Below are 121,896 nucleotides of genomic sequence, written 5' to 3' on the forward strand. Positions count from 1 at the left end.
ACTGAAAAAGACTGAAATAATAGAAATGTACCCCTCCAGCAGTCTAGTAGTTTTAAAATTATTTGCATAGTATCAGCCACCACTGCCAATGGCAATAATATGTTGTCATGACATTTCAGTTGTCTTTTCTGATTCTAATATTGCCTTTTGGCCATCTAAGAAGCATTCAGTATAAAATGAAACAAAAATTATAAGCCTTGGCCCTTATAATATCATGCTGCACTTTCTAAATGCTCTGCACATATTCTTTGATTAACCCATTGAGCAGACTTCGGAGACAAGCAATTATTTATATTAGTTTGTACATCCAAGCATGGGTAGGATCTGAGCAGAACATTTTAATTCCTAGCAGAGAACTTTGGTCTCTAGTTTGCAGGTTCGCAGTTGTGTATCTAATTTGTCATGTCTGGAGGCACTCTTGCAACAATTCTACACACTAAATGTCAAAAACTTCAGAAATTTCGCTTATAAAGCACCAAATGAATTTGCAAGCCTGTCTATTACTTTCTTTAAGTCTAGATTATAAAGAACAAGGTACAAATCCCAACATTCCTATAACATTCCTGTATGTATTTCATTGTCTTTCTGAGCTGACAAACCTTTTCACCCTACTTTGCAAACTGAAAAAGAGCTGCATCCTCTCCAGTTAATGACTATCTAACAGCTATCAAAAATGGCTCTGTAAGGGGAAAAATTTCAGCTATAAATAGTCAAAAATGCCCTTCCCTTTTAGTTAAAACCCTTATCATCAGCACATAAAACTCTTCTTTTAACCTTCTTTATGCTCTGTCATGTGAACCCAGCAGAACAAACAAAAGTTCCTTTATATTATGTTTCAGGAAATCTGCAGTAAGGTTCCCCAAGGCTGTTGCCTAGCCAGCCTGGAATATTAAAAACAAACCAGTGTGTGACACACATAATTGATTCAATGGCTTTTGTCAGCTGCAGAACAGGTTTTGACTAAAGCCTACTGCAGAGGTCCCGTTGGAGGACTGGCCAAAAGTTATATCTAGGTGCTGCACAGAAGGATTAAAGGAGGCAAAACCCTGGGAGGCAGTTTACAAAACGGTAGCTGTTTCAAAGCTGAGTTGGGTTTTGAGCTTGTTAGGACAAGCCTTGTTTGCATCTCTACTAGTCGGGCCAGGAGGGACCTTTGAGGCCAACTGGCTCACCTCAGCTGAAATCCTTACAGCTAAGCCTTCTCTCCTCCAAAATAGTTTATCTTCACCTGTATTGCCCATTGGAAACAGTTTATGTCCCGTGGTTATTCTAAGATACTGCTTAGGAAAGTGCTAGGTGGTGCTGGCCAGAATCACACTCTGGATCTAACGCCAATATCCAGACACGTGTCCTGGCTTTGTCCTGTGCATTCATTCAGGGATGTGCAGGGATCTTTTTAACCAAGATCCCACTGTTTAAAGCTTGGATTCCAATGTTCAGTGAATTCAAGTATGTACTTCATTTTTTATCCTTATCTTTTTAAAAAATTTTAAAACATACAAGCCAAGAAACTATACCTGAGAAGGCACAACACCTACTAATCCTTCCATTTGTAACCTTTATAGTCAACTGAATGTCATAAAACTAGCAACAAGAGGTTCTTAAAATGTTTCCCTGGGGAAGGATCTATTTGGTTTTAAAGACAAAAGTGGATAACTTTTGCTGGTAAAAACCTCAAGGGAATGTTACACAGTTTTCATGTATTAAACTACTATCTTGCGGTCATTTACAAATTTTCAGATGGGCATGTGGCTTCCTACGTAATGAATTCCAACACTGACACTAGAGTATTTTCCTCACATTTTGCAGGACCTTAGAAATAGTCCATAGACTTTCTGAGCTAAAAAGCACTTATAACCAAACCATCTATTGGGTTAAGACTATGTGATCTCACTGGACTGGCTCCTTAAACACATCTTTCTGAATTAGCAGAACTTGTAATAACAAAGAAACAGTCATGAATTCATCATGCATCTTTTTCATCCCCCTTCTACCCCCCACCCCACCCCCCAAGTTGTCTGGGAGTACGGTCTGACAATATTTGTCCTAAGGTGCGAAACTTTGATGTGTTTTTCTCTCAAGGAGCTATTTAATCTCTGGCTGTCTTTCCTGATTTTTCTTCTATATTACAGACCAAACAGAGCCTTTTAGCCAATCCAAACATTCACAGCAAGATTTTTTGTTGGCACTGATGCTGAGAGAATAGATAATGTATGTCCCTACAACTGAAGGACTGACAGTATTTGATTTGATCTGAGGCATAAACTAGGTACCTGTGAGAACTGATGAAACACAGGACTCTGGAATATCTATTCTGAGGAAAGAAAAGAGTTTTCACCCATTAGACAGTCAAGCAGCTTTTCAGCATTAACGGTGGACTTTCGTCATCAGCTCTGTTCTCCATGCCTCTTTTATGTTTACTGTGCACTCAGAAAACAGCAGCTTGCTTTCACATTTTGTCTTCAGTATAAAATTTCTGTTCTCTTGTGTACTCCTCATCTGCAAAACAAATTCTCTGGGTGAAGGTAGGAGATGATTAAGATATTGATGAAAGAAGGGCTTAAAAGTATAAATAGCAGCTTTTGTTCCATCATTCTGACCCAACACAGTAGAAGCATCTGGCAATATAGATTTCAGTAAAATTCCCTAGCACCTGGTGTATTCCATTATATTTAAGAGACACATCATCCTCCACAGTGAAACAGGCAGATGAAAATTTGTTTCAGAAAAAAAGGTTAAGGCATTTTTCATTGCTCTTCATTGCCATGGGATTCTGTTCCAGGGTTTCATTTGAGGGATTATTCTAAGTGGCCTCTGGCACAGTGGGACCCTGAGAAAGATACAGCAAGATCAAACTTTTTGTTGGTAAAGAAAGTAATAGCAAGCCTACATCAGTGATCAAGAAAAGTATGCATGTAGTTAAAACAAGACATTCCATAATTTTGGGTTGTTGTTTATTCATTTTCCCTCTTTGCTGGAACTGGTCTAACCAAAGCTCTTGAACCTTCAGAGTACTTTTCCTCTGCTAGTGTCTCTTCAGCTTCTCTTTTTAGCCAAAGATCTCACAAGAAGGGACCCAGATAATCAGGGAAACTGTCATGTGCCTGGAGAGAAAAGGCTACACGGCAGCCATGGCCTCACACCATCTCATGGGGCTGGTGTGAGCACAGGTGTAGTGAGACATGCCCAGTAGGCATGTCCGTGCCGTACAGTGTGCGGCTGTCCTCTGCTGGAGGGTGCCTGGTAGCCAGGCTGTTTTGTCTGTGGCCTGTTGCATTTGGCAGCAGTAACAAAGCAGGGCAGAGGGTTTCCACTGATCACTCTGGATGAGGCAGCTTCTGTCTGTCTACAGCTGTTTAGCAAGTAGCCAGTACTAGAATGGAGTACAGGGAACCATGCAAATTAAAAACTACCAAGTCCTGGAAATGGAGGTGGAACATATGATGGGCCCAGAAATACTAAATATGGAAAAGGAAATGCAGGAAATGGGGAAACAGGAGCCTGCATGGTGTTGGAGTCATGAAAGAAAGAAAGATAGAAAGCAAGGCTCCTGCTTGAAAACGTGGCTCAAGGTGTGGGGAGACTACATTCCTGCTTTTAGCTGGGGCTGACAGATAATGTGGGTTTTGTTCAAAAGTATTTGGGAAAGTTATATGGCTTAGTGCAGAGCAGGGTTTTCTTGTTGGCAGGGAAGTAGCCCTTGAAAGGATTTCTCTCCCACGAGGTTTTGTCTAACCTTTTTCCCATTGTCATGGCCAGTGACCCAAATCAGGAGGAGAGATGGTGAGCACTGCAGCATGAAGCGCTGTAAAAACGCAGCTACATTATGAGACAGTAGTCTACAAAAAGCAAAAATAGAATGCTGACAGTACAAGTAGAAAGTAAAGTCGTGTCCTTTTATCTGGCTGGATATGACTTCATGCTCAAACTACATGTTCAGCAGAAAAAGCAATTTGTACCACGTAGAACAGAAGTACTTGTGATGAAAGCGAATTAATTCCATGGCTTTCATCTGTCTCTGCGACATCAGACTATTGCATTTAAATCATCTTACTCTTGTGAATTACTTTCTGTCCAGCAGAGTTTTTCCAGAGTAGATCTGCCATGATAACATTTTGTATTGACGTGTACAAAAAGAATTTTGTTGAGATAAATATCTCTTAAAGGCAAAGCACACAGGGCACTATTTTTTTCCATTTGCCTATATTTTTTAGCAATTTGTGTAATGCTGGAGGGAAGTGTAAGAATGGCAGATCTTTAAGGGAGAAATCCTAGCCCAGCAAATATTTTAGTCTTGCATCTGTGGTAGTAAGCAGCGAATTACAACATTAGTAGTGGCTTGTGGTTGCAATTTTACGCAGAAGAAAAGCTCTTGTAGACTATTGCCCAGAAACATGCAGGTAAATGAGTTTGTAACTCCATAAATAATTTTTAAAAGTAATCAGGACAAAAGCCTTAGTTGAGAAACTGGTACACAGGTAAATGTGTGCCTGAGCCAAGTGGTCACTGTAAAAGCAAAAAAGTTAAAACTGGGCCAGAATCCTGAGTTAAATGGTGATAAGGCACAGCCTTAGTTACTGTTGCCATGGTTTCTGTTCAGCTTTCATGGCAAGTGCTGCACAAGGCTTTCACACTTCCAGGCATAGCATGTCAAGATGGTCTGGGAACTGCTACAGCTCTTGGGTCACTGCCAGCCGGGAGCCTCTGCCACCTCAGCTGCAGCTCCGTGCCTTCCAGCTTGTGAAACGACACACTTCCGTAAGGCTTACTGCTGGTGTTGATATCATTAGGGCAGGAGTACTACAATCCTCGGAAATGCAAAATGATGGTTGACAGTGTGCTTCGCCTTCTGTCACTGTTTTGCAGGCAACTTCTGTGCTTTCTGAAGTAGAGCAACAGGGTTTCTCCAACAGTTTGTAGTGACACGTGCTAGTGTACAACAACCTCTAAAGGCAGGACTAGAAAGAAGGAGCAGACCTCAGCGTCCCCAATAAAAAGATACAGTCCAGGATTTGATTACTAATGTGAAACGTGGCTACACTCTGTGAGATGGGTCAGCGGGGGCAGAGCCTCGGGAAGCTTCCCCATGCTACAGAGACCTCAGTAGAGACATCCACACAGTGGAGCACTTCTTAAATAAGCTTGAGCAATATTTTGCAAAAACTGGCTTGCATGTGCGGTGGTTGCAGTATGGCATGTGGGAATCTGGCCATCAGCTGCAAGCAGCCCACTCGGACTTCCCTGCACTTCTTTTCCCGGGTTTTGAGGAGCTGGGGCCAGGTCAGGGCTCCTCTGTGGTGCTCCCTGAGCACAGATAGACTTTTCTGAGGCCCAAGTTCTAGGCTTCAACCGGTCTGTTTGTAACTGTGGACTTTCTGGTCTTCTAGAGAAAAGATAGGAAGGTCTGAAGTGTTGCAAAGTTGTTTGGGCACTCAAATTTTTAAAAGAAGCCATTTGGTTATTATTCCTTTTTTTTTCAGGAGTAAACAGGAAATATTAATAAGGTCAACATACTCTTCTCTTCCCACATCTTACGGACATCTAACTTTGAAATAAGGTCTTATTACAGACCAATGCTTCCCATATGCAACCTACTAGACAGTAAAAGTTATAGCAATGGGAATCAAAGGATTGTTTAGAGCCAGAGTTTATTCATGTGGGACCATTTCCTGGATAATATATAAAGCTGGCACCACACAACAGAATTAATTTGTGATGCAGTGCCTTACATTTAATGGCATATTTGAATGTTCATTAGCAAGTCACAGGTAAATGCTTTTTTTGGATGTGAATGAAAGGCTGGGAAAGTTAAGAGGAGAATTCAGATAAATAGGCAGAGTGAGTTCGGAGTTTACAGTCAGGGTGACATTAGGGTCTCCCCAATGTTGTTGAGCCTCTAGAAATAGATGGGAGGGAATTACAAACTCTCTTGCATGGCTGTTTCTAGAGCAGAGCAGGAAAAAAGGGAGCCATTTCACTTACGGTTTCAGCGTGTTGAACAGCTTCATTGCAAAGCTGCGTCACTTTCTTGGAGATGCTCAATCGCAATGTTTCAGTCTGGTTTTGTTTGATTTAAGTAATTAGCACTTTGGAGACAAAGTAAGTTCCCCAGGCATCTTGCGTGGAAAAACAGATACTCCATTATGAATTGAGATCCCCAGGCATGTTGGGTGGAAGAAACAGATATTCCATTATGAAATGAGATATGGTAGTTACAACAGTGAGCATCTCCTCCCCTAAAGACAAGGAGAAGGAATAAAAGAATATATTATTCAACATCTTCAGATAGTTGTGCATGCTGTAGGACAGTGGCTGAGGAAACAACATGGAACAGTGGTAAATAACATAAGAAATCTCTGAAGAGAAAGAAGACAAGTGACAAGAGCATTGGTTCTGTCATATGGAATAACACGTAATATTTGTCAAAATGCAGTGCTGGGCCTGTGGCGTCTGCCACAGCTGTTGACATGTTTCTCTTCTTCAGCTTCCATGGAAAACAAACTTGGCACTTGAACTTATGCGAGAGGAAGAAAAACATCTCTGTTCATATTAATTATGTATCTTAAAATAAGCTGATCCCTTTGATTGTTGTACTGGATATTATTTTCAGGAGGAAGAAATTAAAATTTCTTGCATATTTTAAAATCTAAAGATGTATGATAATAAGGAAATATAAACAATTCTGAATGAGCTCTAATGTGCTATGACGTATTTAATGAACCAATTAAACACACAATTCACCCTCATTCGAGTTGAGGGAGACTATTTTTCCTGACAGCAGCTGCTCTATATATAAGCACAGATCAAAAAATATCCATGTTTTAGTACTAAAAGCTATCAGCTTTAATTTTCAAGCTGAAGTTATTTTATTTATATAAGTAAAAAAAAAAACTCAAACATTTCACTTTCTGCTGTCAAACTGTGCTGACAAATCTCAGTGGACAATACTTGAATCTATGTAAAATGTCTCTGCTAACAATTTTTGAAAAACTGTAACTTACGCTTCCCTGTAGAGAATTTAGTGATCAGTAATCTTCTGGAAGGATTACAAATAAATAAGTTACCTAAACACTAGGTCAGATAGAGTACTATAATTCTGTTGCTAGTATGACAATTCAAATACCAGAATCAAAGCATTTAATTCATTTTATTGACTATAGATGTTGAGTACACAACATACAAAACAAAAGAAGCATTTGAATGTAAAATTCATTCTTACTCAAATATTCTTCCTAAAAAAGGATTAATCAATAGCTCAGAAGGGAAGAACAATTGTTTAAATGTAAATTAACTCAGTCTTGATCTCTTTTCATTTTAGAAACAAGTTTGACACAATTAATTCAATATTCATGCTCCAAAGCAAGGACTTGTGAAAAGAGCTGAAGGAATGAATATCAATGAACGCTAATGGAATTCAAAGCATTTTCTCAGATAGTAACTGATAATCCCACCATCCTAAATGGCAGGGTTATATGCAGAGACAGAATTGCGCATCTGGTACATTATAGTAACAGCCAAACTGAATCAGATAACCCCCATCTGCAGGAGAAGGGCCCAAAGTGAATAAAAATAAAAGGCCACCTGGTTTCTTTCTAGTAAGGGTGCTTTCAAAAGGAAATCTTAAGATTGACAGTTGCTCAGACTCTTTAGACTGCCAAAAAGACATGCAGAGGGTTGATGCTCCCATCTTTCCCTTCCCTTTCGTCAATGGCAGCAACTGCAACACAGGGAGGGATCTTGCCCTTGCCCAAGGGCTGGTTCTCTCCATTGCCCATGTTGGAAGGAAGCAGCGAGAGCTATTTACTGAGAGCAGACAGAAGGAGGCAAAGTGAGTAGAAAATACAGTAAGTCTACACAGAAATAGATCTTCATTGATTGAATTGGAAAGAGAGAGCCCTTTAGAGCATGAGAGGAGTAGTCCAGACCCCTAGACCTGAGCATCCTTCTCACTCTTTATCTATAAAGCTACGATCATGGTTTTCATAAAAGCCAATCCTCCATCTCCAGTAAGCTTTGTTTAAGGCAAAATCTCAGAATCTTACTGCAGAAAAGATTCTCTGAATTCAAAACGGTATCAGATAAATATGTATTTCATAAGAGTTTTCAAATTTATTTGAGGTTGATTAACAAAATGGTATTTTTGCCAAAAGACAGCAGTAATAGAGCAAGAAAACAGCGCTTAGTAACAATCAGATTGCCTTTTTCCTATTTCTTTGCTTTGACTTCAACAAAAAATGTAAACACTTTTTTACTTTAGGTAGACATTGCCTTCAAATTAAGTATTTATGCAATGCAATGCAGTGTAGGGTAGCAATGCTGGGAAATGTAATACATTACCTGTAAATAACACTCAGCATCTTTAGGAAGATCCGAGCTAAGCACATAATAACCTATAATATAATAGCTGTCTAGATTACATTCATCTACTAAATAGTCTTTCTGTCCTGACAGCAGGCAGACTATTGTATCCATTTATTTTCAACATCTGTGAGTTTAAGTTGTATCTGAAGAGGATCCTTTTTCATTCTGGACTCTGTTCTTGTCATATTCCCCAAGCTTTGCATTAGATTTTGCAAATAAATATTCAGCCTGAAGTTATAACATGAAATAATCACACAAAAATTACTACTTTCATGATAATGCAGCTGCTTGCTGTCTTCTAGCCTCTGCATCAATGGTAACCATAGGGAACTTTCTGGACTTCTCTTTACCTTTGGTGGATTTCTTGTGCTTTGAGAAAACTATACCATCATTAAAGTGCATCCCTTCATACTCCCACATAGTGAGCCAGAGGAGAAGATAACAGCTCTGAATTTCCAAAGTATATCCTCATTTGAGACCATGTCCTGGACAATTTCGCATGTCTTTTGCTATCCAGCTAGCTTTTTTCTACCCATTAAGTCTACGGCAACATCCATAGTAACTTCATCATGCAGTGACCATTTGCTAGGAAAGGAAATGCCTTCTGAGATCTACTCAAGTAGTCAAGTTGAAACTGTCAGATTTGGAGTCATGAAAGACTTCCTCACTCTTCATCAGCAGGACTGTTGAAGGAGAGTATTACATTACTGTGCCTCACTTCTTGGGCACTTTTGGGGTAATAAATTCTTCCTGCCAAGCGACCATCTGCACCTGCAGGGCAATGAGTTTGCTGTTCAAGGCAGTCACTCCCCTTCTTTCCTCCATGGGAGACATGAGTATTTGTCCACAAACACTGAGGAAATGCACAGAAAAAAATTTCACAGAAGGCCTCAATTTCACCCAGCTGTGCAGCTCTGCTGTATGAGTTTAGATGATCAAAGATATAAGGATTTGCAAAAAGCAAATTTTTTTCCACCTTCACCTGCACCCTGAGCTACCAAATAAAAAACCACAGAATTTTTCAGAAACACATAATTATTTTTTATAAAAAGCTTGCCACTATTTATCAGAAGATCTTACAAAATAGAAAGTGAGCAGTTTACTTCTGCCTGCCTATATAAAAGAACTGCGTTCAGTGTCATGCTTTACATTCTTTCAGGCTCGTGCAGGCACAGTAGGGGTTTTTCTTATCAAAGGAAATGCAGATTCAACACCAGGTTTTAAACTGTGAGCTTCAGGGCACCACATTCTTGAAACATATTATGAATTGTACCAGCAAAAAAAGATGATACCTTTTCCTTCTACAAACCCAAGTTTAAATCTTCCCCTTGGCTACAAGCGAAGATGTAAATGGGGCTCTGAACTTCTTTTTTGTTTTGCATGTGTCACGGAGCTGTTGCAAACCAGTATGTCTTGCCACTTCTGCTAAGAGAGACTAAACATCAGAAAAGGGGAGGCTGTAACAGGCAGCAGGCAGCTGCAGCAGAGGGTACTGGCGAAGGGAGAATGAGCTGGCAAGGAGTGTGGCAGTACGGTGGAGAGATGCAGAAAGTAACTGCTTGTTCTGTGCCTTCCTCTTGTAGATGTTTAGTCCTTTTCACTAGTAAATAACCAGCCTCACAGAGGTCTTCTTTTTTGATCCTCCAGTCAACAAACCTGAACAATCCATGCTAGCAGCAAATACTGCGAACTGTTTTCGGTTACAGACTGTATAGAAAATTTCCTTTCTAATTCTGCCTGGCAACATTTAACTGCAAACATGATGTCATGTGATCTTTCTGCATCTGGTCACTAATACAATCCTGTTTGGGATTTGTCTGAAAGCATCAGTGTTTTACTTTCTTATGTTCTGGGAAAATTACAGAATTAGGATTCACGTCTGGTGATCTAGAAGCTATCTGTGTATCAAGCTGCGTGTGCACTCCTGCATAAGTGACTGTAGCCTGTTAGATTCTGGTTTTTATCATTTCTTTGACTATTTTTTTCTTTTCTGGAAATATCTATACTTGAGAATACACACGTAATTATTAAACCCAATATTCCAATTTTTTAGGTCCTTGTCTCCCACTGAAATCTCCTGGAATATGAAGGTGGAACCTACAAGAGCACACTACTGGTGAGGTGTAAAAGATGTTTGATGAGAAGTTTAGAGAGGAGAAAAGAGCCACATGGGCAATTTTTGTTCATCTGCCTGCCACTAAACTTTCCTTCACAGAATCCTATATTGGTCAGTGAAGAACAAGCAGGTTTCATGGAGCTAACTCTTCTCCTTATTTCTTACCAACCAAACTGGCTTATAGTCTGTTAAAAATACATTTCATTCTTTCCTAATATTATATTTCCATACAAGTTGTCAAGTGCTGTTGCCATGGAGATGGTATGCAATGATGAAGACAAGTAAAAGAGATCCTTAAGTTTAGAAAACTAATCTCTTAGTAACATAGTATGAAGAAGTTTGAAAACCCTGCTCTGCCTTTCCCCAGAGCAATACCATTATATATGCCATATATCTCTTTCATATACAAAGGTGACCTGTAAAGCAAATGCAGGGTACATCTTGTGTCAGTAGCTAATAGTGAAGAGGGAATATGCTTAATACATCTTTAAAAGACTATTACCATAAACTGAGTAAACAATCCGATGGTATACCACCAGGATTGACTCAAAAAATACAGACATGAGTAGGATGACACTGTTTTTAGAGAAACTGCCACCATCTTCATTTTCCTTAACCTCATGAGGAGTTAATATCTAGAGTACAGTTCCTTGGAATTCAAACCAAATACTGCTCATGATAGTCCAATGGGCAAGACTGGAGTCATTTGCCCCAAACTAGCACTGAAGAACCTTTGTTTGCCTAGAGGCTGACGCCATGCAAGAACGCTTCCACTGGGGATCTCTCCTTCCTTTGCTGTAAGTTCTTCAGACTATATTGTTGTCTTGCTGCATTTAACCTGGAAATATATATAAATAACTCAGATATGAAACAAAGTAGCATCTAATAATGCCTATACCTAAACACAGATTAGAAGAAAATTCTAAATGAAGCTTATACATCCCACTGTCACTTTGAACTGCAAGAGCTGTGTTCTGTGTCCTCATCTTATTTTCCATTGCTCACATGTAAATAGGTCTTATGCTTTCCTGATGCAAAGCTGTAAGCATTCATTCCTCAATCATTACTAATTCCACCAACAGGAAGTAAGAGCTTTGTGACGTGCACAGTTACCTGTGTTTACACAGTTACATTTAATTATTGACCATGGCAACATTTCTTTCAAGTGATTGCTATTTGAAAGTAGATTCTCTGATGGTGTTATTATGCTGCATTTTAAGAGGTCTTCTGCCTACCTTGGGCATTGGACTTCTTGAGCTTGGATAGCAAGTGGCCAATAAATGTCCCACAGTTTCTTAGAGCTTCATCTTCCTTCCCACCTCCTCAGCAACAAATACGTAAGTCTCTATAGGTTTCGTAAAAGACTATTCCATTTCCCTTTCTCACTTCTCTGCTGCTAAAACAGCTTTAAAAAGACAGTAATGCATAACATATGCAGGTATTGTATCACATCTTTTTCTTACCATGCACTTTTCAGTACAAAATGATAGCATCATCTCCTGTGATTCTGTGAAGTTCAGATCTTTCTCAAGTCAGCAGAACGTGAGAAGTTTAATAGAAATGCATTGAACTCATTGCTAGTGAATAACTGCAGTTGCAAAGCATTTGTCCCAAAAAACTAACTAAGATTAGCTTTCACAGAACAGAGTGACTCACCAATGAAAGGCAAAAGTACTAATCAAAGGCAACTTGAGCAGCCCTGAAAGGCAGCTTCCTCAAGCAGTGTTCTCTCCTGCTGGGAGAAAAGAATGTATAACCTAACATAATTTACTTCATCTAGAAGTAATCTTGGTCTCCCAAACTGACTGGTACATAGACTGGAAGAATATGTAATACAGAAAATTTGGTCAAGCTGGAAAGAGAAGGACACAGGAGGTGTGTTGTACTAAAGGAGCAAGACTGCAATTGAGCTCTTCGCAGTTATAGGTCCTCCTGACTTCTAAGCACAATGAATCTAAAAATGAAAAAAACTTTACTTTCACTGCCTATCTACAAAGAGGAGTACTCTGTGCCAGCAGCCATTTGAATAGATGTCAGGGATCTGCTCACAGTCAGTTGTCTTCTTCAGGCTCAAAAGATGTCATGGAGTTCCAGGTCTGGAATTAGGCAAAAAACACAGTCTCATCCTGGAAAAGAAAGACCAGTTCAGCTTCAACTGTTCCCCATTTTCAGAAGTGAGCCTCTTCTAACAGAAGGTTCACTTTGACCTTTGAGACATGTCCCCACAATCGGAGGCTCTACTGAATAGCAGAATGCCAGAAGGAGCCAGCAAAGTACTATGTCTCCATCAGTACCCTGGCAACCACGAGTGCCACTTCCCTTTTTCATTCTTTTAAGCAGAATCTATATGGGAAGCAACTGTCTTTTACGGGCTACCCTGTGCTCCAGAGAGAGCAGATATGCTTTCTCTCCTGCTATAACACCTGCATGAATACACTCAGAACAGCATACTGCAGGCTGAGGCCATGTTGTAGAAACTCTAAAATATCTGTTATACAAAGACTATCATATTGCCCGTTGATCTTTTCTTATATTAAAGACTACATCTGCATTCTTACATGAATGAAGGTTTACATGAAAACATGAGGCTGCATGTTTTGACTGAAGGCTGAACTGAGATTGCTGTTTGTATGTTTTGCTACTACAACTGAGGCAAGAGATTCCTCAAAAACTCCCCTGCTGTCAAAACATATATATTCATTAAGAAAATTGCCTCATTTGATGGATTTGTTTTTATTACCAGCTTCCTGGATACCATCTACTTTTTTCATGAGATAGCATCAATGTGGTCCCATCTTATTGAACATCACCATCAGTGAGTATCTTTTTGTCTGATTTCCATTTATCTGTCATCAGTGTTGCTCTTGTGTTTCCCTTCAGATTCGTAAAGGACTGGCTGCTACAGTGTGCCCTCAATTTGTGCTGAAGGACACTAACTTCACATGAGGCAAATAGGTTTTCAGGAGCTATAAACAGATTATACCTTGAGAGTGACTGTTAAATGTCAGGAAAAAGAAAGGTCAGGTGTCTGGTATTGCCAAGCACTGTAAGGTCACTCTAATGAGCCCTGCTAACAGAAGAAAACAGAGATCAGAAATTCATCATTGTCTTTTGGAAAGAAGAAACAGCAGAAGAAAAATAAGAGAGGGCACAACACACTTGTTTCAGGACTTTCACAGAAAATCCAGAGAGACTACCTCAATGTTTTTTTCTAATTTCTAGGATCATTGAAAAGAAAAAGATCACAGACTAAGACTTGGAGATCCTCAGTCCCAGATTTGGTAGACCAAGGCAGTTTGTAACTGTGGATCTGACCTGAAGGGAAGCCAGCACAGCATTGGACAGAACTGCATATGTGCCTTTATCCTTTGGGACCAGGCAGCTCACCAGGCTGTTGGGAAGGAACTTATGTGCTTTAGACTAGCCAAGGCAGAAAGAGGACAAGCTAAAAAGATAGGAGGAGGAACAACCAAAAGAGGGATAAAAAGCAGATTAAAAAAAAATACTATTGAAATAAAAGAACATAGGATAAAATGAAGGAGAATTACACAACATTAGGTCCCTCTAGAAACTACACTTGTAATTCCAGAGTGAAGAAATCACGACAGACTCATTCTTCAGGATGTCCCTACCTTGTTGAGAAACAAGAAAGATAGTTTGGACTGTGAAGAGCTACAGCTTACCAGCCATAGTTAAAGCAATCTGTAATATTTAATAGATATAACTGATGTAGCAGATAGAATAGAAACCCCTGTGCAGATAAAATTACATGAGCAAAATGGTTCTTCTATCAGTTTCACATTGGAGTGAGGAGGAAAGAAAGGGAAGTAAAAGCATTTACACTGGTAAAAAGGCAGAACTGTGACCAAACCAGAGTTCTGTGACAGCAAAGTGTATTAGTATTTCCGTGGAAGCAAAATACTTTTGATATAAACACAGTCATTGTATTAGTCACATCTTTGATCTCTCTGTTAACACCACAAATAAAAGTTTGAACTGTGAAGGTGGCTTTCATTCTGTATAAGGGCCAAGGCTAATGTTTACCTTCCCATAGGCGAACCAACTTGAAATCCTGGAACTAAGGTTAACGCATGAATACACAGAGCCACCACCTATCTCTGCACAAGAATAAATAGGGGAATCTTCCTTATAGCACTGACAAGAAACATTTCATTTCTTTCAGGTTCTGTAGTTTGGATCTGAAATATTTGTTTTTACCTAGAGTGAGATTTTATGTCTGAACTTAATCCTTGCAGTTCATGTTTGAACTCCTGCGTTTTAGTTCTGTATTTTATATGCTATATCAAATTTAGGTTATTTTCAAAAAGCTACATTTTGATTCAAGATTGCAAACATTCAAGTTACCAGCTAACTCAAAATACTCTTCACCTGGAGGAGGATGTAAAGATATCTGTAAGGCTTTCTGGTGTCTACCATGCATCATGCCTGGCAAGGTTATGAGCTTCTAAGTTAGCACTAGCTTTGTCTTTGAACTAGTATCTGTCTTGTATATCAGAAACAGAAACTGCAGTCTAAAAAGCATCCGCAAGCTTGTGGAATTTTATAAGCTGTTAAATGTAGTATTCAAGATTGACACTTGAAATGCCACTCCATTTTATTTTATGAAAGTTGGTGTGTTTTGATTGCCATATATAGAATGTCAAGAGTTCAATGAATGATCTTCCTTCTCAGTCCAATACAATCTAACTGCAATGGCTTTAAGAACTAGTTATTTTCCATTTTCAACAAATGCAGGAAACAATACTGATGACAGCAGAAAAAAAAATGAAACAATCAGAAATTTATGACTAGCCTGTCTTGTTCCACTTGATCACAATGATGATTCCCTCTTTCCGTGTTCACCTTTCTGTGCAATACCTCACACTGTGGTAGGTTATCTTTTTTTTTTTTTTTTTTTTTTTTTTTTTTTTTTTGAGGGAAATTGTAAATGAAAATACTTTCTATTGCACAGAAATCTTAGAATCCAATCCTATTGCAAATGGGATAGAGGAAGAAAGTGGAGCCCAGTGGGAAACATATAGATCCAAGATTCCCTTCACCAGCGAGAGAAAATGGCAGTGAGCATAGGCAAAGCAAATCGCTTATGGTCAGACATCAAAGGCATTTACTTTCCCCTGAGCCACCCCCTTCTCATCTCTGAGCCCACGGTGACCTGCTAAGCACAGAGAGGAAGGCCAACCACACAGGATTACTCAGTGTGAGCAGAATAACTCCTAAAGTTTTCTCTCTTTTTTATTTTTGGAAGAACACACTTGGGAAGGACTGCTTGAAGTGATATTTCCTTATTTTATTTGCTAATGCAAAATTAAATCTTTCCATCATTAAAACAGCATAATTATCAGAAGATGCAGTGGGTGCTAATCCTTGCACAGGCACCTAGGGTGAACAGTGCCAGCTTCAGAGAACTTAGTGTAAAAGGAGCCGATTCTTCCCGCTGCGGCTCATTCTGAAGCTGGTGGGATCACTTCTGGAGTCATGCTATTCATTTCAGTGTAGAGCGGAAGACCAGGCCCCAAGCTAACCGTGTTTTTTATACAAGCATGTCACAGAGAAACAAAGATAGTGATTCAGGGAGGTTGCTATGCTACCTGAATTGTGTAGACTTGGTGTCGTTCACAGGAGTGCAATGCCTGAATGTACAATAGGATTTCCTCCTGCAGCAGTCAGACAGAAACAATCCCAGCACTGAGGCTACAGTAATTACATATCCATTTGCTGGCCTCTAAACTATATCTAACACTGCAGTAGTGTAGCTAGTATGGATTATGTTGCCATAAACCCTGACTTGAAAGAAAAAATAAGAATGATGATCCCACCTCCCTTCACCTTTTTAACACGGTAAAGCTGCAATGAATCCCCCACTTTATAATGGAGATGCTGGGTAACTGCAACATCAAAAATAACTACAGATTTTGGATTGCATTGTGGTCCCAGAGGAATGCTAGCTATGTAAGGCAGATTAAATGATAACTTTTAATAGTCCAACAAATGGATGTACTTCATCAGCCATAGGGTCTACTTCTTCCAGTGCTAATAGCTTAAAAAACAGCATTTACAGGAAATTCCTACAGAGTTTAATAGGGAATGGTAAGCTTTCTGTGGAATGTGGAGAACAACCCACAGAGTGTTACAGCAAGGATATAATTCTCCTTTCAAACCTATTGGCTGCTAAAGTAATTTCTATGGAATCTTACTGATTTCATCCCTATTCAATTCAATAAGGCTTTTCCACAAAAAAATGCCCTTTTACTGCAGCCCACACAGATAGAAGACACAGTAAATCTGTATTGTTTAACAGGAGGTAGAATTACTACTTTTCTGTTACATACAACAAGGTGGGAAGTCTCTGCTTTATAACTTCCAAGCATTTGATACGCAACAAAAGTCAGTTCATACTAAACACAGCTTGTTTCAAGAAGTATCTTTATAATTATGCTGAACTAACGGCAAACTAAAAATACTCCACAATATTCTCATAGATCTCTACAGTGGATATCAGCCTTAGAAGAACACAGAGGGTAGATTTGTGCCCTCTGTAAAATTACTGCTTATGGTAGATAAATAACATAGATGACAGAATCACAAAATGGTTGCGGTTGGAAGAGACCTCCGGGGATCATCAAGTACAATTGCTCTACTCTAGCAGGGTCATGTAAAATGATGAATCTAGCTACTAGTGATTGCTATTAAAAAAATAGTGTGAAAAGATGATCAACATGAACTTACTGTCCAAATATGGCAGAAAAGTTGTGTTCATTTTAAGCCCTGGGGAGCAGAACAAGGTAGTGGCCTGGAGCCCTTGAAGGCAATGCCAAGGCTCCAGCTCACTTCTGTGGGGCCACTGCTTCTACCAGAGGTCCTGCCAACAGGAAGACTGGGCATGTGGTTCAGAGTTATACTGACCCAGTGGCCTAATGGATAAGGCATCAGCCTCCGGAGCTGGGGATTGTGGGTTCAAGTCCCATCTGGGTCATATGGCAACACGTTTATCTGGGTGTTAATGGCTCGGTTGGTTAGAGCCTGGTGCTAATAATGCCAAGGTCATGGGTTTGATCCCTGTATGGGCTGCCTGTTTGTGGATTGGACTAGATGATCTCCAGAGGTCCCTTCTCACCTTACTGATTCTATGAGAATAATAACAAACAAATATTGAAAGCACTAGCCAGACCTAAAAGGCATCTGAGTTTGTCCTTGTTTGTTATGCAGCAACAGTTGAGACCAATTTTTTCTCTTCTTCTGTGTCATGAAAATATAATTCAGTCTCTGTCCAAGTACCAGCAGAGCAGTTTCAGTGAGCCAGTAATTACACGGTAGAAGCTTTGTCTGCTCCACAGAGTCCTTTGATTGCAAATACATAATTTATAGGCAACACATTCAAGGAGACAAGCAAAAAATGGTCTCAGAAAGTTGCTCAGTGCACAGCTCCTTGCAGATTTTTCTGCCTGCCCAAGACTGCCATGGCTCAATATACCCTAAGAAGCCTTCCCTTTTTCATATATCTTCTCATTTCAGGATACCCAACACATACTAAGTTTTGCTTGCAGCCTTTTTTCACAGCAAAAATGAGGAAGTGGTTGCTGTAGATTTGTCTGTGTAAGGTTCATGTAAATCACAGATCACAGATCTCCATGTACAGTAGAAGCTCCCAGCTAGTTTCCCAAAGTCTAAAGTCACAGAGTACATGGCAATACAATTTTCTATATATTATATATATATGCTAAATATAGTGAAAGTATGCAACATCAGCTTTTCAGCATCTAATAGCCCATTTTACTTGGCTTCTAAACTGACCTTTTCACAGGTTCTTGTCTTCTGCTATCTGCATGTCTGAGTGCAAGGCCTCTGCAATCTCTCTGACTATGACGACTGTGTTTATCCTTGATTTTATTACAAATGAGTCTATAGTGTCCTTTAGTTCCTTAACTGTGTCTCATTTTAATTCTGAGTTTGGTTTGTTTGTGTTTTTATTGTCATGCAAATTGTAGTCATATAGAGAGGAACCGCGTTGTTGAATTTGCTGCCTCTTGCTCTAGGCATGCTGCCTTTCTTTAATGAATTTGTAATTTGGTTATTAGTGTTATTGATGTTTCCAGAAGTTTTTGTGCATGGAGCTCAGGAATTTTCACAGCATCAGAGATCTCTTTGGCAAGTTCTATGTCAGAAACAAGCTGTGCAAAAAATGTACTTAAAAATTATAAGAAGAGCCTGCAAATATCATCAAATATAGGAAAGATATAAAGAAAAAATATTCAAATGTTTATACCAGTTTTGGAACTAAAATAGCATTAGTGTAATCATGAGTGTGTAATTGAAATGGACATCATGCTTTGAGCAGGGAAACAGCGAATATGATCATAGTACAAGCTTTAGGAAAACAGAGTGGGATGAGTCTAAAAGAATGAAATGAAGAAGATGTCTTGAGGGAAAAGAGAGGAGTACAACTAAGGACTAATACATGGCACATCTAGCAAGTAGTTCATAATTCTCAGTTAAACCCAGGAGAGGGAAAGAAATCCAGAACTGAGCGCTAATTTTTGTGTTAATAATTTGCCTCCAGCAGACTCGAACTTGTGGTCCCAGGGGTTTGGCATGCTGTTCTGGCATGAAACCACAAAATATTTATCTGGCTCCTGGATTTCTTTATTGGCCTTCTGAAAGAAAAGGCCTTACTGCTTTGTGTAGAGAGGCAATTAGAACTGCTTCTTCATTTAGTATTACTGCAGAGATTAAAACCCTTCTCATGCAGCAGAAGTAGGAGTGCCTCTCCGATCGCTTCTCCCCCAACTAAACCAACTGCAGTTCTGGATGTGAAACATTGCTGGCAGTGTGTCCTCTCATGACCATCAAAACCTACTTCAGTGGCTTTAAGGAAAAGTAATTATTTTCCTGAATTCCTTATAGGCATGAAATTGAAATCCATGCTGTCTGAATCATGACCTCAGTTACATCTCCTTAAATCTGGAAGAAATATTTAATAATTTTAAATGGAATGTATTGTGTCTATAAACCAAAAATTAAGAATGCCACAAAGACTTTTGTACTTCATGCCAAGTACATAAATTAAAACAGACATATGTTTATGTATGGGAAATGTTCGTGGGCCTCAAACACTTATTTTTTGTGCTGATAAACATTTCAGTAAGAACACGAATATAGGAATGAATAAAATACAAGCCAAGAAGAGAGAAGGTTTGTTAAAAATCATCTCCCTGCTGCTGTGATACTTTTGTATCGAACCTTATTTTTCAAAAATCTATTCTTTGTTGCCATAGCAATAGATTCCCAGGGTGAAATTATATCATACTGCCTTTCTTCTAGGTTTCTGCAATGTGCAATCACCACCCACTCTCTTTCATTAACATCAATAATCAGCAAGTTCTCCCCACTCCTAGTCTCTATTCATCCACACGTTTTGGGGTGGAGAGCATAATAGATATAGTTGTGACAGGTAGTGAGAAGCCAGGAGAATTCCCAGGGTGTTTTGAGGCAGCGTAGGGCCCGCTTTCCGAAATGTCAGCAGTCCAGTCACCCACAGATATTGCCTGTAAATGCACTTCCATCTAGAGGCCCCATATCTCTTCTGCAAATATATTAACTGTCAGGGTTGGTTGCACAAAACTACACTGAGATCTGGTGGGAAGGGTGGGAGCAAGCTCCTAGATTAGACCAACACTGCCAAAGCAATTTCAGACTTGAAGTAGGACCTTGATTTCCTGAGGTAAAATGATATTGCATTAACTCAGTGGGCCACCTTGCCCCTATACCACAGAAACTTCAAAATTAACAAATTTTTGTAGAAAGCAAATCTACAGGCTGAGCAGAGTTAGCAGAGGATTTACCACTGTCTGAAGATTAGAACAGAATATCATATGACTTAACAGAATTGTACTGGCCCAAAACAAAAAAAATCTTGAAAAAAATCCTGACCTCTATGTAATTTTATATTTTTAAATGATGTATAGCTACCAGTCCATCACCAAGTGCATAGCTCTGCATTTAGCTGGATGGATATTTCTTCAAGGTTGAACTCCTCCAAGCTTTTCTAACACTAAATCCCCCAAATCAAAGCAACTATGCAATTTAGACAATAAATTTATGTTAAACACTGACCTTGCTTAAATGATCCTAGCCCCATTCGTTTAGGGAAGCGTGTCCATTTGTTACATTGATTCACATTAGCTCAAGAACTAGCCCAGGATATTTTTCTGCCATTTAGTCTTACGAAAAATCTTCCAAGTAGAATAGTCTAGTGGATTCTGGTGGTTCTTCACATTCTTGCTACTTACAAAAAGCAGTGTAACTGCAGATTACAAAGAGTGCTGAAGGGACAGTAGTCCTCCTCCTTCCTCCTCCTCCAGCCCCAGTCCTTTTCTGCTAGCACTGCTTTCACTCCAGAGTCACGGCTCATAGTCATACAAACAAGCAGCCAACCCTCCCACTCCCTCATTCAGATTTACAGCTTATTTCCCCTTGAGCAGCAATATATACTGGTTTATCAATAGCCATTTTTAGTTTTTATCTAAATTTCTTGGTATGTCTCTATTGTTCTTTTATATATGCCAACTAGATTTTTCTCTTGTTGGCCTTCTTGTAAAATATTTCTATACATTGATATTACTTAGAAGAATAAAAATTGCTCTTCAAATGGAAAACAAAAGTTTCTACGTGGCTGAATAGAATATATTATAGAAAATACACTCATTGCAGAGCATTATGTATCAGGTCTTTGCAATGGCATGGTGGCTGAAAGCCAAAAGAAAAAAAGAGCTGCTTGACAGAACTCTTTCTCTTTGCTTGTCAGTTAAATTAGTTACTAAATATAGTTTCAGGTACAAGACGGATCAATGTTAATGAATGTCTTTGTTAATTCAGCAACAAGATATTGTGATAGCTCACTGCTCGTTTAGTAATTTTGCATGGAAACAATAGCATCTAGTTAAGCAATATTCATGTAAATAGTGTATCATTACTATAACAAAATTATACATAAATCCATGGTGATCCTTTTATGCTGAGAATATAAAAACACAAGCTCTCTGTTTTAATGGACAAAAACATGCTATTCCCTATTCTCGAAGAGCATCTCTTCAGCATAAGATTCTGGGTTTGAAAAGCAACTACTTTATTTAGCACACAAATAAGAATTTCAAGGCTTCATTCTGCAAAAGACTATGTGCTATGACCACTGCCAGCAGAATGATTATAAACACTCCGTGCAGTATCAGTAGTTTACTTCACCAGATGCAGTGTTCTCAATATCTAGCATCAAGACATCCAGATCTACTTTTTAAATCTTGGCTACAGTTTTCTGCAGGAATTTTCCATACTAATGGGCAACTGTGACAGCTGCTGAGAAAAACTGTATTGTTACTGGCAATGTGACAGCAGGAACACCACTTGTCACACCTGTTTTATCTGCAGCTGATGAGCCTCCAGGGTTATTGGGAGAAGGAAGGTCCTTGTAAGACTCAGGATTTAAAAATTGTACTGGGGCAGTTGAATATGAAGGTGTAGAGCAGCTGCTTTTCCTTTAAACATTACACAAAAAGAAAATAATCATCAGAACTTCAGAACAAATGGCCTGTGCAGCCTAGTAGCTGAATTCACAAAGTAACTTGTTCCGCTTTATCTGATACAATAATAAATCAATTAAAGGCATGCTAGGAGGGATTAATTCATCTGGGAGTATCAGATTCTAGCTGCCTTTTAATACATTGTGCACCAGGACATGGTAGGTGCTTGCTGCTATATAGCTTGTTCCTCCACATCACAGCTGCATCCAGCCCTGCTTTGGAAATGACTGTTTTGGCCCAGATCCCTTGTGCCAAGTTTGCTCCCGGCTCAACAAATAGATGTTATCATGGAAACTATCATGACTCCCTGATATTCCACAGACTACCTGAGCCATCTGTAGCAAGGTGGAGCAGTATTTAGGTGCTGTTATCTTGAACCAGCAATGAAATCAGTGGGATTAAGGAGAATCAGGGCCAAGGAACCAAAGTCCAGCACACAATGGCTGGGCATCACAACCTTCCACTACTCTTTACCTGAGGTTGGGTTAGAGATTAGTCTCAGAAACTGGCTTGAGACAGATTTTTCCAAAGCACGAGGGACTTACTGACTGGATTACAGTACTTGAACAATAAACACTATCTCTTAATCAGTCAGCCAAGATAAAGTGTCACTTAAAAAACAGAAGTCTCTTGTATTTTTGTCCATACATTTTTGCTTGATGAATCCATCAATTCACAAACGCTTTTTTTGTTACGCTCCTAACTAGCTTTCTCTGTGCCATGCAGAGAAAAAGACACTGTAGGATTTAAACATGTCATGAGCAGTACTTGGGCAGAAGAATTACGTGCAAAGAAAATGACAAGTAAGCTTCAAATTCCTCTTTGCAGAAACTACGGCACAAATGCTTTCTCTGCTGTAGATGTAGGCAAGATAGGCAAATGGAAAATATGTGCATGAAACATGCCAAACATGATTATTGTATCTCTCAAACATCTAGATGACAACTTCATGCAGACATATTTGTGGCAGATTCATGTTTAAGGATGTTTTGCTTTAGGAAATGCCCAAATGCACTGAGCAAATGCTGCAAAGTAGTCAGAGGCATTTATTGGTCTGCTAATGATTTCCACATAGGTGTATCACCAACAGCTGCAGGGTTCCAGGTAGCCGGTGAGTTCATCCCATCCCATCCCACCCCATCCCATCCCATCCCATCCCATGATTTTCAAACTGATTTCCTTGGTTCCTCAGTGTTTTGAAAAAAAGAGCAGTGCTTTACACGCTTGCCTGTATCATGTACTAAACCAGCAAAAGAAATCTCCCATAATTTTACTTTTAAATATCGCTTGTTGTATCTCAATTTGCTTTAACACTAGTCAAATTGTTCTATGAGTTATTCTATCACAAAAATCATGATAGGCACAAACACACACTACTGTAAAGACAACTTCTGATCAACACAGTGTACAGATTTGGGTATTTCCTTTCTGAAAACAAGATGCATTAATGCTAGTTTTAGTGCCTTCCTTTAGTACGTTAATGTGGACTCCAAGGCAGCAAAAGACATCTGTTGTGCCAGAGCTGCAGAGATGTGAAAGATCTGGGGCAGCAGTTAGAAGCATTAATGACTTTACACCCAGACGTTCCCCATGCATTCTCGAAAGGCACACCACCACATAGGTGTTCTAGCTTACGGGAGCTCACAGAGACAGTCTCAGTGAGAAAGTAGAATAAGGACTTAAGAGTCAGGATAGTGTCTTTTTTCAGTCATTATCACTCACTTTAACTGTGATACTGTGCAAGTCAGAGTGACCCTGCAAACACTCTGCATATATATTTAGTCATATTTAGCTCAACAGCATTACTTCCAGCAGTTAAATGCATACCAATGCTTTGGGGAATAAGTCCTTATCCAGCCTGTACTTCCAATGCCTCATTTATAAAATGATTCCATTAAACAATGCTCAACACTGATTTCCAAGGATAAGGCTATGACTGTCACACTGTTATCGTATAATGTCAATGGAATTTGAACCTGCAAGTGGCTTCGTCAGCCAGTGAGCCAAGGCCAAGTGCCAGCATGCACATTTCCCATCTAAAGGCTGAGGTAGGCAGGGAAGTGGTGTGAGAGTCTTCACTGACTACAGCACTAAGGTGCACCTCTGCACACACTCCTCCCCTTGACTTCAGCCAGCCTCGGACCAGCTTGCTTCGAAGCAGGTTGTGCTGAATGCCAGACAAGTACAGTGAGTGAGTGCTGTTGCCACACAGCAACTAAAAAAGTAATTCTACCTTGTACCAACCCTCATGGCTACAGAGGTGTGGCAAAGTGTAATTAAAGCAACGATGCTTGCAAAGCATTTTGGGATTGATGAATGAAAGTCATGATATAAATTTAATTACCATTAGTAACTTTTCTCCTTTAGCATACTCTGGATTTTTTGTTTGCCTCGTGAATCAGGTTATAAAGCCTCTCTTAGAAGAGAAAGAAGAAGCAGACATAAGAACAGCAAGTGCTGCCTCAGCCATTACCCTGGGAAGCTTACTGACCCGAGGAAATTTATTTTCATGGTATCGTCTATTACTGATAATATTAAGCTTCCTGGTCTGCTGAACTTTACATTTCACAAGCGGAGCAGCAGGTATCCTAGTGCACACTGTGCAAGAAGCTGACATAAAACCCATTATTATATGATAGTAAATGCTATTAATATTAAACAAACATACCACAATACTAAGGTTGCCAATCAAGTTCCAGGTTTATAGCAGAATAAGCTGTACAAACAGTGGCAATATGTAGGACCTACAATTTCCCTGAAGAATTCTTGAGGTCTGAGAATTACCAAGGACTTAAAGCAAATGCTTCCTTGATTTCTTTCAGATGTAGGTTTGGAATATTATTTGATCAGACTGAGGAATATTTACCAGCATGTTTTTCCATATTTGTTTGTTTCTGCAGAAAATCAACCAGTTTGAGCCCGGAATTAAAAATCCAAAAATCCAAAGGACTTTCTCTTGCTTCTTTAGAATAAATGTTTTGTCTCACAGAATACGTAACCCTATATGCAATGTAAAAATATGAGATACTAACAAAAGCAATATTTTAGCTAAATATAACTACAAATTACACATTTTACCATACTGAAATTACGTGTTCACAGAATCTTTGTCAAAATGTTTTGATTTAGAGTAAAGCCACTTTTCAGAAAGAAACAGTTCTGCCAAAAAATGTTAATGCTCTGCAATTTGTTTTCTTTTAAATAAATATGCTGTAATGCAAAGGCCTAATTTACATGGGAGAACAGTTGCAGGAAAGCTAAGTCAAAGGGATGGATTTTGTATTTAATTCTGATTGTGGTTAGTGGTTATTGTTAGGTCACGTGCCAGAGTTTCATAATCTTAGTTCAGCTTCAGAGAAAGATCCATCTACCGTAGATGTGACTCTTCCTCTCTTCATGAACAGCTTGATTTTTTTCAGCAGAGTAGAGCAAAGCTGTGGGGTCATGTCACCAAAGGACTGATGTACGGCTCTCAGGCTGCTGGAACCACACTCCAAAGTGCTTTGCAGTGGACTCTGCATTCAGACTTTGATTTGATGAGATGCTGAAACATGTATTTAATCACTCAGGTAATTCAGGTTATCTGCATAGACTTTGCACTGCTCCAGGTTGGGCACTCAATTAAATGCCTTGCCAAACGGAGGCTTCATAGTGGGATGCACATAATACAGACCCCTTATGAATTAACACATGAATTAGCAGATCGTAGATTAGCTGTAGCTCCCCTGGGAGACAGAACACATTTCTTTGTATGCAGAATCGACATTAATATCTAGAAGATAAAAGAAGCACTAACCTTTCCACAGTGCTTTTAGAAAACCAATTCCAATCATTTTCCATATATTTTTCTTCTTTGGGGCTTTCAAAATATGGCAATTAAGTGTATTTTAACCTATATTTTATTGTGGTTACTGACCGAAACACTACGGAATGGATTTTCCAGCCTGCCAAATTTACTCTGCAGCACTTAGCTGAGTCTAGTTACAGTGTTAAAACTATTGCCTTGCTATAGTGACTGATCTGCCTCATGAAGCTATATATCTTGCCTTTTTTGTCAGCAGCTTCATTTTTTCCATTCCATGCCTATATGAAATGAATTGATGGATTCAGTCTACTTTCTCAGGGACAGGAGTCCTAATCACAAAAGCCACTAGCGCATCTGGAGCTCCCTTTGTAGCAGAAATGCTTTGAGTTGATCAAAACTGAGCAGCACTGGGATGCTAATGGTCACTGTGTCATCTCATTGTCATCACTACTGTTTTTGAAGGAGATGGAAGAACAACTTTCAAGAGTAGTAACTGGTTCGCCTTGTAGGAAATTAAAGTAAGTATGAAAAAATCTATCAATTGACACTGTGAACCTCAGGCAGAACCCAGGAAATTGCTTCCACAGTCATGCCAAAAATAAATGCTGATTTCTTAAAATGAATACACAAAAGAATACACTTGAGTAATTCATATTCTTTACCATAATTAATGTCTTACACATTTAGCAAAGAAATCTTACCTCAATGACAGTAATAGATGGGACATTAATCTTGAAAAGATTTATCCTGCAACAATATATTTGATATGCCTACTTTTCTGTTATTTTTGTTATTTTTTATAAATTCTTTAAAAGCGTAGCTGAAGAGAGCTTTAAGTCTCTTGATTTGCAGAAATAATGTACTTTTTATTTCATGAAATACTGCTTAGAGATACAGAGGCTCTCTGCAAATTTGAATTCTTTGTAATACTTACTAAGAAATAAATCAGCTATTTTTCTTCAAAGCAAAATATTCCTGAATCACTGACAGACACAAATCAGTAATGGAATTCAATCCTTTGAAAATACATTTGTTGTTACTAATCTTGCACTTGATCGTCTTCTCTTTCACACTGAAGTAATCTTACTGACATCAGTATACATAAAGGGTTAATCTCACTCTATTATTTCTGTTATGTTACAATAAACAAAAAACATACATTGGTTTGAAATCTTGGAACCATGAAATCATGGAGATTTTGCTTCTCATTTCACAGGGGCAGGATTTCATCCAAAGTACTATTAAACTTGGTAAGGATTAACTGCAATCACATTCGCTGAATTACACTTTGATAGCAATTTAAAATTATTTTTTTGATATAATATATATGCAATCCAATACTGTGTCATGGAAGTCAATTAGCATTTTGAAAGCCTAGCAGCGAGGTTGGCTTTTTACCCAGATTAAGGGTTCCCAAGCTGCAGGAGAAGTACCACTAGGAGCATACAAGCTCTTTCAAACTGGACTACAACAAACACAAGCTGTTCAGCATTTCTCTAAAGAAAGAGGAACGGTGCTTTAGCTGAGAAATATCTCTTTTTGAGTCCATGTATACCACAACATGGACCTGCTGCTGCAATGGCTGTTTTCACTTGGATGGAATATGACACCTCCTCATGCACACAACATGGTGATGTGCTCTTGCTGCCATCACAGCATTTGAACGCAACTCTTTCCACAAGTGATGCAGTTGAACAGAGAAACAAAATTCAGGGATCCTAGACCTAAATGGCTGGATATACAGTAATGGGAGCAAGATTTCCACCTCCAGATTCAGTTACTAAATGAAAGGAAAAAGAGAAACATTTAAAGTAATTCACTTCTCTGTTTACCCTGTGCATCTAGGTAATTACCTCAGGCATGGTGTATTGATTCCAGTGTACCCCTGCTATTGAATCACTAGTGAAATTTCAGTTGCATCAGTTGAAGTAGGGCTCGGTCATAAGGAATAATACTGAACTCTGTATCTGAGTAGCATTTGCAATATAAAATATATATAAGCCACAACAAGTATTACTCTTTCAGGAACTCAGGACTATCATAAAAAATACTGGAGCAAAAAAAAATGAAAAAACATACGAAGATCAAGTAAGGTTTAAGCCAGGTAAAGCATGAGTGCTTCAAAAGTTCATTGGCTGGCTCCAGTGATACTGCCCATTTAGGCCACAGGAAGGGTCTCTGAAACTCACGGTCACCCAGCGCGAGGAGCAGGCCGCGCGCGGCGCTCTCTGGACACGCAGCTGCACGCCCAGCGAGCCACTCGAGTCTGTCACCCGCACCTTGCCGACGACATCAGGGGACGCGCGGCAATTTTTAGCACTTGCCCAAGGTCACGCTCGGAGTCAGAAAATTTCAGGGCTGCTGTACTTGTTGCCCTGCATCTGAAGAAGGCCAGATGCTCTCACGCGCTAAGTTAAGTGAGCGTAAAATCGCACGGACGCACTGAACTTTTTTTCACCTTCGATGAGCAATTCCCTTCCAATCTTCTGCGAGATCTGACAGCTCGGGTGGCAGTTAAGAGCCGTTCAGCTGCCCCGCTCCATGCCCCCCGCGGCGCTGAGGGACGACGACGGCGGCGGCGGCGGCGGCGGCGGCGGCGGCGGCGGCGAAGGCGGAGGCGCGGGCCCGGCGCTCGCCCCCGCGGCGCTCGCCCCCGCGGCGCTCGCCCCCGCGGCGCCCGCCCCCGCGGCGCCCGCCCGGGCCGCGCGCGGCACCGACGCGCCCGCCGCTGGAAATACCCAGCCGGGCGGCGGCGCGCGCGGGGCGGGGCGGGGCCGGGCGGGGCGGCGCGGGGCGGCCGCCGGCCGCCTCCCATTGGCTGCGCGGGGCGCGGCTGCCGGCGGCGGGGCGCGGCGCGGCTGCGGGAGCGGGAGCGGGAGCGGCCGCGCCGCCGCCTTCCAGCTCGGTGCGGCCAGGCAGCAGCGGCGGCAGCAGCGAGCGAGCAAGGGGACGAGTGAGTGGCGCCGCGGCGGCGGCGGGAAGGGGCCGCCGCGCCCGCTCCCCCCCCCCCTTCCCTTCACTCCCCGCCGCCTGGCCCCGCGCTGCGGGAAGGGCCGCGGCGAGCCGCTTGCCGGCCGCCGGCGGGGGGTTCCCGGCCGCCCCTCCCTGCGCCGCCGTCTCCCCGCACCGAGCGTCGGGTGCGGGGATGCCCGCGGAGGCCGGGGCGGGGCCTCGCCCGGCGCCACGGCCCCGTTGACCAGGCAACGGGGCCGGGGCGGAAGGTGGCGGCCGGGCGCGGGCGCGGTTGGGCGGCGGGGCCGGGGCCGAGCGGGGGAGGCCGGGCGGAGGCGGCGGGAGCCGCTTTCTTCTGGGGGCGCCGCGCGGCCGTTGGCCGTTGGCCGGCGGGCGCTCACCCCGGCGCTCTCCGCAGGGCGCGCAGCCGCGCGCGGGGCGGCCGCGGCGCTCCGGGGAGGCGGCGATGAGGGCGGCGAGCAGAGGCTGAAGCCGGCGGCCGAGGAGAGGCGGCGGCAGCGGCGACCATGACCGTGTTCAGGCAGGAGAACCTGGAGGACCACTACGAGACGGGCGACGAGCTCGGCAGGTAGGCGGCGGCGCCGGGCTGGGCTGGGCTGGGACCCCCGGCGCCTGGTGGCTGGTGGCTGAAGCGGGGCCGAGTGGCCCGGGATTGCGCACCGAGTACAGCCGGGCTTCCTGCGTGCCCTGGGTCCTCGCCTTGCGCCGCTGCGTTTCAAGATAGCACTGCGTGGTAGGAGACAGAGGAAGCGCTTGGGTTTTGAGCTACCCGCATGTTGCTCTCTAAGATCAAGCTAATAGGATTTTGCAGTTTGGCAGTTCTTAATTAACACCTTTTAACTTGATGTGTATATGGCTATAATACAGTTTGTGCGTATGTGCGTGGTGCCTTCAGACATTAAGGTTTTAAAGAATTGTAATGCTTCCTGTTGCTAGTCAGGTGAGTAACTTAAAATACAGTGAATTTTTATCAAGGAAGCCTTTACTGTGTTTTTAGGCTATAGCAATGAAAGACTCTATATGTGTTACATATCACTTTTTTTTTTCAATAACGTAATGAAAGAAGTGAGAGAAACCATGTAATTATTTTTTATTAATGGCAGCATAATGGAGATCAATCTTCTAGGCATCACTGTTCAAACTGAAAGTCAGATCAAGAGATTTGTAGTGGAGTGCTGCGGACGAAGCACCATCATCTTGAACCTTGTTTAATAAATGTTGTATAATCGTCTCCTTCTGCCACAGTATTTGTGGTAGAAACCTCAAACAATCACTCATGTCTTCTTTCCAGTGTCTGTGGATTTTGATTGCTAACTTATCATTGAAGTACATGTGTTTTGTGAGGATTCTCTTAACATCTTTCTCAGTTTTTTACTTTATTTAAGTACAGTGGCATTTTAGTGCATCAGTATAGCATAAACTTTTTCAATGTACGTGTCAGTGACTTCCAAGTTTACATTCAGTGTTTAATTACTGCAGAGCAGGGTACATGAAGCAGATGATCCCATGTCCACTTGTGTATGCCTTTCCGGTGAAGCATCCAATACTAGTAGATGTTGCAAACAAGATACTGGTATAGACAGAACTCACAAAAAGACTAATTAAAAAAAATGTACTTTATCAGGAAGTTAATTGGGCTGTTTTTAACATAAACTTCATCACATTTATGTAACTTAAAAGTTTGTTGTTTTACCTATACAGATATGTGATGGGTATGTAATTTTACTTTTTATGAAGTGTTCTGGGACAGCCTATTCAGATTAACTTCTCAGATACTTCATTAGAAAGATACATTGTTATGCTGACCCATAAGTTAAGGTTGTGTGTTTTAAATATTTTGTTAGAACACATGAAATTGTTTGATTTGTTCCCTGTGATTTTTGACCAGAACTTGCAGAATGTTTTGGAATTTAGCTTTAGATTTCAGGACCGATAAAAATGAAACTACATCTGTCTAACCAATCCTGATATCTGATTTATTTTATAGATTTATTTTTGGATCGGTGCCTTTATTTTTTTTTAAGTTGTTTGGTTTCTTAAGGCTTTTTATGGAGAAAACAATGTCCGTCTATTTGTTAAGAGTGCTAATGTTTATGCAAGTGCTCCTGTGTTTACTTAAAAGAAAAATCGTCAAAAATTTTTGCTCCTCTATACATATTTAAGAAGAATAATTACCCATGACTAATTACATAGGAAATGCTTAAAAATGTGGAGATTTTGTGAAACAAACAAGCTTTGGAAATTACATGTTAGCTCCAGAAGAAAACAGTGATGACCAAGAGTTTCATTTTTAAGCTATAGTGAATGTTATCTAGTAAATAATATAATAGATAACATTAGTAAAAAAGCAAATGGATTTTTTCGGAATGACTGAATAATAATGAATTTGATAAAACTTTGGTATGTTACTATGGTCAACTACAAAGAAGGAATTACAGTACTGAGGTTATTTTTATTACATAATCTTACTATGATAAGGTTATATATACTTAGCTTTCTGTCTGAACACACAATATTTTAAGAATTTACAAGAATTAATAAAGCTCAATTCTTATTTTTCATTTAAAAAATAAAACTAAGAAATCTACTTTTATAAAAATAAATAAATGATAAGACATTCGTCAAATGTTTGACAGGGCTTTTGTTTTAAAAACTGTGCTTTTAAAAAATGTGCTTTTGTAAAAGAGCCGGAGCTTTCACTTCAGCATCACTTTGAGAAGCCCAGATTATTCCCTTGATAAGTGTTACCATAAAAATAAAAGCAGGTAAATCTCGGAATGGTTGTTGTGTGGTTTGATTTAGTGATATTTTCTTTTTAAACGTAAATTTCTGGAGTTAGTTAAAATTCTCTTTTGTAAATCTCACCTCTTACCATTCTTTCTCCTCCATTCCATGCCCTGTTTTAGGTTTTTCACCTTTATGTTTGCGAAATGTAGTTGCAAATGTCAGCCCTGAGGCTGAAAACTCAGGAAGCAAAAGAATATTAAAAACGCTTTTGACTTTAAAATTTCTTCTGATTATTTAGAAACCTGAATTGTGATTTTACTACATGGGCTAAGCAATGATGAAAGGTTTGGTTTTGCTAAATCGACCTATTTTTTCCAGTTTTGGGGGAAAATTCCTTTATTTCCTCTTACTAGCAGCAATCGTGTGACAATCAAGGTGAATAAATGAAAAATTTTCATTTACTGAGGGAAGTTTGCATAAATGGATCCTAAAGCTTCCCAACTGCTTTTGAGCAGTTCAGTAAAGTTGCAAATACTTTGAAATTTTAACCTTCTTTGTTTTCTTTTGTAATAGATTTGGTTATCTGTATCTTATGGTGCTTCTGATAGTAACTAGAATAAAAAGTAGCTTTTCTAGTCTAGCAAAGGTCACTCAAATCAGATCAAATGGATTGTGTAAATGAAATTTTATATAGGAAGTTCAAATGTAGCTTACATAAAATCCAGAGTTGCTTGAAACAACTAGAAGAACAGTGATATCTTCAGGCTAGAAAAATACACTTCTTAGTTTTAAGGCAGTTCACAGTGCCTTTGCAGAGGAGTATTTCTTTTACCAGTATGTTTGAACTTTAGTCTCTTCTTTGTTCTGTTTTGATTTTTCCCTAGGACAAGTAATAAAGGAACTTGGAATTGTGAATACTTACAGGATCACACCTAATTGTCCTGTCTATATGTGATTTGTTCTGGCACCTTTGTGTCTGGTTTACGTTTTTGGTTGTCTTAACCTTGTGTACCACAACTGTTTCTTGAGACTTGTGGAGCAAATAATGTGTTTAGTAAAGAACATAGATGAAGATACTGCTTTTTAATCATCGTTTATGCTGCATTATATACATTTTTTTCCATCTAACAAATCTAGAATGATGTATATTACTGCATTGTTCAGATCTCCTGCAGATGTGGTCAGTAGTCATCTAACCATGAAACTTCAAAGGCTGATAGAGATTCAGTCCCTGTTAGGTTAGAGATTAGCATGCAACAAATTTACTAAAGCTATTTTGCTCATGCTAATTCTGTCTGCAGTTGCAGGCTGTGTGACCATGCATTTCAAATACCCTGTTGCAGTGCCTTTACTTCAGCTTGCCCAAAAGACAGGAATTCAAGTTCAGTGGTATTCAAATTCACACCATGGTGAGCGTGCAAGACCATGAAACCAGATCTAACTAATTGAAGTGCTGGTGTTTTTGTTGCTGTTCCTAGCTTTTTTGTTTTTAACAGAGGTTGGTCTTCTCTAGGAGTTAGAGCTTGATGGCAAATGTTCCATTGCTTGTTTAATTACAGGGAATGTCACTGAAACAAAGCTACAGTAGAGACACACCCTGTATGTTTTTTATGAGTTATTATGATTGTGTGAGTTTGTGGTCTTATAAACACCTCTGTGCTTCACTTTTTATATATATAATCTTTAAACTGCTTCCTAAAAGGACTGCAAGTTGTTAAAATACTGTTTTCAAATATATTGAAGAAGGGTATTTGTGTTACACTGTTTTTAAAACATATATGTATTTACACACAATTTCTTAAAAATTTCCAAGTGGAGAACTTTAAAAATGTAGGTTTTAACAGTAAAATGCTTGTACTTCTGAATGAGATGAGATGTCTGCACATGCATAGAATATGGTCATCAGACCATATGTTTTTGAAAGGTGACAGGAATAAAAGGAAAAGTGGCAGATACTCAGAAGTATCTGTTAGGAAATGGATTAGCTGATAAAATTTTATTTTCCTTGCATATGATTTTTTTTCTTTTTTTTAAATATAGTGAGGAGTATACTGTGGAGAATGGAGGAATAGAATAATAGTGTATATTAATATAGCTGTTCTTATAGTAGATTGCTGTTGATTCAGAAAATTGATTCAAAAAAGTTCCCAATTTATTTAAATTTCAAGTTTATTTGCACCTGTGGCTCTCACTAGAGTAACACTTGCGACTTGTTCAGCATCCAAAATTATGATGGATCTCAGCAGTTTTGGACATCAGTCTCCATCTGCTTGATGAAGCAGAGAAGTTAGCAGGGTTAGCATACTGCTTTTGACGGTTATCTGAGGTATCTAATTGCCTCATCAATTGTGACAGAAAAATAAATAGGACAACATGCTGAAGCTTTTGCTAAGAGAAAACAAGCAGTTATGCAAACATGGGGATGTGTCTTTACAATCTGAAAAACGCTCTTACCTTTGAGTGTTCAGTTAGAAGAGAAAATGTTTCTGGAGAGTGTGAAAATTGATTTCTGTAGTAAGCAGCAGGTATTCAGGCAGATGACATTTGTGTGTGTGATTATGCATGTATCAGTCTTCAGAAATGCTGCTTTTAAGAGCTACAAGGGCTATTCCCTTGTCTTTCTATACACCATAACAGTAACTATATTGCGCGCTTGTATTGGAAGGAAAGTAAAAACACTTAACAAAAAATGCTTGGATGACGAGTAGAATTTGACCTTCGTGGTACCTTTCAGACATGAAAATCTGAACTACTCTTAATAAAAAGCTGACATGGTGGAACTGCGTGAATGTTGTCAAGTTCCATTATTAGATGTATAGCATGTTAAAGTCTACTGAGGTGATATGTCCTCTTTCAAAACTGTAAACCTTAATCTTAATTGCCGTAGCTATAAAGCCATGCCAGATATCTTTTTTAATAATGTTATAATGTAATATATTTTCCTTTTAATTGTCAGATTAGAAAGTCACATAGAAAAAAAGTGGAGCAATGTGAACAATGGTCTATAAGGCTAAAAGAGTATTATGTCTAAAATCCTAACAATGCTAAATTGAAATTTTTGACTTATATTTTGTCCTGTAGTCTTACTGTAGCCTCATCTCAAGTTGCTCCATTAAAAAGCATATGTTAACCCTTGTTCTTCTACAGAATTAAAATAGTTAGATACTGAAGATGCAGAGTGAATAAACCTTTACAATATTGTTTTTCCTGTAAGATTTGTATGGGCAGACCAATAAACAGTGCAAATGTGGAACACTCTGCTTCCGTAACTACATGTATACAAACTCTGGTAATACGTGATAATGAATTACAAAAAACTGAGTGGACTTCAGGAGTTTTTCAGGAACAAGGATTTGGGAAAGAACCATAAAAATTCTGGCAGCAAAGTCACTGTACAAGCAAGAAAAATGGTTGGTTGATTGGTTAGTATGGTTTGAGCATTGTTTCTTCTTTAGAGAATCCAAAATTGCAAATTTCAGGTTATACCAAAGAACTGTTCCAGTGCTGCATGTGAATGATTTTAGTGTTGTATCAGTCTTGTCTGCTCTCAGAAGAAAAGCTTGGTTATTCCATGCTGTGATTGTCGTGGTGAAATTGAATGGAGCAAGCGCTGGCTCTGGTAGTTGCATGAGGACAAGAAAATAATTTCTTTGAAAAGCTTGGTGGGAACTGTTATTCATTTAGGTCTCATTTTACTTTACTTCCAAACTGTTCCTTAAAATGGCTCTTTTTCATAAATACACAATAAATGATGAGCTGTTGATTATGCAGACTGTGTTAGAATGTCACCACTCAGGACTACTGGTGACAATCATTGCCTTATAAAGTTGTGTTTTTGCTGCACAAGAGATGCAGATTTTTTTTTGGAAATAACTGCTTGATTTTTGCTTTAATTTATTTCTCTCTGGAGAAAAAATGTCTGCTTAATAGGTCTTAGAACAAAGTAAAATTATAGCTCACTGCTTATTTTGTGTCTTCACTTTAAATGCATATAACTTCACAAATTTAAACTCATCAAGAAGTAGATAAAAATATCTTTGATTTTCTTTCCTGGTTAGTTAGCAAGGTACAATCAGTACTGGAATTGGTGTGTTAGGAGTATACTTGAACTTTCATTAGCTTTTTTTTTCTGTTCCTCTGCTTTTTTTTTAATTTATTATCTCCTTTTACAGATGTTCAGATATGTCACATCCTCTACTAGAACTGTGTGTACGGAACAATTTGGCTTTTAGGTTAGGAAAAGGGAGGCTGAGGCTGCATTTTCATGATAACTGCGTGCCAAGCTAAGTTCATGCTGACAGTGACTGAAAAGAACAGTATCGTTTTCCTCTGCTGTGTGTTTCTGTTCCCTTGTTCGTGCCATTACTTGCATGCACGCAATGGTGCTGTCAAAAGAGAAAAACCCACCTTATCTAACTTACGGCAACAGTCCGTGTTTAAATCAGCTGAAAGCAATGGTAAAATCTCAGCTTGGGTAGAGATGTGATTGCTGCTGTAAATCTACTTAAAGTTAAAGACATAGGAGGGACAGAGATAAAGAATAATGCTGATACAAGGCCAGAAGGATATAAACTGACAAGGAAGTAGAGCTGGAAATTAGAATGCCAGAGTACTGAGGTTCTGGAGAAACCTTGCAGAGTAGTTGCTAAAACTTGTAACATTTATTCAAAGGCTTTTTTTTTGGGGGGGGGGGAGAAAATGACATATTTCCGATGAGATTTCCTGTGCGTTTAATGGCCAAGTCTCCTTACATCTTTTAAGTGGCTTGGTTAGGCCTCTAGCAAAACAACGCAACTTACAGCACAATTTATGTTAAGTAGGAAAAGTGTCAGTTAAAGCAGTGGTTTTGTAGTTTGTTTCCTGTGTGATACTGACTTGCACAGCACTTCTGGCTCAGATTAGATGACTGTTTCTCAAACTGGACTGTGATTCTCTTACAGGAAGATAGGTGAGCCAAAGGAGGATTTTTCCATCAATCCTGAAATCATTCATCAGCTTACAATGCAGTATAGGTTTACTTAACTGGTGGTTAAGTAAAATCTACTAAACTAAATAGTTTATGACTGAGCTAGGGAGAAGCAAAGAAATATGGACAAGGAAAGTTGCCTCTAAAGATCCTGAAGCCAAAGCTACTTCCATGTCTTCATTATGTAGTAAATATTGGTGTAAATGGTGTTTAAAAAAATAGTAAAGGGACTGAGCCACATGATTAATATAGATTTTTTTATATATTCTAAAATTTCATCACTTGTAGGCGATACAGCAGGATTGGAGCCCTCATGTTTAGGTCTGTTGTTGGATGACATTCCTGCCATTTTTAGTGTAGTTATAGAAAAGGCTAATATCAGAGATGAATTGCAGCAGAGGGTGTCTGACCATATTGTTATGCAGTATGTTGTAAAGCCCTCCTTCACACAGTATTCTGCATTTCTGGTCACTGTATTTCGTCTAAATGTACGCAGTCAGCACAACCACCAAGGACCTTGCAGAGCAATACTGTACTGCTCTTTGAAAGGACAAGCCTACCATTTTTATGAAAGCCACTATCGTCCACCTCCAGTGCAAGTCTGTTTGTTTGCTAGGAACCTTAGAACATCTTGCTTATGCTTGATGGAAAGAAAAATAGCTCTTACTGGATAATCACAAACACAGGAGCAATTAGTCAATGCTTGGAAGAGTTTATAATCAGTTCGAAGTATAACCATTCACAACCTGATTGACAAGCATAGTGTCACTGAATTTATTGTTGAACTGTTCACAGAATTGAGCCTTTGGAAAGGAAAAAATAATTGCTTTGAGCAGTACCACTTGATCTATGTGGTTCTTGCTTAGACAGAATGCTAAATTATCCATTAACTTAAACGGTGTGATGCAAATATTTGATTTCCACTGTGTCTTTATTTGTAAGCAATTAATGCTGTGTTTCTAAATTTTCACTGGTTATTGAAGGGCCCTCCTATTTATACTGTAAATTGGCTTCTGGGCTTCTGTCTTCTTCCTCAATTTTCTCTTAAATATCAATAACTAATGATAGTAAGATTTGAGGTGCTGGATGGGTTGTGCCTGTAGAAGTGTTCAATGTGAGTACCTTACTCATGTACCCATGAGAGCTGGGATCAGAATTACATTCTCCCTAGGTTGCATTGTCTGCTGCATTTGCAGCATTTTGAAATTGTTACTGTTGGGGGAGAGAGGAAAGGTGTTGAGTTACTGGAATCATTAGAGACTCTTAACTGATTTATGATTATAGAGAACTAGAAAGGTGCTTTTTGTCTCTCCTAATCTTTCTATATTTTCTGAAATTTCTAGTCTTGTTGACCCTTATTGCAGGTCTGCAGCTTAAAAGGATTGGACTTCATTGCTGAGATGCTCCCTTGTAATACTGTGTTCCTATGTGAGAAGAGGAAAGACAGTACTTAAAACTCAGATCGTGGAATTATAATTCTACCTGGTCTATGCTGTTTTGTACTGCTCTTACTTTGTATAGGTATATAGGCATAGCTAGCTATAGCTAAAGCTAATTTTTACATTACTTGATATCATCTTCTATGTTGACATTATAGCTAAATTATTTTGCCAAGTTTAACGAAGATTTAGAGGTTGTTTCCCCCTTTTTCCTCCTTATCTACACAGACAAATAATACTAGTAGTTGTTTCTTCTGTGTTTAACAGGTTCTTAGCCAAGAACTCAGTGCTTTCAAGAGCTTTAAAAACAAAACTGGCAGCTTATTACTTCCTAAGGAAAAAAAATAGTATGGGACTTGCGGATGGTAACACATATTAGGGTTTTTTAACACTTTACTTTCTTCATGCTGCCTCTTAATTCTTCCTTTATTGTAACACTTGATTCCCATTTCCTTTTATGAAGACTAAGGAATATAGATCTTGCAGACCATATGTGTATCTTGTCTCTTGTCTACTTGCACTCTCTTCTATTCTACAAACATAGACTGTAAACATGTTGGTGTGGCAGTTAGACCTTCTTTTTGGTACATTAATTTCCTGGTGGTATTTTCTTATCTCCATGAGCTAGACAATTTGTGCAGAATTACTGTTGACTCCCTAGGAAGGGAAAACACATCAGGGAACCAGAGCTTAGTTTCTTAGGTCTGGTCTTTTCTCATTGCTTTTCATTTGAAAGGGCTGAAGGGTATTGTTTAGTTTACCTTTCTACCTAAAAGAAGGATCCCTTTTTCTGTTTTTTATGCTAGTTATTAACTGGAGAATAGAACATTCCAAACTGTATCTTACAAAGCTGATACATTTTGTCAGTCCCTTTTGTTCCTCTAGAAAGAAGTCTTGACATAACTATCTCTGCTAATGATGAATAAATTGACATTGATCCCTGATAAGTGCTGCCATATCTACCCATTGGTCTGCCCAAGTATTTTTAGAGTATAGCTAAATCAGTCTAATAGGAGGGCCACTGAATAGGTTATTCCTGTTCCTCACTTGCTGAACTAGTCTTCTGCTGCTTCTTTTGTGCCCATGTTAGTGCCTTCCTGAGTTCAGTCTGGAGGCAAGAGGGAATAACTGATTGAGCTCCCTGAACTGGGTCACCCTGGGAATGTCAGACAAATACAAGTGCTAGCTGCTAGCATGAAAAGGGGCACAGGACTGTACAACCATAAAGATGAAGACATCTGCTGTGACACGTAGTAGTTGAATCAATTAACTTGCACCATAAAGCCTGCACCCTGATTGAATGGTGTAGATGCCTTGCAGTTGAGGCCAGCTAAAACCAAATGGAAGAATTTGAGAATTCTTCTCTTATTCTGAGAAACAAAACTTGACTGTTTATTAACCCTCAATGACAAGATCTATGACTGCACAGTCTGAGTATGTTTTCCAGTCACAATGGCCCTAGGGTAGCCAGACAATTCTTCCTTTACATGGATGACAGAAGGGGCAATTTGTAATATGTTTTTAAAATGGTCTGAATTGCTAAGTGGTCAAGCTCATCTGTCAGTGAGCAGATGTAAAAGAGGACTTAGAGTGGAGGAAGCAAACAACTACTTGGCTGTAAATAGCAGCTCGTTAAAGCGTAATGTATAGGAACAGTTGCTAAAGCACTTGGTTTGAGATTTGTGTATGTGACACAAACCATGCTTTGTTTGGAAATTTTCTAGTACCATGTTGTAGTGACTTGTTAGAAAGCTCATTTCAGCAAAGAAGAGAGGGTTTTTATTATTAGAAAGTTTTTCAACTTACGTTTATAGATTCTGTTCAGTGATGAGTATGTTTAGCTCAACTCAATAACCAGAGAGGAAATAATAGAAATTTTCATAAGCAAAAGGTCAGTGTGCTGATGACTGTGCCGTGTTCTGTGGACTGAAAGCTCCTGGGGGTATGTTTCTTCTTGGTGCTCTGGTAATTAAAGGTTAGTAAGGCACCTCTGGATTTTAGTGATTCTTCACGCTCCATAGGAAGTAATGAAAGTTGGAGAAATCTATTCCATACTTCTAACTCTGTCATAATTTGGGAAAATTGAGTCAAAAGGAGTTTTAGGCTTTGCAGTCCTATCTTTACCTCTGCTTCCAGTGGTTAATTGTATCCTTCAGCTAGCAAGCATTTGGTGAACAATTCAAATCTGCAGCTCTATTAATTATTTTTTTTCAGAGATACTGAAAAAGTAAAACTTTCTTTAGATGAGCATCTCTAAATTTGTCTAACAGGCGCTACGATGCTACAAGTGCCATAGATCTGTGTTTTTGTGTTTGTGCCCATTCAACATAGATTCCTTTTATAGTAAAAATTTGCATAAACATTCTGTCTGAAGGTACATTATTATTTTTCATTAAAACAGTTGGTCGTATGCTATAAGACAGGGAGATCTTGAGAAGAGGAAATAAAGGGAAGCTGCTCATTGCTGTGAAAGAGTGGGTGAGGGTTCAAAACCCTTTGCTATAAAAGGGAAGCTTAGCAGGAAGCTTAAGCATTTTCTTATTTATGAAATAGCAGCAACAACAGTCTTTGCTTAGTGTTACCAAAACCAAGTGTTCTGCGCATGTGTTTTAATGTTCACCACAGGTTCCTGATTTAAGAACACCCAAACAACTTTTGACTGAGCTCTCTGTTCGTTTCTCAGTCAGATGTGCTTCGTGTACATCCTTCAACATTTAGAAAGACATTTTTTGTAAACTTATAAATTAATTAATTAATGTTAATCTCTGAGCTAATTTAAAAATTTCAAAAAAAGTCCAAAAAGGAAAATGAGTATGAAGTACTAAAGAACAGTAGAAGTATTAAAACTCAAATTATAGCAGTAAATACTGACATGGTGTATTATATATTTATTTACATGAATATGTTCATAGTCATTGGTCCTGTAAGTACGTGTGTATGTACAAGCTTCTTTTTATTACTGTAAGGGACAGTGAGGGAAGTGCTTTGCTTGAAAAACAGTATTTTTAACCCCCTTTCTTCTGGCTTTTGCCCTTCCCCAGTGGGTATAGCTATTACTTGAACCAATTACAAGCATGAGTACAATGTTTTACTACGTAAGATGGTGTCTTTAAAAAGTCTTCAGGTGAACATACCTTCATACCAACTGGATTCCAGAAAGCTCTGGTCCAAGCATCATTAATAAGAAATGACTGGCATCCAGGTGTCTTAGAACTTAACACAACCAAACATAGTCCACCAACTTACACATTAGATACCAGTACATCTAGGCGTAGACTTCACTTAGGTGTTTAAAACCGCTGTATCTATGACTAGACTTGTATTTGAAGCAGCTTTTTGAGTTCTTATTGAACAAATATAATATCTGTTCCCAATCTACAATTAGTCTAGAGAATCACAAAGTAAAGTGCATGTGATTTCAGCAGGGGACATTTTCACTTTTTGTTTGGTTGTGTTTTGTTTTACCATCTTCAAGCTTTAAGAATGATAATATATGTTTATACTGAGTTCACTTTCATAGTGGTTATATAATTCTTCAGGTATGTGGTGTGTCATATTAGATACTCCATATCGCATTTAGTGAAATTATTTTTTTCTGGTGCATATTCACAAGGAACTAGCTCCAAAGTCTTTTAGAAGAGGTCGGTATGTTTTAATACAATTCCATATTCAGGCTGTGTGATAGTAGGTGTGCTTGTGAGCAGAGCTTGTCAGTACATTTCAACTTCCACTTTGAAAGTCTGAAACTGCTCTTTAATACAAACTTTTTTTTTTTTTAATAGAAGGTAGATCTTCAGAATATACATCTTGCTCCTAGTAGGACAAGATTAATGGAGAAGAAAAGGGTGATGCTGGAAGGAAAAAACTTCAGACTTAATATCTTTTTCTGAGTCACTACTTTGTGCACCTTGTTTACAAGCCAGGCTTCTCTGAAGACACTGATTGTTCAGAGAAGAACATGTGCATAAATATTTGCTAGAACATTGCCTCTGTAGCAGCCTGTCTTGTGCAGTTTAAGGCTAGGTAAGATAGGAGAGCCCACAATATTTTTGATGATAGCCTACAACAGAACTATTATTTCCAACTGTTTTTTCCCCAGGAGCCAGTCATCCCGATCTCCGGAGTCACATGGGCATGGCTGTAGTTCATATATTTTAGGGGCTTTTGTGAATATAGGTGACTAAAAGACTGGAATGGAGTCATCCAGTGGGGACATTGCATGAAACATTATGGACACTATTGGATGTGGAATTTGTTCTGCTCTGTAATGCTCACAGAGGTATTCAGAGCAATCTCTTGAGACTTTAACATCAGACTGAGCTTGAGGGATGGCAGCCTGCATGCTGCTAGGACACAATCTGCTTTTAGCAAGCATTGTCACTGCTGCTAGTACAAAAACAAAGGTTTCTGCTGGAGTTGCATGTTAGTGTTTCTAAATATTTACTATTTTGATAGCAAGTTGGAAAACCAGCTGTTTTAAAATCATCCTCTTTTAAATGAGATAAGGAGAGAAATGTCACACTTGAAATTGTGTTTCAGAGGCTAGCGTAAAAAGATAATATTAAAAAGTCACAGGTTTGTTGTGTTCTAAGTGAGGTATCTAAGCATGCCTTTTGTCTCAGAGGGCTTGTTCACCAGCTATATGATGGTAGTTGTGAGAAACAGACTAGAGAGTACAAAAAGATTATGAGATGTAGTTGTTTAGCAATGCTATCATCAGTATATCAGGGAGCTCAAAGCCCTTGAGCTTTGCAGTATGGTTCAATCTCACTTTTTTTTAAGGCAAGCATGTCATGGAGGAAATTATTTTTAAAATGATTCTAAAACTTTCAAGCTGTGCATATACCTGTGAATTTAGGGCAGCTCATATTAACTATGATAGATAAAAGTTCAAAAAAAATAATTGTGTGGAAAAATAAATTCTCCATAAAAGTATGTTATCTGTTGAGCAGGTGTATTTTATGCAGTTCCTAAAGAGAGAAAAATGACAGAATTTAAATACTATACTTGTGCTTATGAAGAGCAAGAAAATTACTTTTTCCTGATAAGGTCACGATCGCTTTTACTGCAAGTAAGGCTAGACTATAATTAACAGAAAAAATAGGGTCTGGACATTGTTCAGCCCTTTATAAAAGTTTCAGTGATACTGATAATAATTTGCATTTCTTGTGTGTCTGTTGGCTTAGTGACGAGTATGTGTGCCTGCTGTGCTACAGTCTGTGTGAGTGCTAGATACAAGATATGAAACTAAAAACAGAGCTGAGTTGTTTACACATATACAGGAGGTTGGGAAGGTTTCGTCTGTGCCTGTCTGGTGTATGCCTCTCACCTACCTATCCTAACCACTTAAAGCATTGCAAAAAGCAGAGAGCTTAGTCTCTAATTGGATACCTTCAGACTTAAATAGTTCGATGAAATTTTTATAGCAATGAGGAAAGTTGTTAGTACTTCTTTGTAATAATTTGTGGGGGAATGGAATTGTCAAACCTTGAGTGATGTTTCTAGCTTTTTCAGTGTACCTTTATGTAATAACATCTGCTACCAAAGCTGACCAAGAGTACTTTACTCATTCAAATTTGCATTCCAGAATCCAGATGTGAATAGAGGCGGGGGTGGGAGGGGAGGGAAGCTCATATTAGAATTTCTGCTCGTGCAGGAGGATCTGGTTTAAAAAACAAAATCGCAATACTCTGTAAAAACATGCAGTATGTCGTTGTTCTGGTTAACAACAAAAAAATGTACTGACTTACCTGAATGTTAAGGCATGTAAATTCATTGACATAAGTATGATTTAGAATGAAAAAGACATCAGTATATTGTTGAATACACTGATGTGCAAGTCTTTTCATTTCTATGTATAGCTTGGAACTTGGAAAACACTTTATGCTATTTGTATATGGATGCCAGTTTTACTGTGCCAAGAATGTTCCTTTTTTACACTATGAATTTCTAGCAACAGAGCAACTCCCCTTTTTGGCAAGAGTTTAAGTGCATGAGAGTTAAATCCTTCTACACCTTTTCTAACTCAACTCCTCCCTGACATGCTTTCATTCCTTGACCTTCAGCTGTGTTAAACTAGTTTTAAACAGCATGGTTTGACCTAATTGCTTAGTAGCGTATGATCATGGAGAAATACCATATATTGTCCTCTATCCCTGTGGTCATAATTTCTTCAGTCATGTGGTCTTTTGAAAGAATAAGATAACATTGATGGAAGAGCTGCATGCTGGCACAGTCTATGGAGGATTTAGCGGCTGCAAGATCTCTCCTTTCTTCTTCTTTCATTTGTCCATAATACCATTGTCAGTGCCAACCTTTCTGCTTGAAGACTCTTATCTTTCGTGCTGCAAGGCAATTCAGAAGGAACGAAGTCTTGAATCAGTGCCTGATTGAGTCATGAATCTGTACTTTCCTTTTCTGTCTGAAGGAAAAATACCTGGGTCTATGCTCCTCCATGAGGTTCCATAGAAGACTTAGGTGAGACTGTAGTATAAAATAGAAATGCTCTGGTAATTTGAAAACAGGCAAACAGTTAAAGATGAAATACAAAATAAAGAGGAAGAGGCAGTGATGTTGTTGAACAAATTTCTGATCATGGAAGCAAGCAAAGTTAGTGGGATGAGAGCAAATATAACCGGCTGTTGTCTCTGTGTTTATGCACAGAAGACCTGTGCTGCATTCTTTATTTGTACCTTATTGCAAACATAAAACCTTCTTGTCAATACTGGTAATACTTAGTTCATTAATGCCATCTCCCTAAAACCTGAAGTTGTAGGCTCACAGAGCAGGTTCTTCATCTGCTGAATTTTAGATTTCTATTGTATTTGGTATGCTTTGAGAGGTCCTGGGTTTAGTCAGCTGCGTAAAATGAACTATAGCAGTTTAAAGTTTTCTTCCCTCTCCTAGTTCTCCAGTTGGTATTTTGGAGGGTTATCAAATTTTAAGAGCATTTTCAACTATCTCAGTTTATCACTTGATAGTAGGTGTAAGAAAGCTGTGTTTAAGTATCTTTAACAATGTTTACATGAGAGTGGGTTTTCTGGTTTGATTTTTAAATATATTCTCAAAGATGACAAGCTCTACTGGCTTAGAGTAAAAGTATCTTACTGAAAGTGTCTCAACTACAATCAGAATTGAAACACAGTTGCAGAAAAAACAGAATACCTAACTTCAGGCTTCTTAAAGTGAGAATGGAATCGTTCTTCCTCCTGAGTTGTTGATAGTGCCACAGTTGTAGTCAAAAAGTGTGAGTGTGTGTGTGTGTGTGTGTGTGTGTGTGTGTGTGTGTGTTGGTACCTGCATGCAGGTGGTAGATAACGGACATTATTATTAGATGCATCATGTGATTGTATGCTGCAGTGGGAGCAGGTTTGCTCTAGTTTTACTGTATATGTATATACTGGCTCTGTCCTTTTCCTTGTGAGATGGCACATGACACTTACCAAGCAACAGGGAAGTGATGCTACAAGCAGCTGGTGCTGCCTGAAGTTCTAGTGCTCTCTTTATCTTTTACCTGCCCCGTTGGCTAGTCGAGCGAGTGATGGCTGGGGGAGACCTATCCAGTGGTTCCCGCCCTGAGCCGGTGTCTGTGCTCTCCCGGGCGTTGTAGTAGGGCTTGGGGCCCTGTGAGGTCCCCTGGCCTCGTGTGAGACAGCAGGGACGAAGTGGTAGTGCAGCCTGTCGCCTGACCTAGCTCAGTAGTTCAGGCATGCCGCTTACCCTTTAGCTTTAAAGGCAGAGCAAAATTCTTCACATGGACGGTGAGTCTGCTCATTTTCTGGAACCGCTGATACCCCGTCTATGCCTGCTTGACTGTGTGCTGGAGGGACCCTGTTGGGATGAGGCACATCTGTGGGGCTTAAGATCGGGCAGCCCAAATACCATCGGCTGCACCACGCCCCAGTTCCAAATCCCATCTGAGCACAGACGTTACTCTCGTTACCAAATGACACTTCACTGGATTTGACTTGGACGGACGGGCCGTCCATAAAATTCAACCCGGAAAAGGTTCCCTGTATCGCACAGGGTTTGTAAATAGCTTCCCCATGCTCCAGGTTTGCACAGAGAGCCAGGATAATTTTTGTAAAACTGAGGCCAGGCTGTTAAGTACATCTGACAGTTTATAAATGTAGGTATGTTTGGATAGTGGGATCTACTTTCTCCCTTCTTCCTTTTCTGCTTCCTTGTATCAGAGTTCAGTAGGTTTTGTATACCATCAAAAAAGAACAGATCTCTGTTCTGGTCTGTATTTTGGATGTCACCTTTTTTCATTTGTTTTTTGTCATTTGTACTTTGCCAGTTATTCAGTCTCAGTACAATGCTCAGTTCCTGCTGCCTATTGAAATTTTTCCTTGAGTTTACCTTTGTCCTTATAATAACCTTAATTACATAACAATCCTTAATAATTTCCTACCTAGAAGCTGAAATTTTTCAGAATGTTCACAATTATGGAAGGATAGAAAAATCTTGTCTTTTGAGTCTCAACTCAAAAAATTGAGACAAAGCGACAGTGAAGCTGGGATCATTAGTATCAAAAGAGATATTCTAGTGAATTATTACATCAGTCTTAATTATCATTGCTAATGATCAGTATTTTTCTATAAGCAAAAGCAACTGTGAAGTACAATTTCGCTTCTTTTTAGGTAATGATAGTCATTTTGAATTTTTGTTGTAAAGTTTGTAAAAGAATAATTTCTTTTTACACAGGTTAGGAAGACGTTGAGAAAAGAGTTGTTTCAAAGGTCATATGCTTTTCACCTTCTAGTGCTTTTGGGAGGCCTTTAAGGTGAATTTATGGTCTTGTCTTCTGCTGTCTGAAGTAATTGCATCGCTTTTAAGTGCATTTTTAGTTCTGTGTTTAGGATATCTGGCAATCTTGCGTCGTAGGTAAGAGGAGAGGCTTAAGAAACTGAAAAAAGAATGGTGTCAGTGGTAAGACACAAGCCTCACTGCTGGTGAGACCAAAACATGGCTTGTTTTCTGCTTATAATGAGGCAACAATTTTACTGAACACTTCTTTCTGTTGGAAACCTGTATTCAAATTGTTCCTGAATAGAGCCTCACTGTTGTCAAGATAAACCTTAATTCTTGAGTGGCCAGATTGCACACTGATAATTGCACTTCTGTGGGTATGGGGACAATAAATAGTAAAAGAATATGTAGCCATTTATTAAATTATTCTTTTTGCTATTTTTTGAATTACCGTAAGACTGTTAGTTTTTGATCATTCTTTTAAGTTGCCTCTGCAAACACTGCAATGTAGGCTTTTGGTTTTTCTGAGCAATTTAGGTGTCGCTTGCCAGCAGTGGGAGCTGCTGACAATATTTGGTGCTAACTTTGCTCTTTATAACATGTAAATTGGTGTTACTCATAGAAAGTTAGTATAATAAAGTGTTAATATTTTCAGTTATGAATGCTCCAGAACTGAAGAACTTCAGTCCTCAATACTTAAATTCAAGGAGGAAATCACCTACAGGGAAAACTTGGAAAACTTTCTGACTTGTTTTGTCTTTTTTTATCTCTAATTCAAGCAGTGAGCTATATTTCAGTTTAGATTATCTCTCCCTATACCCATCTCATGTAAATCAATTTTGATGTTTCCCAGTAGTTTTCCAGTTGTAGTGAACTAGCTAGATCTTATTTCAGTTTTGCCTCTTTATTTGACTAATTTTCTCTTTTTGCAAAAAAAAAAAAAAAAAAAAAAAAGGGGGGGGGCATTGTGGAAATGTGCTGGAGCTTTTGAATGAGATATCCCACATAAATGGTAGTAAATCTCTCATTGTTTGTATAGTGTTGCATGACAGATAACTTCGTCTTCCTCTTTACTGGAGCGACTAAAAGGAGCTAAAATTTCAAGAAATTCTGCTGAAAAACTGCAGTTGTTGCTGAAAAAACAGAAAAATCCAGGTTCTTGAATGCTATCCCACCCAAATGTATTTCCTATTTGATTTCTTTGGATAATGTTAATGACTGCAATATGGCTGATCAAGCAAAAGACTTGTGTGAGAGATTCCTAATGTGAATGAGAACTGAGGGGGCAGAAAATGAATACTCCCTCAATTTTGTCAAAACAATCAAGGAAAAGCGATAAAAAGAAAGTTGAAAACAACCTCCAATATATTCATGTTCTACAGGTCTGCCCACTTTTTTAAAGGTCTCTCCTGCCTCTCAGAATGTGATTGTCTTAAGTGTATTTCAGTGATACAGGGCAGAATTGACTTGAACTTGAACCCATTGACATTTGGTCCTCGGCTGCAGTGTAATGCTGTGTTGTGTGACTTGTACCAGTGCTGTTGTTTATAGCAAAATGGAGCATTGAACATTAATGATTAGAAGTAAGCTTTTATTTTTTTGAGATAGTTGAGGAAGAGATGTGACTACAGGAACAGGTACTTGAGAGCACAGGATAGGAGAAGTACAGTCTACAGACACTTTTAACACAGTTTCACTTGCAGGCAGAGAAAGTTTTAAAAACGCATCCTACAATACTGTACTCCGCAGAGCTGCTATTGTGCTAGCGATCTAGCCCAAAAAACATGAGTGTAAAGTATTTAATGTTAATGTGAAGGTCAAGTAAATTAAGTTACAGAAAAATACTATTTGGGAAAGATTACGAGGCAATATATTATTACATAGACAAATCTTCTATTACTCTTCCTTATTGTACAGCTTTTTAAACTGTTTTTATGTGCCCTCTTGATTTGCATCATATCTGTTTAGTCTACACAGGCTCTAGCTTTGGAACAGCACTTAGGAAGGATTCAACTTAAGAATTTTTCCTTTCATTTGTGAGTTTGAATGTTATCCTTTTCTGTGTTGCCGTGGAGTTTATTAAAATGTATTGCTTTTGCTGATCAGGTGGCATATGGGGAAAAGAATTTTAGTATTACGTTTCTGAAAAATCATATGAGCTGTGCCATAAAAAAAAACTACAGCAAATGAAAAAGACTGCTGTTAATTTCTAGGTAGTTGCTTGGTTTCTACATGCTGTGAGGCTCGCTTAGTATTCCTGCAGTGTTAGGTGTTTCAAAAGGATGTCAATTTTTGAGGAGCCTTAGTTGGAAAAAGTTTATGTGAAATTTCATTTATTTTTGCATCCCTGACAGGGCTGCACCTGGCTGCTTATAACAATGCCTGTACTTAGCATGTTTGCAGTAGTGGAAGCCCAAAGACACAAACACACATGAGAATTTCAGCTTGTTCATTCAAATGTTCTTCAAAGCAAGGTTAAGGAGGGGGGAAGGAGAGGAAAAAGAAAACCCTTCAGCAACAGAAAAAGTTTGTCTCAATTGGTTAAGAAACCTTTTAAAAAAACATGATAAATATCTTAACTGCTACCTCATAAATGCATTGAGAATGAGTGCATTTAAGCCTAATGGATGTTCTGAAATGACTGAGCTTCACTGAGGTGGGGTTTTGTTGTTGTTGCCAAGTTAATGATTTGAGTAAATTCAAAAGCCTTTCTGTCTTTCAAGGTGTGTATGTATGCTTTTAACAAGGATATTTAGAGATTCCATATTCTGTTTCAGACATCTCTTCCAAATTTGCAAGTTTTTTGACTGCCAATCCTGCAAAAGTCATTCTGCATCATGACAGCTGAGCTATGTTCTTCTCTGTCATCACCAACACATCAGCTATGTTTTTGCCAGCTAGTCTTAGGGTTACATGTTGAGTAATGCCTGTGCAAATCATTAAATACTAGAGAAATTTTGCAGATGCCACTGTAGGAATTATGAAGAGCACTGTCTTTATTTGGCAGTATAGTTTTTGTTTTGAGGTGGTGATTTTTTTTTTTGTTTTGTTTTTTAAGCTGTTCTAAAACTTCTGTACCTTCCAGCAAATAGTTAGCATTCAGCGGTGGTGGAGCTGTGAGGCCATGACAATTCTCACTGGGAGTGAGAAGTACTTGACTTGTAAGGGAAAGGAAACTTTGAGACACAACTGTGACTCTCCAAATGTGAACTTGTGTGCCACTAGATCTTCTGGACAAGCTTTTAAGGACATCTCTTCCCCCAGTGAGGGAGATGATTCAGGAGGGAAGTATTCCTTCTCTGAAGGATTATCAGTTGAAGATGATACTGACCCCATCTGTACAACATCTCTGTTGTTTGACCAGTGGAAGGGATTGTCTTGAGACTCCTTAGTCTGTTAGAGGCAAAAGTAACTGGACTAGCATGTGATCAGCAAAACTATAGGCAGCATTAACATGCATTGGTGAAAGGGACTAAAGCTGCACAGCATCCTACGTTCAAATAGTTCGTATGCTTAAAAGTGTAATCAAAATGATGTTCATGTAGAAGAGTGAAAATTCAGAAACATTACTGGGTAGAAGGATAGGAGAACTCTGCTTTATAAAGGAGGACTCGATATAGATAATTGAGATGCCGTGAATATGGAGTCATGCTGCGAAGGCATTAAACTGGCACCCTGTTTCACAGAACCACATTTTGAGGGTTAATGTGGTAAGGCACAGTTTCCTACCTTTAACTGGACATGAGATCATTCAGTGAAGTAATACATGAAAATATGTCTTGCCAGACTGTACCTTTGGCAAGCTTTCTCAAAAAGTAACAAGTTCCTCCTGAGATGCCTGTGTCCCCAAAACACAAAAGGATGATTGCAGTTTGTTCTTTTTCCTGTCGAACTATTCTGTAAAGTCAGTTGTGGTAAACACACTAGCATACTGATCTCGTGCTCTCTTATCCTGTGGTAGTTCTGAACTGACATGTTTTTTCCCCCTTGAGAGAGAGAGAGAGGAGAGATCTCCACTCAATGATCTTTCTTCATCTGACACTTAAACATGAAAAGGAACAAAGTGAAGCATGACACTGAGGGACTGTAATGTGTGCCTCCCTGAGACGCTTTACATTGAACTGAAAAGATTGGTTGTAGGAAGAATAGGCTGCTTGATGTTTTAGTAAACAGGAGGGACATGAAGAAACCCATTATGAAGAAGCACACTGTAATTTTTACATAACAATTCTTATGAAAGATTCTTGCTTCTGTGGATGAAATTTTAGCTGTGCTTACTGAAAGAAACCTTGCTTCGGGTAGCATTTCAAGTAGTTACAACTGATGCAGACACTTGCTTTCTTATGCTAGGAGAAGGAAGGATATGCATAAACGGAAATATTCTTGAAACTGAAATAAAATGACTTAATGAAAAGGATTTGTAGGAAGAATGTAGGGAAAATTTTAGTTAGGACTCTCCGTACATTATTCAAGTCATCTCAGTCTGTTTTCTCAGAGAATACCACCTTTGTCAAGAAAGCAATAAATGCAAGGAAATTTCAGGAATTAGCGCTGTTTAATATTAGAAGTGTTTATTTGAAAAACATGTATGTAGAAAATCAAAGTAGGATGTGGTTTGTGACATGAAATACTTAAGAATTGTTTGTCAGTTATTTCTGTGTGCAAAAATAAGTAGTAACGGAAAAAAACGTATTTTCCTTAAGACAGACTTTCTCTTGTATGCAGCTCATTTATTAGAATGACACATAAGATAGACACTTCTGACCAAAACCTTCCATAGAGGGCTTCAGTGCATAATCAGATTGAACTAAAAGCACCAAGTACGCTTCCAGAATGTCAAGAATGCTCCTTCCTAAATCTGTGAAATCCATTACATAAAGAGTTAACACTTTTAGGAAGTGAATTTCTCAAGTTTTTCTCAGGAAGTGGTGACAGCACAGGCAGCTCAGGAGGATATCTCTTGAAGGGTAGAGAAGGAAGTGATGAACAGAGAAAGTTTGCTGAAAATAGTGAAAGACCACTTTGGGGGACTGGTTCTGCTTTTTTTTTTTTTTTTTTTTTTTTTTTTTTTCCGTCCCCGCCCCCCTTTTTTTTTTTTCTTTTTCAGTGTCCTCCCAGGATTCTGGGAGATAGCAGAAGGTAGATAAAGGAAGAGTACAGCTGCCAGTTGATGGTAGTAATGTGGAAGAAGAATTACTTGAATCCCCTACTTCATTTGTAACGGTCTGCAGTAGAGCATGGCAGATACAGCTTTCAGATACAGTAGGGGTGTTTTCCTCTTGTTTGCTCTAACTGGAGAACACTAGCTTTCAGCAAAACATCCTTGTTAAAGCTCAGACTACCGACTCATTTGGAAACTCAAAATCATTGCCTCTTTTTGGAGCTGTGTTGAGTCACCCTTCACCTCTTAACCGAGTGGCCCCAGATTGTCCTACTTGTTTTACCTCTGACCTAATACAGCGTATATCAGTAATGCATATCAGTACTTAGAGGAGGAGGGGCACATAAAGACTGGTTATACCTGACCATTTCCAGTTTCACAGTAGAAAAATCTGCAAACATGCTCCCTGGTTAGGATATCACTTCTAAATTTTATTTACTTATTTATTTATTTTGCAGTTTGTGCACTCCTTTGCTTAGCCTTTTAATGAGAAGGGAAGGCTTATGTTTGTAGCTTACAGTGACCATTATGCTAATGTCCATGCAGCTACCTTTTTATTCTGATGTCTAACTTAATCTCAGGCCTTCTTTAGAAAAAGCTGCAGCACTGAATGCTGCTGGGAAGAATATTTGTGAGTCTTTTGTAGACTGACTGATTAATTGTAGAAAGTGAAACTCTTTTGGCACAATGTTAGAGATTGTACAGAGTTGTTTTGAATGGCTAATCTCCTGGCATCCTGTTTGTCAAAACCAAACCGATTTTGCCACAGAAGCTGAATTTCAGCTGAATTACTAAATTACTAAATTACTGAATTACTAAATTCAGCTGAATTACTAAAAACAACAGTTTTTAGTAATGCTAGTGGGGACTTTCAACTTTTTTTTTGTTGTATTTATTTTCACTATTGATATTAGTTAAGCATAAAACATTCTTGTATTAGTCAAACAGTATTGCTTACAACAGTCTCTAATCTCTCCGTTAATCTATAGTTTTCATAGCTTTGAAAAATGTTGTCATTTTAGATCGGATGCAGATTTTAGATCACTCCAAAGTGATGGCGCTTCAAGCAAGAAATCAAGGTGTTGTTAGGTCAGAGAAGATAGCCTGTGTGCACAACATCCATTTCCAGAAATCCAGCTAGAGTAGAGCTCAGATTTGGAGGATGTGTTTACTGTCCACAGAAAACCACAATGAGCCAGCTGTTGCTTTAGACTTCCGGCCGCCTCTGTGCATATGGCCTTGCGGCATAGCCCCAGTCCTGCTGCGCACAGGCAAATGACTTTCTTTGGCTATTTCAGCTTAGTAGGAGCTATGCAGTAGATTGATCTTCCCAAATACAGTTAATAGGATTATTTCTGGAGAATAAGTAACTGCTTCCCACTTATGGGACTTAGCCTTCAACATTTTCAATAAAAATACAAGCCAAAACCTACATCAAACTTTGGGATTCAGGTAAATTTTGGAAGTTCTAGAGTACTGCTATCTCTAGAGACCTTTTTGCTCAAAAGTTCTCAAATCTGAATTCACCACATCTTCCTTAATGTTTTTTGAGGCTTTTTAATCTTTCTACATAAACTGAGTGAAAATAGAGGTTTAGAAAATAGAGGGTTTGAGAAAAATACACCTCTTTAAGAATGAAATGTTTTATATAAAATATGAAATTTTAGCATGATGACATCTCAAGAAATCTTTTAAACCTTTTCCCTGCCTCAGGACAAGATCAGCTCAACTACCACTAAGTATAGAAAGGAGAGAGAAAAAATATTTTGTTATCCTCTGAATTACAGCACTAACTGTTGAAAATTGAAGCTTTTAATGTTCTTTTCTTAACTAAATGAATATTACTGGCTTTTTCAAGAATGGTCGAAGTTAAGTCCAGAATGCAAATGAATTGAGCCCTGAAGGGTAGCTGGGGTGGGAGGCATGGTCAGTGGTTCCTTAATATCAGACAATTAAAGAAAGCCGAGAGATGAGTATGGTTGTGATGCACCTATCTCTCTCTGTTTAATCTGATACAGACTTAATTTTTAGAGATTTGCTAATATTTCTCATTGTTTGGCTCCAAAGTTAGCCAATCGTCCCTCTAAACACTTGAAGTTTTTCCCTCTTCTGAGGTTCCAGCTGGAATTCTCTTTGAAAATCTCCTTCTTGTACCAAGAGGAGTGCTCATACAAATAAAATGCGTGCTTAACCTGAACCCGTGTAACCACTTAGCAATCACACTCCCAATCTGCCATTTCTGAAGTGCTGTAGGACAGCACTGTTCTCTTTATTAAAGATCAGTATTATCTACCTTTGGCAAGATTTGGCAAAGTGGCTTGTTTTGGCACCAATAGTTTTGATCCATTAAATTTGCAAATACTTTGATTATTTTAGCATTAAGTCCTAAAATGAAATAATTTTAGTGTTTAAACAAAATCTATATTAAAGTAACAAGCAGCAGTCCTTAGTTCAGTAAGAATTTGATACAAGTATTTGCAATTGGTAAGTAACAAGTAACTGTGATGGCAGAGAAGTTTCAGGGCCTTATTGGAAATATGATGGCATTTTGTTTCAGCATAAAATATGTAGATTGAGTTGATGAATCACATGCTCTCTCTTTTCTTTGGAAAGAAGAGGGTGAGAATTATATGAGAAGAAGGGGAAGGAAAGTTGTTTTTTGTTTGGGGCTTCCCTCCCGCCTTTGGTAAAACATGCATATCACTGTCCCTTCCCCACCTGTAGACTGTTGAATCTGTTTCCTGCACTCAGACTGGAGAGGATGCAAACATCTGAATCTTCTCTCTCTCTGGAGAAACTGCCACAAAATGATTCAAGTGCTGTGAGTTAGAAGTGCAGTAAACCAAGGGAAATTTGAATTATCTTTTAGGATAGATTGTTCCTTTTAGTTCTGTTATGGGAATACTGTTGATACCAAAGTTTTTAATAATTTGGAAGTGAGATAGAAAGGGAGGAGAACAAGATGAAAAAAGTGAACAAGTAGAAATTATGTTTACATTTTTGGAAGAATGATGGATTGAAATTAGAAAAAAAAACATGTCAGGCTTCACACCAATAGAATTGACTTCTGGAAGTGAAACATTTTGGCAAATAGAAGAGCTTCAGATGGTTACTTTTTTTTTTTTTTTTTTTTTTTTTTTTTTTTTTTTTTTTTAAATGGGATTGCACTTAGAGATTGACTGGTCTGTGCCCAAAAAGCAGATGGATAGAGTAAATACTCAAAAATTTTTTTGCTGAAATACAATTGCTCAAAGAACAGAGATATGTACATGGACTTGAGGAGGGACTGGGAAACAGGGAGGAATGGGGAAGAAGACAGATACTTTATACATTGATGCTGGCTTTTCAGCAGTATTTGTAGATTAATCCCTTTACCAGTGCTGCAGATTGATGGGCAATCACATGATGTGCCATCTGCCACTTATGTGTTAAGTTAAATTTAGACTTTGCATGTATGTATCTTCATTTTTATTTATTCCTTAAAGCATTTTTTGTTAGTATTACTCAGCTGTCAGAATAAAGGAAAAGAAATAGCAATGAAAGTAGGTGATTTTGTTTATATGAAGCATATAGAATCTTTCCAACTCTTAGCTAAATTTATTATTTACTATTTCATCTTAGTTACAGCAAATAATTTTTTTAAAACTGTGTTTTGACTTGTATAAGCTATGAATACAATTGTTTTCCTACATCCATAGTTGGGAAGGTGATAAGTTCTGATGAATTGTTTCTCTCTAGGTAGTAAGTACATAAGTGTACATAAAGTGAAGAAAACAGGAAGCACTAGGGGAAAAGCGCTCTGTTTAATATAGAAATAAAGCACAACTCAGTTTTTTGGGGTCATTTTTTCCAAATGTGTTGCTTTTGTAATGTACTTTGACCTTTTATTGAGAAGATAAGGTAGGCAAGTTAGAAGGAAACAAAGTTGTAGTGCTTAAGTGCTGCAGTTATGCAGCAAGAGAATGGTTTGGAGAAGGTGTCTGTTCTAGGAGTCTTTGTAGAGAATGCCGATTCGTGACGTTTCTGACTTAGGAAGATGCTTAATTACCTTGCCATCCCACTGAGGTCAGATACACATTTAAGTACATGGAAGAGTAATAAAGAAGAGAGGGGAACTGGAAGAAGTGAGGAGGAATATGTATTTCCAGGTGCTGGATACCGTGACTTAGATGTCCAGTCCAAGAGAGGCACATGTGGGACGTACTGAGGTTGTGGGTGAAGGTGAAGATAACAAAAACCTAGAATTAGGAGTGGTTAGTGTGGAAAATAAATATAGTCGACAAAGTTGTAAAAATTAATGAGAAATAAAACTTTTCTTATTATAAGAATACTGAGAATAGGACAAAGAGAGCAAGAGCTGAAGGTAATGAAGACTAAAGATAAAGAAAAAGCGTATTAAAATGTGCGGCTTATTTGAAATTTAGTGCTTCAAAAAAAAGGTGAAAGGGAAATATGATGTTTGTGTTGCAGATACTTGACTGAGAAAGACAGCAAAGTGATGCAGCAAGATGCAGCAAATAGAGTTGCATTTTGCACAGTGTATCATCATATTATAACAATGGGGCGCCTAATGACAGTAAGACTTTGTTTACTGAATGCGTATCTAGGAGATCAATTGAAGAATGGATAAAGAAAGTAAAGGAGAGTAAGTAGTAGGAATACATAATGCTCCAAACTCTCTTAAATATTTAACTTGTCAGTTATGTTGCTTCTGCCATTAATTCTAATTGAGGAATAAGGTAAACTTGTGAGATAGTTGCAGTATCTGTTTGAAACAATAAAATATTTAATCAAATCTCTGTAATAAAATGGTCATGTAAATGGCAGTATTGCAGTATTGCAGTGAATAGATTGGAGCTATTCCCAGGGATCTTCAAATGCTTTCCAGAATGATCTTAAATCAGTACTGAAGAAGTAATACTACCCAGAGGAAGAGTTTTGTGTGGATGTTTTAATCATCTTAAATAATTAGATTAGTATTAAATCCTATAATTTTGCACAGCATTTTATAAGGCTCTTTTATGTGATTTTTATATGTGTATTTTCCACTTAATTTGTATCGGAAATAGATAAATTCCCTCTTTTATTGATTTTAAAAGAGGAAATTGTGACGGTTATTTTTATTACTTTAAGATTTGAGGACAGACTGGAAAACAGAACTTAAAGTCATTTTCAGTTACTTCAATTGAGAGAAATTGAATCATTTGAAAAATTAATTTCACTTAAAAAGAAGAAAAAATAATAAAAGTGGTAACTTGAATGTAAGACCTAGTAAGTCCTGTATTATTATATACTATATTAATTATTGGTCCCTAAAAAAAAATTTAATCACAAAAGATTAAATGTTTCCCCATCCTATGTGGAGAGCAGGTCACCAAAGCTTCAACACATACTGTCACTGTGTCCTGTTTATTGATATAACTTATGATTGCTTTGACTGTGCCCATGAAATGGGACCTGAATGTTATAGGAACTGACTACCCTTGCACAGTATGTGAGATAAACCTACTTTGGCTGGGAAAGGAAATCTTGACTTGAATAGACAGATATATTAAAAAAAAAAATCTCCAAAGAAGATACTTTCTTTAGCATTTCTTTTGTCTCTCAGGATTCACTGCTGGTGAAAACTAGATTATTTCCTACTTTAGCTTTTATGGCAGCATGATTAATTTTTGTTGGTGGTCTCACTCCCTTTTATTGAGGGAGTCTGTTCTCCGAAACTGGCCAGGGACTGTGCAGAGTTTTCCAGAAGCATCTTTCTTGCAAAGCCCTTTGAGCAAGTGGCTTTTCAGGAACTTAAAGAAGTTCTTTACAGCATATCCTCTTCAGTTGTCATCTGCTAATCTGAGTTCTCTTATTTGAACTCCTAGGTAAATTTCATTAATATATGTATTTTTTTTTAAATGATAAAATGCGCTTGTAAGCCTTGTCTATGGTTCATAATGATATACTTGGTGCAGTTTAGTTTAGATAATGAAATCTTTGCTTAAGTAAAAATCATTTGGGTATGCAGTATTTGGTTTTTGCAGAGCTTTCCATTCTTTGCTATAACTTGCATATTGTTGTTCCTTGTCATAGAATCATAGACACGGTGAACTAAGACCAGTGAGGTCTTAAAAGCAGCCAAGTTTGTATTCAGTAGATAAAGACTTTTTATGTAATGTTCTTGTAATTTTTTATGTTAAACTTGCTATTCATATTTCTATTTTAGTGCTTGTTTGTAATTTAATACCTCTGCCTTTGTTCTGGATAGCTAAAATGTTCTTGAGCAGCGTTTGTATTTTCCTGTTGTATAATGTGTGGAATGTCATGAGCAGTTACACAGCAGTTACCTAAACATCCCTTTAAAACAGTGAAGTAAATAACAATCCAGTCATTCCTGATTTAATATGAAAGAGGTAGGCTATACAGAGAAAATACAAATAGTTTGTGTTTCAAACACAATCTGCAGTGCTCTTTTTTTCATATGTTTTTGTAACTATTTTCATATTGAATTGAACAGTAAAACTTCTCTAAGTATTTCATATTTTGTAGTTTCTTCCACTCTCCTCACTTCTGTATTGTAAGCCAATGCTCATGAATAACTCAGAGCAGGCATATTTGTAACTTTACAGGGAAATCTTGTGTTGTCCAACCTGAACATATTTTGCATGCTGAAATCCTTTTTAGTTTAGAGCTACGATTTGAAACAAAGCTCTCCTTAAAGGAGAAAATGTGAACTCTTTCCGTCGGATAAAACAGAGAATTGCACTCTCATTTGGTTACATAGCCCTTGCCAAGCATGGCTCCTATGCTTCAGCCTTCAGGCATTGTACATCAGCAGGATGCAAATGTAACAGGCTTTTCAACCATTTGGATTTCTTTTTCAAGATATTGTGTTTCTAATTAAAACCCTTTCTCAAGGACAGTAAGGCAATTACTGCAAACAAAGATAGATATACTAAACATCTGAGACTTCTCTTCACAGTGAAGTGCAGAAAACTATAAACAAAATGTTGAGCATTTTTTTAAAGCCATTATAAAGGTAACTTTGAAAGCTTTTTTTCTTAAAACATGAAACAAAAATTCTTTTTTATTTTGGATATTAGGTGTTCAGATAAATTTTTAATGTATTCCGGAAGATAATTAAACTATTTTATTGTCAAGTATGTTGAGCCAGTATATTGGATCAAGGTACTTCTGAAATTTGATAGTATGGTACCAAAAGATCTTCCAAATCATAAATTTGAGAAAGGGGATAAGAGACTTTCATGAGTTAATGATAAGTGCATAAATACTCACACACAGTAAGGGAACTGCAAGTTGGGAAGTACTAATTCTATTATTAAATTTGTTTGCTTTATAAATTTGTCTAATTTCCCTCCCTCCCACCCCCATTTATTGTTTTTACTCCTTTTGGCTTTGCCACTTTCCCAAAATATTTCTAAGGAAATTGTATCAGCTTGCACTTTTCACGTGGATATAAATTACAATTTGATTTAAACCATGTACATATTGGAAGTGTTATGCTGCACAATCACATGATGTGTGTTATTATTCTGCCTCCGTTACTGCTTGCAGCACTCTTCTGTTTTTAATATCGCGGTCAAATTTAATTAAAACCTTGCTCCCCCCCGTACCTCACGAAAGTCCTAACAGTGATCTCCATAGGGCATTGTAACATTTCACTTGGCTTGCTCTGTTGCTCCTATCGTACTTGAGTGTTACTCTTTTTGAAAACAATCTTTTTAGTTTAAATGCTGTATCATGTTTAACTTCTCTTCCATCTTTTCTTTAGTACTGCTTCTTCCTGTCTCTCCTGAATTTACTTCTGTCGTTAGCCATTGTGCTATGAACAGTGTGCCCTCTGCTAGCATAGATGTCTGTGTGCAACCCAGAAATATTTATGGTGATTAAAAGGCTTCGGTTGTTTGCAGGTTTTTTTTTCTACCATTATTCTACCTAGTAATTAGGTGGTGTTCCTTCATGCTACAGAGTATTCAAGTACCACCAGCTCCACTGTGTCACAGTGTACTCTATATCACAGTGTAGCACAAATGTGACCATTTGTCATCTCTTTTCAAAACTCCAGTGTTTAGAGGTCTTAGAACTGAAAAGACTGCTGGCATTCTCTCAGTGTCTGTGCCAGTGAATTAAGTGTTGCCGAGCAAGAGGAGCACAAAAATTTGAGTACTTTGCAGGTATCTTCAGCTTTCAGGCCCTGAAAAAATACAGGTGAGTATATCCATCAGTCCTGCATTTGTTTCCTGTCTGCTTGTACTCTTTAGTTGACTACAAAATTAATGTGATGGAGTGGGAGAGAAATTATGCCCTTATTTTCCCTAGGGTGCCCTTCAGGAAAAAGATGTGCATGCATACTCAAAGAAACTCCACTTTACAGTAGAATTTTACGGTATCTGTTTCTTTATCTATAAAGATCAAGGATTTTTCTTACAAGCAAAATGCTGGTAGTATTAAATCTATTATTCTGTTAATTGATTTTGGGGGGGATATGGTACATATGAAATGCTGTCATTTTCATATCATGTTTAACTGGAATACTGTATGGCTTACCTACCCTAACAATGTTAACAATAGTTTATCTCCAGAATTGGGTAAATGTAAAACTTGGTATGAGTGACTGGGGTAGAGAGATTGTGCAGTGGTTATCACATCTGCTTTATATGCTGAAGGTCCTGGGTTCAAGCACCAGTGGAACCAGCACCAGGAAATCTTTGGGAGGTTGGGCTAGATGACCTCCAGAGGTCCCTTCCAACCTTACTGATTCTGTGACTCTCAACCCCAGTCCTATAAGCGTAGGACTGACACGAGAGGCTCTTAAGTGCTTTGTATAGTTTACTGTGTTTTGCGATATCTCAAAAGCAGCAGCGGGAAGAGGAACAGTTTGCCTCCAGTTTGGCATTGTAGCAGGACTGAAAATGTAAAAGCTATTTTGTATAATTTGAAAGATGGAGAAAGACTTCATGCAGTCATGACTGTTTACATTTTTGTGTAGAAATCTTCTCTTCCTTTGGAAATACTCAGTTTTGTATGTACACCTCACCTGAGAATTTAATATTACTTGCAGAAGTAGCTCACATGTCCTTCATGATAGGAAGCTATATGTGGGTGGTGATAGTGATTGTGATTGATAGAGCTAACAGACAATTAGACTCTGGAGGTGGCTGTAATTGCTGAGAACAAATGAAGGATGAGTTTCCTAGTTCAATTCTACATCATCTTTGACTTCTTGTCATTTTCCAAATATCTCCCTTCTTGTAGAAGTTTTGGAAAACTTCAAGCTAATGGGCAGTGAGTTGCAGACATTGGACATTGGGTGGGGGGGGGAAATGTTCTTTAGAGTTTGTACCAAAAAAAGGGGATAAAGTTTTAAAGTAATTATTATTTGTGTGTCTTGATTAAAAACATGAGAACCTAGGTGGATAATTGGAACATGGGAAGTGAGGAATGAAGTGTCCAATTCTGGCAGCAGATATGCTAGATTGTTCTGCTGGATGAGTGACAGAGAACTGTTTTTGTTTAGCTATGTAATGAAGCAGTAAACTCTCTTTTGCACACGTCTACAATCTGTTGTTTTTAAACATGTACATCTTCTCAGTATGGACACTCTCTACAGAGAGCAGCATATTGCAAAAGTGTTCATGACAGCATGGTACTGAATGCAAAACACATCTCAAAATTTAAGGTCATGCATGCTTCCACATCATAAAAGGTCTCAAATTTTATAATTTGAGAGATCCAGGTAATTACTTCAATGATAGCAGTGAAAGTTCAGGTAAATGTCTGTGCAATTACTGTGGATTTACAGCAATGCACACAGTCCAGCTCTTACTTGGAAAAGTAACTTATAATATGAGAGCATCATGTTAAGCATCTCTGGAAGTCAACTGGGAAGGAATGATTTTGTACATTTTAATTAAATACTGCATCAGTTTTCCTTAAATAGTTGCAAAAGGAGAAAGCGGTTCCTTAAAAAATATGTATTACCCAGATATTTTTCTTCATGATAAGGCACCCATTTAATGCTGCTTTAACCTCCTTGCGTTGAAGGAACAAAAGCAGATCCATTCATCCTGGCAGAAGGAGATTTCCTATCTTTTCGATTAATTTCAGTTGGATTTTTTTTTTTGATGCAGAGACAGGAAGGAAGAAAACAGTTGCCTGCTCAGCCAGCTTTCCTTGCTGCAGATCTCTTCTGACAGAAATTGCTAACTTCACTTAAAATTTATAGACTAATATTTCAGCACAACACTATGTCTAATTTCTAGGAGTAGGATGTTAAATTTTGGAAGAGGTTGTTTGCTCTGCCACGTTGGAAGTGGCTTGAAATCAGCAAAATGAGAAAGTCTTAGGAAAGACATGGGCGCTCACCATCTGCTAGTAAGTGTTTCTGGGGAAGAACACTGAAAGCTCTCTGGCTGAACTGCAGTTTCTTTCACAGGCTAATAGTGTTATTTAAGTCTCTTTCCACTGGGTGGATTGATTTATAAAAAGGAAAACAGGCAGTAAGTTATAGTAAAAGCAATATAAATTTAGAAAACTGATATTCAGTACTTTGAAGATATGATATATTAAGATTCAATTATTTCCCCCCTAAAAAGAAAAAAAGTGTCGTCGTGTTGGAGACATACAGAGACTTCTTGATACTTTGATGTCAATGTAATGCCCTTTCCTTATTCGCATCCTTTGTTTTCATTAAACTTGTCTTTTGAATGCAGTCCTTGTGAGAAGATTGTGTGAACTCTCCCACATTTGCACTTCTGTGGCTATAAATGTTAGAAATTGATTCTTGATTAACTCAGCATCTCTGTGCCCAATTTGTACCTCTTGTAGAAGGTTCCTGGGGCAAGAGTTTCTGCTGGTACAGAAAGAGCTAACCCAGAAAACACAAGGTAAAGGAGTTATAATAAGTCCTGTATGTCTCTTCTCCCATAAGTAATGATTTTTGCCATTCCTAATCACTATGACCAGACTTTTGAAAAGCAAGCAACCTCTCTCTGAGTAAAATAGATTTTTTTTTTTTGCCTGTGATTCTAAAATATATTTGTCTTCAGTTAAAACTATTCATAATTCATGCTAACGAACAGTTGTTTTGTGATCCCACTAAACAGAAAAATGAAACAAAAACCAATAAAGAGTGGGATATAGATGCTCTCCTGGAGCTTCAGTTTCCTCCCTGCATTATTTTTGCACATTTTGTTAGTAGGACATGACTATGGCATAAAAATGATGGCAAATGTAATGAATAGCTAATATGGTAAGTGCTTGATCTGAAGCAAGCCTGAAAAAGCCATGGATATATCAATGTGATGCCAAATGTCCTGAAAAGAGCAGGATTTGGGGTAGTAATTAACTACCACTTCAGTAAGAATTATAAAATCACAAACAAATTACTGTTATTAGTGGAAGTGTTTGTTCTCTCATCAGACTGTCATCTTCCTTTGCTGTCTAATTGATGCTGCCCTGTGGAGGAAAAAAAAAAGAAAAAAAAAGAAAAGAAAAAAAGGTCAGCTGCTTTAAGTGTGGTTTTGTGTGAATTCTTTCTGTTTTTCTTTTAATACAGCTGTCTGCTAAAAAGTGGTTTTCTTTCTATGAAGAAGTCCATGAATCAATGCAGGATCCCGAACTAAAAGAGAGTAGGAGAATATTACTGGATGTGAATGAGCTAGCCCTTACAGAACTAACTTACACAGCGTCTTGCTGTAGTCCTATTGGTTAAAGTCCAGTAGATGATTTACACTTCTCCTGCTTTTAAAATAGGAGTCTGGAGTGAGGGAGTTCTAAAATGGTGTGGCTTAGAGGTTGCAGACATGAAATAGCCCCTATGATTGCAGCTGCATGTACAGTATTTAATAACAAACAGCTAATTGTGGGGTTATGTTATGAATACCACAGTGGCAGTAATAAGAAGGTCATTTGGTGTATGACTAGTTCTTATTCTGGATACCTGTTATTTGGTAACTATCTTCCAGTCTGGAACAGTGTCAAAGATTTCTGAAGCCTGACACCCCGTTCAAGTGTAGACGGAAGCAACTAATCTTCTGAAAACATTTTTATATTGAATTGTGATAGATTAGCTTATCCTTCCAACAGATGTTTCTAGTTGGGAAAAAGACTGCAAAAATAAAGCCACATAGCTCAGAAGAGGAGGAGAAAGAACAACTACTTACCTTACCCGGTCTCTTTTGTTTCAGTAGATCAGTCTCCTGCTGTAACATGATAGTTGATCTGTTGCTAAAATAAGACTAAAGAATCCTTAGTCTTTAAGATGTCAGAAGTATGAAGTGGCTTTAGGAGAATGGTGTAATTTAAATACAGCTAATACTGTGGGGAGGTCGTCTTTCTATAGGTTACAAGTCTACCACTACTGCATGTTTAAAAATACTTGCAGAATGTTTTTAATTCAGAAGGAAGCCTGAAATGCATTACTCTTCTTAGTGAATAAGTACTAAAGGAAAAATTCTGTCATAAAATAAAGGTCAGAAATTCAAACATCAGAGTTCTTCAAGAAGTCAATGATACGTGCTTTGTCAGTGAAACAGAGAACTGTGAATCCCAGTCAGTTCTTCCCAGTCAGTTCTTTTTTATTTTAAATTAAATTTGATGTTTCTTGGGTGTCAACATACTGTATGTCTATGTATTTCAAAGTTACTTTTCAGTCTCAGCCTCTACAATGGGCATTAGCAATGATTCTGGGTTTTGTGGGTTTTTTGGGGGTTGTTTGTCTCTATGAAACACAGCTGTTAAAGCTTCTGAGGTGATTTGTTATAGAGTCTTAGCATTAACTGTTTTATGGCTAAAATGGTTTAACATGCTTTCTTATTCTAGCTAGCAGCTGCTTCATTGCTCTCTGAAGTGAATGGGGTTTCTTCTCTTTCAGTGGATGCATGCTCTGTGATGCACACACAGATGAAGGCGATTCTGCTCATGTAAAAATTGCGGCATTTTTCAGCTGGGGGAAGAAGCCTATATAGCTTTTGTTGTGCAGAGAACAGGTTTTCTCTGGCTTCAGTATTTTTTCTTAGGATGATATGGAGAGATTAGGGTGTTTGTTACAAGCTTTTGTTCAAAGGAGTGAAAGAGACACAGAGATCTATTTCTAGAATTTTTCTCTAGTTTCATTCTGAATGCTGTTTTTCTGCTTTCTGCATATAAATATCTTGTATTGTGCTAGAACCCAAGAAACAAAGTGTAGAGAAGAAAGCATAGTAAGATTGAGCCTGTTGTGATAAAAACAAAAAATACTTACCCATACTGGAGGCCATATTTCTTGACCATACTCTTTAATGTTGTATATGCATGTATTGTGGTGTGCAGTCTTTTTATCCCGTAAGCTGTATCCAAGCATGTTACAAACCATTCAAGCCTATGGATGAAGTCACAAGCAAAAGTATTTTGCTTCTCCTGTCAGCTATTTTAGCCTTCTTTATTGACTTCCTGTCACATAATAACAACATACTGGAGTATCAGACTCAAGTCTGGGCTGATAGAGAAAAAGATCCTAGAAAATAAGGAAATGAGGAATGCCAAGTTTGCATTTTCAGTGAAGTTATAGAAAGACAGTTGCCCAAAAGACAAGCAACTGATTTCTAGTTTCTTCTTACCCCAAACTTGAGTAACTGTTGTGAGTCATAGTGATCACCCACCCATATCTACTCTCTTGACTTGGCGGTTTTTCTGGAAGTTTGAACTCCCTGAAGAGCTGATTGCTTTTTAAATAAAGTTGAATATCTTGATCTCTGTGAAGGTGTATATGTTGTGGGGAGAGAGGGAGTTGTTACTTCTCCTGCCCATAGGCAAGGTCCCAGAACACTATTATCATCAATTCTCTGCAGTAGTGCAAATATCCAAATGCATGCTCAAGCTATATTTCTGTTAGTGCAGGAATGTTCAGACCTCATGGACAAAACCCAGAGTCTCTATTTTATGGAGAGCTGTTGTGGAGTTAAACTGAACCAATGAGATGCCATAGAGCATCTTGCCTAGCCTTCTGCTACCAATTTAGGATGACATAGATCTTCCAGAGGTCCTGTGTCTCATTTTGTCTTCCAGTCCCGAGTGAATGTCTTACGTTAAAGAGTGTCTCAGATAGCACTGGGTACCAAAGATTAGGCAAATGAAGTAAGTCTTCCAGCCTACATATAGTGGGATAGAGGATGTTTTGGCACAATATAAAGAACTTCTCTCTCTGTTTCAGTTTGTAGTAATGTGTACTGCACCTCATCTGCTGAACTTGACCCTTGGCAGTTTTGTGTTCTCAGCAGTACAGTGCTACCCCTAAAACAAGGATGTGCAGTGGAAGGACTGTGTACTCAGCAGAACTGAGAAACTTTTAACAATGAGGATTCTTTTTAAGCAGTGTAAAGTCATCTCATAAATGAGGTGACTTCAAAAATTCATTTCAGGACATAATGAAGAATCACAGAATGGATAAGTTTGGAAGAGACCTCTGGAGATCATCTAGTCCAACCCCCCTGCTCAGGCAGAGTCACTAGAGCATGTGAGACAGGGTTGCATCCAGGTGGGCCTTGAATATCTCCAGAGAAAGAGACTCCACAACCTCTCTGGGCAACCTCTTCCAGAGCTCTGTCACTCTCACAGGGAAGAAATTCCCCCTCACATTCAGGCGGAACTGCCTGTGCTTCAGTTTGTGCCCATTACCTCTTGTCCTGTCGCAGGGAACAACTGAAATGAGTTTATCCCCATCCCCTTGACACCCTCCCTTCAGATACTTATGGACTTTAATAAGATCCTCTCCTCAGTCTTCTCTTCCCCAGGCTGAAGAGGCCCAGCTCTCACAGCTGTTCCTCGTAGGGCAGGTGCTCCAGCCTCTGATCATCTTCGCAGCCCTACACTGGACTCTCTCCAGTAGCTCCATGTCTCTCTTGTAGTGGGGAGCCCAGAACTGGATGCAGTACTCGAGATGAGGCCTCCCCAGGGCTGAGTAGAGGGGCAGGATCACCTCCCTCGACCTGCTGGCAACACTCTTCCCAATGCACCTCAGGAGACCATTGGCCTGTGTGGCCACAAGGACACATTGCTGGCTCATGGTTGGTTTGTCATCCACCAGCACTCCCAGGGGCTTCTCTGCAGAGCTGCTCTCCAGCAGGTCAGCCCCCAGCTTGTGCTGGTGCCTCGGGTTATTCCTCCCTAGGTGCAGGACTCTGCACTTGCCCTTGTTGAACCTCACGAGGTTCCTTTCCGCCCAACTCAGCAGCCTGTCCAGGTCTCTCTGAATGGCAGCACAGCCCTCAGGTGTGTCAGCCACTCCTCCCAGCTTGGCGTCATTCAGAATGAAACTTGATGGGTGATCATAAAATTGAAAGAAAACCAAACCTCAAAACTTATACTGTTGGTTGTTTCTCTCACTGGCCATGACTGCATTTGAATACTTCTCAGCTGGTCTTGGCTCCTCTAGAGTCTGTTTTTAACAGTATGTCTGAGAAGAACTTCTCACCCCTGCCTTCTGTGGATAAGGGTCATGTAGTCATGACTGTGTGTCTCAGTTCAAGACTGAGTTTGTTACTCAGATTTCTGCATGGTGTTGGTATTGTAATACTGGTACTGATGACCCAACAGCATAAAAGATTCTCCAGGTGACCCAGCACTTTACATCAAAAAATCTTGAGTCTGATTTTTTCCTTAACAGTATTTTGTTATCTTTATTTAGCCCATAACACAATTGCATATTGGCTATCATCTTCTATTTTCAGTCTGTCATTCATTTCTTATTTGGTTAATTACTTCATCAGGCTACTCGGCACATATTCGTTCTCCAATCATAAAGTAGCAGTATGCATTGAGTTTATGCATGGTGTGTAACTTTGAATACTTCTTGTCTGGCACTTCATCATTATGTGATGTACTTTTTGCAGATGGTGGACACACCGGCCCGCAGATGTCTGTTGCAGTTGTAAGCAGTAAACAACAAAAAGATTAGCTCCTCTTCCAGCTACTGGGTAGTGTTACACATACCTACATGTTAAAAATCTGTATAGATAGCTTTGATCTAACCATTATTAGAAAGCATTTATAGGGGATACCCTTTTTTGGCAACAGGATGGGCTAACTTTAGAAGATTTTCTCAATAATGTCATTGTGTGTTTCTGCAAGTTTTTCTTACAGTGACATATACTAAGTACAGAATTGCTAGGGAATTCTCAGCTTGGGGTTGGTTTAGAAAATTTATGAATAAATCTCAGCAGTTTTAGCAATCCTTTATTTAACACAGCAGTTAGGTTCTTGGAGGTTTCTGATCTGAATATGTATGTTCATAAAAGCAGCAGCAACGGCTGAATAGATCAATAGTAACATGCTGGAGTCAACAGCTTCCTTGTTATTTCTGATTTGTAATACAGCCACCATTTCTTGTTTCTGAATACCTACCTATTATTTTCACCTTTAGAATCTACTTGCTTGACAAGACGATACAGTAACTATAATTCTTGATGTGCTGTCTAATCTGCGCTTTTAAAAGTCAAGTATCCCTCCTCTAAAAAGTAAGAAAAAAATGAAGATAGAATAAAGTGAATATTGAGAGATTATAATGATTGGAAGAAATTATGAACCGTTTCTCTTGGATTACAAGTTAACATGTATATGGAAGTAGAAGACCAGATACCATTAGTGTTCCCAGTAATGCAATGCGTGTATTTGTCAAAAATCTAATGGTCTATACAGGTGATACCTTTCATTTACAGATATACTGAGAAGTGTGGGCATATGTACACGTGTATAGTTGGGTAATGTAAAACTGATGCTTCAATCTTTTTTGTTACCTGTAGTTATTCCAGGAGCAATGTGCTTTATTATATGTTTTGGAGGTACATCTTTTGCACTGAAACAGTAGCAGCTGTAAACAGCTCCTAATTCTAAACATCACTGAACCAAGTATTCTCCCTCATTCTTTCCCTCCTTTTTTTAGTGGGCAGTTTGCTGTAGTGAAAAAATGCCGTGAGAAGAGCACTGGTGAGCAGTTTGCAGCGAAGTTCATCAAGAAACGGAGAACAAAATCCAGCCGACGAGGAGTGAGCCGGGAAGATATTGAGCGAGAAGTTAACATACTGAAAGAAATTCAACATCCTAATGTGATCACACTGCACGATGTTTATGAGAACAAAACAGATGTCATTCTTATCCTGGAACTGTAAGTACCTCAAGAGCCCTTGGGAGGAGAAACAAATTTTCCGTGTTAGAGAAACTCGACTTTCTCTTAAGAGTCATTATGATTTAGTGAGTGTTCCTTACCAACCAGGAAGAAGATTTGTAATAAAGAATTCTTTATTTTAGGTCAGAATTGTAGCTTCTTGATTTCTGTGTAGCGTCCTTCATTGCAAATGCACTGCAGAAGCAAAACCACATTTAGGCATTTCTTTTTATGTTATTTTAATCATTTATATCCAGAATCTGGAATAATAGCCAGTAAACTGATCTGAAGATAAATGCAGTGGAAAATGCAGTTTCTGAGAATTAAATCAGATGTAGCAATTTTGCTCCATCAAATTTTACTCTAGCAAATTTGCTAAATGCTAGATGCTCTGGTAAATTTTTCTCTGTTTTATGCTGATGTGATGTCAGAATAACATTACTTTTTCCTTAATTTCTTAGAATCATAGAATCAGTAAGGTTGGAAGGGACCTCTGGAGATCATCTAGTCCAACCCCCCTGCTCAGGCAGAGTCACTAGAGCATGTGAGACAGGGTTGCATCCAGGTGGGCCTTGAATATCTCCAGAGAAAGAGACTCCACAACCTCTCTGGGCAACCTCTTCCAGAGCTCTGTCACTCTCACAGGGAAGAAATTCCCCCTCACATTCAGGCGGAACTTCCTGTGCTTCAGTTTGTGCCCGTTGCCTCTTGTCCTGTCGCAGGGAACAACTGAAATGAGTTTATCCCCATCCCCTTGACACCCTCCCTTCAGATACTTATGGACTTTAATAAGATCCTCTCCTCAGTCTTCTCTTCCCCAGGCTGAAGAGGCCCAGCTCTCACAGCTGTTCCTCGTAGGGCAGGTGCTCCAGCCTCTGATCATCTTCGCAGCCCTACACTGGACTCTCTCCAGTAGCTCCATGTCTCTCTTGTAGTGGGGAGCCCAGAACTGGATGCAGTACTCGAGATGAGGCCTCCCCAGGGCTGAGTAGAGGGGCAGGATCACCTCCCTCGACCTGCTGGCAACACTCTTCCCAATGCACCTCAGGAGACCATTGGCCTGTGTGGCCACAAGGACACATTGCTGGCTCATGGTTGGTTTGTCATCCACCAGCACTCCCAGGGGCTTCTCTGCAGAGCTGCTCTCCAGCAGGTCAGCCCCCAGCTTGTGCTGGTGCCTCGGGTTATTCCTCCCTAGGTGCAGGACTCTGCACTTGCCCTTGTTGAACCTCACGAGGTTCCTTTCCGCCCAACTCAGCAGCCTGTCCAGGTCTCTCTGAATGGCAGCACAGCCTTCTGGTGTATTTGTTGTTTGGGATTTTTTTATCCATGCAACAGAAAACAGAATTTGCACAGTTCTGCCTTGTTGAAATGTGAACTGGACTTACATATCCTTGTTGTAGTTCCTGCTTCTTTAACCAAGGTTATGACTAATAGATTGAGGTAAATATGTCAACAGAGAACACTCCTGCATTGTTTCAGTTCTGGCTTCAGGATCTTCAAAGCTTAGAAGTTCAGAAATTGAGCATTACTTGCTTTTTTAAAGGCTAATGATGTTGGCTAGTGGAAACGTGTGCCTTTGCTGTGTTTGGATGCTGGCACAGTCTGTTTTATTTGCTCTGTTTGTTTGGAATATGTTTCGTACAAACAAGAAGCAAGTTACTTCATATCAGTGAAGATATAGCTCAGTCTTAGTCTTCACAGTAGTGAGCTGATAAGTGTGTTACCTTGTTCCTTTTGGTTCCTTTTGCACATTTCCCACTTCCCTGAAATGTTAGTGCAGGTCATTATGTTCAAATTGCTATTTCATGATAATTATTTTTTTTTAAAGCAGTTAAACTGGATTTTTAATATAAAGTGCTTTTATTTGATATTTTGCAGTTAACATTTCAGAGACTTAAAGGCTTAAACATTTATGTTCCTAGAATGATAGAATTAGAAGCAAATATGTCTGATTTGGAGCCTGGCACCAGAATGCTGAATAACAGTCTATCTTTTCTTTGGCTACTCATTTGGTCTATGTAGATGATGTCTTGTTCACTACCTTTCGTAACTACTTTTTCTACTTAGCTTTAAAGGATACTTCAGTGCAGCATGTTTTCATTAACATATGCATAGCTTTAGAAAAGAAAATGGGAAATAACTTTTGGAATTTTATTTTTTCTGTGATATACGTATAGTACTCCCTCATTATGTTGAAAGATATTTTCACACTTTTAGTCCAGTTTATGACTGCTCACTATACTTGTTGTAATCTGGGCTTTTTGTAGTTTCAGAAATAAACATATTTGTTAGTTTGTCAATGTTGTGTGAATAATTTAAACAAGCAGATTTATTTTTAAGAAAAAGAGCTAAGTCATGTTCTATAAAGTAAAATTTCCTACAGTTGTTATCAGAAGATCTCCTTTTGGATTTTATTCAGGACTCTTGAAATGTATTCTGAATATACATCAAAATTAGCATGGCATGTCTTCTGCTCCCTCTTTTCTGTGTACTTTCACATGAAGTGACTTCTTATTTTTATTTCTTCAGTTGTTTTAGGACCATTTCTGTGGAAATATTTTCAAGTGCCAAGATAAAGTCTGGAGTGTAAATATATCCAGTATGACAGTGAAACTGATGTATGATATTGATGCTGAAGTTCTCTTTCTTGGCTGAACAAAATTTTTTAGCAACAAGATTACTTCATATCAAGAAACCTCATATAGTATGGAATTAGGGAACTTTTGATTTGCCTTAGTTCTCTTCCTGTCTTTTATAATTACCAAACTGTTCACAGGATAGGTGTGTTTATAGATTGACTTGCCAGTACAGTGTCAATGTTTCCTAAGGAAGTGTACAAATTCTGTATGGTTTTGTTTCACCCAGTTCCCAGGATATTTTTCAGTATGGAATCATTTATCCTTTGTACTAGCAGCTATCGTTTGCAAACCTTACCATTATATAAGTAAGATTATATCTGTCTAGGTAGACAAAAATCCCTAAGATTTTAAGTTCTTAAATTCTTGCCTTCGCATACTACTTAAGTAATATTTCAGAAAACTCTTGCGGACACATAAAATTATTTTGGGCTTTAAAAAGGAACATTTTTCTGCCTGTAACCTCACTGTGTTTGTTATCAGTCTGCTGCAGTGCTCTGCCTCTGTTCTGTATCTGTCCAGGTGAATTTGGGCCAGTATGTGGACTTGAGAACTCTGAAGACAGCTCAGTAGCCCCAGACAGTAATAGGAAGAATGAGGATAGTCTTCTCTCTGTCATTTTTGAAATGGAATAGAACCTCTTTTAGCAGCAAGGTTGCTCTGTGCATCTGTGTCTGCCTGCTGTCTTCATCTAATGGAAGGAAATACTGCTTCTGACAAAGTGTGAAGCTCAACAAACTGTTTGCACGGTAGTTAGCTAATTGTTTTGCCTGGTTGACAGTCCCTCTGTTGTTTCAGTTGAGGATCCTCTTTTCTTTTTTTCTGTACTACTATCTTCTTGTAAGTTGAAGAAATGCTGTTACGGTGTCACAAAGGTAACAGTTAGTTAGACCAAATGGAGAAGGTGACATGCTGGGAATCACTTTATAAACTGAATATACTAGCTGCTGTAAGGGCAACTTTTAAAATTCTCAAAATCTATAGTATGTAGGATATGTCTAGTAGTATGTAAAGCAATTGGAAAGGAAAAAAGATTGTCATTTTAATCTCATTTTAATCAGACATGTGTGATCCATTTTTTATTTCACTATTTTAATATTTGTATTTTGCCTACTACTCTGACATTCTTTGTTCTTACAGGTCAATTTTAAACAGAAGAAACAGTTAAGTAATAAAGCTGAAATCTCATTAAAGAGCCTTTTTTGTTGTCCTTAGAATCCATCCTAAGTGATGCTTTCCCTTGTTAATTAGAACATAGCTTGAGTAAGCTTTCTTTCCATGACTAAATTCACTTTAGAAACTGCATCTTTTCTAGACACACTTTTAATTAAAACCATATGATGAGAGAGTGTATCACATACTGATATGATATTGTGTAGCTGATTCTTTTTCTTGAAGTTAGAAAGAAATTAAAACTCATCATTCTTGCTATGAAAAGATCATAACACAATGCAAAATCCCAGAAGAATCACCGCTTTCGTATTAGTAAGCAAGTGTAATAATTAGAACTGTGATGATGAAAAGAATTTGTGATTTGTATTGTTTGAAGAACCCTGCTATCCATAAAAGGCATGCCTCTACAACTATCCTTTTAGTTGCTATCAATAGCTATTAACATACATAGTCTCAGGATGGTGTCTCTGTTGCCTATTAACTTTTACCTCTTGGTTCAGCAAATGGTTTATAGGATTGTGTGCCAACTTCTTGCAAAAAATGTGCTCTTTTTATTTTTATGCATTATTACTGATGTTTCTTAGACATGAGCAAATGACTGTAGAAGTTCTCACTTCATTCGGTTACTGCAAATGAATGGCAGCTTACAACTACAATATTCAAGGTAGGAATATGTTTCGTACAGGTAAATATGTGAGCAGTTCATTAGTTATTGCAGTGGCATTGTCCTCTCAACACAGAATGCAAAGCAGATGTGCATGTCAAACTTTATCCATACTGGAGGGAGTTTCTCTTTTCTTCTTTATGCCAGGAGACTGATTTACATAAAATTTGTAAAACATTTAATTTCTGAAACTTTTTAAACCAAATGTTTAATGGAAAGATTCAAGTCGTGTGCAAACATGAGACACCCTTTAAAACATTTTCTTTGAAAGTCTGTTGGTATTTTGGGGAAAATGGACATATTTTCATGTTTTTAAGTCCACTTAGTGGCATAAGTTGTCCTGATTTGAAAATACTTTCAAAATTTGTATTCTCTGGTTCTTCTCATCATCTTGAAAGGAATGCTGTGTGTATTAAACGTAAGCTGGAAAACTCCCATCTCTTCCTCATCTAACTTGAAACAATAAGATCTTATTTCTGCTTTTTCTCCTCTCATTAAAATAATTGGATCAATCTTATCGTCAGAATTTTAGGGTTATTTTTCTGTTCAGCCGCAGCACTCAACTAACTAGTCTGTTACATGTTAGTAATACTGAACTCTTTCCAGTAAGCTTTACTGAGGCTATTATCTTACCAGATTTCACAGACTGTAGGAAACACAGATGCCTCTGTTGCACAGTAATATTTATTTTCTCTACTCAAGGCTGTTCTGCATCTACTTGGTTCCCTTTTCACTGGCCCGATGGTGGCCTTCAATACATGGGATCTCATTCTCTTTTTCTTTGTTTTTCCTTCCACTTTATGATGTCTTCATTTAAACTGTAGATCCACAAAATATGCTTACTGTGTGCTGTTCAGTAGAATCTTAGTTATGGTTTCTAGTGCAGCTCCAAAGAATTAGTACCTTCATCCTAAGTTAGATAGTAGTTGTTTAGAATGTTGAAGCATAATTCAGATGTTCTCACCTTTTCAAACAGTGTGATTTTGATAGCTGATTCTTTTCACTAGAAAGTTATAGATAGTATGGTGTATTTGTGCTTTTCTCCTCAAAAAACTTACCTTCATTTGTGAATTAGAAATCTTAAATTAAGTCCATTAGTTTTTGTAGTGTATTTCTGAATGATAAATACCTGTTTTTAAAAACAAAAAAGAAAGGAAAAATGCTTTGAAAGTCACAGGTGAGAGAGGAGAATTGCTTTAAATTTTAAAGAAAGCGTACGGGAGCTAACTTTTAAAAATACAGCCACTTGTAAGTTAGTCTTCTGCATTCGTATGTCTCAGGAACAGAATTGCCACCTATTATACCTCCATAATGTCAACTAAAACAGAACAGAAGCAGGAGAAAATAATAGCTCTCTATATAAAAACTCTGATATTATGAGTTGCTCATTTAAGCATAATCACAAATAACACTGGAATCATTAAATTTCTCTTCTGTTCTATCAGGGTGTTAACTTACAGTAATCTAAGTAAAAATTAAGACAAGCTGATGACACTTACACTAGCCTGACTTCCAATGAAGGTTTAAATCAGCCCTGAAGGTTGCCTGTGGGTGATGAGGTGGTTCTTGAACAGTTTTGTGCTGGATTTTGAGAATTCTTGGGAACTTACTATGAGCTAACAGAAAGCAAGTTCTGCAACGCCAACTTCTAGATGTTGTGCTAACTTTTGACTTCAGAATCCTGAATTATAGGCACACAGATCCAAAAACCTAAGACAGCTAAGAATAAAGACTTCATGGAGCTAAAAAGAGAGAACCTAGAGCAAGTGTGACTCTGTATCCCACTGAGCTCATCTTGAAGGGTGTGTGGCTTCTGGGCTGTGCAGTCACTAAGCAATGTGCATGATACTGTTGTACAGAGAAGCCTGTATATTAAATCCAAATGTCTTGGGCAGGATCTAAATACTAAGGCACTTTTCTGGATCAAAGTGTTGGTAATCTTCTATGCCCAGTAACCTAAATTCTGGGCACTTAGAACTTCAATAAGTTCTATAAGTTACAAACCTAAATGTCATCCCTTTTTGGATGCAGAAAGATTCACATTAGTTTTCAGACCTTCTTCTTAGGTGAAACATAATTGTTTAAATCGAAGACCTATTTTTCATGCCTATATTCCTCTGAGCATTCTAATGCCAGAGCTTCCTGTCCAACATATGGGAAGAATTCAGGTATCCTAAAGAAAGGAATGTACAACAGCTGGTCTGTGGAGGAGAGAAGCTAGACAAATGAAAATGCCAAGGAGTAGAGATGCTGTAACATGCCTTAATTCTTCTGGGAGTTAGATATAGAAAAATTAAGCACATTGTGGGGTGGGTAGGTTACTTGAAAAGCAAGCAACTCCTCTGCTGCTCTTTCAAAATGCTTGGTAAATTTCAGAGGGGAAGATTGGATACTGAGCAATTCATAAAGGCTGTTAAATGAGGTGGATGTAGACATCCATAACTAAATAAAATGGAAGTAGCAATATTTGATTTTAGGTTGACAGCTTCAACTTTGAAATAATGTGAGTTGTCGTATGAGAACCATTCAACTGAAAAAAAAATCCTGAAGGAGACCATTTCTTCTGCAAGCTCATAGGACAAATTTTTGGATTAAACAAGAACATTGGTAATCCCATAATAGAAAACTGTCCAGATATTTTATCAAATTGAATCTTCTTGGAAGCAATTTATTCAATTTTTTCTAGAATTTTCTTCTTTCCAGTCTTTGCTATTTTGAAATCTAAGCAAGGTTAATCAAACCTATGTTAAACTGAGGTTAAGTTTGTTCAGACAAATTTAAAAGGTTGGCTTAGTGGTGTGGTTGTTTTTTGGTTTTAGGGTTTTTTAAACTTTGTCAGAAGATCTTTGATAACCATTAATTATCATTTAAGTGATATTACAGCATGAGCAGTGTCGTCAACATAGCATGTGACTGAGTCATTAAGAGTTGACACTGCTGGTTGTGAAGGTTAATTGAATCCAAGTTCCTGGTGTAGGTTCCCATAATGACGTCCTCTGGGAGCTGGGAATTAGTTGCGTATCACAGGTAAAAAGGCCTGACAACTGCAAAAGCATGATCCAGAAATCCTTTCTCCAAAAGTGTGATATATTCCATTTCAGAGAGGGAAATATGTGGGTTGCAGACACATCTGTCAGCTTTCCTTTGGGAAGACCAGGAAATGCTTTTATTGCTGCTGCATTTTATAATAATGCAGCTGATCTTTTGTTTGTTTGCACCAGCTCAGGAAAGCTAGCGCCTCTACGTAGAAATACCAGGAAAGCCACATATGCCTGCTTTGCTTTTAGTGAAATGACTATACACAATATTTTCAAAAGCAAAGTTGTTGTATGTAAAAAATACATGCTCTACTGCTTGGCAGCAGTATGAAATGAAGTTAAATTTCAGCATTGCAGATAATTATTCAACTCCTATTGCTTTCTGTTTTGTAATATACTTGATACTGAAACCTTCTCCTTAAGATATAACCTTGATCAATCACAAATTCTTATTTTTCTGAGCCTAATATATGAACAACTTACTGTAATGCAAAATGTTTCTAGTTTAAAAATAAAATTTTATACAAGAATCTTAAAGACAGCATTTCAAAGGAAGGCATTGCATGACAGTGAACATAAAGGTTTTGCAGCGATAATGGAATTCAAATGTAACTTGGCTTTAATGAAGTTCCTTGGTTAATCGGAGTAGTTATAGTTTGTTGCTCATGGATTAATTTTTAGCAATCTGTATATTAGAGCTGTGTTAACTCACAAATGAATTGCTCAGAAAGATATCTGGTAATTCCTGCCAGCAAAACAAGAAATTGAAGGCTGTGTACTTGAAGGGACAGATGCTCTAAAATGATCCAGAGGAAGACAAAATAGTGCTTGGTAAACCTATTGCCCATACTGTCTTTGGGAAGCGATTTTTTAATCCAGGCTTTAATTGGCAGCAGTCTATTAAGTACCATCAGTCTCTGTGGTGAGGGTTCCTTCTTAAAGACAAGCTGAAAGTAAGGTTGCACAATTGAGGCTGTTTCAAGGAAACCTACTGAATGATCTAATTTCAGCCAGATTTAAACAGGGTTTTCATGCACCAGCAACCTCCAAGCAAGCTTTATTTATTAATTTATAAACTATACTGGGGCATTGTAACAAAGCTAAAATCTGTGTACTTTTGGAAGAAGGTAGAATTAAAAAAAAATTTTTTTAGAGGTTGGTGTGTGGAGTTGTTTGCCCTTCTACTTTGAATTAAGACTACTGCTCTGCTTGAGATAAACATACTCATAGGTATGTTGCTGCAACAGAGTTTTCTGTTGGGAGTTTTGCCTTCCAGTTTCACCTCTGAAGTTGAACACAGGATAAAAAAAAAAAAGTACTGTGTTTATTTTGTACAAGACTTCATTGTCCTGCCTGAAACACAAAAGTAAACTTGAAAATCTGACAGCATTTTAGGAGATTGTTAAGGGCTAAAGTATCTTGCATAGTCAATATCTTTAATTGCCTACTATACCTTAGTCTTGATGTGACTGGTGTCACAGCTGCTCACTGTCTTGAAAAGTAGATAGTCTGCATTGTATGACATAGATTAACTCTGATTTAACATCTTTATGACAGCTACAGCAAACTTCCACATGTATTAGTAAATATTTGTAAATAAATTCTATATAATTTAGAAGCCCCTTAGCCCAGAAATTGGAAATTTGGAGAAATGCCAGCACTGTGTCACTGCCTAGTCTTCTGTTTGTCATCAGAGAGTGCTGCAGGGGTGCAAGCCTTAGCCTGAGAACCTTCTTCTCTTCTCAGTATAAAGCAAAGCATGAGATAATGCACATGTGCATCCATTTGTAAGATCTTACTGGCCAGCATCTGTGGTGAGGATTAAATACAGTTCATTGTTTTAAGAATTCCATTTTAATGTTTCTAAAACAAACAGAAATGATGAAAATGACCTTTCTCCCTTCCAGGCTGTAATTCTTATATTTAATGGCACTTTGTTTCAATAACTGCTTTCATGAAGAAAATACTACAACAGCAATATAAAACTAAAAACAATACCCTTATTATTTAGGCAGCTGAATGAAAGCACCAATGACTCATTAAAATGTAATTTGCATGTAATAATGCAAATTAAGTCTCTTGAACAATAGACATGATAAAGCAAGACAAATGTATTACCCAGAAACTTGCCCAGACTGTTTAGTTATTGTTTTATGTTAATCTTACCATTTTTTGTAATCAGAATTTTAAATCATGAACAGATTCTTCTCCTACAGAAAGTCAACATATATTAGGGAGTACTTTATGGATTTTTAAAATATCAGTGCAATGCAAAATGTGGGAAATAATGTGACTATCTTCGTAGTCTCCAACACATCTGTCAGTAATAATGCTGTTTTCATAGTCAGGAAAAACAGGTTGCCAGACTGGCCAGTGATCTCAACATATGTCTTTAAATTGAGGGAAGACTGCATGAGCTTTTGACGTATTTTTTAAGAAAAGTTAGAAGTTACGTTTCCCATTTACTAAAATTCTGTTTGTCTTGGCCTTGTTGACAGTAATCATCTTTCTTGCCAGTCAGCTGACTTTGCTGAGAAAAGCTTCATTTTCAGTTTATTCCTCTCCCTGAAATGCAGACTTCCTCAGAATCTGGGTAATGCTTATGTACCCTCTTCAGTTCTTACACTCTTATTTCTAATTATGCACCTAAAAAGCTCGCTGTAAGTGATCATGAAAGCAGTAGTTGCTCTTCACTATAGGAAAGGTCTGATAATTTGGGGTCCAAGTGTGAGATACATAACGAATGTAGCAGGCTACTTAAGATTATTGTTTATTTTCAAAGAGTTGAACACTCTGGGGAGTTTAGAAACTGCATAGTAGGACAGGTATTAGTGTTTATTTCAAAGTAAACTTTAACTTTTCTGTTTCAAAATGCATAAAAAAATTCTCTTGTTTTACTGGTAGTAAATATTGGTAGCCAATTCATGGTTTATTTTCTAGATGTTTGGGTACATTGCTGTGTTTTGCATATACTTCTCATTTAATTTTATTCTTTATTTAAACTTAGATATACCTGACCATGTTTGGTTCTTTTTTTTTTTTTTTGTTTTTTTTGTTTTGTTTTGTGTTTTTTTTGTTTTGTTTTGTTTTTTTTGGTAGTGTTGTGGTTTTTTTAAGTTTCTTGTTTGAAAATAAGATTTCTGTATTATGATCTTTTGCCTTTTCAGAGAAAGAGGAGTAGAGTTACTGACTGTTTAGGTGTTGAATTATGCAAGTTTCATCTAGTTTTATATTGATGATGTTAAAAGCATCAATATCAAGCCAGAAGATAAGGTTACTCTGAAAGTAGTTACACTAAAAAGAACATATAGGTTAAAGCAAGCTTGTCAGTAACTCTGCATCTGTTTTCTAAGTGTTGCAGGTGGAGAGCTCTTTGACTTCTTAGCTGAAAAAGAATCTCTCACAGAAGAAGAAGCCACAGAATTTCTCAAACAAATACTTAACGGTGTTCAGTATCTCCATTCTCTGCAAATTGCCCACTTTGATCTTAAGGTATGTTGAACAGATTAAAAATGTAGACAACTGCGAGCAATATCCCATTAAGTCCATAAAACACCAGCCAGAAATCTGCCATCATGCAGATCTTGGCTGTAGTTTTGTTTTGCTAGCTTATGTAGACAGGGGAAAATTCAGCCATTGAAAAGAGGTTATTGAACCGTGAATAGTTCCCATCTTTTCCACATGGAAAATGGCAACTTTGAACAAAATGAGACCGTTCTGAGGAAAAAATCTTGAAATAATAACTATGTTTAGGACTGTATGGAATGTGGCTGGGATCTGGATACGACAATCTGAATGGGCTGCTTTTTCTCAGTGTGTTGCTTTTCTTTTTTTTTGCTGTTGTATATATCCTATCTTCACTTGAAAGTTATCTAAAATGAAACAAAACAAAACTGCCTGTAAAGATCTCTGTAGAACACATTTTTGGATTGGTTGATTGGCTGGTTTTTTTAAGAAGAAAAGCTTTATTTTGAGTGACCTCTGCATCATTTGGCAGTGAAAGGAGATTTTTTGTATGTAAACTCAGTTAATGCTTTTTATTTAGTTTCAAATATTGAATGTTTTCATATGTAAGATTTTTGTCATCTTAATGTGAGAAGGCAACTGAACATTTGCTGAAGTCTGCTGAAGTCAGCAGCTACATCTAGAAGGCAGAGGTATTATATGGCAGTGGAGCTCTAAAAGAGAATGCCATATTTCGAGGGTAAGGTAGTGAAAAGAATGTTTTTCAATCTAAACATACTTTTTCCAGTCTCACCACTTTGAATAATATTTTTGATCTTTATAGGATGATCATCCAGATAAATGAAGTATGAAAATAGAGGAACATATTTGTAATATTTCCTCACAGTATGAGATGTAAATTTTTAGCAGTGTCTAATAAAATAAAGCATCCTTACACCTGATAATAAGAATATGCAAATTTAAATATGCGGCAAAAATAGAAATGTAGGGAGGGAAGGAAAAAACTACTTTTGCCATTTATGTGCGCATCAGTCATTATGTCTGAGGTAAAGAGAAGTGAAAGAATGGTGATACTGAAATTCTTAGTGGCGCCAAAAGTCCTTTTTAACAGTGTGAGCAGGGCAGCTGTAGCTCTAAGAGCTCTTCAGGGCATGCCAGCTTATGGATGGGATGGGATGGGATGTGTTTCTGCTCACTTAGTACACATGAAAACTGTAATAGTTATAGTTATAAAAGGTAAGATTTCAGCCCCAGATAAGTCACAGGAGTCTATCATCAACATGAAATCCTGATTTATTGTGCTTAATTTTTAGCCTGTTAGGTCATAATAGCAAATGCCAAGATTTTCTTGCTGAGGAAACAGATCAAGAGACTGAAGTAGATACTGAGCAAGAGCTCAGTGCTTAAGAATACTTGTACGCATCTGACATTTTGTACCTACTTATCTCTTCCCTCTTCTTCCTCTTCCTCCATCTCAAAGCCTGAAAATATAATGTTGCTGGACAGGCATGTACCAAAGCCTCGAATCAAGATTATTGACTTTGGTTTAGCACACAAAATTGACTTTGGAAATGAATTTAAAAATATTTTCGGAACACCAGAATTTGTCGGTAAGAGCACTGTTGTTTCTTCAAATTAATATTTTTCAGTATGTGAAAAGGTATGTGTGGCTTTGCTTAGTTTGGCTGAATTACTGTCTACATAATTTACGTGCAATTAGTGACATTTTGAAATTTAATAGAACCATTTATAGTGTTCATGTATGACTTAGACTTACATTAAAGTTACTTTTATTTATCAGCATCTTGGCTAGTTATGTCTGACATTTACATAATCAGAGTGACATAGATCTGTTCTATGATTATGTACTGAATTTCTTTTCTCCTTCAGCTCCTGAAATAGTAAATTATGAACCTCTTGGTCTTGAAGCAGATATGTGGTAAGTGTAAGCTATTGGATATTTTTTGAGAAAAATCTCTCATAATTATTTTGAAGATCTAATTTTTTTTTTTCTCTCTCTCTTCCTCTATCTCCTTCCCACTCCCCCCCCCCTTTTTTTTTTCACTCCAGGAGTATTGGTGTAATAACTTACATTCTGTAAGTACCAAAATGTACAGGTGATTCTTTGGAAATACTGGATTTTGTTCCGGTTCTATCCTCTGGATTTTTGGTTATATAACTTTATTTTTGTCAAAATTAACATAAAAATTCAGTGCAAATCAAACCAGTCTGATTGCACGTAAGTTGAGTGATCATAAAAGCAATAGTGTAATTACTGAAAGAACAGCCATTAGGCAGCATTGAGATAGCATGGGAAGCTGGCTTTATATCTTTAGGCAATATTCCTTAAAGTCTTTATTTTAATCAAAATTCTCTAAAATTACAGTTCTCTGAAAGCTTTTTGTCCTATTAGATCAAATCTTTCTTAAAATGTTTGCCGTTCTAAAGCAGAAAAAAAAGACATTCACCTTATCCATTGATTTGATCATAGAGTTGGAACAGCAGTTTTGCAACATGTAATGAGAGGAATGTTCTGTCTTTCTGCAGTCTAAGTGGTGCATCACCGTTTCTTGGAGAAACCAAACAGGAAACATTAGCGAATGTGTCTGCTGTGAGCTATGAGTTTGAGGAAGAATTTTTCAGTAATACCAGTGCCCTAGCTAAAGATTTTATACGAAGACTTCTAGTGAAGGATCCAAAGTGAGTTATTTCTCTTTGTGTATATGTGCTCTTGCACCTTGAATTATTTGTAGTGTTCCAAATTACATGATATTTTGCAATGTTAGTTTATTAAATATATAGTATTATGAACTCTATGTAATTTTTATTACCTGATGTAGTTGTATCTTTTCTGTCATTAAAGGAAGAGAATGACTATTCAAGATAGTTTGCTTCATCCTTGGATCAAGGTTAGTATGTAATATGTTCTCTCTTATCAGTCTTTCATATTATACTTCATCATTTTTTAAACAATTTTCAAAAAGAAATTTGCGTATCTGTTCAACAGATCTTACTGTTTCAGAGAGCTGTCTGTATGTAAACTCCTAAGTGCAGTGTGGACTTCATTAAGGTATCCTCCGTGTTGGTTAGTGATAGACAAATACTATAGTCTGTTGTTAAGATTAAAATCATGCTCAGTCAGAAAAGTTAATGTTCAGAAAGCATTGTACTGACAAAGACACGTTCTCTGAATCCAATCCAATTTCCTCTGTGCTCACTTACATTTGTCATCTTCTAATCTCCATATTTAGATTGGATAAAGGGTCATCTTTCTTCTTTCCTCCCTTCCTCTTTAGTCTAAAAAGAAAGGAGTTGATGCAGAGCAATGATCCATTTCTTTTTGAGGGTGCCACCATGGTTGGTGTGGATCAAACTGTTGTGATGCAACTAAGTTGAGCAGGAAAGAAAGGAAAGAGACCATTCTTTTTAGTATGTGTATAGTACACCTATCACTTAATGTAGTCAATTGCATATCACATGCTGGTTGTGAGCAGTAAATCTTTTCAGTGCCAATAATTTCCCTAGTCTTGGGAATGCACTTTCTCTTGGAGGCTTGATTTAAGTTACCACTGCTGAGCTGCTAAATAGTGGCTTGTTAAGCTCTGGTATTTTGATTACTGCAGTCCTATGTGTCTGTATCTATTATAAATCAATTTCATTCTAATAGTTCATTTTCTTAGAAAATAAACCTTAGGGATCTTGACTCTTGCTCAGTAAAAGAACAACAGTGAATGTTTGAAACCTCTCCATTTCTCAGAGAACCAGTAAGCAGGATATGTGTTCATGCTCCAGTTCATAGCCCAGCATCTTGGGGCAAACACTTAAACACAGATATGCCGAACTACAGATTTGACTGAAAAAAGTGTTGGTACCTGTTGTGCTGTGACTTTTCCATAGTGCAATCTTGAATAGCTGGAATGTGAAGTAGGCAGCTGGAGTAATGATGTTTTAAACCGCTAGAGCAAGCATTGTCTGAGTTTGTCATTCAGAGATGAGGGCTTCCACTACTGGAACAAGAGACATTGATTTATACCCTGTTTTGTTCCTTTATATTTTAACTTTCTAGACATCCTTCCTTTGTACCACTGTTTATATTCTCCTTCCCATCTTCCCATCACTGCCTTCACATGAATGTTTCTGTCAAACTGAGTTTGTAGGGCCTTCCAATCTCCAAGTCTAAGATCACATAATGCAAAACTTTGTGTACTCTGCTGGAAACTCGTATGTAGTATTAGTCTGAGAAAGATAAAAAGGCACAGTCTTGGAGATTTCTGCAAAAGTATATTGGATGGTCTTCTAGAGGCAGGAGTGGAGTGCATGTTAAAATGGTGTGTTTCATGTTAAAATGGTGTGTTTAAAATTACTTTATTGTGACAGTATGACATTGTTATAATGTAAGCAGGAGTCATCACTGAAGGGCAGAGAGACTTAGAAACAGGAAGGTGCTTTATGAAAGTTGTGCTTGTAACTGTGAGATATGTGATAATTACCTCCTTTTGTTTTGCCCGTAGCCTAAAGACACCCAACAAGCACTTAGTAGAAAAGAATCTGCAGTGAATATGGAGAAATTCAAAAAGTTTGCAGCACGACGAAAATGGAAAGTAAGTCGTTCTGTAAGTCTTCAAAATGATGGCAACAAACAGTTATAGTAGTGCTACTTGCTCTGGGTAGACAAAAGCAAACATTTGTAGTTGTCCTTTTTTATTTAAAGGAGATACAAAATCTCAGACTCTTTACTGAGTAGAGGAAACATTGTGACATTCATCAGTACCTTTCAGAGTAAAGGAGAAGGAAGAAGGAATCTGTTTTTGTGTTCATTTGGAATAAATTAGGAAGTGCTTGAGTATGGTAATAAGAGAGAAAACTTCTTCATTGTGACCTGCATACAAATGTTTGTTCATGGATTGTTTTAAGCATCTAGTTGTATTCTCTCATCATCTGTCTTGGTAATGTTTGCAGACTAAAAGCATTTGTAAATGTAGGCACGTGTTTTTTTAACAGTAATCTGAGTAAATCGAACAACCCTGAAGCAGGCTTCACAGAATTAACTGTTCCAATAAACTGTTCAATAGAACAAGAAAAAAATATCTTCTGCAAAGAATTTTTGGTCTGAGACTGCAAAACTGTTTAGAAGAAGGCACTATTTAATCTCCCCAAAAAATGAGGCATAGCATTAGCTGAAAACATGGGCCTTGGCAAGGAGCTGTTCAAGACAGACATCTCCACTTCTTGAGTGTGCATAGTGAGGAATTCTCACTGAAAATAAGCAAGGACAGGACTATTGTATGAGAAATCTGTTTATCATGAGGAGAGTGAAACATGAGCAGAAGCACAAAATATCTAGCAAAGTACACCAACATTTAATGTTAGGTGAAGATGAAATACATTTATAAAGTTTAAAATTAGTTGTCTACTCTAAAATAAGATGGTAGTGCTAGGAATATCTTAAGCTGTTGTAATATGCACTGAATGCTGTCAGCTAATTTATGCTCAATTTAGGTTTTTCGATGTGTACATACTTAAAAATCTCCCACTTTAAATATTTTTAACAAATTTCAGACTTGTACAAGATGCTGTAATGCAAATTTATTTTGCTATAGATCTGAACATCCTTATGAAATAGTAGTCCAAAAAATATCACATAGCTGTGCTGGTGCATGCTAACAGCCTATTTGCAATCAAAATTCCAGATGAAGTTGAAGGTGAATAAAAGGGAGAATAGTGGGAAGATTTAAATCAAATTCCTGTTTGTGTGTGCTAGTAATATGACAATATTCCTTTAAAATCTCTGCAGTAGCATCCTATCACAAGTATTCTGTTGTGATTTGCTTTTTTACATATAGCTTTTCTCTTCTTATTTTTAAAAAGCAATCAGTGCGCTTAATATCCTTGTGCCAAAGATTATCAAGATCTTTCTTGTCCAGAAGTAACATAAGTGTTGCTAGGAGTGACGATACTCTGGTAAGTATATATTTCTATGGTTAGAGTGCTTTAGAACATCTGAAACTTAACACCTCATAAAATGATTCTAAGACAAATATTGGATTATTGTGAATGGGTATAACTACCATTTTTATATATAAGGAGAAATAGCTTTTTAAGCTAGAGAAGTCTGTTATCCATAATCTGATTGCATAAAAAAAACTAGAATTTCATTAATTAATTACTGTATTGAGTCTGGTAACTAATACCTGAGTTTAATTTATCTTGATTTTCAAATTCGATCCAGGCAGAGCTTAATACTGCAGTAATTATAATGCGAAAAAGTTGAAACTGAATTTTTCATTGTACTGTGTAGCATAACATAACTTTCTTTTTCTTTAATTTAAAATATTAAGAATTATTCAGAGTCCTTGACATCCTGCTAGGTACAGAGAATGTGGCAGAGTAATAACAGAGTAAGCAGTTTTTAAAAGAGGGGGAAATTTTAAGAATTTACCGGTCTCAGTTTGTGTTACACTATCTACAGATTTAAGTAGTGAGGGGCAGTAGTTTTATCCTTTGTAATTAGAAAGGCTTAAAAATCAAAAAGCATTCTTATTTAGCTTATTTTCCAGGTTTTACTACATGCTTCACAAATTCTCTGTGATCATACAAGCATATAAGTTAATATATTTAGAGCTGGATCATAGAATCAGTAAGGTTGGAAGGGACCTCTGGAGATCATCTAGTCCAATCCCGCTGCCCCGCAGGGTCACCTAGAGCAGATTGGACAGGGTTGCTTCCAGCCGGGCTTTGAGTACCTCCAGAGAAGGAGACTACACAACCTTTCTGGGCAACCTGTTTCAGTGCCCTGTCACTCTCAGGGAAAAAATCCCCCCCCTCACGTTCAGACAGAACTTCCTGTGCTTCAGTTTCTACACTTTTCTTCTTGTCCCATCACATGTGACAACTGAAAAGAGCTTGTAGACATTGATAAGATCCCCCCTCAGTCTTCTCTTCCCCAGGCTGAAGAGGCCCAGCTCTCACAGCCGTTCCTCAGAGGGCAGATGCTCCAGCCCTCTGATCATCTTCATAGCCCTACACTGGACTCTCTCCAGTAGCTCCATGTCTCTCTTGTAGTGGGGAGCCCAGAACTGGACACAGTACTTGAGAAGAGGCCTCCCCAGGGCTGAGTAGAGGGGCAGGATCACCTCCTTCCACCTGCTGGCAACACTCTTCCCAAGGCATCCCAGGAGACCATTGGCCTTTGTGGCCACAAGGACACATTGCTGTCTCATGGTCAATGTGTCATTCACCGGCACTCCCTAGTTCTTCTCTGAAGAGCTGCTCTCCAGCAGGTCAGCCCCCAGCTTGTGCTGGTGCCTCGGGTTATTCCTCCCTAGGTGCAGGACTCTGCACTTGCCCATGTTGAACCTCATGAGGTTCCTCTCTGCCCAACTCAGCAGCCTGTCCAGGTCTCTCTGAATGGCAGCACAGCCCTCAGGTGTGTCAGCCACTCCTCCCGGCTTTGTACATCGGCAAACTTGCTGAGGAGGCACTCTGTCCCTCATCCAGGTCATTGATGAAAAAGTTGAACAGGATGGGACCCAGTACTGATCCCTGGGGAACTCCACTAGCCACGGGCCTCCAACTGGACTCCACGCCACTGATGACAACGCTCTGAGCTCTGCCTTTCAGCCACTTCTCAGTCCACCTCAGTGCCCACTCGTCTAACCCACACTTCCTGAGCTTGCTTAGGAGGAAGTTATGGGAGACACTGTCAAAAGCCTTGCTGAAGTCAAGGTACACAACATCACTGCTCTCCCCTCATCTATCCAGCCAGTCACTTCATCACAGAAGGCTATCAGGTTGGTTAAGTAGGATTTTGCCTTGGTGAATCCATGCTGGCTACTCTTGATCACCTTCTTTTCCTCCATATGCCTGGGGATGACATCCAGAATGAGCTGTTCCATCACCTTTGCAGGGATGGAGGTGAGGCTGACTGGCCTGGAGTTGCCTAGGTCCTCCTTCTTGCCCTTTTTGAAGACTGGAGTGACACTGGCTTTCTTCCAGTCCTTGGGCACCTCTCCAGTTCTCCAGGACCGTTCAAAGATGATGGAGAGTGGCCTGACAACAACATCCGCCAGCTCCCTCAGTACCCGTGGGTGCATCCCATCTGGGCCCATGGATTTGTGAACATCTAGCTTGCCTAGAAGATCTCTAATCCTATCCTCCTCAACCAAAGGAAAGTCTTCCCTTCTCTGGACTTTCCCCCTTGTCTCCAGGCTCTGGGATTCCCGAGGGCTGCCCTTAGCAGTGAAGACTGAAGCAAAGAAGGCATTCAGTAATTCTGCCTTCTCTTTTTCCTTCATCACCAGGGCCCCTGTCCCATTCAGTAGTGGGCCTGCATTTTCCCTAGTCCTCCTCTTGCTGCTGATGTATTTGAAGAAGCCCTTCCTGTTGTCCTTGACATCCCTTGCCAGACTAGATTCCAGCTGGGCCTTAGCCTTCCTCGCTGCATCTCTGCATACTCTGACTGCATTCCTGTAATTCTCCCAAGTAGCCTGTCCCCTCTTCCACATTCTGTGTATTTTCTTGTTCTGTCTGAGTTTTGCCAGGAGCTCCTTGCTCATCCATGCAGGTCTCCCGCCCCCTTTGCTGGACTTCTTTCTCCTTGGGATGCACCGCTGTTGAGCTTGGAGGAAGTGATGCTTGAATACTAGCCAGCTCTCCTGGACCCCCCCTTCCTTCTAGGGCCTTAACCCATGAGATTCCTCCAAGTAGGCCTCTGAAGAGGCCACAGTCTGCTCTCCTGAAGTCCAAGGTTGAAATCTGGCTTATCATCTTGCTTCCTCCACAAAGGATCCTGAACTCCACCATCTCATGGTCACTGCAGCCAAGGCTGCCCGCAACCTTCACATCTCCAACCAGTCCCTCTCTGTTGGTAAGGACAAGGTCCAGCCGGACACTCTTCCTCGTAGGCTTCTCCACCACCTGTGTCAAGAAGTTGTCATCAATGCATTGCAGGAGCCTCCTGGGCTGTTTGTGCTTAGCTGCGTTGTCGTTCCAGCAGATGTCAGGGTGGCTGAAGTCTCCCATGAGAACCAGGGCCTGTGATCATGAGGCTACTTCCAGCTGTCTGTAGAAGGCCTTATCGACTTCCTCTTCCTGGTCAGGTGGCCTGTAGCAGACACCCACAACAGTGACCCCATGCTAGCCTGCCCTTTGATCTTCACCCATAAGCTCTCAGCTGCCTCCTCCTCCATCCCCAGGCAGAGCTCGAAGCATTCCAATTGCTCTCTCACATAAAGAGCAACTCCACCACCACGCCTTCCTGGCCGGTCTTTCCTAAAAAGCACACAGCCATCCATGACAGTGTTCCAGTCAGGCGAGCTATTCCACCATGTCTTTGTGATTGCAGTTTGATCGTGGCCCTTTGACTGCACACAGATCTCTAATTCCTCCTGTTTGTTCCCCGTGCTGTGTGCGTTGGTTTTCAGGCATTTCAGATTGGTATACAGGCATTTCAGGATAAGCTCGTCTTTTTGGGCAATAGTGAGATCAAACTTAAGATTTTTTTTCCAAAATCTGTAATATCCTCCCTTTGTCCTTCCTGTGCAACTCCAGCCACTTATTTCTGCTTTTTCTCCTCTTACCTTTCTGCTTTCACACTGTTTGTTCCCCCTGTCCTCCCCTAACTATGCATCCTGGGTTGTCAGTTGCCACTGTGCCTTTTAACACTGAACTAGTATTTCACATCCATGTTGTATCCTCATGTTAGTGTTACTCAAATATCAGTAACTTCTAAAGAAGGAAGAGAAATGACCCAAATACTGGCTTCTGTGACTTTCAACTCTTTGACATTTTAGTGCATGGAAGGAGAATAAGGTATGTCTGCAAATGTATATAGGCTCATTACTTAAGTTATAGGTTCATAATTGGTCCTTCTGAATAGACAACAGCTAAGTCCAAAGTACTTCTGCTGTGGCATATCCCTGAATAATGCAAAATTTGATTCTATATTTTATATTTGTGTACCTTTTTTAATATCCCTATCATATAAAAAAACATAGTCTGTTTTGTTTTATGCAAATGGTTGAAAGAAAATGGTTTCTTCCTAGGAGGAAGAAACATATATGCCTAATAAAGGAAATCACTATCTGGAATCTCATGCAATAAATGATGGGTTCATATGAATATGAAACATTGTATTTGAAAAGGGCTAGATTTTCAAATAGCAGATATACCTTTTAGCCATATGCTTTCAGGAAGGATTATATCCTTGCAGCTGAAAGGTTCTATAAAACTCTGAAAATTTTATTTTTCTTATTTTTTTTTCCATGTCTTGGCAGATGTTGAGATAGAAAGGGTTGTTTTTTTTTGTTTTTTTTTTCCCCTAAGCTAACATTTTTTCTTCTTTCTCATTTAATTACAAGGATGAGGAAGATTCATTTGTGATGAAAGCTATTATTCATGCCATCAATGATGACAATGTACCTGGATTACAGCACCTTCTGGGATCTCTGACAAATTACGATGTTAATCAACCCAACAAGGTAAAGTGCAGGTCTGTGCTGAGGTGGGTGGGGGACTAGCTCTCACACTGTTGAATAGAGCAATGGAGTTATAAGAAGAAATGTAACCCTTGAAATGAAGGAAGGGAAAAAATCGAGTGGATGGGAAATAACTCTGTCTTCCTTTAGGGTAAATCTTACTAAAGTATTCTGCAGTCAGTCTTCGCAAAATACCTGAAAATGGAGCCCAAAACATTTTTTGCCTAGACCTTGGCAAAATACAATTCCAAAACAAAAGTAACAATCAAATCTATTTAAGAGCTGTACTATATGAGATATCAAGAGTTCGGTCTGGGGTGTTTTTTTTTTGGGGGGGGGGGGGGAGGGGGGGAGAGTTTGCAGTTGTTGTTCTTAAGGGAATTGAAGATGCCTGAATATTCCTATCTTTTTGGTATTACTTCCTTCTTTTTCAGAGGCCTTTTAAAAACATAGTGTGCAGGGATAATCCTTCTGCCAAAGTTGACTTTGTAAAGCACTGTCAAAAAAGGTTTCCCATAATGCATAAACTGGTTATCTCAACATTATATTAGATAGTGCTGTTCATCTGTTTTGGAAATGCAATGGTTTTGCTTACTAAAGGATTTCAATTTACTGCTGCTGTACTAAATTAAATTATCAGAATGCAGATGAGGAAACAAGTTCTGTTGCTGGCTCTGCTGGTTGACCTTGGATATATCATTTCCACTCCCATTTTTTCACTTTCCTGTAAAAAGGCAATGATTATACTGATCTTCATTATAAAGTACTTTGAAAAATATTGATGAAGAATGCTATAAAATTAAAACCTTTTTTTTCTGTGTAGAGGTCTAGAACCTTTCAAGTTACCAGTGTATTTTTTGTTTTACTGCTACAGTCACATTAACGTTCTAGTAGGTTGCTAGTGGTTTGTATCTGAGTTATTGTGACCAATTTTCCAAGTACTCTGCCTTAAAGTGTGCATATAAAGGAACTGCAGAGGGGAACATCTTTGTCAAACTGATCTAATAGGAGTTTAATGTTAGTATTCCTGTCTTGAAATTCTTGGCTTTAATGTGTAGCATATTGTTCAGTAAGTGTAAATATGACGTCATCCCAGAAATACAGAAAATTGGAGTGAAATAAAATTCTTTGCACCAAGGGATAAATAGTTTTCTCTACAACATGCCCTCTTCTTCAATGTCTAAAAAATAAGTGTATTGTTTATATTTCGTTATTAGCATGGAACCCCACCTCTATTAATCGCTGCTGGCTGTGGAAATACTCAGATGCTTCAGTTGCTTTTAAAGCGTGGATCCCGTATTGATGTTCAAGATAAGGTCAGGATTCTGCTTTGTCACTGTTCTGTGTGTTCTTAGCTTCAGTACAGTTAGCAGAGAACAAACACATCATACCAGGTTGTACTGGACATCAAAACATCTGAGTAGTAGAGTCTGTTATATAAGTTATCCAGTGTCCTCTGTAGCAAAAAGAAAAAAGCAAATCTGTAATAATTTCAGCTTTCAGTTGCTACTGTATAACCTCCAATTTTGATCACTTTGTTAGCTGAATTTGAGCAATACTGATCTTAAAATGTGGTTCTGGTTTATGAAATTGCTTTGATTAACTCAAATTAGTATTTGCTTAAAACAGCAAACACTTTTACACTGGTAAAATTTTAGTACGGAATGGTATGATAAATGCATGTTTTCTTGCTACAGACTATTACTACTAAAATTCATAAATGTCAAGAGGGTATGCTTTGCAAAAAATGCTTTTCAAAAAACTGTTACAATCATCTGGACCTCATTTATACCAAATCACTTGAACCACTGTCTGTGTCCCTTAGTTAGTAGATGGTAAAATATGTAACAAATTTCTTTATCCTGAGACTGTTCTTTCCACAAAAAATGCCCGTGCAAGGAGGAAATGAATGTAAAGATGTAAAGATCTGTCAGTTATCCTTTCACAGAGTTTTTTCTTTTTTTGATTGACACATAGGGCTGTTGAACCACGATTAAGTTATTTTTTTTAAAAAAAAAGAAAAGAGATTCTGATATAAGCTGTAGCTTGACTGGTTCACATCTACTGTGATGAATCTGAGGTTCAGTATACCTGTGTATATGTGTGTGCATGCATATCTCAACAAAAATCTAAAACTGAGATTCTAAATTCTGTGTAAACAAACATTTTTGACAGTCTGGATCTAATGCAATCTACTGGGCTTCTCGACATGGTCATGTAGAAACACTGAAATTTCTCAGTGAGAATAAATGTCCTTTGGATGTCAAGGATAAGGTAAGAACAGAACTTTCCATCTTTCTGGTAGAGTAGGTTTTTTTGTTTTTTTTTTAATGAATATAGCTTCATCTTAGCAAAGAGAGATCTTGCCACTGGAATGTCTTTCAACTATGCTATAATCTAAAGAAGGTGACTTTTTTTTTAGTGTATTTTTATAAGCTGACATAGAGAGCTCTGATAACACAGCTTTTAAGCAGCTGCATGTACTGATTGTTTTTCTGACAGATGTTAGCCAGGCATGAATATAAATGTGGTGAGTACATGCTGGGTAGATGGAGAAGTACAAACTTAATTTAATTTTCTCATGACAACTAGTTTCACATTGGAACGCGTGGTAAAATTGTGGTTCTGTTTTTCATTTCTCTTGACTGCAAATCGCTTTTGTCTGACAAGTAAATTTGACTGTTACTAAGTTGACTGTAATAAAGCCTAATGCTTTATAGCTGATGAGCATTTACCTTGTCTTCAACAGTGTTACTTGAGTAATGTTTGCACTAGAAGTTGGTTGCTGTTAAAATCTTTTACATTAGCAATATTTTTATACTGCCATAGCTCCAGTGTAGAGACAGTTATACTTGTAAAATGTAGTTGACAGGAATGCTATGCAAAGCATATTAGGAAAATTAATGTTCAATTTATCCTGTTTGAGCTTTAAAGAAGTTACTCTTTTAATAAAAATATCATTTCTTTTTCATATCACTGTAACAAAATCATTAATCAGGTTGTAAATAATTACATTTAGAGACCAAAATATACCAGGATTTACCAAAGTCTTGAATCAACTGTGTATGTATGGAAAGAGGGAAAATAATATGAATAGAAATAAAACTTCTGTTTCAATGCCTCATTGAACACACTGTGTGCTCCCTTGGCCAGCTGCTCCTCATATTGCTGAGAGATTGCATTGTGGCTGTAATTTTGAACAAATAAGTTCAGAACAAAAAGTTCTGAAAAAGGAAGGCCTTTGAAGAAATTGTGTCAGCTGGTGTTACACGTGTAATGTACAACAGTGTGCTAGCTGGAGATGTCTACTGACTGTAGTTGGGATGCCAGGGTACAGGTACAGAGAAGGGGCATGGACTTCCATGCCACATATAAGCATTCAAACTGTGCATAGTGGTGTATATCTATGAGTGATGTATGAAATTACACTGGAATGTTCTTCTGTAATTTCAGTCTGGAGAGACAGCTCTCCATGTCGCAGCTCGGTATGGGCATGTGGATGTGGTTCAGTTTCTCTGTAGTATTGGATCCTATCCAGACTTTCAAGACAAGGTGAGTCATAGCTTCTTTCTGTTTTTCGCAGACAAATACAGCTTTAGTATAAGTGGACAAAACTCCTAGTTTTGCCTTGCTGCCTCCCATGTGTTTGAATTGGAAAAAAAAATAATAGAATTATGGAGGTTTTTGTATCTTTTAATATATGAAGGCTGTTCAGAAACAGCATGCGTGAACTGCTGTAGCTGTACTCCTAAAACACAAGGACTCTTGAAAATGAAGGTTTAAAAATTGAGAGAACTGTGCTTCATGAGGGTATGGATGGTGTATCCTGAATTCAGCTAATGCTTTATTTTTAGCTACGTAACTACTTTAGTTATAAGCCTTGAGTTCAGCTTGTTTTTATGAGTCATGGAGGTTCCTTAAATGTGAAGCTTTCTTTTGGAAAATGAATTTGCAAGAGGGTTCCTGTAAAGAAGAAAAATAAATCCTACCTGTCAGCTCTGAACTAGAAACTTTTATGGGAAAACAGGAAGGAAAAGCATTAATTTAAAAAGGAAAAAAAAATGCAACCCAACCCAAATTTCACTGAAATTCCATGGCCTATTTGAGTTCTACCAGCGTTTCAAAATGCTGTGTGCTGTAGGACTATCTTTATGTTGTTTTGTAGGACTATCTTTATGTTGTTTTGTAGGACTATCTTTATGTTGTTTAAGCAGCAGAAGGTCAGAGGGCCCCAAAAGTGCTCTTTAGCTATTACTTTTTCCTGAGATTTTTGCAGAATCATTTGATGACACGAGTATCATCATCGATATTTGCCAAGCACAAAAAGGTATCCCATTGTTTAGAATTTAACAGAATGGCTCTGTTTTTTAATCCTCTCTGCTTTTCATTGAGCTACCAAAGCATTGCTTTCCATAGCTTATTTTTATAAAACTTTTGAGTGCCTGAATGATGTTCTGCAGAATTGTTATGAAGCACAGGAATATTAAAGGTGAATGTTTTGAAGCTTCCTCGGTTCAAACAAAGACCACATTAGAATTTCAGTTGCAACTGGACTTGAACGAATTCAGAATACCCACAGCTTCAAAGCCCTGTCTTAATGTGACATTAGATGACTCAGTTTCCTAAGTACTTAAGTCACTCTACATTAAAAAAATCATTTAAATGTGTTTGAACATTGTAAACAGTGACATGTCTCGATCTGCGGGTCTAGTGGGATTTAGATCTCCTTGGTGAGTGATCCATTTTAAACACTATATTAATCTCTCAGTGCACGGGATATAGAAGTTGTTTGTCAACAAGGATGCGTTTTCAAGTAAGAACTAAAATAAATAGCTTTAGCAGCATAGAAATATCAAAATTAGTATTGCTTACATGCTAGGTATTGTGTATAAGTAGGTCTATGGTTAGAAATATGGACTCCCAGAATCAAGATAGTGATGAAAATCTAATGAACTGTCACAATCACTGAGTATATCAGCAGGAATTACTCTCACTTTGAGAATGTCAGCATTAGAAATTACCATGTCTTCTTATAGGGCTTACTTTAATAGACTGTATTTTTTCTTTCCTGAGATCTTCCTGCATTTTTAAATTAAGCTGGGGAATAGTTACTACTAGCATTTGCTTCAGCTATTTTGTATTTTCCTAATCTATGTTGACAGGAGGAAGAAACACCATTGCATTGCGCTGCTTGGCATGGCTACTACTCTGTTGCCAAAGCACTTTGTGAAGCAGGTTGTAATGTGAACATTAAAAACAAAGAAGGGGAGACTCCTCTCCTAACAGCATCTGCTAGGGGTTACCATGATATCGTGGAATGCTTGGCAGAGCATGGAGCTGACCTTGATGCAACAGACAAGGTTAGTAATGGATGAGTGAGTTACTGTTAGTCAGGAATTATGTCCAGAGATCACAGATGTCACAGAGCTGTACCTCTGAGTTGTTTTATTCAAGTGCTGCAAGCCATCATTACTTCTATGATACGGGTTTTCTAGATGGATCTAAGGAGAATATTGATGACTCCAATAGTGTTTGAAGTTGCTGAGTAATCATTTTTCCATGATTAGGTTTCTGCGTTTGCATTATCACCTTATTAATTAACACTTTGAGCAACACACTCTATATAGAGAATAGCAGGAACAGTAGGAGCTGAAGCTGGCAACAAGCTATTAACTTAAGAGAAAAAAAAATGAATTGTTTGCCTTTGATACCTATGTGTGAGATAAAATCACACCTAATACCAGTAGTCTACATTCTAACTATTTAGAAATAACTCCAGTTGATTCAGAACTATTTATTTTGTCATTTAGAATGTGGTCGCAAGGAATAATCTTTGCATTTTATTGCTTATATTTATGCCATGCTTGTTCTTATAACTAGTATTATTCCTGATGGAATTGCCATTACATCTAAATAGTTGCTAAAATAAGAAAAATGCTTTCTCTTCTAAAAAAAAAAATTTTTTTTTTTTTTTTTTTTTTTTTTACAGACACTGTCACTTTAGCTGTTCCACAGAGGGGAAAATTCTGCCCCTAAAATTGATCCTTAAGCGGATGACTTTTTTTTATCACTAATTTCTGTCAGTAAATGCTACAGTGGTTTGACACTCAACTGACTGTTACTGGGAAGTCATCAGCATAAAATGTTTATCTGCACTACATTCTTTCCTGTGAAAAAGCACAGTAGCTTAATATAAATCTGTTCTCATCCCATAGTTTATTTGTTCTGACAGATATTGTGCATCTCCTTGCCTTCACTCTCAAAGGAAAAAACATTGTGATTCTTGAGGCAGGGAGATGCACACAATTGCCCTGAAATGATCATGACTATGAAAAGTACTTTTTTTTTATTATTAAAATCTTGCTTACAAGATGTCTTATGATTTTAGGACGGGCACATAGCCCTACACCTTGCTGTGAGAAGATGTCAGATGGAAGTGGTTAAAACTCTGATCAGTCAAGGATGTCTTGTAGATTTCCAAGACAGACATGGCAACACTCCTCTGCATGTAGCATGCAAAGATGGGAATGTTCCTATTGTGATGGCACTCTGTGAAGCAAGTTGTAATTTGGATGTCACTAATAAGGTAAATGGAATATGAATACTGAATTACTGTGTTTAATAATAGCTCGCTTGTTGTATAGATGACGTTTTCCACTTCTCTAATATGAAAAGTGTTTTTTCCTTTTTCTTTAATTTTTTGTATCTACTTTATTTTTTGTCTCAAATGCTAAACATTAATTCACCTTGTAAATTTACCTAAGTTCTTTTCAGTTGAGTAAATGATTAAAAATCTATGAAGAAAGAACCCAACTGAATTAATTGTCACAGCATACTTTGTTGTTCAGTTCTAATGTTAAAGTATATGCCTGCCTGCTTCCCTAGTTGTGTGGTTTTGCTTTATGCTGACTACAGCTAGGCACTCGAACAGATTAAATGCATTTCTTCTGACCTAAATTAGCATTGACTTGAATTGATTTAATACTAGTAATTTACTTTTACAGAGTTGAAGCTTGGCACTTTTATTAAAAAAAAAAAAAAAAAAAAAAAAAAAAAAGGAATTCTTCCAAATGATGTGAAAAGGCCTGTACCTTTTAAATCAACTGCAGAATCTACTCGCAGTTACAAAAACATGTCATCTTTCCTAGTTCATTTTTTCATGCCTTAAGTTGGTTTATTAAAACAAATCCTAATCAAACATTATTATTAAAATAGCTTGAATTTATTTATAAAACCAGTTTGTTTCCAGCAGGGTATATTAAATCTCAGAACTTAAGTGTGAAAGTGTTTTCGGAAGTTCAAGAAAGCAGACTGAATGAGATGCTTTTGGGGTACTTTTTTGTGGTTTTCTTTTTCACAGAAGCGTGATAATCACAGAAACACACAATTATGCAGAAATTTTGGTTTCAGTGCATATATAACTGGATAACTGCCAGCCAAAAATGCAAAATGTCCATGATTGTAGTAATCGCTTTCCAAAGAGAGAAACTAATAGCCTCTCTCTAAAACAAATGCTTTGTTGCTCTCCTTTGTTGTGCTAGTGCTGTAGGATATGTGAAAACTAAATGTAACATTCTGAATTTCCTCCTAAGGATTTTTAAATAAATCATACACTGCTTCCAGAAATTTTCTTATTGATGGTTTGAATAGCTTTAACATCAGCCGTTAAACTCTGCCAACCTACTATGTAGGGTTAGGGCATGATATTTAGCTTTGAATGACTTTCACTGATCTGGAAGGATGCTATAATGTTACTTTTATGTGCCAAAAAGTTTAAAAGTTATTTGTAGGGGTTTTTCTGTGATTTGTTTGTTTCAAGTGTTGCAGCTTCTTGGTTTTTCTGAAAACGTGCATATTCTGACAATAACATACTACTAAATAACTTTTTCATTTACGACAAAACCTCTAAATTTCTGTGTATCAGACAGCTAAGAGAGGTTGTGGGGATTTTGGCTTAAAGGTTGTCCAGTACAATCAATTTTGTTTTTAATAATTAAGACCATCAACTGCCAACTGAAAAATTTTATGATAATGAACTGCCCAGTCCTGCCTCTGAGCTTAAACCTCTTTGGGCAATTAAATCCAGATCCATAGTTGAGAACACATTTGGGGGAAGGTGAGTTAATACAGCCAAAACTGGATTAGCATTTTATATAATTGAGAATGCTGAGCAGAGATCAGTGGTTTGACCTTAAGTGTACTGTGGAAAAAGATCATCAGTCTTCAAGTGTTCAGAGGATATGGTACCACAGCTATAGAAGCTGTGGTTGAAGTTTGTGTCCTGTTATTCCTTTTAGACTCTAGTATACTATGAGGTACTTCACAGCACACTTTGTTTGGAAGAGTGACCCTGGGTCATTATTTGCACTTGTCATTTTCAGCAGCAAGCCATGAAATGTGAGTGAATTGCCATAATGACTGTATATCCTTGCTTCTCAAATCTGACTTTGCCCAGCATAAGTAGTACTAGTTGAAGTTACTGTTTGTTTCTTCCACAGATATATGCAGTAGAATATTATATGCATTTATCTGACTTGAGATGTAGGTTCTTGAGGAGCAAACATTTTTTCAGTTCAAGTTTTCCAGTTGATACAAAGTTAGCTTTCCCTTCAAATACTTTTTTGTGAAGTAAGCATGTGAGTTGTTTTCTGCATGTAGGATTAGAACAGGAGGAAGAGTGTTGAAAGCAGAAAAAAGTATAAGCAGATAGAGGAAGAGTTACAAGCAAATAGTATATGGCAGTGGTATTTATAATGATGGAAGAGAATGTGAAAGACCAAAAGTGGATGTTTTGAGAACCTGATCTCAATGGACAGTCTCAGGGGAAAAGTGAGAGCTGGTAAAGGAATACATCCAGCAACTTCCTCTTTTGATGATGGTTTTCCTGATCGTTTCTCTGGCACTGAAAGAGAAAATCCCTTCGGATTGACAAAGCAATTTGTCCTTAATATATCTTTCTTTTATGCCCTTTTTATGGGGAAAGAGAGAGTGCAGATACTTAGTTTTAGGTAATACTTGGCTTAAATAGAACTCAGGGCTTTAAAGGTTAAGAATTTAGTGTTGTTGAACTAGATTGGATTTACTTAAGCAAAATGGAGTTCAGTTTACTAGGAATTAGAAAGACATTCTCACATACAGCCACATACCATAAGAATTCTTCCATAGTTGTAGGGAACTTAGCCATATAATTGTTTTCCATTTCTAAGTAGTCAATCTAGCCTTCATTTCTAATTGAGCTTTAAGGCATTCTGTTCAAGCTGTAATCAAATTACTTAAGTTTTTGCAAGGTCTTCATCGGTGTATAATTTCTATGAGTAATCAAATATATTATGTAATCAGAGCACTGTTCTCTGGCTACCATAGTAACACATTCTTTTCCCTGCCTTAGTATGGAAGAACACCTCTACATCTGGCAGCAAATAATGGCATTCTCGATGTTGTCCGGTTCCTGTGTCTTACTGGCGCCAGTGTAGAAACTTTAACCTCTGTAAGTATGACAGATGTGTTAAGTTTCTTTCTTGTTTTATGTATGACATTAGGAGACAAGTCAAAATTCCTATTTTGGAAAAGAAGTAAGGACAGCAGTCTAACGTAATGAAATTTCAATTTTTTAAAAAAAGATGTTAGACTGAAATACATCCCTAGCTTGAAAAGCATTCTGTTGTGCACCTGTCTCCATCTTAAAGCTACTTTTGAAACTAGTTAAATACAGTGCAATTACCACTTCATCCACAGAATTCATTCAGCTACGAATTGTGGCATTGTGTTTTCTGTGTGCCAAATAGGCCACTCGCCACTGTCTTAATACATCGTATACCATTTGTATATGTATTAAACTTTTTTTTAACTTTAAGATGGTTAAAAAGATATATTTTCGTGGTGGTGATGTGTGGGATGAGTGGATGAGTAAACTAGCATGCAAGTGTCCTTGTAAACGAAATTGTTTCTGTTAGATCAGTCAGCACCACTGCTTCCAGTCAGCATCCTCAAGGTATTTTTCATTCTCAGAGAGAGAAACATCCCCTAGCTGGCACATGCAAAGGAGAATGAAGGAGAATGAGGCATCATACACACCATTACCTGTGTTTTAAGCAAACTAGCTACCTTCTATTTGCAGAAGAATTGGATCAGTTTACATTGCTGCTTGCCATAACTAATTCATCCTACTCAGAAATAACTATTGCTCTCTGTATTGAAATATTAAAATCATACTGTCATTTAGTTTTAGCTGAGCTCTTGTTTTCCAGAGTTGTTCTCCAAACAAAGTACCCCTGAGATTGCTGAAATGGAAGGAAAAGGAGAAAAATGCTGTGTCTGATTTGTTTTATGCATTTGATATAACTTAAACCAGTTTTGTTGTCTTCTGTTTTATCCTCTTAACGTGTACTGTTTTATCATCTTAATATGCATCTCATATGTCAGGCAAAACCTTTAAAAAGCAGTCATTAAAATCACTGAAGTTAGAATTACGACTTCAACAAGTTCAGCATTTACAAATGACATTCTGAAGACTGCTGGATTTGCCATATCCCCTATTAATAAGTAACAAAATGTGTATAAACTGGGCTTACTGGAGTGTTTTATAGCTTTTTGCTCTTCACCTTTTTTTTTCTAGTAGGTTCCATTCTATATTTGTGCTTTCACTACTAAATACTGTACAGATAAGATGTAACAAAAAGGTTGTGGGGGAATTCATGAGCAGATCTGTGTCAGTTTGTTTGTCATGATGGCTATATTGACATGATTGTGTGGATCCTCTCCTTTCAAGATAAAAATACTTTTTATTTCTTTGTTTAATATCGGTTGGAAGAAGGTGACAAATTAAATTGTAGTGATACTAAATCTAGCAGGAGAAAGAGATTGGTTATACATTACTATCCATTACTGAAGCAGTGTTACAGTGGAAAGAAGAAAAGAAGAGGAGAGGGAGTGAGCAAGCATACTTGGTGATTTTAATGACACTTAAGTTTTGTATGAGCTTGCCAGGTGAATGTTAAACTGTTTTGAAAACTGTTATTAACAGCTGTCTCTGAGCCACTGCAGTAGAATTAATTGCCGCCTTCTTCTCTCAGAATTTCTCAAGAGTTAACTTTTTTCAGCATTGTTAAATAACTTTGGACTGGAGTGTGATTTCTCTGTCCCTGCTCTAGATTAGAGATCATTTTAGAACTAGTTTAAATTTGATTGTGCACATTTTCTTAAGTGAATCCTCTTTAGAAAGCCTTCTGTTTCTGAAGTATATTCTCTTCATTTTTTAAATATCCTTCAGAATGTCCTGTGTGCTCATGTACTAGTTGGCGCCATATTGTCACCTCATCATGAAAGTTTCTAACATTTTAATGAGCTTAAAATTGTCAGATTGCTCGGAACCTTTGATGCTTGCAAATGGCTGGTTAAATTCAGGACCAACTCTTATATGCATGACTGTACAAAAAAAGGAGCTAGTCACTGATTGAGATAAAATGTTTCATCATGTGATTAATGTTTTCATGGGTCCTATAATCAGAGGGTAGGGGCTGAGGGCTGTATATATGCACACATGCACAGATATAGACATATATATGTCTCTGTATGTATAATATATATTTCTGTAACTTGCATGCCAGATTTGCTTAGCCATTGCTATTCTAGTGTCTAGGTCCTTGTTCTGTAGTTCTCAAGAAAGCCTGAGCAGGAAAATAACTCATCAAAACCCATCTTCTATTCTGTTTGATTATGTTGGTTTTTTTATTCTCACTGTGCCATACAGTTCATCCTGCAATTGACATCCAGAAAATTAAACAGCTTCATCTTGTTCACAGAACTGGACAAAAAGGAAAGCCTTATCGTATTATTTTTTTTTTTCATGGAAGGTGCTTTCTTTGCCTGTTACATTGAGCTTTCAGATTTGAGTCAAAATACTCATGAAAATACAAAAAAAATGCTGCCATCTGTCAAGTTAAACATCTCAGAATGCTTTTGCTTAGGTAGATTTGGCCTACAGTTGTCTGCTGGATTTGATGCTTTTTGTCAGTGCTGCTGTGTTGGTAACTCTGGAGTATCTTTCAGCTAATCTGGCCTTTTTGCTTGTCTTTTTTCTTCTGTGCTCTAGCAATCATGGATTTCAAAAATAATGTGCGTCAGGGAACAATGCCTTAGCAAGCATAGGCTGCACCGTTAGGTAATACGAGCTGGGCACTGAGAGTAACCACAAGGCAAGCAGGCAGTGTGACTTCACCAATTAGGGCACAGTCCTACAGCACCCAAGTGAGGCAAGTAGAGCAGGTCTAACAGTAATTAGCTTCAGCCAAGAGTCCAGATCATCACAGAATCATAGAATCAGTAAGGTTGGAAGGGACCTCTGGAGATCATCTAGTCCAGCTCCCGTGCTCAGCAGGGTCACCTAGAGCACATTAGACAAGGTTGCTTCCAGCCGGGCTTTGAGTATCTCCAGAGAAGGAGACTACACAACCTTTCTGGGCAACCTGTTTCAGCGCTCCATCACTCTCACAGGGAAGAAATTCCCCCTCACGTTCAGACAGAACTTCCTGTGCTTCAGTTTCTACCCTTTTCTTCTTCTATCCAGCCAGTCACTTCATCACAGAAGGCTATCAGGTTGGTTAAGTAGGATTTTGCCTTGGTGAATCCATGCTGGCTACTCTTGATCACCTTCTTTTCCTCCATATGCCTGGGGATGACATCCAGAATGAGCTGTTCCATCACCTTTGCAGGGATGGAGGTGAGGCTGACTGGCCTGGAGTTGCCTAGGTCCTCCTTCTTGCCCTTTTTGAAGACTGGAGTGACACTGGCTTTCTTCCAGTCCTTGGGCACCTCTCCAGTTCTCCAGGACCGTTCAAAGATGATGGAGAGTGGCCTGACAACAACATCCGCCAGCTCCCTCAGTACCCGTGGGTGCATCCCATCTGGGCCCATGGATTTGTGAACATCTAGCTTGCCTAGAAGCTCTCTAATCCTATCCTCCTCAACCAAAGGAAAGTCTTCCCTTCTCTGGACTTTCCCCCTTGTCTCCAGGCTCTGGGATTCCCGAGGGCTGCCCTTAGCAGTGAAGACTGAAGCAAAGAAGGCATTCAGTAATTCTGCCTTCTCTTTTTCCTTCATCACCAGGGCCCCTGTCCCATTCAGTAGTGGGCCTGCATTTTCCCTAGTCCTCCTCTTGCTGCTGATGTATTTGAAGAAGCCCTTCCCGTTGTCCTTGACATCCCTTGCCAGACTAGATTCCAGCTGGGCCTTAGCCTTCCTCGCTGCATCTCTGCATACTCTGACTGCATTCCTGTAATTCTCCCAAGTAGCCTGTCCCCTCTTCCACATTCTGTGTATTTTCTTGTTCTGTCTGAGTTTTGCCAGGAGCTCCTTGCTCATCCATGCAGGTCTCCCGCCCCCTTTGCTGGACTTCTTTCTCCTTGGGATGCACCACTGTTGAGCTTGGAGGAAGTGATGCTTGAATGCTAGCCAGCTCTCCTGGACTCTGCTTCCTTCTAGGGCCTTAACCCATGAGATTCCTCCAAGTAGGCCTCTGAAGAGGCCACAGTCTGCTCTCCTGAAGTCCAAGGTTGAAATCTGGCTTATCATCTTGCTTCCTCCACAAAGGATCCTGAACTCCACCATCTCATGGTCACTGCAGCCAAGGCTGCCCGCAACCTTCACATCTCCAACCAGTCCCTCTCTGTTGGTAAGGACAAGGTCCAGCAGGACACCCTTCCTCATAGCAATAAGGCAAGTCCAAAGTCAGGAAGTCAGGTCAGCATTGGGTCAGGTAAGAATAAGATGGTCAGTCAAGGGTCTAGTTACCATCAGAGTGATTCATAGTGATAAGGCAGGTTTGAGGTCAAGCCCAGAAAGTCAGGGTATAGGTCAATGGTACACATGGCCACACAAAGGCATAACTGCAGTGTCATTCGGGCAGGGACTAAGGGCAAATGCCTCATCTTAAGTGCAGCTTTTGAGTGAAAGGTGTGGAGAGGAAGCTCTTGATGAGGGTTTTTTTCAAGTCTTCCTTCACAACTGTTTGAACCAAGACTAAGCAGATAGGGTGCATCAGAGAGCTGATCTTGAGCTCAAGAAACCCTTAAAGTGGGGAGTGAGCTCTGGGATTCAAGAGTGCCATCTCTGTTATGAAGTAGACTTCCCCTGTGCTCTCATGCTCCCATTTGCTTAGATTTATACCAAACCAAACCATCCTTGTTGACATTTTTCCAGTTTTGGGAACATCCATAAGCCTCCATATCTCTCCATAACCATGCTCACTAGTCAGGCTCTGGATTAATAACTCTCATCTGCATTCTTGGCCGAATGCTCACCAGATCATGATTTCCTTGCTGTTGGGTGTAAACAACTATACTTGTGCTAAACATCTGATATCACAGTACAGCTGTTTGCCTTCAAGCCTGGCTTTGGTTAAAAACAGCCCTCATGGAGCAGCTGGGCACAGCAAGAAAGGATGTCAAGTTATGCAGTCCATGTCACTGCAATTCCAGTGTGCCCAATGAAAGGTGTGGGATTTGCTCTGATCCTAAGGGATTTGAGGTGTAAGAATTTATTATTGGATATGTACTTCATGCTATAGTTTGCTAGGCTTTCTCAAAGTATTTATTGCAATATTGAAATGCTAGGCTCTGGAAATGTGCAGGGCCAAACGATAGTCTTGCTTTAGACTTATAATGAGACCAAGGATTTGAGGATTTTGATAAAATCCACACCTGAGGTTAGTGCAGGTCATCATAAGGATTCTCATGAATGGAATCAATATTTCCCCTTTATTTGAAGATTTAGATTCCCTTAGATGTGTCCAAGATTGGAAACCCAGGAAACACCAGGAGCATGAAGTTTTTCTGATGACAGCCTAGTCCCCCAAACACTGAACTGTTTTTTTCCCTTTGTACAACAGGCACTCAGGATTGAGTAGAATTTGGAGGGATAGAGTCGGTTGAAAAGACAAGATGCTTCTCTTTTTTACGTCTTTTTCTAAGGAAAACTATTTTTTAAAATACATTCGAAGATTTCTTTACTAAAGTTGCAGTTACTCAAATATGGAAGAAATTAAGGGCAAGCTGTTGATTTAAATTTTATCAGTTCACATCATAAACTATATTTTTTGCTGTTTCTTGCTAATGCTCTATTCCTGAGCTGTTTGAATTATCTGGAATTGTGGAGTACATAATGACTTTTATAGAAAACAGAAAAGGGCTTCTGTAGGTGGACACTCTATTGTAAAAGACATTTATTTCATTATTCTCAAACTGCTTAAGACAGTATAGATTTCACATGAAAAACTATAGTAAAATCATAGATATAAGCTTAAAAAGAGGTCTTAATTTGTCAGTAATTGTTCTTAACACAGGAAAGCTCTTGCCTAGGAGAGGGTAAAAGAAGCAAAGTATTCTCAAATTAGTTATGTTTCATACTTTGGTAATAGATAATAACATTAATGTAGTCATAAAAGTAGCATGCAGTTCTTCTTTCAACTTTCATATTAAACTGCTGACATATGAAACACGGGTAATTAAATGTCAGGAGCAGAATGCTGAAGACAGCTTTGCTTCTCCTTTTAAGTTTGCTAAAGGCAATTTAAACCAGAAGTCTTACACTGTTCATGTTTTTGAAAACATTGATCCAGTGACTAATTTGCCATTGTCATTCTTTATCCATTTGTAAAGAGAAATCACCTCTTCATGTGAATGAATATGCTAGTGTATGAACCCTTTGTGAAATGTTTAAACTTTTAGATCTGATTGTTATATAGTATCTAGAAAGGGCTGTCATCCACTAATTGATTGTGAGAAAAAAAGAAGAATTCAAAGGGGAAATACTGCCATCACTCTAAGCCTCTGAATTCAAAGTATCTGGTTTGGCAACAAAATGCCAATTCACAAACTAATACTGATGTTCTACATTTTGTCTTAACTTTTTTGGACAGTTTAACAAAACAGGAATTCCAGTGAGGGCAATTTTTGCTTGTTGGTTTGTTTTACCTTCTCTCCATCCATTTGCATCTGACAGCAATTATTCTGCTATTGTCTGTATTGTCTGCAATTATTCTACTATTGCTCGGCAGAACTGAGCAATACTATATGTGGTTTTTTTATTATGGACAAAAGGAAGGAACTGCCACTAATGATTTGTTTTTTAACAGGATGGGAAAACAGCAGAAGATCTTGCTAGAGCAGAGCAGCATGAACATGTGGCTAGTCTGCTTGCAAGACTGAAAAAGGTTGGAGATGCATGAATTTAATTGCATTCTACATTTTTTTAAGATAGTAAGAAAGGTTTGACTGTAGGGAAATAATAAGAACATTAGATATTTATCAAAGCTATTCTAAAAAGCTCTGTTGCAAAAATCCTTACTGAAATGGTATCATTTTTCTCATTTTTAATTAAAAGTGTACCTTTCTGTTAAAGCTTCTATGTACATATTAGTAAAAATGGCTACTTTACACTGTTCTACTGTTTTTTCTGTTTCATCTTATCCTGTCTCTAACAATATCTAGCAATGCTATTTGCTTCTGAGGACTTATTTCTGCTATCTCCCTGTTTTATTGAAGCAAATCTTGAAGCACAACACAATAGTTTGCTCTCCTGCACTGCATCCCCTTGTTGAGTGGAATTTTAAGCTAAGATTGTGTGGGGAATAGCAGAGCATTTATGTCTTATTGCTTCCTGCTAGGCAAAGAGAAACAGACAGATCTAATTAGTTCTTTCCAGACTCTGTTCTTGGAAAGAAGAAGGAATATTCTTCAGATACTACAAGGCTGAGATAAAAAGGGATCATGGGTGATCTTGAAGCTGACAGCTCTCCTGAGGGAGATGCGAGTGGGCTTGAGTAAGGTCTGCCCTGTGAGAATGAGTTTGCCACTGTGGAGGAGTCAATGGATCCACACAGAGGGCAAACAATCAAGTCTGCAAAGAACCAAGTAGGCAAGCAGATAAATTGAGGCCTGGAACAAGGAGATGAACTGAAACACAGGAAACTCCATCTAAGCATAGGAAAACACTCCTTTACTGTGAGGCTGCCTAGAGAGGTTGTAGAATTTAGAGATATTCAAGATCCGACTGGACATTGTCTTGGGCAACCTGCTGTAGCCTGTCCTGCTTGAGCAGGGAGTTCAGATCAAATGATGGTCTCCAAAGATGCCTTCCAATCCTTCTGTGGTTCTGTGAAACAAGTGTAGAGGGTATATACTTGTGGTGGAGGGGGAGAAAAATGGAATGGTGTGTGGAAAGGTTTTTTAGGTAGAAAAGGTGAAAGGAATAAGTGTTTGGTAAAAGGAGAGATAATGAACTATGAAGAGCAATGTGTACATTGGAAAAAGAAAAAAGGTCAAAATAAAAAGTAATTTATGTGCTGGGGTGGGGGAAATTCTCTCAAGTATGGCAAATACAGACAAAGTTAATGGAAAGGAGATAGGAACACAGCAGTTTTAAGATTTCGATGGTAGCTATCATTCCAGAATTCTTCAGTACTGCGTGTATGTTATATAAACTGGCAGATAGTAAATGTAAGTTTACAGAATCTGGAGATCCTGGTGATGCTACTGGGCCTCATGGGCAAGGAGAAAGGACACTGGAAAAGGTTAATTTTTCCTCCTTGGCTCTCTCCAGTAGGAGTCAAGATGATCTCAGTCGCTGATGTATAGCCTGATACCAAGGGTCCAGTCATAAAGTGTAGTTTTCATCAGTGTTTTTTTGAGAGAAGCTGTCTGGCTGTGTATTGGCACATATCCCTGCCTTTCTGTTTGTAATTGTGCACTTGCATGATGAAGCAGATGGAGGAACCAGTCTATCTGAACACTAAATGGCAAGAAAACGTTAATCTAAACCCTACATTTTTGGTTTATTGGGAGATAGAAGTTTCCTGCCACAAGTTACAGTTTCTTGTTTATGTTAAATTTTAGGATGCACACAGAGGGCTTTTTATTCAACAGCTCCGACACACACAGAATCCACAGCCCAGAATCAAACTGAAGCTCTTTGGACATTCTGGCTCTGGGAAGACAACCCTTGTGGAGTCTCTCAAGTGTGGCCTTCTGAGAAGCTTTTTTCGAAGGCGTAGGCCTAGACTTTCCTCCACAAATTCAACCAGATTCCCACCATCTCCTTTGTCTTCCAAACCCTCAGGTATGGCTTTGAAACATATTTCAACAGGAATACACTTTTCTTGTAGTCTCTATAGCTCTAAACAAAGAGCTGTTGCCTCTACTGTAAAAGGCAAGATCAAGCTACATGTGCAAAAAATCGTAGCAAAGGAGGAGTTATTCATTTCTCTGTATGGCTCGTGCCTAAATAGCTAGGAGAAGCTATGGGTGTGAAGAGGGTGAGAATCGTTAAACCTTTTATTTACTCATACAGTACGTAAGTGAACTTAGTAGAGGACAAGGGGTTTGAGCACTTGCATTTACTTTCACCAGAAAATCCTTGAGTGCAAGTGTCAGTGTCATGACCAGATTTCATCATCATGTTTTACAGTGGTTTTGTCTGCCTCTTTCACTGAGAAGCCTAAACAGGTTCTGTGCAAAACTGATACAATTACTATATGTTTATATATACAGTGATATTATTTAAGTAACATCTAAAGATTCAGAACTGCCATTGATACTTTGGAATGCTTTTTGCTGGAGGTACAGGAATGGATTTGCCAAGTTAGAGGTGTCTAGAATTGCCTCCAAGTTAAAGATGAAATAGAACCTTACTAAACATACATACATTTGTGAAAATAGTAGAGGAACCTTACTCATGAAACACCACAGCTGGCCTGTGTGAAGTGGGAAAAGCCTCAGGATGCTGAGGAAGTAGCTAGGTTTACAGATCAACATGTGATCGCTTTTGGAAAAACATGCAGTTGTAGTAAAAAGACACCAGAAAGAACAGTTAAGTTATTCATCGAGAGATGTTGTGCAGAGTGTACTTGCTATGCATGCATTTTAGGATCTCGGGTGAAAACTGCTGTATTGAATTAATATCACTTAGTAAGTTTTAGATAGGTTCACAGTTGCTTTTTCCTTTAAAACCCTTTTGCTAATAATTGCAGTTTTAGCTTTCATCATTATTTTTAGGTAATGGTAGAACAAGGTTAGTAAGTCTACTTCTTTTCCAGTCATGAGAGTCATAAGGAAGTTACAAAGTACTCACAAAGTGACATAACAAGACAGCACAGAACTTAAGTTATTGCTATTTGGATATCATAGGAAGCTCCCATCCATGGTTTTGGAATTATTAAATTAATCAATAAAAGTTGTATCATTTAGAGGGAGGTAAATTGCTCAAGGAATAGCAGTCCTGGAGGTAGTGCAGTAAGGTTTTGACTGGAGACAGGTTTTTCGTGTTGGTTGATACCAAAACCAAAGCACGTAGGTGAAATATTCTCATGCCATTGTAAAATCAAACAACATTGCCAGTTATATTTATTTGTCAGATCTGGAGATCTTAAGTAACTAGAAGTAACTGTGCATTTGAAGTGTGCATGTGGAAACAGCTTGCCTAGATGTAAAACTTGGAAGTTGTACAGCTCTGGCTTTGTTTTAACCTATGCTTGGATTTTTGATTTTTTGCTTATTTCAGTATCTGGACCTTTTGGATAAATATTGTAGGTGGAATGACTTCATTGGATGGACATTTAAAAATCATTACAACTCAGGGAATACCTGGTCATGAGTGTAACATGGTTGCTCAAAGTCTGTAAAGATCAGTGCTGGAATTCACCAATTGTGAATATAAATCAGGCTAAAGATTGAAATATTATATAAGAGGGTCAAATATAAAAGGATAGTTGTACTACAGACAGTAACTCTAATACTTATATGAAAACGAGTATCAGAATTCAACATCCAGAGGAGGGATGAAATCTTTCCTTTCTCCACTAGATGGTGTTAGTTAATTAAAAAAAAAAAAATACTTTCCTTTCTAATTTATTCTTCCAGAATCTTGATTAAATGTGATCTAAACAAGTTGTTTATTAGTTAAATAATTTCAGTTAAGGGTCTGCTTTTCCCTTACTCGCTACCCCGGAGATAGTTACTACAATACAATTATGAGTTTTAGTGATGTTTTTATCCTTATTTATAGGATTCAGCTGTACAAATACGTAACATTTTTGTGCCAATAAAAATAATTTATGCTATGAAATTGCAATCCTTAGCTAAAAAATCAGTTTATCTTTCTCATGTAGAAGAACTTGAACTCCTGAATTATTCTATTTTTTCTATGCTTTCCAACACAGCAGTAGATCTACCAAAGGTTATGAGTGCTATATTGGATCATTCTATTTTCTTTTTCAATACTTAGAATAAGGATGTAGTAGCATATGCTCACAGCGTAGTAATTCTTTACTTTCTTTGAAGAGCAGTTCATTTTTTAATGAGATTTTATGCCTAGCATACTTATTTTGAAGTGATAATGGTAGTAATTTTTCCATAGTTTGTAATCTCTTTTTCCTTTCTCTGACACAGTTTCAGTAAGCATTTCAAATCTTTATCCTGGCTGTGAGAACGTTAGTGTGAAAAGTCGTAGTATGATGTTTGAGCCAGGCCTGACCAAAGGGATGTTAGAAGCTTTTGTTTCTCCAGCTCATCACTCTCACTTCTCTGCTGATGACCAGTCCACCAAGGCCATTGACATTCAGAACGCCTACTTAAATGGTAAGCTGTGAACTGGGCTGGCATGCCTTAATTCTGCAGGACATAGTGTTATGTTGCTTGCTTTTAAAAAAATTGATTATGAACGATACTGACTGTGTCTGAGAATTCAACATGGCAGAAATTAAATCTACATGAAATTCTATACCTGTCGTGTACATGCTGATCACTTGTGTCAGATCTTTATAATACCACGTATAAACGCTCTGAAGATTACTAGGACAGTGGAGAGGAGGTGTCTGGCATAATAGAAGTAGGTCAGTAGCCCTACTTGTAGAGTAGCCTCTACATTGTGTGTAGCTTGAGGAGTTTGTCAGATTTAATCTAGTCCCAGAGATCGAGTGTTCTCACCATGCATGTGGTTCATAGCTGTCTGAACGACCTATCATTCTTGCCCCACAAGGGGCCTGGAGCACATCTGGCAAGCACCTGGACTGGAACTTCTGATTTAGTTTTCTTCCAAAAGAAGTTAAGCACTTTGCAAATGGAACTAATGAGTAGTAAGTGGGGTCTGTCAGCAAAATCATTTGAAAACCTCACTAGTATTCCAAAGCAAAACACGTAACGTAGTATTCTCTCTTGGCCCAGTAGTTATCCTTTCTCATAAGTAAACCTGGATGCTAGTAAAGCTTTAGGATATAAAGACCATACAATACCCTTATTAATCTTCTTATCAATGAAGTCTTAATAAGGACGGTGTTTTGCATACCTTAGCAGTTGCAATTTTAAGGTTAATTTTGAGTCTGATGTAATCAAGCTTTTACTTTGGAGAGCAGAGCATGTATACAAGCACAAACTGTGACAAAACATTCATCCTAGTGGCTAAGGAGTTTGGCATGTAGTAAAGTTTGTTCTTTGTCCAGGATAGCATCATCTTTCAGAATGATATGAAATCAAATCAAATTCTGCAGTGAAACTGAGTTGCATAACAGATTGTCAGAAAGATTTTGTTTTCTTTCTCTGTACAATTGTGATACAGAAGGAAACTGCACGTGGGTGAATGCTGAATAGCTGTACCCACAACAAGAGATTTGAGGTTTCTGGCTTTTTTTCTTTTCTCCTAGAATATTTGAGGTGTTATTTTAATCAGCATTTGTTTAGTAGAGATAGTACAAATTTGTCTGACTTCAGCCTAGTCGGATTCTTGGTCTGGGGAGTTCTCAATGAGCTGCAAATACTATTCTCGCCTGAAGCTAAAGGAGGTGATAGAAAGAAGCATGATACTGCTGGGATCCTTAGGATGATGATTCTTCATTCCTGACTTGTGATGTGAATAGTGTGGGCTTGTGGGTGTTCTTTGTTTTTGTTCTTTTAAAGCAAAATGAGTTCTTTGAGAATGTCCTTCAGCTACTTTTAATGCTAGTGGTTGCATATTAGAAAAATACATACATATATATATGTTGAACTGGTATTTTGTGGGAGTAGGAAAAGAATGGGAGTAGTCATTCTTGTTTATTTGAAAGGAATTTGAGATCTATTGCTTTTGTGCAAGGTGAAGGCCAATTTAATGTGTAAGGCAGCATGAGTTTAACACACAGGTGCTTCCTTGTGGCATCCAGCTGAATGTCCTAGAGAAGTGAATGTGAAAGAGGAACAGATTGCGAAGACATAACATTTCCATTTCTGAGACTGTCGAAAACCTGCTCTTTGTTCATGATTGCATTTGCAATATTACTTTCTCACCTGCATATAGTCTATTTTTGTGAAAATTTAAATCGAATTAACTCTTTTTTGTCTTTCCTTGGATGAAATGTGCTCCATGCTTGCTGAGAAAGCACGATCTTTTCATCTGTTTGTCTGTTTTATAGGAGTTGGTGATTTCAGCGTCTGGGAATTCTCTGGGAATCCTGTGTATTTCTGCTGTTACGATTATTTTGCTGCGAATGATCCCACCACAATTCACATAGTGCTTTTCAGTCTCGAGGAGCCTTATGAAATCCAGTTAAACCAAGTGACCTTTTGGCTTAGTTTCCTGAAATCATTAGTCCCAGTTGAGGAACCAATAGGTATGCTGTTCTGTCTGTTAACGAACTATTAGAGGACTGGGAAGATAAAGCTTCTGGTGTTTCTCTGCAACTTTCCAAATCCTCCATGTTGAGTCTTGTTATATGTCATCATTGCCTTTTATTTGAATCAACTATACACAAGGTTTTTTTCTGAGGGGGAAGTTTATCTCTGTGGTATAAGCCTGAAGAATTGTATGTACTAGTTAGTCCAACTAAAATGGATAATGAAATGCAAATACAGCTTCTTTTGGCATGGGATTTACAGCTGTAAATGACAGGTGACATTTTTATTTCAGATAATTTGTGTGAGAAACTCCCAAGTGTTTCAGAATGTTGGAACCATTTTAAATCAATTCTAGACACGTTGCTTAAATTCCACTTAAATCTAACCCTAATTCAAGGTGTTTCCAGCATCAGTTAGGTTTGTCAACATGGAAAGGACTGAACAATGCTTTAGAGCAGAACTGCCTCTCACTACATGCCATTCTTACCGATTTAGCTGGAGTTCTCTTTGGACTTCAAATATGTTATTTTAACCTTTGGCACATTAGAAACTAATATTTCTAGTAATGTTCCCATGATATCTGTGAGGACTTTGCACAGGTATTAGTGAGATCACTCAGGCTTCTAACAAACTGGAAGCTATTTATCAGATAAACAAATATTCTATATACTGTAGTGTATGTAACTTGTTGTTTGTAGTTGAATGCTGATAAGCAAACTGACAGATTGACAGAAAAAAGCAAGTTCTAACATTTGTTTTGACTGTCAAGTGGATCTAATTAGACATTCATGGAAAACTTAGAGCTGCTAAGGACTCACCAACAAGCATGTCAAAATACCTAGACAGTGCAGAGAGTGTTGTTCTTTTTGTTGGTGTAATTAATTCTGTATGTGTTATCTCAGACTGACGCGTGACATTCATGAGCCAAAGGGCAGGCCTTCAGTTTTCAATTTGGGTGTGTATATATCTGTCTTTTCCTGTTTTGGATAAAAACACAGAGTTAATAGTATGAGTGTTTAGAACTGACTGGTTTGCAAGCACTTGTGGAATTAAAAGGTCAGAAATTTGCAGAATAATTTTAAAGCTGAAAATGCACTTAATTTGCAATTGCTGAAAATTTTTCAGGTTTCCCTAATCCAGGAAGGAAGCTTAGTTCTTAATTTAGCTGAATCAGTATTTGGCTTAGTTATTTGTTCTTGATGATCTAATGATGAGCATAGTTCAGATACTTCACTTAAATCAATGTTTATATTGGTCAGATTAATTTGGATTTTCATGCATTCTTAATACAGATTTCTTGAGAAATAGGTAATAATTGATATTAGCAGAAAACTTAAGCTTTTGGTATTTCCCAGTTATTTCCTCTAAGTACTTCAGTTTAAAGAGAGCTTAAAAAAAAAAAAAAAAAAAAAAAAAAAAAAAAAAAAAAAAGATTAACAGTGGTAGAATACTTGCCTTGAAATGCTATGCAAAGGTTTGGGGAAATGGGGTTTATTTATGTATGAATCAAGTTCTGTAGCTTTTGATGAAAAGTCAACACTGATGTGAGCATATTTTTCCCATGAAATGTTCTGTCAGACAGAACAGCAGGATTGGATATGGTGTCTTTTTAAAAAATATATCTAATATTGTCTCTTCTGGAAGATAAGCTTGAAAGAAAGTTTTTATGTAACTGTCTGTTCCATACCATCCCTTCATTCACATACCGTTTGTGTCTTTCTTTTTCTCATTCTTTTTCATGGTATCTCCCAGGCTTTCCTACTTACTCTCACCTAAGTGAGAGTTCATTGTTTGTGTAAGTACTGTGAACAAGCATTCATACCAACATATGAATGTTGTTGATTTCTTGTGTTCTATTTAAAATCCCCTAAGTTACACCTGTAATACTAAAGATCAACCGAAAATTATGAGAAGCCCTTTCAAGAAGCTGTTATTAATACAATTTTTTCACACTGTTACAATGTGTAGTTAATAGATATATCATTAATGTTATTAGTTAATGCTTTATCGTGTTGAAATAAAGTCGTATAATAGCAGCAATTCTGATGTTATTCATAGAGGTCAGCTTTTCGAAGTGGACTTAATACGGACAGTAATAGATAATGTAACAGCCAAAAAAGAGTCTTTCACTGATGTAGAAATATATAGGGTTGTGCTTAAAGTTGATGAATCCACTGCAGAAGTGATTTGTATACCAAGAACATGAAATGCTTTGGTACTTTCCTGGCTCAATAAGAGCCATCTTCATAGGTATGTCTCATAATAAGGGAGTGCTCTTATTTTTCATCTAGCATTTGCTGGAAAGCTGAAAACTCCACTGCGTGTTGTTTTGGTTGCCACACACGCTGACATAGTGAATCTTCCTCGGCATGTTGGAGGAGAATTTGGATATGACAAAGACTTGTCATTCCTGAAAGAAATCAGGAACAGGTAAGAGAGGAACATACTTATGTAACTGGAAATGCCATACCTTGCCTCTGAGACTTTCCTTTACTGAAAATCAGGAAGCTTATTTTGTACAGAAAATAAAGTATTTACCAGTACTACAGGGAGTGACCTGCTTTGAACGAGCTGACATAAGGAAATTAAAAGTGAGCAAATGATGCCTAAAAACAGTGAGACTCAGGAAATCTTACCCTGTCAACACCCAGATGCATTGAAAGGCCAGTTATCAACCATCTGGCTAACATGTTAGTGCTTAGGTTTTCCCTCTGTCTCAGAAAAGCAGGTGATTTTGAGCCACAGCTGCCAGGCACAAAAGAACAAGCTTTACAGAAGAGTCACACTTTGCTCTAAATGGATTTAGGATGGATAGGAGGCAAACTATAGAAGGCTTGGAGGTATTTTATATGCAGTTTCTGAAAAGTTGAGTAAGTGTTGACATTATTGAGTCACACAGATGAGAGCCAGTGAACAGGTATCTAGAAGTTTGGAAGACTTCTAACCTTCCTGAGCAAATAGTTAGAGGGCACACTAATTGCAGATTGAAGGCAGGAATTTTCGTAAGCTAATCCTATTATTTCTAGTAACAATACTTCATATTCACAATGAGGACTTAAATCGGTACAACTTGGTACAAGGAACTATCCATACCTTTGAGGGTATACTCCCCACTGGAATATACAGGAAGTAGATGTAGGTCTATAGAAATTCCAGCAAAGCAGTGATGGGGCCATATCCCTCTCACTGAAATTAAACAACAGAAAATATCTGAGTATAATCCTTGGTGTTCAAATCTTGTTAAATGTAAATCACAACAGAACTAGGAAAACAAGTATGTGTGTTTGAAAAGTCAAAGGGGAGAGTCAAAGACAGAGCTGGTGTCAGTGTGGTCAAAACTGAGCTTTTTAAAGTAAGAAGAAACAAAAGAGCAAATACCAAGATCTTTTAGAAAAATAGATTCCTATAGTCCCTTCTCTAATGAAGTGTATGTTATGGGTCTTGTAGTTTAATTGTAATTTTCTTACGCATCTTCACCCATCTTCCTAGTGTCTAGAAAGACGATAATTACCTCTCAACATCTGTGTTTATTTTCAAGAAAATAATAGTGTCTGTATACTACTTTGCTTATAAAATATCTGTGCATAATTAATACTTAATAATTTCATGAAACTTTTTCAACATTCCTTGAAGAAAAATAACTTACATAATTGAAGGCTTATGTGACATGCAGCAGGATTAAGAAGTAAAACTGAATTTGGGAATAAAAATTAGTAAGTACTGTCTTATTCTCTTTTAGATTTGGAAATGATCTGCAAATATCAGAGAAGTTATTTGTCTTGGATGCTGGTGCATCTGGGTCTAAAGATATGAAGCTTCTCCGAAATCACTTGCAAGAAATAAGAAGCCAGATAATTTCTGTAAGTAGTGTCTTGATGCCAGCCAAAACGTGTAAATCTTGGGTAAGAAGTTACTGTAGATTTAGTATATACATTGCAAAACTTAAAGAAAGCGTTGTTTGAATTTTCTAGCAGCATATGTAGGAGACAGTATGATGGACAAATGGCTGACTCCAAAGATTCAGTCAGCATTTTTCAGAATTGTAGGTCTTTTGTATAGTTCACCGAAATGATAATCTCTTGAGAAATAATGGAGAGTTTCAGTTTAAAGATCTAGTTTCCTATTCTGAATTGACACTGGTTGGATTCTAGCATTAAGACTTGGAATTTTTTTCCCTTAATTGTCAGAATAGTATTAGAGAGAAACAAAATGCATTTAATGCAGATAAGCTTTTCATTAAAAAAAAAAAAAAAAGAAGAAGAAGAAGAAAAAATAGGGTGGAACAGTTTCCTCAATCATCAGAAAGGTAATTCTTGACAAAGAATTCTTGACATATATGTATGTTATCTTTTTACTTGACACCTTTACTCAAAAATACATGCTAGTAGTCTTTAGCTAACTGAAGCTAAACTACCCATGGTTTAATGTCATCACCATGAATCCCAAGAGACTTCCATACCGGGGGTGACTGACTCAAGTTAGTATGTAGCTTCTGGGAAATCAATTTGAATTTCTCTGCTTAGTTGTATGACACACCAACCAGAGGTTCTGCAGCTGCTTCTGAGAAGTTTTAAAAAAATAATGAATTAAAAGGAAATTACAAAGTTCATTTGTAAGGTTGAGGGAATTGTTTAGTTTTAAGTGAAATACAGCCTGTTTTTATGCTCACAGTGGTCTTTCAGTTTAGTACGTTTTAGTTTTTCTGCCTTAACAAAACTTACTTGTAGCAATTATCAGCAGGACGAAATTTTGGGAGGTTTCTTGCATGCAAAATGGGGGCAGTGGCTTGAAACTGTAGGATGAGGCGTCAGTGACTTCCAGAAGAATCGACTGGTAGAAGTATAGTACAATTACAAATGTTACAAATAGATTTTTTTTTGCTGTACTTTCGTAAGATGTGCCCACCTATGACTCATCTATGCGAAAAAATTATCTCCACTCTCCCTTCATGGAGAAAAATGAATGGACCCAATCAGTTAATGTCCTTGCAGCAGTTCGTATACGATGTACAGGAGCAGCTTAATCCCCTAGCAAGTGAAGATGATCTACGGCATATTGCACAGCAGTTGCATAGCATAGGAGAAGTAAGTGATTTTTATTCAAATTGCATATCTTCATCAGCAAACGAGGCACTGCTTTGGTAGAATAATGCTTAATTCTCATTAATTTCAGCAAATCTCATTAATTATTTTTGTTTCTGCTTCTTCTTTGAAGATACCATACAAAGAGGAGACTGGTTAATAATGCTTTTTTGTATCTCCTAGTTCATTCAATATTATTTCTTTCAGAGAGGAAGAGTTAACATTTATTACAGGTATTGTAGCAATAAATGTTATTTAATATAATAATTATAATAACAAAGTATCTAAAAGGGATTAAGTATATTTTGATCTTAAAATGAGCTAGTGTTTGCTGCAAATGAGGAACTTCTGTGCATCCATTAGAAATTCAGTCATAGGAGAACATTTTTGCATAAATAAGCTGCAGCTAGGCTTTACTGCTGTTATGTTCTAATGGTTTTGTTCTTAATGGAAATCAAGAACCGAATCTACTTTGTTCTGAATATCTACAAGAAATCAAAATACCCTGTTTGTTATTCTTGTCAGCGGTGTTGATTAAATGATTTAGTTAATAGGTTATGAAAGAGTAAATCCTCTTCTACTTCACAAGATACAGATAACTTCATTTTTTTTGGACAGATCAACATTATGCAGAGTGAAACTGTCCAAGATGTTGTGCTTCTGGATCCTCGCTGGCTCTGTTCAAATGTCCTTGGAAAAATCCTGTCAGTGGAGAACCCAAAAGCCCTACATCACTATAGAGGTCGATACACTATAGAGGACATCCAGCGTCTGGTGACAGATAGTGATGTGGAAGAACTGATACAGATCTTGGATGCCATGGATATTTGTGCAAGAGATCTCAGCAGCGGAGCAATGGTAGATATTCCTGCTCTCATCAAGACTGATAATCTGCACAGATCTTGGACAGATGAGGAGGATGAGGTGCTGATTTATGGTGGTGTTAGAATCGTTCCTGTGGAACACCTTACCCCATTTCCTTGTGGAATTTTTCATAAAGTTCAAGTGAATCTGTGCAGGTGGGTTCATCAGCAAAGCACAGAGGGAGATTCTGATATACGTCTGTGGGTAAATGGATCAAAGATTATGAATCGTGGAGCTGAGCTTTTAGTGTTGCTGGTCAACCATGGTCAGGGTATAGAAGTTCAAGTTAGAGGACTGGAAACAGAGAAGATCAAGTGCTGTTTACTTCTGGATTCTGTGTGCAGCACCATTGATAACTTAATGGCCACAACCTTACCAGGCCTTCTGACCGTGAAATACTACCTTAGTCCTCAGCAGCTGAGGGAACATCATGAACCAGTAATGGTCTACCAGCCTAGAGACTTCTTCCGTGCACAAAGTCAAAAGGAGACATCATTAACTAACACCATGGGGGGATATAAAGAAAGCTTTAGTAGTATACTGTGTTTTGGATGTCTTGACGTCTACTCCCAGGGAAGCCTAGGAATGGATATTCACATTTCAGATCTGAATCTACTTACCAGGAGAAAACTAAGTCGACTTTTGGATCCACCTGATCCCATGGGAAAAGATTGGTGCCTTCTGGCCATGAACCTAGGCCTCCCTGATCTTGTTGCAAAATACAATACAAATAATGGAACACAAAATGACTTTATCTCGAGCCCAGTTCATGCCCTTCTGCAGGAGTGGAGTAAGGCTCCTGAGAGCACTGTAGGTATCCTGATGTCTAAACTGAGGGAATTAGGTCGCAGAGATGCAGCAGACTTTTTACTGAAGGCATCTCCTGTATTCAAAATAAATTTAGATGCTAATGGTCAAGAGGCTTATGCTTCAAGTTGCAACAGTGGCACATCTTATAATTCAATTAGCTCCGTAGTTTCACGGTAAGAGCAGGTGTTTGCACAGACAATATCTTTTCAAACTGCAGAAAGGATAAAAGATAAGAGTATAAGAGGTTCTGTAAGTTTTCATTTATGATGTTTTACATCAAAAGGTCTTTATCTTTCTTCAGCACCACCTTTTTATGTGTAATCTTTCTACTTTTAACTATGAATTGTTGTTCTTTAGCTATTAAAAAGGCTGGTGTACTTCTGGTATTTCAAAATTGAACAATGTGCTGCTTACTACTGCCATTTTAACTGGAAAGTCTGACTTTTGGATGATGTGCTACAACTATTTTATAAACAAATTCAATTCTCCTCCAAAAAGGAAGAAGAGGGAGAGAAATAGTACATATTACCTGAAATGTATGTTTCTACTCTGTTTTTTTCTTTTCATCATGTTCTCTGCTTACTGTTTTTTAATATTTCTAAAGAGAAATCCAATTACCTTTGTGGTCAGGCTGCCTGAATTTAACATCATGCTGTTCATAGCTGAAAAAGTGAGTGCCTTTTGCAGAAGGGAGGATGAAGTTGAACTGAATGACCCTGTTGAAGTTATGAGAAGATGCTACCTCTGTTCCACTTAGATTGTCTGCATGCATATTGCAAGTGGTGCTTATCTTTGTTTTTTCTTGCAGTTCTAAGACATTGGTGGTGACTCATTATGCAGAGCATTCTTGTACCAATGCAGTGGGTACAGATGTGCAATACCTAATCAACTTCGATTTTAGTCAGTTTGTAATGTGAAAATCTTTTAAATGTGCCAATCCTCATACTGCATTGTTCCCATATGCCTCAGGTAAAAGTTCATATCATTGTAGAATTCAAAACTACGCACACAATGTGTTGGATACTGCAGAACAATATTGTATAGCTGTCAGTTGTCCTTTGTGTGTAACAAATGGTTTTCTACTATTAGCTTATTTCCTGTACTTGAAAACTTTGGAGACTTGGGGAAGGGGAAGAAAAAGGAAGCAAGATTTCTTGCACTGAACTTTAAAATTGATATGAGGGAAAATGACCAATTCTGTGTTCTGAAAAAGCATGTAATTTTAATGGTGCGATGTGTGTTTGTGTATATATATATATATCGTATGTGTGTATATATATATATATATATAATTAATACTATTTTTTCCTTAATCTTTACAATGTAGTAAAATTTTAAAGAATTTTTTTACAAATAAACTGTTGGATTGTTGCATCCTTTTCATTCATATTCTGTAGCTGAAAGGGACCAAAACTTCTGTCTTCCTTACAGCTGCAGTTTTGCAGAGGCAATGGTAGACTTGACGTTTTGGGAGCCTTCTGTCCCACTAAGGTGGGATTTCTCAGCACTGGAGGATCTTGTGATAAAATATTTATTTATATTTTTATTAGGTAACTCCTCTGCTGTAAAGTAGGTTTGCATTGCTGTTGACAGTTGGCAAGCCAAAGAGGTTTACGAGATACCTTTTCCTTTGTTCTTATACACTGAAATCCAAAACAGCAGGTGTTGGCCTGTCATCAGGAATCTTCTGAACTTTCTCTGTGTTGTAAATAGGATGACCACTGCATTACATCCTATGCTGTAGTAATGGTTCAAGAATCTTCTCATCATGTAAGAGTCTGTATTGCTGCTACTTTTTTAAACTCTCATCTTCATTCATTGACAGCTGTATGTATTTGCCTCTCTACTGCATTACATTCAGGCAGCTTTGCACCATGCATCCTCCCTCTGTGCATCACAAGACTACACTAGGAATTAAACTGACTCATCTATACAATGAGAGTTACTGTTTCCTCTTACCACTTTTTGTATATGTTATTCTTGCTTAATTAAATCCTTCCCATGGCGTCAACTG

The 121,896-nt window shown here is 38.1% G+C and overlaps 1 protein-coding gene and 1 non-coding gene across 3 annotated transcripts; both read left to right on the forward strand.

Moving 5' to 3' along the window:
* The first annotated feature begins 17,398 nt into the window (after window positions 1–17,398).
* Window positions 17,399–17,471, forward strand: TRNAR-CCG (transfer RNA arginine (anticodon CCG)). The gene has a single exon. It is a non-coding gene; the product is annotated as a tRNA-Arg (tRNA).
* An 11,274-nt stretch (window positions 17,472–28,745) lies between these two features.
* On the forward strand, window positions 28,746–121,240 carry DAPK1 (death associated protein kinase 1). Of its 2 annotated transcripts, XM_062599185.1 has the most exons (26): window positions 28,746–28,829; window positions 29,247–29,417; window positions 68,818–69,039; window positions 79,907–80,045; window positions 81,499–81,628; window positions 81,909–81,957; window positions 82,089–82,115; window positions 82,566–82,718; window positions 82,882–82,927; window positions 84,530–84,619; window positions 85,887–85,979; window positions 90,377–90,496; window positions 91,711–91,809; window positions 92,669–92,767; window positions 93,947–94,045; window positions 95,656–95,853; window positions 96,882–97,079; window positions 99,882–99,980; window positions 106,623–106,700; window positions 108,382–108,604; window positions 110,932–111,120; window positions 112,926–113,123; window positions 115,419–115,557; window positions 116,867–116,987; window positions 118,023–118,211; window positions 118,827–121,240. In XM_062599185.1, the coding sequence occupies exons 2-26, from the start codon at window positions 29,356–29,358 to the stop codon at window positions 120,057–120,059; spliced, it is 4,293 nt and encodes a 1,430-aa protein (XP_062455169.1). In that variant the 5' UTR covers window positions 28,746–28,829; window positions 29,247–29,355; the 3' UTR covers window positions 120,060–121,240. The 2 variants fall into 2 exon arrangements, with proteins under 2 accessions (XP_062455169.1, XP_062455170.1); XM_062599186.1 differs by lacking the exons at window positions 28,746–28,829; window positions 29,247–29,417 and having other exon boundaries at window positions 68,912–69,039; window positions 79,915–80,045.
* Window positions 121,241–121,896: the final 656 nt, after the last annotated feature.

The sequence above is a fragment of the Rhea pennata genome, chromosome Z (assembly GCF_028389875.1).
Source record: "Rhea pennata isolate bPtePen1 chromosome Z, bPtePen1.pri, whole genome shotgun sequence".
Taxonomy (NCBI): domain Eukaryota; kingdom Metazoa; phylum Chordata; class Aves; order Rheiformes; family Rheidae; genus Rhea; species Rhea pennata.

Excerpts from the sequence above, each read along its gene's own strand:
- DAPK1 (XM_062599185.1), top strand. The coding sequence starts at position 29,356 with ATGACCGTGTTCAGGCAGGAGAACCTGGAGGACCACTACGAGACGGGC. Across the intron at positions 80,046-81,498 it reads TTGCCCACTTTGATCTTAAG|CCTGAAAATATAATGTTGCT; the intron begins GTATGTTGAACA and ends TCCATCTCAAAG. Across the intron at positions 106,701-108,381 it reads TGCTTGCAAGACTGAAAAAG|GATGCACACAGAGGGCTTTT; the intron begins GTTGGAGATGCA and ends GTTAAATTTTAG.